Source organism: Aethalodelphis obliquidens, unplaced genomic scaffold (genome assembly GCF_003676395.1).
Source record: "Aethalodelphis obliquidens isolate GAN/ISIS:26980383/991018 unplaced genomic scaffold, ASM367639v1 scaffold54, whole genome shotgun sequence".
Lineage (NCBI taxonomy): Eukaryota > Metazoa > Chordata > Mammalia > Artiodactyla > Delphinidae > Aethalodelphis > Aethalodelphis obliquidens.
In genome coordinates, this window is record NW_020837998.1 from 6890366 (window position 1) to 7034544 (window position 144179).

Genomic DNA, 144179 nt, shown 5'->3' on the forward strand with positions numbered 1-144179 from the left:
CAACCAAGTCTATGGGCACCATTTTTCCAACAGCATTTGCTCACTACATGCTTCTGTGTCACATTTTGGTAATTCTTGGAATATTTAAGTTTTTTCATTATTATTACATTTGCTATGGTGATCTGTGATTAGTGATCTCTGATGTTACTATTGCAAAAAGATTATGACTCACTAAAAGTGGTTAGCATTTTTTGTATCAATAAGGCATTTTAAATTAACGTATGTACATTGTTTTTAAGACATAATGTTATTGCACACAATAGACTACAGTATAGTGTAAACATAACTTTTATATGCACTAGGAAATCAAAAACAATCACATGATTTGCTGTATTGCGATATTAACTGTATTGTGGTGGTCTGGAACCAAACCCACAATATCTCTGAGGTATATTTGTATACTGTGTTCATGGATTGTAACACTCAATATTGATAAGACGTAAAAGTGATCTATGATTTGAATGGAATTTCAATAAAAATTCCAGGAGAAATTTTTATAGAAACTGATTCTAAAATTGATATTGAAAAGCAAAGCAACTATAGGAGGAAAAACAATTTTGAAATGGACAAAGTTGGAAAACTTAAATTATCCATTTTCAAGACTTTCTACAAAGCTACAGTAATCAAGACAGTGTTGTGGGGAATTCCCTGGTGGACCAGTGGTTAAGACCTGGCACTCTGCCATGTGGCATGGCCAGAAAAAAAAAAAAGACAGTGTTGTGGACAAAGAACGTTGCCTGCCATATCAGTAAACAAAGGATGTTGCAGCCATCACGCCATCAGCCACTGTGGCTATCCCGGATTGTGAACTGTGAGGGAATTCAGGATGGAGAAAAACAATACTGGCCCTAGATAGCTGAGGTGCATATCAAAGGAATGATTTCAATGAGCCCAGACTCTTGCATCTTCCCATACACAGAAAAGTGCTAAATTCATTAACTTTAGAAGTCTGTTTTTTTTTAATTAACAGTAATCTTTTGATGTTCCTACTACTTGGTTGGGGGCGGGGGTGTTGTTGCAAAAACTCCTATATATCCTGGCTCCTCCCTTACCTCTTCAGAACAATCCCTCAGAGCTATCTGAGAGCCTGTCTCTTTGGCTTAAGTCCTCAGTATGTCTGCAGAATAACACATAATTCTCAACTTTTAGGTTGTGCAATTTTTTTTCAGTCAACAGTGTGGTATTGGTGAAAGGATAAATACATAAACCAATGGAATAGAACAGAGATTCCAAAATTAGATCCACACATATGTGTCCAGTTGATTTTCAACCAATGTGCAACAATTGGACAGTCATATTCGAAAACATGAACTGACTCATACATAACACCACATACAAAATTGAAGTCTAAATGGATAAAAGACCTAAATGCGAAACCTGAAACTATAAAACTCTTCAAGGAAAACATAGGAGAAAACCTTTGTGACCTTGGACTAGGCAAAGATTCCTTAGATATGACAAAAAAAGCAAAATCCATTAAAAAAGAGATACATTGTATTTCATCAAAACTCAAAACTTCTCTTTTAACAAGAATGAAAAGACAACACACAGATTAGGAGAACACATTTGAAGAGCACATATTTGATCAATGACTGGTATTGAGAATATATAAAAGAAAAAACTTAATAATTAGAAAATACACAACCCATGGGCAGAAGACCTAAAAAGAAATGTCTTCAAAGAAGACATACAGGTGACCAACAGGCTCATGAAAAGATGCTCAACATCACTAATTATTGGAGAAATGCAAGTCAAAACTACATTGAGGTATCACCCCACACCAGTCAGAATGGCCATCAACAAAAAGTCTACAAATAATAAATGCTGGAGAGGGTGTGGAGAAAAGGGAGCCCTCCTACACTGTTGGTGGGAATGTAAACTGGTGCAGCCACTATGGAAAACAGTATGTTGGTTCCTTAGAAAACTAAAAATAGAGTTACCATATGATCTAGTAATTCTACTCCTGGGCATATATCCAAAAAAGATGAAAACTCTAATTCAAAAAGATACATGCAACCCAACCTTCCAAGCAACACCATGTACAGTAGCCAAGACATGCAAGCAAGCTAAGTGTCCATCAACAGAAGAATGGATAAAGAAGATGTGGGGTATATATATATATATATATATATATATATATATATATATACACACAAACACACACACAGTGGAATATTACTCAGCCATAAAAAAGAATGAAAATTTTGCCATTTGCAAAAACATGTATGGGCCTGGAGGGTATTATGCTTAGCTAAATAAGTTAGGAAAGACAAATACTGTGTTTTCACTTATATGTGAAATCTATAAAATAAAACGAATGAATATAACAAAACAGGAACAGACACACAGATACGGAGAACAAACTAGTGGTTACCAGTGGGGAGAGGGACTGGAGGAGGAACAACATAGGGGAAGGGGATTAAGAGGTACAAACTACTAGAAATAAATAAGATACAAGGATGTAATGTACAGCACAGGGAGTATAGCCAATATTTTATAATAACTTTATATGGAGTATAATCTATAAAATCTATAAAAATATTGAATCACTCTGTTGTACCCCTAATAATGTAAGTCAACTATACTTCAATAAAAAACTCACACCTGCAATTTATTATTTGTAAACAACTTACTGGATAAAATACCAGCCTAAATTCTGAGTTTGAACTTGTGGGAATTTGGACATATCTGCACCTCAGCTTTCTCACTTCGAAGATGGGAACAATAATAGTATATACTTCATGAGGTTGTTGTGAGGATTAAATGAGTTTTTACATGCAAAATGCTTGGAACGGTGCGTGGGAATAATAAGCTACATATTAATGTTACCTACTGTTATTATTATCTCATTATTTTGATATATGAAAGGAAAATGATAAAAAATAAACCAGTTAAATTTGTAAGAGCAATATATAAGAATTTTATACATAATTTAAAAAATCAGTTACATATCATGCTTTTTCTTACATAATTAAGTAAATTAGAGAATATGCTTGGCTTATTAAATAGTGAGAAACAGAAGTACTGCATACTTAATATGATTAAAAATTATTTTAAAATATTTTTTCTTTTTCTTTTTTTTTTGTGGTATGCGGGCTTCTCACTGTTGTGGCCTCTTCCGTTGCGAAGCACAGGCTCCGGACGCACAGGCTCAGAGGCCATGGCCCATGGGCCCAGCTGCTCCGCAGCATGTGGGATCTTCCTGGACTGGGGCACGAACCCGTGTCCCCTGCATCGGCAGGCGGACTCTCAACCACTGCGCCACCAGGGAAGCCCTAAATGTATTTTATATAATAAATCTTTCCTAATTGACTCATCTAAAATAAAACATTTTAATTGAAAATCACTTTCCTACCATATATCATAGGAAAAATGACAAAATGTTTTATTCCCTAGGCAGGTTCAAGAAATTATAGATTAATAATTCACCATTTAGCAAATATTGGGTGCCTATTATGCCAGACATTCTAGGTGCTGGAGATTTGACATTGAAAAAAATATACAAAGTCCATTTTATGGAGCCTATATTCAAGTGAGGATGAAGAATACAAGATGAGAAGTGTTGAGATGAAACATAAAGCAGGCTAAAGGCATAAATTAGAGAATGACACATAGGATGGTCAGGCAAATCTTCCATATTGAGATGACACTTGAGCAGAGATCTAAATAAAGTGAGGGGACAAGCATGTGGCTACCTGGGGGTGTGATGTTCCAGGCAGAGGGAACGATCAGCACAAAGGCTCAAAGGCAAGAGCACAGTTCATGTATTAAAGGAACAGGAAGGTGGTTACAATGGTTTTAGACCAAAAAGGTTAGGAAAAAGTCTATTAGAGTTATCTAACAAATATAAACGCTTATAATTGAAAAGAACAGGAGAATGGAGACTTTGGTATCCAAAGAACAGGCACTGCTTCCTAGATGATCCTTCATGGAATGCCTCTGTCACCTACAAGCTATAATTTTCTCTAAGACAGGAATCATGTCTTACTAATTCTCCTCAGTACTTGTCAGATACCAAACACTTCATCTATATTTGATGGATTGAATCACATGAATAGCATATCTGATTGTTTCCTCTGGCCTTTTAACTTCTACAGCATAGCTGATACTAAATTCAAAAATCATGAACTTGAATTTTGAATATGGATATCAATATTAGTAGCTTAGGGTCACTGACATAGATAAATAGGATGATTTGGGCCCCACAAAAAGATAATGGACTCCAAAATCTAGGGTCAAGATAAGTGGGCCTTTCTCTGTGACACACAATATAAATGTGATAAATGTACTATGGTGACTGTCGCAAATGAAAATTATCTTTTGTCTGATTGCATATGTTACTAGATATTAAGGTTAATCTGTAGATGTGTTATGAGTTTAAAGAAACTGAAATCTAATTAAGCCACCAGAGAGAAAGTTATCTTTGAACTCCATTGATGGGGAGGAATGTTTGAGTTAAGTTAAATTTTTGGAGCCAGTGAAACTTACCTGAGATTCAGAGCATGTTCTCAGATCACTGAGAAGGTATATTCCATATTAGAAATATTTAAATGGACATTTTGGATGTGTCAGATTCATGTGAATTTGGTTAGCAATAATTCACTAGAACCTAATCACCTCTGAATAAAAAATGATACACTCAAGTCTCTATAATTACAAAACTCTGGATAACTGTTGGAAGCACTCAACAATGAGGTTTTTAAACTGTTCTGTATAGTATCAATACATTAACAGAATTGGAGGTGGGATGGGGAGAGCAGAGGAGTGAGAAAAAGTGAAGGAGCTAGAAAAAGACAGAGAGGGCCAGACAATAATGATGAAAGGTCAAGACCTGAACTGAGACAAATGGCCAAGGGGCTTCTCAAAAACTATGGAAATATGATATTCGATTTCAAATTATATATTTAGTATAGTATAACTCCTCTCAATAATAGCCCTGAATCTTTAATAAAAGTCCACAACACAGAATCATTTCATGTGAGTGTCATTTGGGGAGCCAATACCATATAAAATTAAAGTAAGATATAAAATAGAGAGTAAGAATTCAGCAGAAGTTGGAAATCAGAGTCAGAGTTGGCTGGGAGAAATATAAGCCACCAGGAATTTACAGAAATCTTTGCAAGAGCATTAGACTTTCCACAAGACGAGCAAAGGAGATTTGAGATTATCTTACCTAGGTTTAATGGGCAGAGTGATCCCAGCTGGTATCTGGGTTACAAAAATCCAAAAGAGTAGATTTAAGTGCAACTAATACTTATTGCATGCAAGTCCCTGTGCTGGAGCCTTCAAGTCACAAAGATGACCCTGTGCTGAGGGAACATAAAATGTTGTAGTAGTATATACTATTTTTTTTAATTATTGCACTATGGTGTGATGGGACTTGGCACAGGTAGCATTGAGAGGCTGCTAGAGGCCATAAGAAGAAAACATGTCTTGTTTGAAATCTGAGAGCCAGAATCAAAGGCAGCCAGTATTAGTCTAAAAACCAACCTTTCTTTCAATATAAACTTTCCAAGTATAAACATCTCAGTCATTTACCACCTTAATCCTACTAGTTATCACTCACTTTCAAACACAAGTTACAATAAGCCTTCCCTTCTATTTGCCTAATATTTGAGCTTCTCTACATAGAACAAAGTATAATTGTATATTATTTTTTAAAGGAACTATAGTAAACTCAGTTATCTGGGATACTTAAGAAATCCAGTCTTGTGGTTTATCAAATAATCCAAAGAAAATGAAGCTAGATTTAGGGACATTTAGCAGATGGGGTTGGATATTTGCATGTAAGATTCAAAATGCAAGTTCATCTCTTTTATTGCTCCAAGTTTTTTAAAGTGCCAGAAAAAGATTTTTTAAAAAGAATAAATCCCTGAGACCACTGGAAACAAGAGAGGGGACTACAAGGTGCTAGAAACAGAACTTTCTAAAAGTTAAGAGCTTATGGCATGGCATTTTTACTGAGAAACAGGAGAAGAACAATATCAACAGCTTAAAACATGAGGAGGAAAGAGCATTTTGAAGGCAAGAGAAACTCCAAATGTAGTGAGAACACACAAAGTCAAGAAGGCAGTACCCTAGGAGAATTAGAGACAATTAATAATGGCAGATATGGAGAAGTTTAAGGAGTAAATATATATATATATATATATATATATATATATATTTCTATACCAATTAATTTAAAATTTTAGATTAAATCAATTGTTTTCCAGGGAAATTTAAATTAGGTCATTCACGAAGAAGTAGGCAATCTGAATATTGTAATAACTATAACAGAAGTGATCAAAGTATGAACTATCTACCTGTCAAAGCAACAGCAGACTCACATGAAACACAGGAAAAGATGGGAAGCTACCTAACTCATTTTATGAGGCTTGTGCACCCTAATGGCAAATTGGTCAGCAGAACACAAAAAGAACAGAAGGGAGGAGGGTGGAAGTAAAGAAAATAATAGTTGAACCTCATTTAGAAACACAGATGACAAAACTGAAAATATATAATGAGTAACACATTATGATTAAATCAGTTTATCATAGAATGTCAAGTGTGGTACAACATTAAGAAAATGAATTTTTTTTTCTAGCATTTTGGGAGTTTTATTTTGGAATGAACTTTTAACTATCAATACAAATGCCAAGATACTACACAAAACATCCACAGGAACTTTTTTCATCTTTTTTTGAATTGTTCACAAACATTTCCTACATAATCCAACATACAACAGAGAGATGGTACATCTTTTTCTTTCAATTTGCATACAATGGAAAAACAAGAATATATATATATATATATATTTTACAAAGTTTAACTAATAGACGCTACCAAGCTGACAATTTAAGTCTATAGGTGAGAAATTATCTAATAAAAAATAATCAGAATTTATTTAGCATCAGTCACTTCCATAACCAAGTATTATTCTGATTAATAAAACTTTCTGCCATTAGGCTTTTGGTATATACTTATACCAACTACTCCATCTGTTGTATTGCTCCCCACCTTGGTTCTTCACAATTACAAACAGAAAATCGTTGCAAAGTAGGGGCAAGCATTTGCAAAAACAAACAAAAATCCCCAGCTTATTATAAGCATGAATGTGTGGTGGAATTTCCTCCCAAGCAATGGACTTTCAAATCACTTAAGAAATCACCAGAACTGAATGTGTCAAGATACTTTGCCTAAGTCCGAGATGCATTTATTTATATCCAACAGAGGACTGAAAATTAAACTTAGTGTTTAGTTTGGGGGCAGGTTGGGGGGAATTCAGCCATTTGAAAAATGACCGTCTTAAAAAAAATGACCACCAAAAATAGGTTCACTAAATTTATTTAAAAAATCATAAAATGTTTCTTACAAAAGAGCATTACATTCTGCACACTGCTCTGAATAGATGCCAGGGACATATGGACTATTGTTACTTTCCCTCCCTGTCCCACCCCCCCCCCAAATGTTACAGTGATCACAAAGTAAAGTGTTCACAATAATTACATGGGGGGATTTTTTTAAAACCACCAACAATGAACAAAAATTAAAGTTTACTCACTCTGCTGCTGTTTCAAAATTTCAATGTTAGTTTTTGCACACCCTCCCCCACCCCCCACCCCTGTTTGTAAGGAACTAAAACATTACATCTGGTGAACAGCAAAGATTTCACTACACCTCAAATGCAGAACACCTATGAAGCAGAGGAATGTTGGCTTTTTAAACAGAAGCAAATAAAAAAAAATGATGCAGGACTCCTTCAGTTCTTCACTAGTCTTAGAAAAACTTTCCAGAATACTGCTTCACACTATAAAAAAGAAAAAATATCTTGCATTAGAATCCTTCAACATCTGCATACTGCTTCACACTGTTCTGCAGCAAGTACTGTGCATTTTGTATCTGGTCCTGTGTTCCTATAATGGTAATGATCTGGTCTTCGGACCCTTCTAAAGGCTCATCAATTTTGATCGACGCTCCTGACTCATGATGGATTTGTTTAATCCGCTGACCACCTTTGCCAATAATAGATCCAGCCAGATCTTTGGGAATAGTTACTTGTGTAGTAATAATAGGTCCACCAAGATCACCATATGAGCCACGACCCCCTGAATAGGAATAATCATATCCAGAGCCACCCTGTGGTTCATAAGCCATCTGCCACCCTGATGGGCTCCATGTATCTATTGCAGAGTCCCAGGTTTCATCAGCACTGAAACCAACCATGCCATCATAACGGTCTCCAGGTCTTCCTCTTCTGTCATAGGCCATTAGATCTCCCCCTCTAGGTGGTGGTGGAGGAAGAGGAAGATTCCGAGCTCTGCTACCACCCCGGCCACCTCGTCCGGGAGGAGGTGGAGGAGGTCCTCGACGAGGGCTCATATCATCATAATCTCTTCTGGATGGAGGCATGGGACGCCCACCCCGACCAGGAGGCATTCTGTCAAAACCACCTCTTCCCCGCATGGGAAATCCCACAGGACGTCCATGGCGGTCATCAAACATCATTGTAAAACCACCATAATCATGTTTCATCGTAAAAATTGGGATCATAAGGTTGAGCACGTCCTTTAATGGGAGACTCTGATATAAGATCAAGGATGATCTTTATGCACTCTACAGTCCTATCAGGTTTTCCTCCAATAAGAACGACTCTGTCAGTGGATTGAGGACAACATTCCTGGAAAAGCTTGATTGTTGTCTGAGTGTTCTCTCGAAGTTCTTTGATTTTAGCACCTTTGACCCCAATAATTCCTCCTGCCAGACTCTGATGAATCAACAGTCTCAACTCGCAGTCAAAGTCGCTTCCTTTATAGTGTTGGTAATTTAAGCATTCCACAGCATCAGATCTGAGCCGGAGCTGGCTGGTTGCAGTGGGTGATGGCAACTGCAGGCCCTCTTCCAAGGTAGGGATGATTTTCTTCAGAATTTCTCCAATTGTTTCAATATCAGCACTGATACTCAATATGCGCTCGGGGCCACTGCTGTCTGGGACTGAAACACTGGCATTGTAGTCTGTACGGAGAGCCTTAATATTCTTGCCGCCTTTTCCAATCACTGACCCAGCATTCTTGCTCTGAAGCAGAATGTGTAATTCAACCATCTCATCTGTGTTTCTAGATCTTTTAAAAGCTTGTTCCTCTTCCATATCTTCAGCAGGGCGTTTACCAAATTTGCCATTGGTTTCGGTGTTGGGAAAGGTTTCCTCTGGCTGTTCAGTTTCCATTTTCTTGTATTAAAGGGACACACCAATCGGGCAAGGCTACCGTCCCTATGCCGCCGCGCCGCCTCAGCCAGTCACAGCTAGACAGAGAACTAAGAAAATGAATTTGAAGGTTAAAGCAAAACACTCGCATGAACATATCAATTGGTGCCACAATATTTAATAAAATACAACACTAATTCCTGATTTTAAAGAACCACATGAAAGAGAACAAGCAAACAACCAACAAAATATGAGTGAAAAATAAATGAACTTCCTAAATGTGATTAAAGGAATCGAAAACAATACTACAGCAATGATCATATATTAAAAGCATTCCCAGTAATATCACAAACAATACAATGATGTTTCTTGTGCTCAGTATATTCAGCATTGTAAAGGAGGTCATGGCTAATTCAATCAAAAAGAAAAAGGAAGTAATACTGTATAAACATTGGAAAGTAAGACACAAAACTATGATTATTTGCAGACATTATGATAATCTTCCAGGAAAATCCATGAAAATCAGTTGAAAAACTGAGCAGGAATTAAAACTATATAAAATTTTAAAAATATAATAAGTCAATAGCTTTCCTATATGCCAACAATAACCAAGTTGATAATATCAGGAAAACAGACTCTATTCTCAAAACCAACAAATCTAAATATAACTAGTAAAATAATCTTAAGAATAAGTATTCAATTAAAAAAATAAATGTGTAAGATGTATAAGAAAAAAACAATAGAACTTTTCTAACAAGTAAAAATAACTCCAGAGAAATGGAGGGATATTGCACATTCCTGAATGGGAAGATTTAGTACTATAAAGAAGTCAAGAGATATAGGGACATATGTATATGTATAACTGATTCACTTTGTTATAAAGCAGAAACTAACACACCATTGTAAAGCAATTATACTCCAATAAAGACATTAAAAAAAAGATACTAATTGGGGGTCACAGTGGGGAAAAATTCTAAGAGGAGCAATATAAGAGAGGGGAGAAAGAAATGAATTAGGAGAATCACTGTATTCATCACTAAAATCCTGAATTCTGAAAAAAAAAAGAAAAAGAAGTCAAATCTCCAAAATTATTCTATAAATTAAACCCCATTACAACCAAATGTCAATGTGAATCTTTTAACTTCACAGATTATTCTAAAATTTATCTAGGAGAAAAAAATTAACAAAAAATACACAAGGAATTTTTTTTAAAAATAAGAGGGCACTTTTGTCCTTTGTAGTGGGTTGAATGGTAGCCTCCCAAAAGATATGTCCACAGGCTAATCCCCAGAACCAGTGAAAGTTACCTTATTTGAAAAAAAAAGGGGGGGGGCTTTGCAGATATAATTAAGTTAAGGACTGTGAGACAAGATTATTCTGGATTAACTGGGTAGGCCCAAAGACAAGTGTACTTATAAGAGTGAAGCAGAGAGGGATTACGGAGATAGAAGAGGAGAAGGTCATTTGAAGATGGAAGTAGAGATTGGAGTGATGCAGATGGAAGATTCAGGCAACAAAATGTTCCATGTGGCTCTGCCAACACCTTGATTTTGGACTTCTGGTCTCCAGAACTGAGAGAATAAATTTCTGTTTTGAAGCCACCCATTTTGTTGGAATATGTTACAATAGCCACATGAAACTAATAAACCCTTCCAAAGATCAAAACATAATAAAGGTATTAGTAATTAAGGTACTATGATTCTGGCACAAAATAGACAAAAATAGTTCAATAGAAAATAGATCCATTTTTATATAGGAATTTAGTGGTTGATAAAAGTGGTTTATTCATATAAGCAGGGAAATTAGGGTATATTTGATAAACTGTTTTGGGACAGTTGGACAACTATTTTTTTAAAAATCAACCCTGAACTTAAACCAAACACAAAATAATTTCCTGATGGGGTTAAAGGCTTAAACATAAAAAACAAAAAGTATTAGAAGAAAATGAAGATATGTTTATAAACTTGATATAGGAAAGGACTTCTTATAAAGAAGCTGTAAAGGAAAAGAATGAGAGATTTTGTGGCACTTGACATGCTAAATCCAGAAAATATGTGGAAAAGCAAAGAATCAGGAAGAGTCAAGACAGTTCAGAAGAAGAATAAGTTGGAATGATGTACCCTACCAGATATCAACACTTATTTGAAAAAGTAAAATTAGGCATTACATAGTAAGTTGGTTCTATGCATACCTTATAACTCAGCATTTTCCCTTGGAGGTATACCTTAAAAACTCTTTTACATATACATCAAGAGGCATGTAAAAAATGTCTATAGCTTTGCTCAAATAATAAATACATAAGACAACCTAAATGTTCATCAACAGTGAAATTTATAAATTGTGACATATTCAAAAAATTGAATTCAATAGGAAAATAAACTACCTCTACATGTGTTAATGTGGATGCATTGCAAATACATAATAGTAGACAAAAAAGCAAGCCACATAGGAATAAATAGATGTGACAGTTAATTTTATGTGTCAATTTGGCTGGGCCAAAGGGTGCCAAAATATGTGGCAGTAGTAAAAAAAATGTGAGGTAGATCTGTTTATTTGTATTAACACAGAAAAAATTGTTAAGCTGAAAAACTAAGTTGCAGAACACTTATGCACACAATGTTCCCATTTGTGGAAGAGACACACATACAGATATTTGTATGTGTTCATATGTGTGCATGTGAAAGAGAGAGAGAGAGAAAGGGATAAAGGGTAGGTAGGTGGGTGAGTGGGTGGGAAAACAGACAGATAGATGTTTGATTTGCACATATATGTTTGTGTATGTATATAGGGAACGATTTGGAAGGATACACACCAAACTTAACAATGGCTACCTCTTAGAAGAAAGAGGTATTTGGGAAAGAGGGTCAGGTAGAGAAAGCAATAAGGAAAGACCTTCCTACATTACTCTATAGACTTCGGAATATTTCACACTGAGGATAAGTTACATGAATAACTTGGTAATTTAGAAAAAATTGCTCTAAAAATTATGTTTATGAAGATGTATTAAACTATGATATAATAGTAAAAGAAAGAAGCAAGACAGTAGTGTAACAAGTTGGAGGCTTTTTTTTCACAATACACAATTTATTATATTATTTGTTTACACTGTCATGAATATTCTTCACGTTTGACATATTTTACGTTATATTATCATTTTTTAAACATTTCTTTACTACAAACTTTTGCTATGCTAATATGTGTTGTGAATGATCATAAGATACATTTAGCACACAGCGTTTCCCATACTTAGTACTTGTCTAACAAATTTTTAAATGAAAATAATAAAGAGGACATGGCTTTTTTAGAATTTGACATGGAATCAAAGTGCAACAAATGCCATGGGGCTTTAATAGTGTGAAATGGCTGTCAATGAAAGCACTTTAGATGTGATTTAAAATTAAATCCGAATGATCAATCATGCCTTCTCCTATAAGCAATGAAAGCAACAAGATTACATTTTTAAAAGTGAGTTCTACTTTCCTGTCATGATTCTCTAATTTGACAGTCATCTCCTTTTCAGCCAACACCATCATTAATGGCCAGACCAATACTCTTATCAATGAAACCAATTCATCTTACCTCACACAGCATGACTGCCTTTAAAATATTCATCCTGCATTTGGAACAAAGATTCACTGCTTTCTTTGTCTCTTCAACATGAAATCATCCTCTTATTAATTTCTTGTCTCAGCGTCCAATTCAGTTTAATAACAGACAAATGAAGTCACATAACATTAATTTTATTACCCCCAATTTTTATGTGAATCATAAATTCATAGCAAACCTTACTTAAGCAAATCTCAAAAGTAAATAAGTAAAAAAAAAAAAGTAAATAAGTTTCTCTTCCTTTTTGATTTTCTGTTCCTACTCTCTGCCAGGACCTGAGTTGCTGCTAGAGATACAAAGAGGAATAAGATATGGTCCTTAAATATTCTGCTGGGTGAGGGATATAAGGCTTTTTAAAATATATTTTCCCTATTAAAAAAGTAAAACATGATGATTGTCTAAATTTTGGAAAAGGGTAAAAGATTATAAAGAAAAATAAAATTACTCAATATCAAAATTACTCAAAATTACTGAACTATCCAGACATAATCTCCTGTAACATTCTAATGTATTTTGTCTGGTCTTCTTTATACAGTTAGTATATTATTGATACAATTCTGTATACAGCTTTTGTTGTTATTTAGCATTATAGTATAAGCAATTCTCATGTTATTATAATACTTAACAATCATAACTTTTAATAATTGCATAGTGTTCCACTATAAATATGGCAAGCAACCTGCAATAGGGGAAGGCTTTCTGGGGATGCTAGTATTTCTCCTGAATCCTAATGGAATATGTTCATGGGATGGGATGGGTGATAGGATTCAAGAAAAGGGAAAGGCATCTGAAAAGTATTCCAGAACTATTGGAGGCAAGACAAACATAGCAGTTTCTCAGAAATCCAAAGTAGTTCAGAATTACTGGAAAACAGAGTTCAGGTGGGAGTGACAGAAAATAATACCAGAGTAATGGACAGGGGCCAGGTCATGAAGGGGAAAGGTAGCCTGTACTATGCAACTATGTGCTAAGCACTACGCACAATTTTGTATTATGTTGTGAAGGGCTTTATACTCTGTGCTGAAAGTTTGAAATTTACCATTGAGGCTATGAGTGGTGGGGATGGAGTGGAAATGAGAGATTTTAAGGTGAGAAGTTACATGAATAACTTCGTAATTTAGAAAAATTACTCCAAAAATTATGTTTATAAAGATGTATTAAACTATGATAAAATAGTAAAAGAAAGAAGGATGACAGTGTTGTAACAAGTTGGAGGCTTTTTTATTTCACAGTATACAATTTATTATATTATTTGTGTTTACATTATCATAAATATTCTTCATGTTTGACATATTTTACGTTACATTATTACCATTATTTCAAACATTTCTTTACTACAAACATTTACTATGCTAATATGTGTTGAAAATGATCATAAGATACATTTAACATATAGCGCTTCCCATACTTAGTTTTCCCCAGGGCTCTTCCTTTGGGAAGCATCTCCTGGAAGTACGGTTGTTCACAACACACTTTTGGAAAAGCAAAATTAATCTCGCTGTCAGGGCAGGTGTTTCAATTGATTGTTTTTACACAATGAAGGCTGTAGATTTTCCCCTGATGAGGCTATTTTGTTAGCCTTTACCAGCCTGCCATAATGATTTTTTTTTCTAAGTATATATGCCAATCCCAATCTCCCCATTCATCCCACCACCACCACCTGCCCCCACTTTCCCCCTTGGTGTCCATACGTTTGTTCTCTACATCTGTGTCTCTATTTCTGCCCTGCAAACTGGCTCATCTGTACCATTTTTCTAGATTCCACATATATGCATTAATATATTTGTTTTTCTCCTTCTGACTTACTTCACTCTGTATGACAGTCTCTAGGTCCATCGAAATCTCTACAAATGACCCAATCTCGTTCCTTGTTATGGCCGAGTAACATTCCATTGTATATATGTACCACATCTTCTTTATCCATTTGTCTATCGATGGACATTTAGGTTGCTTCCATAACCTGGCTATTGTAAATAGTGCTGCAATAAACATTGGGGTGCATGTGTCTTTTTGAATTATGGTTCTCTCTGGGTATAGGCCCAGGAGTGGGATTGCTGGGTCATAGGGTAATTCTATTTTTAGTTTTTTAACAAACCTCTATACTGTTCTCCATAGTGGCTGTTATCAATTTACAATCCCCTCAACAGTGTAAGAGGGTTCCCTTTTCTCCACACCCTCGCCAGCATTTATTGTTTGTAGATTTTCTCTTGTTGCCCATTCTAGCTGGTGTGAGGTGATACCTCATTGTAGTTTTGATTTGCATTTCTCAAATAATTAGTGATGTTGAGCAGCTTTTCAGGTGCCTCTTGGCCATCTGAATGTCTTCTTGGGAGAGATGTCTATTTAGATCTTCTGCCCATTTTCTCATTGGGTTGTTTTTTTAATATTGAGCTGCATGAACTGTTTATATATCTTGGAGATTAATCCTTTGTCCGATGACTTATTTGCAAATATTTTCTCCCATTCAGGGTGTTGTCTTTTCGTCTTGTTTATGGTTCCCTTTGCTGTGCAAAAGTTTTTAAGTTTCATTAGGTCCCATTTGTTTATGCTTGTTTTTATTTCCATTTCTCTAGGCGGTGGGTCAAAAAGGATCTTGCTGTGATTTATATCATAGAGTGTTCTGCCTATGTTTTCCTCTAAGAGTATTATACTGCCTGGCCTTACATTTAGGTCTTTAATCCATTTTGAGTTTATTTTTGTGTATGGTGTCAGGGAGTGTTCTAATTTCATTCTTTAACATGTAGCTGTCCAGTTTTCCCAGCACCATTTATTGAAGAGGCTGTCTTTTCTCCATTGTATATCCTTGCCTCCTTTGTCATAGATTAGTTGAGCATAGGTGTGTGGGTTTATCTCTGGGCTTTCTATATTATTCCATTGATCTATATTTCTGTTTTTGTGCCAGTACCATATTGTCTTGATTACTGTAGCTTTGTAGTATAGTCTGAAGTCCAGGAGCCTGATTCCTCCAGTTCTGTTTCTTTTTTACCTCAAGATTGCTTTGGTTATTCAGGGTCTTTTGTGTCTCCATACAAATTTTAAGATTTTTTGTTCTAGTTCTGTAAAAAATGCCATTGGTTATTTGATACGGATTGCATTGAATCTGTAGATTGCTTTGGATAGTATAGTCATTTTCACAATATTGGTTCTTCCAATCCAAGAACACGGTATATCTCTCCATCTGTTTGTGTCATCTTTGATTCCTTTCATCAGTGTCTTATAGTTTTCTGAGTACAGGTCTTTTACCTCCTTAGGTAGGTTTATTCCTTGGTATTTTATTCTTTTTTTGCAATAGTGAATGGGATTGTTTCCTTAATTTCTCCTTCTCATCTTTCTTTGTTAGTGTATAGGAGTGCAAGAGGTTTCTGTGCATTAATTTTGTATCCTGCAACTTTACCAAATTCATTGATTAGCTCTAGTAGTTTTCTGGTAGCATCTTTAGGATTATCTATATATTGTATCATGTCATCTGCAAACAGTGACAGCTTTATTTCTTCTTTTACAATTTATATTCTTTTTATTTCTTTTTCTTCTCTGATTGTCATGGCTAGGACTTCCAAAACTATGTTGAATAATAGTGGTGAAAGTGGACATCCTTCTCTTGTTCCTGATCTTAGAGGAAATACTTTCAGTTTTTCACCATTGAGAATGATGTTTGCTGTGGATTTGTCATATATGACCTTTATTATTTGGAGGTTGGTTCCCTCTATGCCCACATTATGGGAAGTTTTTATCATAAATGGGTGTTGAAGTTTGTCAAAAGCTTTTTCTGCATCTATTGAGATGATCATATGGTTTTTATTCTTCAATTTGTTAATATGGTGTATCACATTGATTGACTTGCGTATATTGAAGAATCCTTGCATTCCTGGGATAAATCCCACTTGATCATGGTGTATGATCCTTTTAACGTGTTGTTAGATTCTGTTTGCTAGTATTTTATTGAGGATTTTTGCATCTATATTCATGATTGATATTGGTCTTTAATTTTCTTTTCTTGTAGTATCTTTGTCTGGTTTTGGTATCAGGGTGATGGTGGCCTTGTAGAATGTGTTTGGGAGTGTTCCTTTCTCTGCAATTCTTTGGAAGAGTTTGGGAAGGATGGGTGTTAGCTCTTCTCTAAATGTTTGATAGAATTCACCTGTGAAGCCATGTGGTCCTGGACTTTTGTTTGTTGGAAGATTTTTAATCACAGTTTCAATTTCATTACTTGTGATTGGTCTGTTCATATTTTCTATTTCTTCCTGGTTCAGTCTTGGAAGGTTATACCTTTCTAAGAATTTGTCCATTTCTTCCCAGTTGTCCATTTTATTGGCATAGAGTTGGCTGTAGCAGGCTCTTAGGATGCTTTGTATTTCTGTGGTGTCCATTGTAACTCTCCTTTTTCATTTCTAATTTTACGCATTTGAGCCCTCTCCCTCTTTTTCTTGTTGAGTCTGGCTAAGGGTTATCAATTTTGTTTATCTTCTCAAAGTATCAACTTTTAGTTTTATTGATCTTTGATATTGTTTTATTTGTTTCTATTTCATTTATTTTTGCTCTGATCTTTATGACTTCTTTCCTTCTCCTAACTTTGCTTTCCTTGCTTTTTTTCTTCTTTCTCTAGTTCCTTTAGGTGTAAGGTTAGATTGTTTTTTGAGATTTTTTTGGTTTCTTGAGGTAGGATTGTATTGCTATACACTTCCCTCTTAGAATTGCTTTTGCTGCATCACATAGGTTTTGGATTGCCATGTTTTCTCTGTCATTTGTCTCTAGGTATTTTTTGATTTCCTTGTTGATTTCTTCAGTGATCTCATGGTTATTTAGTAACATATTGTTTAGCCTCCATGTGTTTGGGTTTTTTACATTTTTTCCCCTATAATTTATTTCTAATCTCATAGCGTTGTTCTCAGAAAAAAAATGCTTGATATGTTTTCAATCTTCTTAAACTTACCGAGGCTTGATTTGTGACCCAAGATACGGTCTATCCTAGAGAATATTCTGTGTGCATTTGAGAAGAAAGTGCATTCTGCTGCTTTCAGATGTAATGTCCTATAAATATCAATTAAGTACATCTGGTCTAATGTGTCATTTAAAGCTTGTGTTTCCTTATTGATTTTCATTTTAGATGATCTGTCCATTGGTGAAAGTGGGGTGTTAAAGTGCCCTACTATGATTATGTTACTGTTGATTTCCCCTTTCATGGCTGTTAGTATTTGCCTTATGTATTGAGGTGCTCCTATGTTGGGTGCATAAATATTTACAATTGTTATATCTTCTTCTTGGATTGATCCCTTGATCACTATGTAGTGTCCTCTTTTGTCTCTTGTAAGAGTCTTTATTTTAAAGTCTATTTTGTCTGATATGAGAATTGCTACTCCAGCTTTCTTTTGATTTCCATTTGCATGGAATCTTTTTCCATTCCTTCACTTTCAGTCTGTATGTGCCCCTAGGTCTGAAGTGAGTCTCTTGTAGACAGCTTATATATGGGTCTTGTTTTTGTATCCATTCAGTGAGCCTGTATCTTTTGGTTGGAGCATTTAATCCATTCACATTCAGGGTGATTATTGATATGTATGATCCTATCACCATTTTCTTAATTGTTTTAGATTTGATTTTGTAGGTCCTTTTCTTTTCTTGTGTTTCCTGCCTAGAGAAGTTCCTTTAGCATTTGCTGTAAAGGTGGTCTGGTGGTACTGAATTCTCTTAGCTTTTGCTTGTCTGTAAAGCTTTTGATTTCTCCATCTTATCTTAATGAGATCCTTGCCGGGAAGAGTAATCTTAGTTGTAGGTTCTTCCCTTTCATCATTTTAAATATATCATGCCACTCCATTCTGGCTTGTAGAGTTTCTGCTGAGAAATCAGCTGTTAATTTTATGAGAGTTTCCTTGTATGTTATTTGTCATTTTTCCCTTGTTGCTTTTTATAATTTTTCTTTGTCTTTAATTTTTGTCAATTTGATTACTATGTGTCTCTGCTATGTTTCTCCTTGAGTTTATCCTGGCTGGGACTCTCTGTGCTTCCTGGACTTGGGTGGCTATTTCCTTTCCATTGTTAGGGAATTTTTCGACTATATCTCTTCAAATATTTTCTAGGGTCCTTTCTCTCTTTCTTCTCCTTCTGGGACCCCTATAATGTGAATACTGTTGTGTTAAATGTTGTCCCAGAAGTCTCTTAAGCTGTCTTCATTTCTTTTCATTTTTTTTTCTTTATTCTGTTCTGTGGCAGTGAATTCCACCACTCTGTATTCCAGGTCCCTTATCCGTTCTTCTACCTCTGCTATTCTGCTATTGGTTCCTTCTAGTGTATTTTTGATTTCAGTTATCGTATTGTTCATCTCTGTTTATTTGTTCTTTAATTGTTCTAAATGCTTGTTCTTTAATTCTTCTAGGTCTTTGTTAAACATTAAACATTCTTCTCGATCTTTGCCTCCTTTAATTTTCCGAGGTCCTGGATCCTCTTCGCTATCATTATTATAAACTCCTTTTCTGGAAGGTTGCCTATCTCCACTTTGTTTAATTGTTTTTCTGGGGTTTCATCTTGTTCTTTCATCTGGTACATAGTCCTCTGCCTTTTCATCTTGTCTGTCTTTCTGTGAATGTGGTTTTTGTTCCACAGGCTGCAGAACTGTAGTTCTTCTTGCTTCTGCCATCCTCCCTCTGGTGGATGAGGCTATCTAAAGGCTTGTGGAAGCTTCCTGATGGGAGGGACTGGTGGTGGGTAGAGCTAGGTGTGCTCTGGTGGGCAGAGCTCAGTAAAACTTTAATCCCCTTGTCTGCTGATGAGTCAGGCTGTGTTCCCTCCCTGTTGGTTGTTTGGCCTGAGGCAACCCAGCACTGGAGCCTACCTGGCTCTTTGGTGGGGCTAATGATGGACTACGGGAGGGCTCAAGCCAAGGAGTACTTCCCAGAACTTCTGTTGCTACTGTCCTTGTCCCCACAGTGAGCCACAGCCACCCCCCACCTCTGCAGGAGACCCTCTAACATTAGCAGCTACGTCTGGTTCAGTCTCCTATGGGGTCACTGCTCCTTCCCCTGGTACTGATGTGCACAGTACTTTGCGTGTGCTCTCCACGAATGGAGTCTCTGTTTCCCCCAGTCCTGTCGAAGTCCTGCAATCAAATCCCGCTAGCCTTCAAAGTCTGATTCTCTGGGAATTCCTCCTCCCATTGCTGGACACCCAGGTTGGGAAGCCTGACGGGGGCTCAGAACCTTCATTCCAGTGGGTGGCCTTCTGTGGTATAATTGTTCTCCAGTTTGTGAGTCACCCATGCAGCGGTTATGGGATTTGATTTTATTGTGATTGCGCCCCTCCTACCATCTCATTGCAGCTTCTCCTTTGTCTTTGGATGTGCAGTATCTCCCTGTCTCCCTGTCAATGATTGCTCAGCAGGCAGTTGTGATTCCGGTGCTCTCACAAGAGGGAGTGAGCATACATCCTTCTACTCCGCTATCTTGAACCAATCTCAAGTTAGAGGATTTTATTTCCAAAACTTGGGTGGCATGATGAGAGAATTACTTATTTCTCAAGAAAACAGAAAAACATTCCAGGAGTGAGTACTGTTTTGAGAGCCTTTGGACAAAGGGCCACTTGTGAGCTGCTTGGTTCCAAAGAGGAGGAAGGGAAGGGAGAACAGTGGAGGGCACTGAGAAGAGCTCTAAAGAGGAATTTCAGAAGTTGTGCTGTGGATTGGACTGTAACACTCTTGTGACACTCCTTGAAGAAAACCTACAAATACCTAATTTTAGAGTTGGATTATGTTCATGAATGTAACCCTGTACCAGAACTTCAAGGCAAAGGCAAGCTAGCCAGCTTTATACTGATTAAAACAATATGTAAACAGTATGATTTAAAACTATGTAAAAACATAGTGACAAATAATTTTAAAAATAAAACACCAAAAAGTAACAGTGGTTATCTCTGATTGATGGGAGTATTCTATTTTTTCTCCTTTCTCTATTTCTGTATTTTCCAGATTTTTACAATGAACAAATATTTTTATAACCCTCATGAATACATAAATCTTTGAAGAAGTGTCTAGACTTGGAATCCTTAGCATTTAAGTTGCAGATTAAGGTAGATATATAGATGAGCTAGCCCAGAGAGTATATTAGATGCAAAGTGGCCTAATAACAATCTTGAGAAATAGTAATATTTAGGAGCAAAGGTGGAGAGAAAGCAAACCACAAAAAAATTCTGATAACAAGCAGCCAGAGAGGTAGAATAAGTAGGAGTAATTCATTTTATCTAAACAAGGGAAGACATTGCAAGAAAGGAAGGATTAAGGGTTTCAATTTCCACAGACCAGCAGTCAACTAAAATAAACACAGGATATTGCCTAGGGGATTTGGTGCTTCTAGGGTTCTTGGGGACATTTCCAAGAGTAGCTTTAGCAGACTAATGTTGGAAAAGGCCAGGCTGTCATGGATTGAAGAATCAATAGGAAGTAAGGTTAAAATAGTAGAAGGTTCCTTTTTCAGGAAATGTGCCTGTGTTTCCACTAGAGAGAATTTGTCACTTAACAGCTACCTCCATGGAAAACTATCAGTATAAATTTCCTTCCTTCTACTTTAAATATACAATTAATTTTTAGAATGAAATAAATTTTTGTTCAGCATGGAGATTATTAAAAGGATTACAACAATGAATCAAATAAAATATGAAAGGGCCTCACACAGGGCCTGGTACATAGGAGAGACCTAACCAGTATTAGTTTTCAGAAAGAACTAAATAAAAAAATAACAGTGGTCATGGTAGAGAAATGATAGGAAGGTGTGATTCTTTTCTGTAGCGTCTAATTTTTCTAAAATATAATTTGTTAATTTTATATTTTGATGTTTCCATTCCTAAGAAGCGTTGCCATGAAAAATCACCACAGTGTGAAATCTCAGTTTCCAGTGTGAAATCAGTGTCTGTGAAATCCAAACACAATATAACTCAGTAAGCATTGGAAACGGATAGCCTATATTCAAGTTACAAACATGAATACAACAGATTTCTGCATTGGAATACATACAAAAATAAATCTAGTATATAATACCTTGCCAGATACATAAAAAGTGATTAATACCTAAATGAACAAGTGAAGGGACTTCCCTGGTGGCGCAGTGGTTAAGAATCTGCCTGCCAATGCAGGGGACACAAGTTTGAGTCCTGGTCCAGGAAGATCCCACATGCCACGGAGCAGCTAAGCCCGTGCGCCACAACTACTGAAGCCTGTGAACCTAGAGCCCGTGCTCCACAACAACAGAAGCCACCCCAATGAGAAGCCCGCAAACCGCAACAAAGAGCAGCCCCCACTCACCGCAACTAGAGAAAGCCCATGCACAGCAACGAAGACCCAATGCAGCCAAAATAAATAAACAAATAAATAAATTTATTTTTTTAAGTGAAAATCTGTGGTGAATGAGTGAGTGAGACAGTGGGACACTGAAGGAATTACATAATTCATGAATTTGCATAAAAATATTACCCAGGATTCTGTTCCAACCCTGCCACTGAAAACATCATTCAATCTCTTTCACCTTCCAATACCTCATTTGTGAAATGGAAAAAAATAATAAATATCTTACATACCTCTCAGGGTGGTTTTAAGAATAAACTATTTAAGAAGCACCTACTCCATGCCTGGGGTAGACCCTGTGACTTGAACCCTGCCAGTGATCTGGAGTGGAGGAGTGCACAATTAAGTCAAGACCCATCAGAAAGAGCTGGAAAGGAACCCTTATTCCCAACGCCTTGTGGGTCCATAGGTGGCAGGAGGGAAACATAGAAAGCACACTCTTCACTCCCTTACTAACTCAGCCCAGAAGATGTGCAGCAACTCCCCTGGTTGGTGAGTTAAAGATAAGGAACTGAGCATGCTTGGTGTTTTTCTGTGAAGGTGAGCATTGGTACACATTGTGAATACCCTCAACTGTCCCTCTGTGCTAGTGCACGGGTCAGTTAAGTTTATATTCCTCAAGAGAAAAATATTAAGAATTCCATTATGACTGCATATTTAAGCCATGGCTTGTCTTTCAGTGTTTGTTCTTAATAGACACTTAGCTCTCCACGTCTCTCACTTGTTCCTGAACTCAGGTGCAGAAGACAGGAAGACATTTCTTCCCTCTAAAATCCCCAAAAGATTCATTCCCAGTCATCCCACACAAAGACAGTCATTTGGGGAAATGTAGCAGTGTAATAAGAACTTCTTTCACTTTTTTACCTATCAGAGAATGCACTCAAACCACCTCCCAAGACTCAGAGGAATAAAAGGGAGCCAGGCTTAACTACATAAGAGAACTAGTCTTTTATTTTTTTAACCTTCTCCACTTCTAGCTCATCTCCTGTGCTCATTAAGTTCTGGTCACCAAATGTCCTACCTCAGTTTAATATTAACTTCATTTTTCCTTATTGCCATCTCATGGATAACTAGCAGGGTCTCCAAGATACGGTGGGTCAAGTCTGGGTAATAAATCTTCTTAAAACATTCAGTTGAACCCTCTTTAATTGGATATTACTATCTATGTCTACTATTGACTATTCTAGGTTTAACCCCAGTTCCCTGTATCCTCCCTTCACTACTTATACATTTTGCAGGTAGACATAAATACTTATTTTTACTTTATAGTTAGATATACACTTAATAGAATAATAGAATACCAGGCCAGTACTAAGTGAATTATTTAATTAGATGCTTGATCTCATTATCATTATTTTATAAATAAGGAAGTGGAGCTTCAAGGAAATCAACTCACTTCCTCAGTCATTCAGCTTGAAAGTGACAGACCAAGAATTGAATTCAGGTCTTGCTGACTCTTGAGCTCGTGTATTTAACCACTGCTTATGGTTTTTGGTTGTGAAATGGCTTTGGAGAATTTTATTTTGTTTTTAAGCTCTATTTTAGAAGCATTTTTCTTTGATGTTTTAACAGAAATTATCAAACATAAAGAAAAGTTTAATTTTCTAGTGAATACCAACACAGCCCCCACCTAGGTTCTACAATTAACATTTTCCATACTTACTTTAACCTATATCTGTCCACCAACCTATCCTTCTATAGATCCATCATTCCATCTTATTGTTATGTATTTTAAAGTTGCAGATATCAGTACACTTTCCCCAAATACTCCAACATGTAGATCATTAACTAGAGTTCAATATTTGTTTATAGTTTTTTTCTTTTGAGTTAAAATTTACATACAGTGAAATGCACAAATCCTACGTGTACTATTCCATAATTCCCTCTGCTAAAAAATACACAAGAGAGAGAAAAAAATCCTTGAGGGGTAAGAAAGCTGGGACAGTGGTCTTCAAATCCAGTTAAGCTGTCATATGAAGAAAAGTGAATCAGGTTGATGTGCTGATTCAGTGCTCAGTCTCTGCTGTCCTACAATCTAATTGTAAAAACTTACCTTCTCTAAATATCAATTTTCTCATCTGTCAAATTGAGGTAATATTACTTTCCTTCCAGGATTGTTGTGAGCATCAAATGAGATAATGCATGTAATATGCTTCACCATTATTGTTATCATTTTCATTAAATTAGTCATTTTTACTTTAAAAGATACAGGAGAGGGACTTCCATAATGTTATGTTAGTGAACTAGCTTGATCTGGGATTGGTTATAAACTCCAAATTCCAGAGAACTTATATACAGTTATTAAGGAACTGCTTCGTGATTAAGTTCTGAGCTTTCTTAGTTTATCTAAAGTTCACTTTCATTTGTGACCACCACCTACATTCCAGGCTCTATTGTAGGATCTGGGAATGTTACAATGAGTAAGAAAAGAAACCACCTCAGCCCTCATGAACTTATGGGAATGATAGGGAACAAATACTTATAAATGGGCGGAGGTAATAAAAGTTGTATAGAGGGTACTTTAGAAAGCATGTATCTGGGTGACCTAATGCTCAAGTCTCTCATAAGCATATTTTTGTTTAGAATAGCACCCCAAGGAGAACAAAATGCTTTAATTATCTATAAAATATATTTCTTCCCATCTTCATTCCATCCCTCTTCTCTTAGCCATCCTTTCCCCATAATAATCTATTAGAGAAGTGTTAATATTTTGAATGGTTAGTAAAAGCATCTGAAAGCATGTGAATGACAAAGGATAGGACTCCTCAACATCTAACGATCCATTTATTAACAGCAGTTTACTCTTCTTTCTCTCCCTTCCCTCACTTTCAACAGCCAAAACTCAAGATATATGTTACAATAGGAAATAATAATAAATATGATTATATCTCAATTCACCTCAATGTTTAACAGTTCTTTGTCAAAGTAAATTGACTTTAACAACTAATAGTAACTTTTTTTTTTTTTTTACCATTTAAGCCATCAATCAGCACATTAACATACTTAACATTAGTGTTTCTAATGACAAGATTACTGTCTTTGAAATAAACTGCCAGCAAGGTACTTAGTAGTAACTGACCTCACCACTCTGGTATTCTCTTCATATGGGAATATTGCTTTAGTGAGATTTGGTTTCAATTTAGAATGTGCAGTTGAGCTAACGTGTCTTACTGGCATGCCTCTAAGCATATGGTTTCTTTGAATATGCATTAAGAAACATGTATATTCAAAGAAGGGATGAAACATAATCTTACATATAACTCTCAGAAAAGAAAATAATCCCTGGCCTGTTTTTTTGTTTTCATTACTCAGAGAGGCAAGCGCCACCCCTGCCTCCACCCCATCTCTAACCCTTAGCCTTTTTACACAACTGCACAAGTACATCTTTCTTTAATGATTTAATATTTATAGCCTCTTTCTAGCCTTTGTAAAAACATACCAGAAAGATGTACACTATATCCATTCCTCGCTTATTGATTTTATTACAGATATTCATAATCTAGTCATATTACCCTGTTAACAACCACATATTTTGTTTCAAGCATGTTAATGGAGGATAATTTCTAGCAGCCTGGTCAATCTATTAGAATTCTTCTTAAAGACCAGAGGAGCTTTGGGGACTTCCCTGGCAGTCCAGTGGTTAAGACTTCGCCTTCCAATGCAGGGGGTGTGGGTTCGATCCCTGGTGGGGGAGCTAAGATCCCACATGCCTCACAGGCAAAAAAACAAAACATAAAACAGAAGCAATATTGTAACAAATTCAATAATGACTTTAAAAATGGTCCATATCAAAAACAAAAAAAAGCCAGAGGAGTTTCAAACTTGAAAATTTTATCATCAACCACGTGGGCCTGGATCAATCAGAAGGCAAATCAAACACTGAGGTAAGAAGATCAAGTAAGGGGGCTTCCCTGGTGGCACAGTGGTTGAGAATCTGCCTGCTAATGCAGGGGACACGGGTTCCAGCCCTGGTCTGGGAAGATCCCACATGCCGTGGAGCAACTAGGGCTGTGAGTCACAACTACTGAGCCTGTGAGTCTGGAGCCTGTGCTCCGCAACAAGAGAGGCCACCGTAGTGAGAGGCCCGCAGACCGTGATGAAGAGTGGCCCCCACTTGCCACAACTAGAGAAAGCACTTGCACAGAAAAAAAGACCCAACACAGCCAAAAATAAAAATAAATTAATTAAAAAAAAAGAAGATCAAGTAATTTGTACCATCTTAAAAGCACTAATTTAAAGTAGTGTAAAAAAGGATCAGGGCCTTTAACTTATTTTCAATAGTACTTCCAGCTTGTTAGAGTCCTTCAAAGTCTTTGGTAAAATCAGACATGGTCTATTTTGTGGTCTCCAATCTTTTGAGGTGAGGTTACTTTATATTTCTTGGAATAGCTACCATTCTCTGAATACCACCTTTAACAGGCCTTTCATGTGTGTGCATTATCTCATATCCTTACAACATCCCTATGAAAGAGGCATTTTTTAAATCTACAATTTAAAGATGAGGATTCAGAGAGGTAAGATAACTTGCCCCAAGTCATACAGCCAGTAAATGGTGGAGATGGGAATTTGAACTTGAACCTTATCTGATTCTGGGGCCTGAGCATCTGGCTACTATATTATACTGAACAAATGAGATTCCTGGGTTCCTCTGAAGTTTGGCCATACACATACAAACCTAGGGGAAAAAAAACCTCAATGTCTGGAGGAGGAGAGAGAAAGATGCCTGAGGTACCCTGAGTTCTGCTTCCTATCAGCACTGTCAAAGAGGTAACACATCCTAGAGAGGAATGGTAACAAGTCCTGGAGAGGAATGGCTGTGGGGTGTGTGAGACCCTTGGCACAGAAAAATCAACCTTCAGCAAAGATTCCTGTGTCCAAACAAAATCAGCTGTTTGCCTCCATACCTGACAGTCACTGAGGCTAGGATAATGGGCATCTCAGTGGTATCTGTATGATCAAATATCTGAAGACCAGAGTCTCTCAGCTAAAATATTGGTACAGTTTAAGACCCTAAAAGTATGACATAAACTCTACAGGATATAGAACCTTAAACATAAGAGTTTACATTTCCACTATCTCTATGGAATGGGGACTAAGAAGCAGAGATCATGTTATTATAGAAAATGAAGTCATACTTCTGGCACCCTGAGTCCATCCATGCCTTGTATACTTATTTCCGCCTGTAGTGTCACAATATATCCCATTTAACTAACACAGCATGTGAAGTACTAAGCGGTGAAGTGCTAAGCACTTAGCACAGAACTTGGCACATAGGAAGTGCTCCATTGTTAGATGAGCACATATTAGACAATAATAAATACCTTTTGAGTAGAACTAAATGTATGGGTCATACTAGGTATTCATTATATCTCTCATATAATTCAGTTATTTCAGTATAATATTAAAATCTTATATATATTTTTTAAGACAAAACTTTAAAGCAATGAATCTTTAAATCTGATTTCAAAGTAGGTTTTTCTTTTCTAAATTCACAAATTGATGTCACATCTAGTCTAAATATATTACTTCCTATTATAAATAAGTTTATTAATATCTTACTCTCTTAGCAGTGGAATTTGGGCATGTGTGTGTGTGTAGTTTAAACATGCTAAATTCAACTTGGTCAACCTAAAATGCATATATATCTCAGGAAAATGTAAAGAAATCAAACAGTTTAATGTCATATAGTATTTAACAGGCTTGTGTTCCAGCGATATAAAAAGAATTATGGGCAACGATGTATGTGTGTGCTGTTAAGATGAGTCCAAATTATTTCAGCCCCATTCATGGTATTGGAGAAGTACTCTGCAAATGTTTTCCATATAAATAGCGAATAAAGCTCACTGCCTCTTTGGAAATGTACTTATACTCTGTGCTAAAAAATGGAATTTAACCATAACTATATTTTATATGCCATATTTTAATACTAAATTTGATGATTTTACAGGAATTTCATTAAATATCAGTAATAACAAACAGTACAGAAACAGTAATAACAATGTACGACAAAGCGTATCAACAGTAGACCCCTCCTTTCCTCACTTAAGTAATTACCACTAACAGTTTCTTATGTATCTTTCAGACATTTTTGTATTGCTATTTAACTTTTCATGCATATAGGATTTGTTTCCTGCCTCCCTAATTAGAGGCTGAACTCATTAAGTACAGGGACTGCAGCATACACTTCTTCCATATTCCACATAATGTCTAACTGTACTGGACACCTTGAAAGTATGCAATAAAAATAACTACAGCTGTGATGGTTCTGTTGACTCTGTTAAAAAAGAGAAAAAAATGCAAGCCACGTAGAATATTATACCAAATCAGGGTAACATTTAAGGCCAAGTAGTAAAAAATCCTTGTTCATTAATCCCCAGGTCATGGTACTAAATTAAGATGGTTCATTTTTTAAAATTTGGATAGAGAGGCACTCATTCATTGAATAAATTTGTGCAGAGTCAACACCTGGCTATATTCTGTGGGATATACAGAAGTGTGAGCATCTCATGAAGCAAGCATCATTATTAACTCCATTTTATAGACAAAGAAACTGAGATATAGAAAGGTTAATTATTTACCCAAGGTTATGCAATTAGTAAATGCCCAAGTTGGAATTCAAATTCAGGCAGTCAGCTTCTAAAGTCTATGTGCCTTGAAGGAAAGGAATAGACTTGAGAGTTGGTATAAAGGAAATATTAGAATGTGTTTAGCAATTCATTCATTGGTTTGGGGGGGTGGTTGTGAAAGAGAAGCAGGCAAAATGATTGTGAGGTTTCAAGCCTGGATTTCTCAGGAAATAATTTGAGACAACTTCCAGATGAGTATTCAGAAACACACATCAGTATTATATGTCCTCCCATGCAAATATGAAATCAACTGTTGTTAGTGATGACTTAAAGTTATAAAATATAATGATCACTCACTAAATAATATCACTTTATTTTCCCTGTATCATTCTACTACTCATACAAATATACTGGGATTTTCACATCAATAATAATGTAGATAACTAGGATATTCTAGACGAAATTTCACCTTCTTAGCAGACTCATGTGAAGCAGATTAATAAAGGATGATTCTCTGTGCTCAGAGGTTAAAATCTTGCCAAGCTAACATAATCATGGCAGGATCAAGTGTCTGCCAGTCAAGTACTCTTTCCTGTAGATTCTAGGCATTCAATTCCATGTTAACTGCTAGAGTAGATAAAAACAGCAGAAAACCTCAGCAGTAGTATGGAGAACAATTTTCTTGTACCAATATACATTATGGATCAGAGTAGGTACTCTCTATTTCCTCTTGATATTTAGGGAACCTTTATGTCTTATTAAACATTATCCAGTGTTCTTAAAAAAATTGCATGTGCAGATCCAAGGGTCAACAAGATTGAAAGAAATGTTTACAACAGAGAAATTATAAGAATACTATGACTTCCAGAGACATTGACAGATATAGAACACCATGCCAGAATGCCTGTGTATGTTCTCATAAATGTACTTGGTGACCCCTGCCATGTGAAAGAAGCCAGAACTTACTCAATTGGATAATAATTACTGCCTTGAAAGCCCTTTCCCTCCACACTAAGTATCTCCATGAATGTTTCTCTCTAAATATCAAACTTTTCCCTTTACAAAATGCTTGTCACTTGCAGAGAGCTGGTTAAAGGGGGAAAAAAAGGCAAAGTGATATTTGACAGGACTTGTTTTTTCTGACATGCTTCTAATCTGGAAATCTGCAACTTGAACACAAATTTCTGTGCAGATTTGTACTTCAGAGACTTTTTAAAAGATCCTAAGTCCCAGCTTCTAGGAGAAGATTCGTTTCCTGCAGTATATTCCATAAAATGTAACGCTTCCATGAAATATGCTCATCATGGAAGTATTAAAGGATTTAGAGAAGACATGTTGTTGTTAATATTATTAAGCTACATCTGCACAGAGATGCACACTGGATAGTAAGACAGGAATAATATATTCAGCCATCTTGATTTGCAATGGTAGAGCCCAAACCTGAGGATGGCAAGAATCCACAGATAAAAACCACAGTGCCACCACCCTCTTAGTGAGTCACAGAAAATAAGACCTGCTGGCCACATTCTTTAGTCAGAGTTGATAGTAGACGGTAGAAAATATATTTTGACACAGAACATATCTCTCATGAAATATTCATGAAAACGTTTTGTTCAACAGGTATGTTACTTGCCTGCAGAAGATCTCCTATAACAACATTTCTGTATTTTCACGTGGGTGGCCTAAATCATTGTTTGGGGCGGTTGTGGTCAAACTGATTTTTTTTTCAAATAACAACTGGAAATACATTTGAACCCAAAAGTCTAGAAATATTTGAGCTACTAATTCCTCATGAATACTCTAGTCTTTTTGCCAAAATGTAAATTCTCTGCCTCCAAACAAGTGCCCCACAATAGTTTCAATTTAATGATCTAAGTTATTTTCCTCTATGTATACATGTACAGTTTCATTGCAAAAGTGAATAAATAGTATAAAGAATATGGACAGAGACATGATCCATATCTATATATCCCCTAATTTTAAAAGTGATTCCCTTGCCCAAGGTAAAATAACTAATAACTGGAGAAGCAGTACATAATTGAATCCCAGGTCTGGGTCAATCTGGAGTGAAGAATGTAAAAAAGGTATTAACATTTTGCAAAGAGTATACATCTGTGTATGCAAAGAAAAAAAATTAAAGCTTATCCATGCATGAATTTTGACTTTTGTAAAAATACAAGCAGTGATCTACTTGAGCAACTGGAATGTAAATATCATTAATAAGTTTCTCTTTGCTTAGAAGCTCCTCAAGGACAGGGGGCTGTTTTATAACAGGTAATGATAAAGCTGTCTACTTTGGAAAAGTGCATTCACAGTTCCCTCATTATTTGATCAGAATTTTCATGTAGAAAGTCTTTTAGGCATTTACTTTGGAATCATCAATATCATTGCTTCTTCTAACACCATAAATAATTCTTTTTTTTTAACCTAGATTCACCACAGGTTCTAAAAGATTAACTTCATTTACTGAAACCATCCCAAACCTTGCCAATCTGTGTGCGTGTTCTCTGTAGAGGGAAACAAAATGAGCTAGTTTTCCGGAGAATCACTTCATATACAGGACTAAGAAAATATATCTTAGAGACTAGGCAGCAGCTGGAAAGAATAGGGGTAGAATTTCATTGATCTCCTTTTCCTACTGGATAGTAATACCATTAGTACTAATTATAGTTACAATTATAGTTACAATCCCCACACACATTGCCTCACACACCTTGGCCTTGAATTTACATCTATTGAACTCCAAAACCAGTCTTCTCACATATAGGTGTAGCAGAGGCACTACCAGAGAAGAAAACATGGCAATGATGAAACTTGTGGTTTATTTATCCTTTTTCAGCAAGAAAAGCTGCCAGCTAAATTAGAGTTGACTTTCAACTGTGGTACCAGGAGATACAAGAGGGGGCCAGAAATTGTTAAAGAGATTGGAATTGTCTGGAAAACACAAAATAAACAGTAAGTGCAGGGCTACTCCCTATGTAGTGGTACAAAGACTGGAGCCTTAACATATATATATATATATTTAGTAAAGCCTTCCTTAGAAGGGTGTGGAATGTGGGCCCTCCAAGACTCACTGAGATTAGCCTCTATCAGAAGGGTGGTTAAAAGTTGCATAAGAGTTATAAGAGAGGGGAAAAAAAAGTTCCCAAGGTGGAGGTAAGGAGAGTTACTGTGACGAAAAGTGAGGATACTACTTGTACTGGTCAGGGTTCTCCAGAGAAACAGAACCAATAGAAAGTTGTGTGTGTGTATGTGTGTGTGTGTGTGTGTGTGTGTTTACAGTTGACCCTTTAACAATGTGGGAGTTCAGGGTGCCAACCCTCCATGCCATCAAAACTCTACATATAACTTGTAGTTGGCCCTCTGTATCGGAGATTTTGCATCTGCAGATTCAGCCAACATCGGATCGTGCAGTACTGTAGTATTTACTACTGAAAAAAATCCACATATAAGTAGACCCCCACACAGGTCAAATCTGTATTGTTCAAGGTCAACTATATATATACAGAGAGAGAGAGAGAGAGAGATTGAGATTGAGTATAAGAAATTGACTTAATTTAGAGGCTGACAAGTCTCAAGATCTGTAGTCAGCAAGCTAGAGACCCAGAAAAGCCAGTGGTGTAGTTTCCGTCCAAGTCCAAAGGCCTGAGAACTGGAGAGCTGATGGTGCATTTCCAGCCCAAAGGCTAGCAGGCTTGACATCCAGGTAGAGCCAATGTTTTAGTTCTAGTTCAAAGGCAGGAAAAAACTGATGTCCCAGCTCCAAGGCAGTGAGGCAGGAGTTCCCTCTTACTTGCAGGATGGTCAGCCTTTTTGTTCTATTCAGGCCTTCAACTGATTGGATGAGGCCCACACACATAAGAGAGGATAGTCTGCTCTACTCAGTCTATAGATTCAAATGTGAATCTCATCCCCAAACATCTTTACTGACACAGCCAGAATAATCTTTGACCAAATATCTGGGCATCTCTTAACTTAGTCAAGTTGACATACAAAATTAATTTTGTATGTCAATTTGACTGGGCTGACTAGGTTAACTTAATGGTTATAAGTCATTAGAGTGGTGATTGCTAGAACTAATCCTCCTAACACAACACTTCTAGGGCAGTCAGGAAATGGTTGTTTAGAGAAATTGAGGGACTTCCCTGGCGGTCCAATGGTTAAGACTCCACACTTCCACTGCAGGGGGCACAAGTTCGATCCCTGGTTGGGGAGCTAAGATCCCACGTGCCATGCAGTGCAGCCAAAAAAAAAATTTTTTTTAAATAGAAAAATTGAAACAGTGGACTGATAGAACAGTAACATAATGGCTCAGGACATTAAGGCCCTGACATTAAATATTTCCCCACAAAGAACTGCTGCAACAGAGCTCCTTATAATAATCACCTGAGCAGCAGACCCAGTAGCGTTGCATGGGTAAATACTCCTTAAATATTGTTTCCAAGAATGAGTCTTCCCAATCCCACTCCTGGGCACATACCCAGAGAAAAACATGGTCCGAAAAAATACATACACCGTAATATTCATTGCAGTGCTGTTTACAGTAGCCAAGACATGGAAGTAATCTATATGCCCAATGACAGAAGAATGGATAAAGAAGATGCAGTACATATATACAATGGAATATTACTCAGCCATAGAAAGGAATGAAATTGGGTCATTTGCAGCAACATGGATGGCCCTAGAGATTGTCACACTGACTGAAGTAACTCAGACAGAGAAAGAGAAATATCATATGCAGAATCCATAAAAAAAATGATACAAATGAACTTATTTACAAAACAGAAACAGACTCATAAACTTAGAGAATGAACTTATGGTTACCAGGATGGGCGGGGTAGAGGGATAGTTAGGGAGTTTGGGACTGACATGTACACACTGCTATATTTAAAATGGATAACCAACAAGGACCTAATATATAGCACAGGGAACTCTGCTCAATATTCTGTAACAACCTAATTGGGGAAAGAATTTGAAAAAGAATGGAAATGATTCTCCCCTAGACCCTCCAGAAAGGAACCCAGCACTACTGACACGTTGATTTTAGCCTAATGCAACCCATACTGGACTTCTGACCTACAGAACTATAAGATAATAATTTTGTGTTATTTTAAGCTGCTATATTTGTAGTAATTTGTTATGGCAGCAAGAAAAACCTGATGCACACAATTGGAGTATAGAAAGTAGAGGAAAAAAGGAGGGACATGTCATTCAGCTCCCTTCTGTCTAAGGAGATTTCCAAGCAGTAGATCCTTCAACTTAAGGAAAAATGCAAATGGTGTTCAGGAAAAGAAAATGAATGTTATTTGATTTGTCCTGAGTAAAGACTCTTATTTATGCCCAACTTTTAATTAGCTACATAAATAGTACTGAGGCAGGGATTTTAAAAATGCAGTGCAGATATATACAAACCATCTATATTTGGCTTTGGAACCGATGTTTATTATCATTAAAAGGAAGCAGATCTTTTACTCTTTCCTCTTCTTCACTCTTAAAAGTCAATTAATAATCAAGAATTATGTCTTCTTTTAGATCTGGCTCAACATCGTTAGTCATCAAGGATATTCAAATCAAAACCATATTAGACGGCTTCCCTGGTGGCGCAGTGTTTGGCAGTCCACCTGCCGATGCAGGGGACGCGGGTTCGTGCCCCGGTCTGGGAGGATCCCACATGCCGCGGAGCGGCTGGGCCCGTGGGCCATGGCCACTGAGCCTGTGCGTCCGGAGCCTGTGCTCCGCAACGGGAGAGGCCACAACAGTGAGAGGCCTGCGTATAGCAAAAAAAAACATATTAGAGTCACAGATGTAGAAAACAAATTTATGGTTACCGGGGGGGAAAGGGAGGGGGAATAAATTAGGAGATTGGGATTGACATATACACACTACTATATATAAAATTGATAACTAATAAGGACCTACTGTATAGCACAGGGAACTCTACTCAATACTCTGTAATGGCCTATATGGGAAAATAAACTAAAAAAGAGTAGATATATGTATAACTGATTCACTTGGTTGTACACCTGAAACTAACACAACATTGTAAATCAACTATACTCCAATAAAAATTAAAAAACTTTACACTCTCTAGAATGGCTGGAATCAAGAAGAGAGATAATAACAATTGTTGGTAAAGATATAGAGAAATGGATCCCTCATATATTGCTGGTAGGAATGTAAAATGATGCATTCATTTTTGAAAACAGTCTGGCAACTCCTCAAAAGGTTAAACAGAGTTATCACGTGACCCAGCAGTTCCACTTCTAGATATATACCCAAGAGAAATGAAAACATATGTCCACATAAATGTTAATAATAGCATTATTCATAATAGCCAAAAGTGGAAACACCCAAATGTCATCTCATTATACAACAAAATGTGATATACCTATACAATGGAATATTATTTGGCCATTAAAAGGAGTGAAATATTGACACATGATACAATATGGATGAACCTTGAAAACATTATGGTAAATGAAAGAAGCCAGTCACAAAAGGCCACATTTTACATTATTCCATTTAAATGAAATATTCAGAATAGGTAAATTCATAAAAACAGAAAGAAGAACAGAATAGGAAAACCTATAGAGACAGGTAGTAGATTAGTGGTTGCCTAGGGCTGGAGGAAGGGAGAACTGGGGGAAATAAGAAGTGACCACTGGTAGGTACAGGATTTCTTTACGTGGTGATGAAAAATGTTGATTATGGTGATAGTTACACAACTCTGTAAATATATCAAAACCCACTAAATTGTATATCGTAAAAGTAAATTGTAATGTTTGCGAATTATCTCTCAATAAAGTTATTATTTTCAAAAGAATAGAAGAGAAAATAGTAACTTCTGAGGGTTAGAGGAGGGAAAGACATTCTTGATTTTTCCTCTGTGATCTTGTATAGTGGAATAAGGGAGAGTAGAGAGGAAAAAAGCTGGGTTCCTTTTACTTTAGTATAATTTAAAATAAAAGTCATAGACTTGTTTCACTTATTTAGCAACTATAGACAACATACCCTATCAATTACTAACAAGAGAACTTGAAGTCTTAAAGTAAAGAATGTAAAAGAAGGTATGAACTATGTTCAACATCAAAATATACTCTATTTTGATTTCTATACTGGGGATGTTTGAATTTTTTCAGGCATTGTCTGCCACTGAGGGTTCTACTGTTAGTTTATTTTGTATCTTTATGAGGACAGTTGATATCTGTTGGATAGTCACCTCCTCATCTGAGATTTTTAGAACCAGATTAATTAGTAAATTTATCATACCCAATTTAGAAGTAAAAAGAATCCCCCATCTGAGACTTCCAATTCATCTTTACAGATTATAGTATTCAATACATTAACCATAAAAAATGGGATAGAAAAGGAGCAGCCAAGCCAAAATTGACTGAATCATCTGTCTAGGAAGCCAAAAGCAAGAGAACATGTGAAAAGAGAAGAGAAGGAGGAGTGAAGATAGACGAAGTTATGGAGAAAGTAGAACACTAGAAAAAGTGAGAGACAAACTGAAATAGACAGAGAGGAAAAGAAGCAGCTGAAAAGATGGTTTAGGCCCTGCAATGAAAAGTCCTTTGTTGGGTCACAGAAGGAAATTCACATACTCCACATACACATAAAGAATCCAGACTGAGAAATGTGCTATTAAAATTATTTTATCTGGAACATGGTGGCTAGACCAGTTGTGGCAAGGATGGAGTTTCTGCTGAGGGAAATGAGTTTTTCAACTTTCCCATTGGGAAAACAATAGTCCTTTGACTGGGAGAGAGGAAGATACTCCTTTTTTCTCAAATCTCCAAGAACAATGGGAACACTAGTCACCTGTAAAGAAGGAGGGGGTCAAGAGGCCCCAGTGTGGGAAAAAAGTTGGCGCTTGCAACATGTATGGTGTCAGGGAGGACTGTAATTCAGGGACCCTTGTGCAAAGGCACAGACAGTGGATCTCTGATGGCTGGTTTTAAAATTTCCTTTTTCTGTCTGATAATTTTCTTCTGCTAGTCCCAAACCGTCACTAAAGTTTTGTTAAGCATAAGAGTGAGATATGAACTGTGTTTTAAGGATTTACTTTTTACTGTGATGTCTTAATTCTTAGTGTAGTGTGGATTGGGGTAAGAGGCAGCAGCATGGAGAAGCAGTTGTAAGACAGCACAATCTGACCAGTGGAAAAGTCTGAAGCACTTGCCCTAAGAAAGAATTGGTAAGTGACCAGCAGACATACTTTTGGAACATACAACCAAGCATTCTCTAGCGTTTCTTAGAAATACTTGGGAAAGGAAACTGGGCAGAGACTAGGTTACTTGGTTAGGTTAGTTAGGTGACATGAGAGAAGGAAGGCTGAGGCTAGGTTATTTGGGTATTTAAAGGGAAAAGCAGCCATTGAAGGTCAGAGAGTTTGGAAAAACTTGGTTTTATAGTAATAGTTAATTATCCAAAAAATGGAAAGGGAAAGCATCATGGGTTTGTGAACCTCCCATTACCTAGCTGTTGTGTGACCTTAGATAGTATTTAGATGCAATGAGCCCAAGATTTCTCACCTATGAAATGAGGAAGTAGATCATCTTTAACATTCTGTTAGTGTCAGCATAATTGGAATAAGTGTTTGCTCTTAAGGTGACCACTGTGAAGGAAACAACCCTTGTGCATATGCTTTTAATATATTATTTTAAAAGTTAGTTTCCAGTATTGCATAGCACAAATATGTGCCTATATAGCACCTTCACAATTCCTTATTTGTTTTCTGACTCTACAGCTCCATATAATTGTCTAAAATTCTAAAATGTTCCTGTTTCTCCTGCTCTATCTTTTCTGATCACAACAGTAAATTCTGATCATTATATAAAATTTAGAATACTAAAAATTATGAATACAAATTATCTAAAACTCCATTACATATAGATAACCAGTATCAATATTTTTGTGTACTACACATAATTTACATATATATGCATACATTTCCATAGTTTTGAGACATTTTTCATTAAACAGTTTATCTTAGCTATGTTTCAATGTCAGCATAGATCTACATTATTACTTTAAATGCCTTTACATTATTCAGCTGTATGAATAAACAATAGCTTATAAATTGAATCCCCTCTTTCTGGACATTTAAAGTGTTTCAAACATTTCAGTAGTATTGTAAGCAACACCGAAATGAACACTCTTATAAATGTTTTTGTTCACTATTATTTCCTTAAGATAAATTCCTTGAAGATTTGCTAGGTCAAAGAGTATGCACATTTTAAAGGCCAAATGTGTGTGCCAAATCACACTCCTGAAAAATGTGTACCATTATACCTTTCCACTTGCAGTACATGGTTGGGCCTTTTCTTCACATTATGAGAACAATGATGGGAATTTTTAAATTTTACTTTTGACAACAAAACAGGTAAATAGCAGTATCTTGTTATTTTAATTTTCATCTTTTTTATTAGTAGCGTAGGCGAGCATTTTTCCTATATATTAGCCAAAATACTAATATACATATAAAAGTATTTTTCTGAATTGCTTATTCATTTCCTTTACAAATAGTTTTTTCCTAAGTTTGTCACTCCTTTTATACGTTGTCTTATAAATGGTGTTAGTATGGTTTTAAATAGGAACCATCAAGACAGATCCTAAAATTGGATGACAAATGTCACCTAATATTCTCTCTCTTACCTTTCCTTAGGTACAAGGTACCCTTAGGAAAATTATCACAAATCAGGTTGCTGGATAAAGAAGAGAGGCCAAGAAAGGATCTTAAACATCAACAAATTCTAGTATTTCTTTAAATCACTTAATACTTTTTTGGTGGGTGAAAATTTGCTAATCTGCCCTGAGTAACAAAACTTTGACTCAACTGCACTTTACTATACACAAACGCTGTGTTTACTAAAGAAGATGATAATATTAGGATAATACAGAGATTTAAGCCATATTTAATATGAAATCAGTGTTTCTATGTGAAATGAAACAATATTCTTTTCACATATAAATATTATGGTAGTTGAGGTATGCCAATACAATTTGTGAGCTTTTGCTTCCTCATGAAATCACTAATAATTATACTAGTGGGAATATTTAATAACACAAGCTAAACAAACCTAAATATAACATCTGAAAAGATCTAACTTATTTCCAAAACAGTTGTTCAGAAAATCAACCAGGGATATTCCTAAGCTAGAGAAATTTCCTGATACTTTCCCTCGTGCTGCTTAGAGATTGTTCATTTAGTATAGATTCAATTGGAAAAAGTCAGGATTCACTTCTGTAAAGCCTCATCATCTATACAAATTTTTTTTAAATAACTACATTCTTTCTCTAGCCCTTCAGCATAATTAACTGCAGATGTCGTCTTCATGCAAAAGAATTTCCAACAATTAATTGGCAACCTGCTGACACAGTTATTATGTTGTGAAAATCCAACTTTTCCAATATTTAAAAGTATATTACACTTGTTAAAATGTTTTCCTAGCACCCTGAACCTACCCAAAAATAATGAAAAATTTTTAAGTTATTTATTTGTTCTGGTGCATTATTTTTTACTTGTCTTTCAATCCAGAGACTGACAAACTCTGTTAAAACTTGAATTACACCTAAATAATTGTAAGTAATGCATCTTACTCCCATAATCCTTATTTTTATTGTATTTAAAGGGACATTTTCCCTTAAAGCAAGACAAGCTGGTGCGAGTTAATACCAATTTCAGCAGCTCTAACACTGGGATATTTTACCTGAAGTTGTAAATAGTGGTGACAGTTTAAGGTAAATATTACAAGAAAGATTTTCACTTTCTTCAAATTTCATTTCCTATGGGGTGCAGTGCAAATGTTTTAAGTAGATGCCATCTGCTATGCCATTCATTGCCTTTCACCTCTTGTGTTCTCTTAAACTTCTGCAAGCAATTCTTATAAATGAATTTCCTGACCAAAAGAACATTGTTAAAAACCATGGCAAAAAAACCCCACTGATCTGACTTGTATGTCCCCAGTTAATACCCTGGCCAAAACTAGAGGAGGTTGTGAGGAAAGCATTCCACACTGGAAATAGTGTGTAAATCACTATCTTACAAACTATTTTGTATGTCTGGGGTCTGGAAATGGTCCAGTTATATTCAGCATTACTAAAGAAAAGAGTTTATGTCATAGACTTTTGGTCAGGCAACAAACTGGTAGAGTACTGACTCCTTGAAGGAATGGATAAAAATTCAAATTGACCTTCAAAGACTGAAGATATAGGGAGGATGCAGGCAGGTAGGTGTTTACCAGGAATCAGTTCAGAGCTATTGATTTAGGGAAGGAAAATCCAAGAAAGAACAGGAGCAGTTACATGAAATCCATGAAGGAAAGAGGATTTTCTTGCTTGAAGACAAACAAACCTGGATGAGTTAATACCAACTTCAACATCTTTAGTATCATGATACTTTACCTGGAATTACCAAGTAAAACTCAGTTATCCTAATTATATCAATAAATTATTATTTGAATTATCACTGCATGCCAAACACTCTGCTAAGTGCTTGATAAATAATATCTCATTTACGTCTTACAATAATTCTATCAAGTAGCCAGGTAACAGCCCCATTTTAGAGATAGGAAAAATGAGGATTAGAGGGGCAAAGCAACATGCATAAGGTCACACAGCCAATAAGTGACAGAAGTGGGAGTCAATACCAAGACTATTAGACTTCAAATCCGTGCTTTCATCCTCTATATTGCCCGATTCCTGTAAATGTTCCTCTGGGTTCTGCTCAAGGATGCTTAGGAGTAAACCACTTTTTCATCTTCTTTTCCCTTGTTACACCTATTGATTTAAAGGCTCTTTATTGCTGCTAACTACAGGAAAACAGGGAATGATAAAAATATAAGAAGTTGGAAAGGTAAAAGAAATCTTTAATAGTAATGGATTGCCCTATATCTAATTGAAATAGAAATTTACTAAGCCAGTTCTCATGATACCTCTGTGTATGATGGATATGACCTAGGGGCTCAACCTTACCCAGTGGTCTCACTAAGCTATAAAGTTTGATAAGGTTTCTCAGACATGAGCTACAAAGTGGATTCAGGGGCACCACTGCTAGGTAAGTGGAAAGTCTTAGTTTTCCTCTGTAGATAGGCATCTGCTTTTCTTCCAGGTTGTACTTATTTCTTCTCCGCTGCTTCCCTTGGGCCTTATCTAGTCTTGAGTATGGACAAAGACAGTGCTTCTCTAGGTGGTATAGCATGGTAGAAAGGTGGAATAATAGAGCAGTTAAGCACATGGACTAGAGCCAGATTGCCAACTATAAAGCCTGGCTTTGTCACTTACTGGTGTGTGAGCTTGGACAAGTTACTTAACCTCTCTGTACCTCAGTCTCACCATTTGTTAAATAGAGATAATAATTGTACCTAATTAATAATACAGTAGTAAGGACTACATGAATAATAATTTGTATAGTCCTAGTGCATAGTAAGCATTGCAAAAGCATTTTCTATTGATACTATTTCACTTTCAGATTTTAGGAAGAAGGACCTTCTGTCCCTATGGGAGATTCTGGCCACTGGCAGTCCTGTTTCCTTTCCACCTGTTTTTACTCTTCTATACAAGAGTCATAGATCAGTGACTAATACACTGGAATACTACTCGGCAATAAAAAGAACAACCTACTGATACAGGTACAACTTGGATGGATCGTAAGGTTATTTTGATGAGTGAAAACAGGTCATTCTCAAAAGGTTACATGCTATATAAATCCATTTATAAAGCAATCTGTATAATTTTTTCATTTCAAGTTTGAGAACAAATTAACAGTTGTCCAAATTTAGGGACAGAAGAAACAGTTTTGAATCTTGACTTTAGTGGTAGTTCCATGAATCTATATATGTGATAAAACGACATAGAACTACACACACACACACACACACACACACACACAGGAATGCATGTAAAATCTAGCAAAACCTGAATGATGTCTGTAGATTATATCAATGTTAATTTCCTGGCTTGGGTATTGTACTATAGTCATGTAAGGTGTTAACATTAGGGGCAGCTGGATGGAGGGTACACAGGACCTTTCTGTACTATTTTTGCAACTTTCTGTACTATTTTTGCCACTTTATCTCAAAATAAATTTTTTGTACATGTTGATTAAGGATGCTTTCACCAATAGACAAAGTCGGGCTAATTTCCCTATTTGACCAAGGCCAAATTCACTAAACTGGTATTTCAGGAACACTATAAATTAGGAGAATTGTTAATAGCTGTGCCGCAGAAAGAGTTTTTCTGAGGTCAATACATTCAGAGCACACGACACAGCCCCTCCCCTCTTGGAGATTCCTCTCTACATTGCTCTGTGATTTTCAATCCTGCCCATGTACCAGAATTATCAGAATAAAAATTAAAGGCAGAAATAATCTTCAAGTCAAAGAAATAGCCACAATCCCAAGCCACACATTGGAAATAATTTCTTCCACTTACAATGAAATTTGAACAAACAAACAAACAAAAAAAGCAGGACTCTGAGCTAATGCTTGCTGTTCCCTTAAGTGTTCAAGCTCTGAACATCTGACTTAGAACTGTGGCAGACATCAGACGTCGAAAGCAGCAAGAAATGACCCCTTATGGAAACAGCTCCATAACACAGAACAAAAGGGGAGCTGGAGTTAAGGAGAAATTATACCAGCACATCATCTTCATTTTCTGAGAACCTTTAGAAACTGCTTCAGTATGAGGAGAGAGACAAGCAACAAGTAACTCTACAGATGTTGGCCAGTCCATTGAGCAGAAATTAACTACAAGACTGCCACAGAATACCTCTAACTCAAGGCATTTCACTGAGTCATGCTGACCTGCTCAATCCAAAGCTGGTGCTCGTGAGGGCTGAGAAAGGAGAGAATAGCCTAAACTGAAGACCAAAATGGTCTCCAGCAGAAAATATAGCAATTCGGAAACAATGATATGAGACAAACCTGAATTGAAGCTTCTGAGATGCTCAAGCTCATTTCCTCCTACCTCTTCACACATCACACTTCAGCAAACAGTTGCCCCCATTCAAAGCTGGAAAAAAAGGGACAACACCTAAGCACAGATGATTTAAAAATAAGCAGCAGAACAGCATAAGCAAAAGGTAGACAAAGGAAGAAGAAACTGAAGAACAGGTTCTGAATATTTTTAAAAAGCCTATTTTAATAGGTAAACTTTACAATTCTACTGAAAAATATTAAAAATACTTGATTAAATGGAAAGACACAGCTTGTCCTTGGATAAGAAGACTGAATAATACGAAATTCCTGATTCTCTGTAAATGAATCTATAAAATCAAACAAACCCTAATCAAAATATCCATAGGCTTTAGGGAGGGAGACTGAAAAAGAGTGGTACTGCAGTTCATCTGGGAAAATGAATAGGTGAAAATATGCCCCCCAAAAATCTTAAAAACAAGTTTTATAAGGAACTTTTCTTATCAGATAATAAAATATATATGAGAAATTTCTGTTTTAGAAGATTTATACTGGCACAAGAATAACACTTCTGAACAGAACAGTCCAGAAATAGGCCCAAACACATAAGGGAATGGATTATATAATAAAGGCAGCAATTAATTACATTGGATATTCAATATTCAATAAATGGTGTCAAAATAATTGATTAGTTGTATTGAGAGAAAAAAAGTGGTATAGCTACCTCAATCCTTACATAAAACTTATTCCAGAAAGATTAAAACTTTAAATGAAACTATAAGAGTACTCTAAGAAAATATGAGCAATTCCAAAAAAAAAAAAAAGATCTTGGTGTGGAAAGCTCTTTCTAAACTAAATACCCAAAATCTGTAATGGGGAAAAAAAGATAAATGTGACTTTATTAACATTAAAACACTTCTACAGGAAATAAAGAAAAAACAACTGAACAAAATCCAAAGGTAAAATATTTCACTATATGCAACATTTTTCCTTAATTCATAGACGGTGGTTACAATTACCAATCAGTTGGAAAAAGATGCTCCTAACCTAAATGCCCATAAGAAACTGATGAAATACATTATGGTATATTATGTTAAACAGAATGAAGTTTACATGCACTGATATAGAAAGGGTTCCAAAATATATTAAGTGAAAAGTGAAAGGAGTAGAATAGTAGTTATGTTAATAAAGATAGATATAGACATTTTCTTTTCATACGAAATGTGGTTATCTTTGAAGGCAGAATTGTTTAAAATAATTTTTATACTTTTCAGTATATTTTCCAAATTTTCTATAATGAACATATTTTATAATCAAAAGATGTAATAAAATAATAAAGTGATAACTTTCAGTGACACATACTGCAAAGAAAATATACTTAATCCCCTTAGTTTACATAACTTATGAGTAAAAGTTGAGAAGACCACTTGCAAACACTAATGTCTATTAGCAACACAGAAGGAAATAACAGCTCCATTATGTTTTTATAAATCCCTCTGTCACGCAAAATTCAAAAACATAAGTAATCTAGGAGACTTGATATTAATGTTATTAAAAATTCTTAACTCTATGCTACTTTATGCAAATGATAAAATTTTGTAATGTACCATAGCATAATAAATAATTTATAGCACAGCAATAAGGTACACCTGGTCCAGGTTGGTTTAAACCCTTCCTACCTCTGAGGTGAGGCAAAACACACACGTGAATTGGCTCTTTAAAGTACTTTTTTCCCAAGTAAATATTAGCTTCAGTGAAGAGTTCTGATAATTTTACCAGTTACTCTCTAAAAGCTATATGATAAAAGGACATCATAAGGACTAAACTACACAGAGGCTTTAGAGAATGTGTTGTATTCCAGATCTCTTGAAAAGAAGTATATTTCTAAATGCCATGAGTTTTAATACTTAAATATTTCATTTTTAAATTTAAAAGATATACTCCACAAAAAACACAAAACATAAAATTTGAAGTAATGCGTAAGTGTGTTGAAGTTATTATACTGCAGGTTGTCCTAATGCTTACGCTGGTGGGCACGAACATCTAATCAAGTGAGGATTTATCCTTTTTACAAGAGCGTGCAATTCCTTTTCAAATTCAGCTTCTATCTTATCACTTGACCCCTGAAGCCTTTTGAGGGCAAGGACACCTGTATCGTTAGACCCCGTCAGAATGGGGCATTGGCATCATTTGACTATCCGTGTGGTCCCTTTCTTCACTTAGCTCAAGTTTCTTTCCTGACCTCTTCAGCAGTCTCTGCTGTTGCTTAGGAAAACCCCTTCTTACCTGAGTTTGCCACCTTACAGGAAAAGAACAAACTTTTAGAGTGAAGACCCTGGACGCTCAGTGCCCCAATTCAGGATGGCAAAAATTCACAAAGGAGAAGGCGGGGACGACTGCAGCGCGGAGGAGGTGACGACCTCTTCGGTCGGGCTCGGGTCAGTGAAGGGAACGGCTGACCTCAGCCTTGAATCACAGCCAAAGGAAACAGCTCGCCGATTAGAAGGCACCGAGGAAGACCCTGTAAAACTCTTCTCACGCCCATGCACCCAGCCCAGGAGCTTCGCTCCCACCCAGCTCTTCTTTCTGGCATCATTCATTGGCTGAGCGAGTGTGATGGACAAACCTGCAGCCCAACGAACGTGCAAGCCCATCGGGTTTCCCGGCTCTTTTCACCTTTGACTTAGACTAGGTGGCTGAAGCACCCACCACCCACCGTTTGCATTTCCGGAATCCTAGCTTTTACTGATTCAAAAATCCGTGACACCTGCCCGTTCCCCACCCCTACCCCCGCCAGACTTAACCTGAAAAGGCAAAAATACCAATACAGGTAAACTGGGACGAAGTGAGGGAGTGGCATTGTAATGTACACACTACCAAATGTAAAATAGATAGCTAGGGGGAAGCAGCTGCATAGCACAGGGAGATCAGCTCGGTGCTTTGTGACCACCTAGAGGGGTGGGATAGGGAGGGTGGGAGGGAGACGCAAGAGGGAGGAGATATGGGGATATATGTGTATAGCTGATTCACTTTGTTATACAGCAGAAACTAACTCACCATTGTAAAGCAATTATACTCCAATAAAGATGTTAAAAAAATAAATAAGTTGTCTTTCGAATTAGCTTCTTACACCCACTCAACTTGATTTGAGACAAGAACTTGTGATAAAACCTAATCAAAGTGATGGACTGGGAGAAAATACACCAATCTATTATATATACAGGGCATATCTTCCTGTAGTATGCTTCTGACTGATTGTTATTATCTGCACTTCTCCTTCTATTTTGCAAATATTCTATAATGACATACGTTCCTTTAACATTGGAAAATACAGAGCAGGAAGGGGCTAACTACTTCGGCAAGTGTTCTAAGATGCAATAAGGATGTTGCATTCCACGTAGAAGTTTTAAGGGCTCTACTGTCTGTGATGTCTGGCAAGCACAGTATATATTCCATTTGAGAACCTCTGCATCAGTGAGCCAGGTACATGCTATTTACTATAGTCTTTGATTCGGCACAGACTTATAAGTAAATCTGCTACCACACCCCTCCTTGATGGTTGCAAAAATCTCAGAACTACAAAAAAGTGACTCTCAGAATATGACTGCTATTGCTAAAAGCAATAATTTACTTCCTGATTTTGTATAAATTGTAACCTAAATATCCAAACATGCATGATTGGTTAAATATCTATCTCATAGGTTGGAATATTTTGACATTTATAGACATGGGGGTGACTATTGTTAAGCAGGGATAAATGCAAGATACTAAACTATATATATGGTGGGATCTGGGAAGACTAGTAGGTAATTTTATGCCTAGTGACCCAGAAATTCCCCAATCCTGTCTTCCTCTTGCCACAGCTCTTTCCTGTTAAGGTCCTGGAGGAAAGTATATGCAGTTGGGGAAATGGCAGATGTGAAATAGGATATTATTTGTTGTGCTTGTGACTTTGTGCCCAGTACAAAGCTCTTTGGTAAAGTGAGTTTAAGGGGCTTCCTCCTCACAATAAATTCAAACCAAAATCTCTGGATCAAATTACTCTGTAACCAACCACATGGTGCAGAATTGGTGAAAGCATAATGTCACCTATAAGGAAAAATAAACCACATAGGGGAATGAGACCTCTTCCCAAGTCACGGTGGAAGGTGGGCCTGGGTCATCAACCCAACCTACTCCTGGAAGTGAAGACAACAACTAATATGGATGTCCTTTCTGGGTGAGGCACTCCTGCCTATCTCCCCTCTTCTCCATCCCTACCTCCTCCCATCCTTTCCACTCCCGACCCTCCTCCCTTCCCTCCTCCCCCTCCCTTCCTTCTCTCCCCTTTCCTTTCCTCCTCCCTCCCACCCTCTTCTCCTTCCACCCCCCTCCTCACTCTGGTACCCTCCCTCTCCCTTCTCCCTCCCCACTTTCTCTACTTCAACACTCCTCCCCATTCCTTCCTCCTCTTCTCTTCCTCTCTCCCCTATCTTAGTCCTTCTCCCCTGTCCCATTTCTCTCCAATCACTGGGATGTGTACCCACCAAAAAGAGCTAAGATCTGTGAAATGTATCAGAATGTTAATTATATTGATAATTATATATTTTTAAATGTTCCTTTTCCTAAGGATTCTCTACTTTTTCTATAATAAGCACCATATTTTTTATAATGAGGCAAAAATGGTAGATTTTTATAGCACGATACATTTTGACATTTATTTATTTTAGATTGTAATAGAAGAACATGAAAAAAATACCAATGATGTAAAGTGATCATTTCCAGTGAAAGGCAAAGTAGAACATATTACAAAGAAAATGTGGTTAGTACCTTTAGTTTACAGTTACACAGGATAAGATGAGCAAACTTTTTAAAAATGCTATGTTATATTAACACCTCAGTGGTAAACAATAACTTCATTATGCTTAAATTTATAAACCACTATGGCACATTAACAAGCTCACAGTCATATCATATATGGTCTTGATGGACATTATTAAATGTATGCTAATTTTTTTCAAGGGGTCAAATTTCACAATGCACTGTTTTAGTTAGTATAATACTGTATTTCTATAGCAAAGTAATGAAGGCACAGCTAGTACAAGCAGATTTAAACCCTTAGTCTTCTGGGCTGGAAAAAGAAAAAAAAATATTTGCATTGATGCTTCAGGAACTTTTTTTTTCAAGCAAATATTTGTCTCAGTTAAACAATTCTGACAGTTTTCACAGCTACATTCTAATAGGAATATGACAAAAGGACTTCACAAAAATCAAAACTTTGTAGCACCAAACTAACATGCTTTAGATAATTGACAACAGTTTACATATTTTGAAGAATATTACACTACAACAGGCTAGATAGAATAAACTGATACTTAGACACTTTAAGACAATATTTTAGGCTACCAGGAAAGTACGAAAACTCAAGACTGTTAGGAATACTAGTGCTGAGGTTACAGGGCAGGTTTTTTTTTTTTTTTCCCCCAAGACTATATAAACCTACTTCACTTCTGCTTGAAATTTGAGATTCTTGAAAATTCTTTCATGCAGCCTTTTTTTTATTTTCGATATTTCCTGTTTCTACAATCTTTACCAACATCATAGGTACCATTGACTTCTCCTGTATAGTAATAGATTGATTTCAGGATGACATTATCATGTAAAATTTGACCAATTTCAAAGTCCTCATCAAGGATAGCATCTTCTCGTGGTTCAAGCTTTCCAATTGTAGGAATCTCAGGAGGGCTAAAGAAATTGAAGAATGATGCATTAGGAACCACTCTTGGCTGGGTTTCAACTTCTCCAGTAGCAGTTGTGCGACTCCGGGTGGTTGTCACTGTAACATCCTTTGCTCTTCTCCAATCTATCTTACAGCCTTTGCAATCTTGGATTTCCCAGCCCCAAGAGAAGAAGGGATCGTTGTGATCTGGCTTTGACTTTATTATATATGTCTTGGTCAGCACCTCATTTTTGAAGTATGGATTGGGTAGAAAGCAAAATTCAAATGTGTAACTTATAGGCCGGCCAGGTTTTGAGAACTTCAGGCTAACATCGGACAGGAACTTCAGAATGGGCTCATCATACTTCTGAATCATGGGCCCCAGCTTGTCAACATTCTTTAAGACAGTCAGCCAATAGTCGGGAATGCCTTTAGGATCTTCTCTTTTAGGCTTTCCCTTGCGAGCTCTTTTAAGAGCTCTTTCCTTAGGCCTGACCTCAGGAACTCTTTTAGGAGCCTCTTTTCCTGGAGCCCTTGCCTTAGCCTCTGTTACTTTAGGCTGCTCTTTATCTTCTGCCTTTGCCTGGGGGGATTCTTTCGGATCTTCTTTTACTTCAGTCTTGGCCTCCAGAGCATCTTTAGACTCTTCTTCTTCTTCAGCCTTTGCCTCGGGATTTTCTTTCGGAGCTGCATTTTCTTCAGCCTTGACCTCAGGTTTTGTTTTCGGGTCATCCTCTTCTTCCTCACCCTCTAAGGCAGGCATCTCACTAGGGCCTTCTTCCTGCACCTCCTCATCACTGCTGAACACCTCATCCTCCGAATTCCATTCACATTCTTCTTCCGTAGGCTCATATTCTGCATTGATGATTCGAAATCGCCGATCATACAGAGGCCTATTGAGTTCGGCATATTTTCGTTCGAGATCGTGAATTGCCTTTAAGAACAGGGCGTCTACCTTGTCACATTCATCTTGAATATTTCTGAGCGCCTGCACACGATTTCTAACTGCCCGAGGCAGCTGATCCACGAAACTTCTACCCGACGGAGCACGCCGCGCACTTCTGGAAGGCCCAGGTACCCTCTTCTTTCTATAGAAGCGGCTGCAGCTACTGCTGCTGCTGCTGCTGCCACTACTACTGCTGCTGCTGCTGCAACTAGTGCTGCTGCTAGAGCTGCTGCTGTCAGATTCTTCCCCAGAATCGCTAGACGAGCTAGCCACCATCTCTTCATCCACCCCCTGGGCGGCAGGTTCCAAGACCCTGTTAGGATCCGCTTCTGCCATTTTGCAAGCCTGCACACCTCTTAGGGTGGTGACTACCGCGCGCCCACAGATGGGCAGAAAATGACTCACGGATGCTTGGGTGGCGGCGGCGGAGGCTCTGGCTGAGGTGTTGGCAGCGGTAAAGGCAGCAGGAGCGCGGGGCGGGGCGCGGCTGGGCCGAGGAGATCGCAACGGAGGTGGCAGCAGCAGCGGAGACCTGGACGAGAGCGGCGAAGGCAAGGCCTCTCTCAGCTACAGCTGCAGCGGACTGAGGCGTGCCGCAGCCGAATGGCGCAGTGCAAGACCCCGAGATCTCTTCACTGCTTACATCTCGAGCCCCCTCCCCTCGCAGTCAGACCTCCAGTTCATTTAGTTCCCAGTGTGCCCTCAGCTCGCACCTCATTTGCTGGGCAAGCTTGATTGACAACCTCTCAGCCCAATGAGTGACCAAACGCACCTCCCCCTCCAGGCTCCGCCCTCCTTCCCAGACGCTCCTTGGTTGCTGAGGCAGACACCCCTGGAAGACGTTTTTTCCCCCCTCAAAATTCTATCTTTATAGTTTTATAATTACAAAAAAAAAAAAGCTTAGATATGAGGTAAAAATACTAGTCATGATTCCTAACAAGGGAAGAGGAATATTCTTCTCCCATTCGCTCATCCTTAATTCCCGCTTGGTTTGTCAGGGGCCTCGTAACAAAAATCTGTTTTTTAAAAAATTGGGTGAAAATGCTCCAAGTGGCATCATTGGGTAGTGTGATTATTGATGATTTTTAAAATTCTTTTTCTTTTATCTAATTGTTCTATGAGCATGTATTTTTACACTGGGGGAAAAAGGGGGAGTCGTTTATTGGTGAGGGGGGGAGGGGCTAGAAAGCAGGCATATTGCATTCCACGTAGCAGTTTTAATAAGTGCTGTCTGTGATGTTTGGCAAGCCTGGTTTATATCCATCTACAAGGTTTGCGAACCCATGTTGCCGTGAGTCAGTTACACCATTTTTACTATATTTCTCTTTTTAAGCTGGCATATAAGAGACCCCATCCTTGCTGCTGATTTGCCACGTAGTCCTTCTCAATGATTGTAACAACCTTATAGATAAAATAAAAGGGCATTCAAATGTTAAGTAGTATTATTTAAAAGCAGACGATTTGTTCTATACTTTCGTGCAGCAGTTTTCAATTCCACGAATAGCAGGACGGGAGGGGGAATCTGTGCTGATGAAACTGCATCCTCTGTCAGGGTGTTCTTTACATTGTCATCTTCCACCAGTTTCCTTCTAACACTGTAAAATTCTAGCCATACTAAAGTATGATTTACAAGTCCAGTAATATATGAATAAACTTTTGCAAAATGAAGTTTAAAAACAGGTATCTGTTATTTTTATTTACAGGATTCTTTTCTGCAACAGAACAACTCCCTTGGTACAACCAAAAAGACCAGTGTTTACTTTTCATTAAAAGGTAAGGAACATATTTAGCCCATTTTTATGAATGACAAGAATTACCTATCTGTGTTTGAATAAAAATTCACAAGATATAGTCTTTTAAAGACTTAATTGGAAGATATCTTAGTAGTTCTATGGAAGCGGAAAACTCCACAGAGGTGATTTGGAATGCTAATGTAGAAAATAACCTAATTAATCACATTCACTTTCTAAACCTGCTCATAGAATACAAGTAGCAAATTAAAATATAAAATATGATGAATTATTCATTTCAAGTGAGGAAAATATTAAAGTTAGATTAACCCTTATGTTACCTTTTTATTATAGGATTTGTGCTTAGTCATTTAGTCATATTTTTTAAAAGTTAGGAAACACTTTTATTTTCTATTCTGTAAATGAATTTACTTTTATTGTTTATTCCTGGTTGTCAAAGTATATAAGCATTGTAAGGAAAAATACAATATAGAAAATTCCAATGGTAATAAAAACACAATCTTAATCATTTGTTAACCATTGTTAGCATTTTGATGCATTTCCTTCCAGAATTTTCTTTGTACATATTCACACCTGCCTGTTTATATATGCTGTTTTATCTATGTGACATCGTATTCTCTTGTAATCTGCTCATTTATCAATTAATTGTGACTATACTTTCACAGTAAATGATCAACATCTTATTTTTAAATAGATGCATATTCCATGGAAATATTTGCCTTAATTTATTTAACCAGATTCCTATTGTAGGGCAGCTACTTCCCAAACCATCTCTCCACTAACATTCATATTTTCTCCTGTTATAAAAAAGTTACCCCTGTATACCTACTATATGCACTTGTAAAAATTAGTCATATGATGAATTCCTAGAAATGGGAGTGCTGGAATAAGTTGCATGCTTATTTTACTCTTTGATACATATTGCCAAACTTCTCTCCAGAAAAAAATTATCACAATTTACAGTCCCACCAACAATGCATGAGTTCATTTATTTAGTCATTCAACTAATATATTTTTGTGCCTGCCATGTGCCAGGCACATGTGGTAGAGGATGATGATATAATGCTGAATATAACTTACTGGGTGCATATCCTTTCATTTTATAATTTTAATTAAAACATATACTATGGAAACAATGATTTAAATCAATGAAGTTATGCTGTAAATATTGTTCTACAGATTATTATTTTCCTTTAAAATGATGGATGTATTTTGGTAATGAATGCACTTATATTTTATAGTACCTTAATGGTTTCATATACATGTTAAACTTTGTACCAACAATAATTAGTATTTTGGAGTTAGCAATGAGTTAGGGATTGAGACTTTTTTAATGTATTTTTATTAGCTAGTTAATTTTCTTAGTACCACTTATTTGATAATCTTTCTGTCTCACACTTATTTGAAATACCACCTTTACTGTATTAACTAAATTGTTTGATTCTGTTTCTGAGTTCTGATTTCTGATGCATTGTCCATAATTTATCTGCAAATAACTGAGGCAGTTTTTTAATAACTTTATCTTTTCTGAAAATAATATAGGTTGAAAAAAGTCAGTACATTGAAATCCAAATAAGAAATTTAAAATAACTCAAAATACACTGAGATAATCACTATTCACATTTTAATAAACATCTCCAAATTAATTTCTTATTATTATGCATTTCTATTTCTTAGATTAGTGGTAAGATTGAATGTCTTTTCATATGTTTATTGTCCACTTGGGAATTGCTTATTCATATCCTTTGCTTGTTTTTCTACTGAATTGAAAAAGGAACTAATCAGTGGTGAAATCCTAAGGGTAAAATAATTTTGACCTTGATTTAAGACAACTGTGACTCCTTTAGAAAATAGCTCTCTTCTGATTTATGATATTGGACAAATGTGACTCAACTACAACTTTCATTCTAAAATTATCTACGTGGAGGCTTGTTTAGATGCTTTTCAAGAATTAATACTTAATCATTCACACCGATACAGAAAAGTTTGGAATGGAACAGGGAGAATAAAAAGAGAAAAAAAGCTTGTAAAAAAACCTCATACAAAGATAATATATTAATGAGCTATCCTGATTTTTGATTGGAAGTCTGTTGTCCCAAGCCATAGATTTTAGGTACCTTTTTCTAACAACAGTCTACTTTTGATGTGTATACAATACTTTAGGTATCTCATAACACACTTTTATTTTTGTAGCTTTTTTGGTCTGTTAGTTAACTTAATTTTATAATGGCAGGTCCCTAAAAGAAAATAAATTTTATGTTCATATAATGAATATAATTTATGTATAATGCCATATTTTTTCTATTTTTATAAGTGTGCAAGCATATAATATGCTATTTTTCTTAATAAGGCTATCTATAAATTACTTGCATAGTAATATGATCTCTGTTCCATTATTTTATAATATTCTTTTTGGAGGGTTAAATGTTCATAGTTCTACATGAGATGATGCTTAACACAGAATCTATTGGTATATTCCAAGCTGAACATGGCTCTTGGACATCTGTTTACACCTTACCTGTTATGAACATGTACACAATCCCACCCACCACCCCTGCCACACAAACACACATACATAATACACAATGAAAACTGCTGTAGCATTATCTTTTGTTGTAGATGTTTAAGAAGCCAAGCATTGCAAATTCATTTATTTTTGGACTTATTGTTTGTTGTTCTTTTTTTTTTTTTTGGTTCATCTAGATAGATTTTATCTAAATGAACAAGTTAATTCTTTTTTAAAACAATTTTATTGAAGTACAGTTGACCCTTGAACAACACAGGTTTGAACTGCATGGACCCACTTATACACAATTTTTTTTCAGTAAATACTACAGTACCACACAAGCTGCAGTTACTTGAATCCCTGAATGCAAAACCGTGGATACTGTGGCAGGCTATAAAGTTATACACAAGATTTTTGACTGTGCAGAGGATGGGTGCCCCTAACCCCCGAGTTGTTCAAGGGTCAACTGTGCAATAGATATAATCGTACATAAAGTGTACAATTTGCTAAGTTTTGATAAATCTATACACCTGTGAAGTCATCACCACAGTCAATATAATGAACATTTTCATCACCCCCAAATGTTTCATCATGCCCTACTCCGTCCCTAGGCAACCACTGATCATCTCTCTGTTTCTATAGATTGGCTTGCATTTCTAGAATGTTATATAAATGGAGTCATGCAATATATCCCTCTTTTTGCTTATCTTCTTTCACTTAGCATAATTATTTTTATATTTTTCTGTATCGTTATATGCATAACGAGTCATTTTCCTATTGTGTTACTGAGTAGTTACACATTGCTTGGATATATCACAATTTGTTGATGGACATTTGAGTTTTGGGCTATTATGTATAAAGCTGCTATGTTCATTTGTGTATGTCTTTGTATGGACATATAGTTTCATTTCCTTTAGAAAAATACTTAGATGTGGAATGACTGGATCACATGGTATGTGTATGTTTAGCTTTTAAGAAATTAGCTATTTTCCAAAGTGATTGTACAATTTTGCATTCCCACTAGGAGTGCCAACACTTGGTATGGTCAGTCTTTTAAAATTTAACCATTCTAATAGGTATGTAAGAGTATCTCATTGTGGTTTTACTTTGCATTTCCCTAATGACTAATGATGTTGAACATCTTTTTGTGTACTGATTTACCATCTACTTATCTTCTTTGTAGAAGTATCTATTCATATTTTACCCATTTTTCTATTAGGTTGTTGTCTTACTATTGAGTTTTGAGAATTCATTTTCTACTCTGGATACAAGTCCTTTATCAAGTATAAGCTCTGCAAATATTTTCTCCCAATCCATGATTTTTTTTCATCCTCAAAAAAACAGGAAAAACTGAAAAAGTGCCTTTCGCAGTTTTTCAAAGAGCAAAAATTTGTAATTTTGATAGAGTCCAATATATCATCTTTTTTTATTTTATGAGCCATGCTTTTTTTTTGAACATCTTTATCGGAGTATAATTGCTTTATAATGTTGTGTTACTTTCTGCTGTATAACAAAGTGAATCAGCTATATGTATTTATGTATCCCCATATCCCCTCCCTCTTGCATCTCCCTCCCACCCTCCCTAACCGACCCCTCTAGGTGGTCACAAAGCACTGAGCTGATCTCCCTGTGTGACACGGCTGCTTCCCACTATCTATTTTACATTTGGTAGTGTATATATGTCATTGCTACTCTCTCACTTCATCCCAGCTTGCCCTTCCCCCTCCCCGTGTCCTCAAGTCCATTCTCTACGTCTGCGTCTGCATTCCTGTCCTGCCCCTAGGTTCCCATGCTTTTGGTATCACCTTTGCCTGGCCCAAGGTCACAAGGATATTCTTCTATCTTTTTTTAAAGTTTTATACTTTTAGGTTTTATATTTGAATCTGATCTATTTTTGTATGTGGTAGAAGATGTGGATTTAATTTTTTTTTCTTTTTTGCAAATGTGTAACCAACTGTTCCAGCATCATTTATTACAAAAGCTCCTTTCTCTACTGAACTACTTTTGCACCTTTATCAAAAATTTGTTGTCCATATATGTGTGGGTGTGTGTTGTACTCTCTGTTCTGTTCACTTGTGTACTGATTTTAATCACCTATTTGGTAAATATTTGTTAGGTCTATTTGAGAGGAAAATAGAACCAAATTGTAGGATAACAGAATTTCATTGCAGTGGAGACAGTTATAGAAGGTGGATCTTCATCCTTGGCCTTTCATTTCTGCTCTCAGAAGAGAGAGAAAGGGGCAAATAACAACAGTAATAACCTAGAAAACCAATCAACACAAGAAACATCAAATGCTCTTCTAGTTTCTGGAGTTGCCAGTGTGTAGCTGTCTATAATCCAGCCACAGGAATGGTAGATAGCATTATTCAGGAGTACAAATAATGCCTCTGTTTTTCTCGCCTTGGTTAGGAGAGACCTCTTTGGTAAAATTAAATAGACAGCTTTTTCAAGCTGTTAATAAATTGTGGTTTAAAAAGGAATAGTAATAAAAATTGGTTAGTATTTCACACTACTGTTTTTCAAATCAAAATTATATCATTCCATACTCATTCCTAAAATAAGGGTACACACAAATGAATAGAATATGGTATGTAGCTATAACATTTTATTTTTTTTATTTTTAAGAAACTTGATTTAATAAACATATCAAACTTTGTACCAATGAACATGCATAACCTTTTTTGACACAAATGGAATATTCCCCCATAACATTTGATTTTTAAAAGGAAATATTTGTGAATTACATTTCTGGCATTATAACCTTAACTGCATGGAATTTAAGAGAACAGTTACAATTAATGCAATAGCAGAAAAGGAAAATTAGTTACTAATTTGGATATTTATTCTAATGCTAGTTTTCAACTTAAAAATAGCATACATTGTTCAAAAATGTAAATCCACATCACAGAGAAACACTTTTATAAGGACACTCAAGAATCTTTTGCCCACAGTACTCATTTGAAGAATTCTCACATAAAAACTTAAATAAAGCAAACCTTTTTAATTGCAAGTTTGGAAGCATTTTATTTCATTCGACTAAAAAGGGAGGAAAAATTCAAAGGATTTGAATGGTGAGCAATGTCCATGCATGTATGTATAACTACCATAACTATTTCTAAATTTTGTATTATATTTGGACAATGTAGAACAAGCCCAAATGATATTTTCTGCCATTTTTCATCCAGAATACCCAAATATATTTAATTAATTTGATTAAGTGCGTCCACTGAGAAAAAGTAAGTCTTATGGAATTGCAAATATTCCTGCTGGTGGGAACAAATACCTATTCCACAGCTCTTCAGAGGTGATGGTCATTTTTGTATCAAACAACATACACATAATTTTAAAAACCCTTTCTTAGAGTTTAAAAGAGTAGAATCTCAATAATAATCAAGTTTCAGCATTTGATTTCCTTAGTGAGACTTTATGACCTAAGTGATTTTATTACAGGTTCTGGAGTCAGAATTGCTGGGCTTGAATCCTGATTTTTCCTCTTACTGGTTGTATTAGATATTGGGCAAGCTAACTCACTTTTATTACCTCTATTCTTCCTCTCTAAATTGGGGCTATGGACTTTCCTGGTAGCATAGTGGTTAAGAATCCGCCTGCCAATTCAGGGGACACGGGTTTGATCCCTGGTCCGAGGAGATCCCACATGATGTGGAGCATCTAAGCCCGTGTGCCACAACTACTGAGCCTGTGCTCTAGAGCCCGTGAGCCATAACTACTGAGCCTGTGCACCACAACTACTGAGGCCCGCATGCCCTAGAGCCCTGCAGCAACTGAATCCATGGGCTGCAACTACTGAAGCCATGCGCTCTATGGCCCACGTGCTGCAACTACTGAGCAACTGCTGAAGCCCAAACACCTACAGCCCGTGCTCTACAAGGAGAAACCACTGCAATGAAGAGCCTATGCACCACAATGAAAAGTAGGCCCTGCTCGCCACAACTAGGGGTAGCCCGCATACAGCAGTGAAGACCCAATGCAGCCAAAAATAAAAATTAAAAATAAATTAATTAAAAATTAATTTTAAATAAATAAATAAAATAAAATGGGGCTAAAATGGCACATAGACCTCAAATTCAACATTGTTTACTATTTTTCGTAATATTATTGATCAAGATTATGTGTAAAGGAACCTTTCTTATTATATAGTCTCAAGCCACTCATAGCATTTCTTTGTGACTATAATGTGAATTCTATTTTGGAAGCAGCATGGGACTCTACAAATAGAGATTTTCCAACTCAGATATGCATGAGGGTGGAAATTTCATGGATGTTGGCAACTCCTTGATATTAATAATAATATTAGGTCCTGATAGTTCTAAAGTCAAATAACCACTCATCCTGCTTGGCATTGTCTGCCTACAGAATGTCTCCTGTTATTTCAAAGAAAAAAAATCAACACAATTTTAAATAAAATTCAAACCAAGTATTGTTTTAGTGTTTTACAGCACACACAGCCCCCTTTCTTTCTTGAGGACTTTCAAACTTCCTGATAGTCCTAAATTATACATCTTCATTATCTAAACCTCAAACTCATATCTCATGTTTATTTTTGATACCTTTTATTTTTTATTCCATTATAAAGGTTAAGAGTATAAAATTTGCATACAATTAATTACATACATCTTAAAATATAATAACTCCCAATGTGTTAAATAATGATTTCTGTCCTTGATATTAATAACATATTTTTTTAACTTTTTATGTGTTGGTTAATTGTAGAGTACTGTGCACTGTGACTTAATTTTAAATACCCACCTAATACCTTAGATTTTCCTGTCTCAGTTCTATTGCTTAGCGTATTGGTGTCAAGCCTAACTAACAACTGGTGAAAATATTGTCCTTGTTGGAGGTGGAAGGGATTTTAGAAATGATCTAGTCCAATCTCCTTATACAGACTGGGAAAACTGAGGCCTTCCTTATTAGATGGACATTCTAGGACTTTCCATGTATTCGTCACTACAAACAATTCTGCAGTTAACACACTTTTACGTATATTATTATGTATGCAAAAAGTCGTTTTCACAAATGTTAATGTTTTTGGTCTATGGGCAAATTAAGGAGTAAATAAAGATTGTTCAGGTCCTCTAATAATGGATGATTACCCTAAGCATAAGCATTGTGTAGTAAGTATACATAGTTGTCACTGAATAATAATAACTTTATTTATCACTTTCGTGTATCAGACACTGGACTAAGTGCTTTATTTTTAGTATTTTAATGAACCCATTGAGGGGTTCATTATCATCCTTATACTATCCTTGTATGACAACTTCATCTCATCCTTAGTATTATATCCTCAATGAGGATACCGAGACTAAGTGAATAACTTGTCCAAGGTCACACAATTTATAATCAAAAAAGCCCAGATGTGAAACCAGATGGTTTGATTCCAGAAGTTGAGTTCTTAACCACTCTACTATACCATCTTTAATGAACAGAAGTGAATGAACTCTTGGACAGAGGTACTAGAACTGGAGTTAAGTGACAGCCCTGGCCACTTTTCCATTCCTCATGGTATTAGCACCTATAGGGGCATCAGTACTCAAGTTCCTCTGACTTACAAGAGACTTAGCTTGAACTGGCAAGGTATACTAGAACAAGCTAGTTTAATGAAAAAGATGGTTTTCATTAAATTTAACATGCCTAATGACTTTATTTGGTTAACAGCCAAATACTGGGAGGTCAGAGCTTAAAGTAAATGCCAATGTATTCAATCCACAGTTAAATGAAAAATATCCTAGGAATTTTTCCATTTAGTATCCCCAGCAGCAAAGGAACCTGTACTTCGAGGAGCCTGAAGATATGATCTGAAGCTACCCATTGAAAGCAGGAAACTCCCTTGAAATCTATACATTTTATCTGTACGTTTCCTTTCAATATTTGACTTGTGTTCCATAATTTATTGACATAGTTTTTTTTATAAGATTCCTGGTCCCTGAGTAAAACTGACACCCAGGATGATGCACTATGATGATCCGCTCCATTTTCCTGTGTTTCAGGCAACAGCACAGGCTCTGGGGTCAGACTGCCTGGATTTAAATCCTTCCACTTACTGTCTGTATAACCCTAGACAAGTCACACATCTCCAACTCTCAGTTTTCTTTTAAAAAGAGGATGATGATGGGAATAGCCCTATTGGGTTGTTACATAAGCATTAAGGGGCTAATCTGTGTAAATTTTTTATTCATATGCATAAAGGTTCTATAAGTGCTGTCTGTTATTATACCATTCACAAGGCTGCATAGGGATTCCTATCCCAGTTAAGTAAGTATGATCCAGGGCCAAGGCTAATAAGTTTAATCAGCTTGAGTTGCTGTGTTTTATATGCGAACCATACCTTTCAACTTAGAAGATAAGTTAAATTTGCCTTGTGACCCAAAGTCATGTTTTGTTGTTAAAGTGAGAACTAATATCCTTGGTTTATTGTCCACTGTGGCAGGCTTTTCAGTTAAATTACATGCTTATCATGTAGTAAAGACTAATGCTTCAGCAAATCTAGTTAGTATTAATACTTTCCAGGTGAAGATAGCTAACTTCACTCTTCTGTAACTCATCAATGAAAGAGAAGAGGCGAGGAAATGACATCATGACTAACTACAGTCGAGTAAATGAACAGGATGGCTAATGAACTCATTGTTTTAGTTATCAAAAAATCTATTTAATACAGAGAAAGAAACAAAAAATGCAACCATAAACTCTCCAGATTCATAACTGTGTTTTAGTGACTCTTTTAAAACAGTTGTAACCAAAATTTCAAAATTATGATATTGACCAGTTTTGTCTGTCTTGTTTTATAACCAATGTCTTTCTGTCTAAAAGACTAATTAAGCGTTGTTTGTTTAGAAGTAACCAAATGCTCTAATTAACACAATTTCATTATCTGTCATTGTGAGAATGTGTCTAGCCTTCTTTGGAAGAAAGGTTAAAAATGGCAGAGACAGAATTACATGAATTATTAGACTACATGACCAATTTGCTTACAGTGCTCTCCATGCTGCTCCTTAGCTTCTAATATATGCTATACATAGTGTTTTGAAAAGTCTTCCTGAAAATACTTATCCTATCCCTGTTCTAATCCCAAAGTTTTGGTGATACTCCACTGTCTGGAATCAGATCTGTGCATATAAGCATAAGCTGTATCTGGTGACCTTGGGCAAATTTTTCAACTCCCTTTGCCCCAGTATCCTCATCTGTGAAACGAGGGTACCTTCCTCATAGAACCATGGTGAGCTTTAAATAACATAATACATGTAAAAATGCTTTGAACACGGTTAGTGCTCTATCAGTGAATTCTAACTTCCTTACTAAACTTATGTTTTCTAGGAATGCTTGCCCAGTGGGATGTAGTTCTTCAACTCTTCATTTATTTCAGGGCTTATTTACTGAAGCTACATTAAAGTTTTGTATACTTCTTGATAAACATTATAACAGAACCACATAGCCACATTTCTTTTACAAACACACGTTCTTTCCCCAAGTATATTTTAAACTTCCCTAGGACGGGGACTGAGATATTTTCTTGTATGTAACTCTCCATCCTCACACAGAGTATTGCTCTGCACAAGAACAAACTTAGTACTAAAAAACCAACTTCTTGGGCTTCCCTGGTGGCGCAGTGGCTGGGAGTCCACCTGCCGATGCAGGGGACACGGGTTCGTGCCCCGGTCCGGGAAGATCCCACATGCCGCGGAGCGGCTGGGCCCGTGAGCCATGGCCGCTGAGCCTGCGCATCCGGAGCCTGTGCTCCGCAATGGGAGAGGCCACAACAGTGAGAGGCCCGTGTACTGCAAAAAAAAAATAATAAAAAATAAATAAAAATAAAAAAAAAAACCAACTTCTTAAACTAATGAACTGGATTCCTGAGAGCAAGAGTGTTTTTACTTGCTGCTGAAGTAAAAAACATTTTTAACCTTTAATTACATCCTACTTTTATTTAACAATTGTCCCATCTCCTAAATATGCCAGATTTACTGGTGCATACCTGCCATGCAGGAAATTACATTAGTACATTTTCAGTATTTAAAAAATTAGTTTTTAGCAACCAACTTCTAAATAAGAGCACCTCACATACTTTATTAATAGCTAGGAGACTATGCAGAGTGTTTAGAAGAAAAATTCTGGAATTTAATGAGGATCTATAATATTAAATTAAAATGCCTCTTAACCCTCTGTTTCATTAGTATTTTCTTTCATAAGACAAGATTTATAGAAAATAATTATCTGAAAGTTTCTTTACAAATAATCGGCATTTAAAGGAAAATATATATCAAAATATCAGGGCATCTCCTTTTAATAAATTGTACTCTGGATATCATAAAAATAGCCACAAATTAAGTTTCAGCTAAGTAAGATGAATAAGCTCTAGAGATCTGTTGTATAATATCGTACATATAGTCAACAATAATGTATTGTACACTTAAAATTTGTTAAGAGGATAGATCTCATGTTAAGAGTTCTTATCACAATAAAATAATTTTTTGAAAAGGCTACTCTGAGAACCAGATATTGTTTGTTACCAGAGCCTTGCTGTTTGAATTAAGCATCTACATGTCACATTGAATTTTCCTTTCTTGTAGCATATTAAGAAACAAATTCCCCAATTTCTTTATTATTTAAAAGGTACTTTTCCTTGGGAAGTCAAGTTTTTTTTTAACACAAAAAGCAGTTATTGAAGCATTTAAATGATTGGGAAAATGCCAGAAACTAGGGCTTGAGAACACATCTGCCTTGGTAACAGAACAAAAGAGCTGGTTCTCAATATGTGCAAAAGATGCCCACAGTAGAGTGTCAAATGAAAAAACCAAGTTGCAAAGCAATATCTGCAGTATGATCTCATCTATGTAAAAAATACATATAAAAAGGTACATATATGGAGTGTGCGTGTGTGTATGTTTTCATACTCATAGAAAAATGTCTGAAAATATACACACCAAACTGATGTAATTAGGTAGAAGAAAAAGCTTTAAACTTTTATTTTCTATTCTGAAGTACTTTTTGAATTTTAAAATAATGAGCATATATTATTTTTGTAACTACAAAGGAAAAAGTTAAGGCAACAATGAATAACGTTGTTTGCGCAAAGTTTGGGTTGTTGTTTAGTCATGCAAGGTTTATATGGAGAGCTTGAGTACTGTCCCAATTATTGCTTTTGCAAAGTATGAAGTATCTTTTGCTTGAGCAGCACTTATATAGCCTGATCTGTATACATTTCTTTCATTCAAATTGTTTCCTTTCCTCTTATTTCAAAACTCATATTATTTTTCCTATTGACTTGTACAGCCATTTTTAATGGAGAAAATGACTCTTGCTTCTAGAGGCTCAGGTTGCCTGGAAAATGAAGGTCATTAGTAGAATAACCATTCTTCTGAGAAGTTTATTTTTATCTTTGTGGGGAAAACTTAGGCCAATTCTTATAAATAACTATTTGGATTTTGTGATATCCTTTCTTTCCTGTGGTTTTGTGATGGTTTGAAGAAATTTAAAGCCATAAAATATTGCTTGATCATGAAATCACTAGGCAAATTGCATTTTTCTGCAAATGGTGTACATATAATTTAGCTGTAAATGATGTACATTTATAATACGCTTACTAAGAGTTTCTGATTAACTCAGTAAAAGACATAGGCTTACTGGACTGAAATTTGAAATCACTGAACCGAAGTTATTATAAAATAGTAAAAATTAATGGGATGGACATTTCAGAGAGATAGCTATGACAACTGATATTCTAGTTACTGTTCCCGTCTATACTCTCTTGCATTCTAACTGTCATTTCACTATTTCAGACCACTGTCATTTTCCACCTGGATTATTTACCTCATCCTTGTCATCTATCTCCCTACATCAAGCTCTCTTGCTTCCCTTCCAGCCTATATTCTATTGTGAAATTAACCTTTCTAAAATGCCATTTTCATCATATCATACCCTTCTTGAAGATCTACAGTGAATTCTCATTGAAAGGCAGAGTGGTGTAGGGAAAAAAATACCGGTTTCGAAGTCAGACAAACTAGAGTTTGAGTCTTGGTCATGCCATGCAGCCTCTGGTAAGTAATTTTATAGAAATTAGATTCCAGAATCAAACATACCCACATTTATCACTTGCTAGCTGTCTGGCATTGGGAAGTTACTCACTAACCCACAGTCTCTTTATCAGTGGAATGTGGGAAATAATATATAACTATATCAATTAGGACTTTTCAGTTGCAAGCACCATAAATCAACTCTGGCTATTTTATTCAAAGTTTAATTCATTGGAAAATAACAAGGTATCACAGAATCCATGGAAAGCTGGTGAGTCAGGTCTGGAAACAGGCAGGAACTGAAGTAGCTCTGAATACCTAGGAAGCAGAAAACACAAGGGCCTCATAACCAGAATAGTCTAAACATTATGTTGAGGATGAGATAAACTGAAACTTCAGTCACTTTCAATTTAATCGCTTGCCCCTTAACTACAATAGGGTAAGGCCTCTAGTTACAGTCCCACTGGATTCTTCTCAAAAGAAAATCAGTGCTGTGAGACTGAGGGAATGGATACCCAATATCCAACATACAACAAATGCCCACTATGCATATAAACCACAAATCACCTAGTAAATGCTCAGTAAATGACTATTTTAACAGAATAAAGTCTGGACAACTTAATCAGGCCTTCATGGCCATTCAATTTCTGACCTCAATCCACTTTTCTAACTTAATTTTCTCCCAAATCCTCTACATAAACCCTGAATTCTCATCTCTGCCCTTCTCAGTCCATTTTCCCTGCCTGAAATCTTCTCAACCTCTCTCACTTTTTAATATCCAACTTATCTCTTCTAAGGCTCAGTTTAGCTCTTTTTCTGATCCTGGAATCACTGGTTTTGTTTCCTCATTTTTTCTTAATCATGGATTGCTTCTTGACATCCTTTTTGAATGGTAGTCTTGTATTTGCTCTTTATGTGCCCAGCTTGATTATAAACTCCTTCAGAAGAGAGATCATGTATCATATATTTCTTTGCTTCCTTGATGGCACTGAATCCAGTGTTTTACACATAGTAGGCACTCATAAACTTATGATAAACAAATGCAAGAATTGCAAATTATTAATTTAAATCAGCATTCATTTAATGATCACCTTCTGTAGACTCAGCACTGTGTTGATTGTTTTGAAGGTACAGAAAAAAAAACTATGAAAGTTGCCTTTGATGTAGCTCACAGTCTAATTTAGGAGAGAAAAAAATAAAAGCATGCAGTATCCCAGGAGCAGTTATATTAATAAGTAAAACATATCATGTGAAAATGTTTTATATCAGTATTAAGGGTATGAGAAGATGTAAAAAGCAGGAATAACTAATAGTTATTACAAATGAGAAGGAAAGTTTATTGAGGTGGAAAAGTTAGTTAGCAGGGAGTAGTCTGAAACGTAACTGGATATATGAGGTTAGAACTGGGAAAAAGCTTCACAGTCAGGGCTGGAAATATAGGCTTGTGACTCATTGTTATGTAAGGAGTGTTAGCGTAAATGAAGAAATTATGAAAATATGGTAAGCCTGAGGAAAGCCATGTAGGTGCCATAAAGGAAGTCCACCAAATTATTCCATTTAAAATATCTCTGTGTTTTTTAAAACAGATTTATTGAAATGTAGTATACATACTATAAAATTCACTCTTATTAGTGTATAATTCAATGATTTTAGTAAATTAATAGAATCGTGCAACAATCACTGCAATTCAATTTAAAAATTTTTACATCATCCAAAAATTCTGTGATACTCATTAGCAGTTAATCTCTTCTCCCATGCCCAGGCTTAAGCAAATACTCTTCTGTTTTCTTTCTCTGTAAATTTGCCTTTTCTATACATTTCATATAAATGGAATCATATAATGTGTGGTCCATTGTGTGTAGCTTCTTTCACTGAGTATGTTTTTAAGGTGTATTCATGTTGTAGCATGTATCAATAGCTTGTTCCTTTTAAGTGAGTGATAGTATGCCATTGTGTAAATATATCACATTTTGTTCATCCATTTACTAGGTGATGGACATTTGGATTTTTTCCAGTTTTTTCTTATTATGGATAATGCTACTATGAATAGTTACAACATGCCTCTGTGTGGACATATATTTTTGGACATATATCTTTATCTCTTACGGTTAAATTCCTAAAAGTAAAATGGCTATTATATGATAAATTTATGTTTAACTTGTTAAGAAACTGCAAAATATTTTCCAAAGTGTCTGTACCATATTATGTTCCCACTAGCAATGCACAGGTGGTCTGCTTTCTCTGCATCCCCAACACTTAGTACCATTTGTATTTTTTATTATAGCCATTATAGTGGATATGTAGTAGTTTCTAATTGGGATTTTGATTTACATTTCCCTAATGACTAATGATGTTGCATATCTTTTCATATCCTTTTCAGCTATTCATAACTTGTTTGATGAAATGTCTAATCAAATCATTTGCCTATTTTTAATTAGGTTTTTGTCTTCCTAATAATTATTGAGTTGTAAGAGTTATTCAAATATTCTATATACAAGCTTCTTAGTTTATTATTATTTTTTTAATTTGCCTTTCTCTTTTAATCCCATCCCTGCTCCAATTCTAAAAAATGTCCCCAGAAATTAAACACAAGGAAGCTCAAAGAGCCAAGGCAAGCCAGCCCAAGAGTAGCAGGCTCCTTCCCACAGGGGCCAAAGTATGGGCGCTGGGGTGTCCACTCAGAGCCTGGTAGTTAAAGCTGGTGCAGAAAAAGGTAGTTCCAGAAGCTAGCAGTAACCCTGCCCAGAGGGACTTTCTGCACAGGAGCACCCCTAGCAGGGCCAGGCTGTGTAAAAAGTGGTGTTTGTTGGTCTTGTGAAAGAGCTCCTTCCTGTAGGCATCCAGGAACTGGGCTAAGTGTGCCCCATAGGAGGCCAGGCCTAAGGCCCCCACTCCGGACAAGGCACCCAGACAGCAAAAAGCAGCCCCTGGACTGGCCATGGCTGTGGATCAACAAGCTTTTTATTAGATCTATCATTTGCAAATGCTTTCTTTTAGTTTGTGGCTTGTACTTTTATTTTCTTATTGGTGACTTTTGAGGAGCGAAAGTTGATACATTCAAATTGATCAATTTTTTCTTCTATGTATCATGCTTTCGATATTGTATCTAAGAACTCTCTGCCCTACTCAAGGTCATGAATATTTTCTCCTATATTTTCTCCTAGAAGTTATATATTTTAGCTCTTAAATTTGGGTCTGTGATCCATTTTGTGTTAATTTCTTGTATATGGTACGAATTAAGCGTCTAATTTATTTCTCTAATTTTTTTTTTTTTTTGGCCGCACCATGCAGCTTGCGGGATCTTGGTTCTCCAACCAGGGACTGAACCTGTGCCCTCAGCAGTGAAAGCACTGAGTCCTAACCACTGGATTGCCAAGGAATTCCCTCTCTATTTTTTTTTAAAATGTGGGTATCCAGTTGTCCCAACTCCTTTGTTGAAAAAACTATCCTTTCCCCCATTGAATTGTCTTGGTACCTTTGTTGGAAATCTACTGACCATAAATTTTAGAATTTATTTCTGAACTTTGAATTCTGTTCCACTTATCTATATGCCTATCTTTGGGCCAATACTACACTGTCTGATTAACTGTGGCTTTATCTTAAGTTTTGAAATTGGGAAATGTGAGTCCTCCAATTTTGTTCCACATTTTCAAGTTTGTTTTGGCTGTTCTGGTCCCTTGTATTTCCATATGAAATTTAAGATCAGCGCATCAATATCAGTTTCTGCAAAGAAGCCAGCTGGGACTTTGAGAGGGGTTGCATTTAGTCTATCCATCAATTGAGGATGAATTACTATCTTGATAACATTGAGTCTTCCTATATAAGAGCATGAAATATCTATTTATTCAGGTATTCTTTAATTTCTCTCAGCAATGTTTTGTGACTTTTAGTGTATAAGTCCTGACAGAAACTCTGTGCTGAATGAACTGGAGGGTGGAGGGTATGGGAGCAGCTCCAGATCCTAATGCCACAGATTCCCACAGTTTGTACTGCAAGGTCAGTGATGTTTTAGGAATAAACACTCCTCAGATGGATATATAGTTTTGGTCAATTTCCAGAGTGCTGAAATGGTTGCTTTTTTAATCTTCTCCAGGTTTATAGTGCTTTTCGGAAATATTTCCTAACCTCCTCACCTAGCCATAGCTGGAAGTTCTAACATGTGTGTATTTTTATGAGAATTTGTGTTCCAAGCACTTCTAATTCCAAAAGCCCGGTGATAGAATATCTATTGAGTTATGCCAATTCATTCAAAAAACATGTTAAACTACCACTTGTCATGTAAAGACAAAACATATGGGTTACTGAATAATTTTTTTTGTATAGCATTGATTATGTGTTTAGAGTTGTGATGAAACAGTGACTGAAATTGACTACATAATTTAATTCAAATAAACAGATATATCGAGCATTTCTTATGTGTTTGATACCACAGGAAACAATAGATGAATTAATCATTATTGCTACCCTAAAGGAATTCTCCATGTAGCATCAGAGTCTGCAAGTATGCTTCAAGTCTATAAGTCTTCAGAGTCTGAAGTATCAATATCAGGTGGACAGCCAAGTGTGCATCCTTGGAGCCCCAGACTCATAATCAACTGCCTTTTCAGAATCTCCATTTGGATGTCTAGCAGACATCTCAAAATTAGCATGTACAGAAATGAATTTGCTCACCCACATTTTACTACTAATCTTCTTTAGTGACCTCATCTCAATAAATGGCACCTCTGTCTAATGAGTTCCAGATACTTGGTAGTTATCCTTGATTTCTTTTTCTCCCTTACCCCATATCCAATCAGTCACCAAGTCCTCTTGCTTCTACCTCCAAAATAGTATCTCATATCTGCTCATTTGTCTCCTACTCTAGTGCCAACATCCTAGTCCAGACCATCTTCATCAACTGCCACCACCCCATCCAAATTATCATACCTGGTCTCCTGCATCCCTTCTTAAACCAAAATATCATTTATTCATACGTGGGGCAAAGTGATCTTTTAAAAATGAATATATGATAACGTCACTTCCCTGCTTAAAATTTTCAGTGGTTCCACATTTGATGTACAATATGTTGCCCAGTTAAGTATGTTATTCAAGAGCCATAGCATTCTAGCCCCAACCTAGTCCAACTAACCGTCATATCTCACCTAGACTAACATTCCTTCTGTATCCAATCTTATCTCCTATCTCTTTTCCACATAGTAGAGAGAATGATTTTTCTAAAATACAAATATGAGCATGTCTCTATTTCTCCTCTATTCAGAACTTTTCCCATGAGTTTTTGGACAAAGTTCAAAATCTTTAGTATTGTCAATAAGGTCCTTCATGATCATGCTCCTGCCCATTTCCTCAGCATTTTCCCATGCCACCATCACCATTAATCATTACCCTCCAGTCATATTAGCCTATTGTTTCTTGATGGAGCCAAGCTCACTCCTGTCTCAGTACCTTCATATATGTTTTTCCTTCTGCTTTGAATTGGCCCTCATCCTCTTTACCTGGCTCATGACTATTCATCTTTCAGGTCTTATTTTAAATCCCTCTTTCAAAGAAAGGTCTTCCCTGATCCCATTTACTAAGTACTAGCTATGTGTTGTTATCAAACCCTATGCATTTTCTTTATAGCACTATCACAGTTTTAATTATATAGTTATTTGTAGGTTATTTATTTAATATGAGTGGTCCTAAAATCTATGAGTTTAGGGACCGTGATTGTATTGTAATGTCACCAGCATTTTCCAGCACAGTGCTGGGCACAGAGTAAGCACTCAATAAATATTGGCTGAATGAATTAGTGAACATGCCATGGAAACATAAAGGAGAAAGAAATTGTTTCCTGCTAGGAGGATCTGGAAAGTTGGGGATTAAAAGAAAGGTATTTTAGGCAAAGGAAACAACATGTTTGTACAAAGTCAAAGAGTTAGGAAAGATACTGGAATATCTGAGGAATAGTGAGGTATTTTATGTGGCTGAAGCATAGGGATTTCAGTGATACATGGAGGAAGAAGAGAGAATAAGAGGAAGAAAGTTAAGGAGAAATGAGCTTCGAGAAGCTCAAGATCAGGGTCATTCTGCCAAAGTAAGGAATTCAAATTTAATTAAATAAACATTAGGGAGTGACCAACTTTAAAGAAAGGTGACTAGAGTTAGCAGTGTGGAGGATGGACTGGACACAAAAAAGAGTAAAGAATAATATGTATGCAAGTGGGGTATACGTGATGCACAACATTTGCATAGCAATCTGTATTTTTTATAGCACCCTCCTAAAACCTTACCATTGTATGTGTGTGTGTGTGTGTGTGTGTGTGTGTGTGTGTGTGTGTAATGTCACTCAGATATACTTTGATTTCAAAATTTGTCATAGATCCTCCCTTTATGCCCTCATGATATCATGATAATTCTTAATACTAACAATTATAAGAATATGAAATTACATCAGCCTGTAACATTTACCTTTTTGAAGTATGTTCACATATATTACCTTATTTGATTTTCAACCAAACCCATAAAATAGACAGAGACAACTTTTCTTATTTTGTCAATGTGAAGACTGGGCTCACAGAGGCTAAAAGAATAGCCTAAGGTTATATAACTAGTATAGCTAAGATGCAGCATTAGAACCCTTTTCTAAATCTAAGGTCCTTCTCAATTTACCACATATCCATGCATTTTAATACTAATTTTATTGTTTTTGCTTTTCATAACTAATGCTTTTGAATAAAAGTTTCATAATGAGCTTCCATAACTTTGAAGTAACAACAAGGTTAGCTTTTCTCAAGTTGCTCTTTTGAAATACTTCCACAATCTATGAGGCCTAAACAAAGACTGAAAAAAGAATTTCCTAGATAAATGAATTATAAATACAGTCTTCATTAAAAAATAAATGTTGATTATCAGCCAGTGAAAAACACATATTTTAGACCTTTTAAAAAATCTTCAGATAAGAATGAGTGCCCACAGAGAAGAATTGCATTGGGTTGGCAGGAAAGGAATCATCTCATTTGTTTAGAAGGTTAAGATAAGATCAAAAAAAGCAAAAACAAAACCAGACAAAGTGGAGTAGAGATGTAAAAAGATGGAAATGCCAATATGGCTGAACATCTTTTGGGAAAGATGATACAACATGCTTATCATTTATAGTAATTTCATTTGGAATGTCTTTTTTTAAGACTTTATTTTTTAGAGCAGTTTTAGGTTTACAGCAAAATTGAGAGAAAGGTACAGAGATTTCCTATATACTCTCTGCCCTCCACACATGCATAGCTTCCCCCATTACCAACATCACTCACCAGAATGGTATTTTTTTTAACCAAAGATGAACCTACACTGACACATCATAATCACCCAAAGTCTACCTTAGGGTTCACTCTTGGTGTTGTACATTCTCTGGGTTTGGATAAATGTATGATGACATGTGTACACCATTATAGTATCATACAGAGTATTTTCACTGCCCTAAAAATCCTCTGTGCTCTGCCTATTCATCTCCCTCCCCCATAGCCCCATCCCTGGCAACCACTGATTTTTTTTTTATTGTCTCCATAGTTTTGCCTTTTTGCTGTGCAATGGGGTCAAAAACTCAAGGTGAAGTTGAGAAAAATTAAAAGCCATAGAAGATAAGCCACCTGCAAAATTAACCCAAGAGCCTGCTTGTGAGTAGATAATTCAATTTGGAAACACTCAAAGTTTTGGTTGAGCTTCAGGGAGGCATGAATAGAATGTGTTCATAAATTGAAAAGGTAAAATCTAATCAGTTAATGGAAGACTGAATTATTAGAAAGTAAATTACTACATTAGGGAAAATCATAGAACTAGCTGTGAGTTTACAGAAATGGCTAGGAAAGAGAGTGCCCTGATTATCAGATTGGAATACTCTAGTCCCCAACCCAATGGTGGAGATTGGTAGGTAGATCAGATTAAATCTTGAGGCAGTAATCATTAAGAATATTTACTGACTCCTTTTTTAATGATTCCAGGCTCACCATGGTAATTTATGATTGTAATTTTGTTTTGTACATGTATTATCTAATAGATTTAGGATATGCTGGTTATCAAACTGAACATTCCTGTGTTTATAATATTTCCAGTTATAAACTAGTGGATGGGCATCTGATTTATACACTGATATAGTGTGACTTTAGTTAGTGTGAATTAGCCTCCCTCATCCTGGTACTACTGGCACACTGATAGAATCGTATAAAGTCTTACATAGATTAAAGCAAATATTATGCCTATATGGAAAAGCATGTGGGTGACATCATTTATCCATTTGTTATCAATTAAAGAACTAGGTGGTGATACAGAATATGCTTATGTTTCCTCTTATTTTTATTGTTTCTTGTTGAAATTTCCTCAGGGCAATGGTTTTTGTACTTTCTACCATAATAACCTGAGGAAATTATTAAAATTACAAATTCAGAGGTCTTACTCCCAGAGACTATGATAATACTTGGTCTGGGATGAAGCATAGGACTCTGCATGTTTAAAAAAATGACCTATATGATTCTGAGCTTGTGCTTCAGTGGACTATACCTTGAATAGCACTGGTCTACAGAAAATTTTTCTATATTTAAATAAGCCTGTGGTTCTTAAAGCGATTGTTCACTGCTGGGCAAAATTTCACAGATTTCTGTTAGGTTTCTGTTAACTGGGTAAACCAGTGATATCTGAAACCAGTTTCAGACCTCTGATTGTTCAGAACTGTGTATGCAAATCACAGTGAACATTGAGGAAGTGGATGACAGCTTTGTAAGGATAACCGACTTGGGGCAGGGCTAAGGAAAGACCAAATGGCTGCCATCTTCACTGTGCTATGTGCTCCAAGGTGAAAAATAGAAAATAAAATCCTCTGAGGTCTTCCCTGTTCAGCAGCAGAAGCAAATAGGTAAGTGATAATGCCGAGGTGTAGCCTAGGTGATATTACCCCCTCCTAAATCTTATCGTCTCCACATAGCTGCCCCAAATGAAACAATCTAAGTAAAAGCAATGTGCTTCCTATGGAAGTGCAACTTTTGAGTCCCTAACTTTCTCTAAGAATCAGATTGCTGCCCCTAAACACCTCTTACATAGAAATTTTCCATCTTACTCTGGAAATCAGGAACTATTTAACTGAGGATATGCAGTTGGAAGAGGATTCAGGAGATGGGGTGAGGGGAAAGTAAGAGCAGGAAATCGGTTGGTAGAGAGTGGTATAGGCTAGGGTGATAAACAGAAAGTGGCAGAATTAGAGTTTGAATCCATCAGACTCCAAAGTCTATATACTTCTTTATTAGATTTTTCTAACATTAGTGTGCATAAGAATCACCTGAAGGCCGTGGTAAAAATATAAGTTCATGACCCCAGAAGTTATGATTTAGTAGGTCTTATATGGAGTCCAGAAATCTATATTTTTATCAAGTATCCCAGATAGCTCTGATGCAGATGGTCAGTGGACATACATCAAGAAACATTTTTTCAGAGGAGTAGTTGTCAAACCATTTGGTTTAAGGATTCCTTTACACTATTAGAAATTACTGAAGACCCCAAGGAGTGTTTGTTTATGTGGGCAAGAATATCTGATATATAATAGTTATTTATATTTATGGTACTAAAATCTAAAACTGAGAAATTTTAAAAATATTTATTAATCCGTTTTAAAATACCAATAATAAGACCATTAAATTTTAACTAGATAACGTTTTGTGAAAAGTAATTATATTTTCAAAATTAAAAATATTTAATGAACAGACATGTATTAGTTTACGTTTTTAAATCTCTTTAATGCTGACTTAATTATTCTCATATCTGTTTCTACAATTTGTTTAGATATGATGTTTTGGTTGAAGTATATGAAAAAAAATTAGGCCTCACACAAATAACATAGTTGGAAAAAAGAGAAGCCTGCAGACAACTTGAAAGGTTGTTGGAGACTCCCATGGGTCCTGGGGCCACACTTTGAGTTAGTGTCTTAGAGTAATATCTATTATTGCTCTCAGAAAGGGTTATGTTGGTCAGTCTGTGTTGGTCATTAAAGTTTAGGGACACCAAAGAAAGTAGAAAATTAATTTATTCCTTAGACTGTTTTGGGTTGTTAAATTATTTCATAAAATTTACCCCAATATTGCTCTTTTATTAACTTACTTTGTAAATTTGAAAGCACTATAGAAATATAAAATAGGAGTCCAGGTGTTGGGGAAGAATTTTGTTTAAAGAAATTGGGTTTCAGAACAAAGATTCCTTTGAGGGTAGAGGAGTGTCAATTGGCAATGAGGAAGGAATACATTAGGTGACCAATTATAGGTAGGAAAAGGAAAAGTATAAAAGCAGGGAATAATCTGTAGTTACTTATAGTAGATATTTACAGTTGAATAAATAACTGTAATGGTGAGAAAGTGCTAATCATAACCTTTTAAGGAGGGTTATTACTTTGCCTGAATAAAAGAACCTTTTCTTCTGGTCAGTGTACCTCTTCAAATTTGGTTACATTTTTTTTTTGTACTTTAAGTTTTAGTTCTATAACCTAAAACATACTGCAAACTTATGCAAGGACTTTAACAAATATTATCTCATTTCTTATCTTTGGTCAAAATGGAAGAAGCTGGAAAGCAGATTGGAAAGAAGCAGCTGGAAAAGTGAGAGGAAAACTGAATGTTTGTAATGTTGGAAGCCATTTGAGGTAAGTGTTTCCAGGAGGAGGGAGTGAGTGATCCAGTCTGTCAATTGATGCTGATTGATGAAGTTAAGATAAAAATGAGAATTCATCATTAGACTTAGTGGCATAGAGGTGATTAATGACCTGGACAACAAAAGTTCTGATGGAGTGGTTGAGGTGAAAGTCCCATGGGTGTGGGTTCAAGAAAGAATGGGAAGAGAAGAGTTGAAAACTGTATACAGTAAGTCCCCTACATATGAAACTTCAAGTTGCAAACTTTCAAAGATGCGAAAATGTGTTCACATGTACAATCACATAAGTTCACGTGTCTGGCGTACAATTGTCACATGCGTGCACCCTCTCCAAGTGGTTGTGCTTTTGTGTACTTTACTGTATAGTACTGTATAGAGTACAGTAGTACAGTATTTTTATTTCAAGCCACTATACTTTTCAAGGTACTATACTATAAGATTAAAGATGTTTTCTTTATTTTTTGTGTTTGTTTTTTTATGTACTATTTATGTGAAAAGTATTATAAACCTATTACAGTATGGTACTATATAGCCGATTGTGTTAGTTGGGTACCTAGGACTGACTTTGTTGGACTTACGAATGCGCTTTCAGAATGGAACTCGTTCGTAGGTAGGGGACTTACTGTAAACAGCTCTTTCCAGGAGTTGTAATAAAAAAGAACAACAGAGAAATGGAGCAGTAGATAAAAGGGGAAATAGGGTTAAGACAGGTGGTTTTTATTGGTTCAAATGAAACAGTAGCAGGTTTCTATGCTGTTTTTTTTTTTTAAGAGCTTCAGTAGTGAACACAATACACATAGATCTTTTCCTTATAGAACCCATAATCTAGTGAACAGAAATGGTATTAAACAAATGATTACACAGATAATTAGATAATATTCATTGCAATGAATATTAAAAGAAAAAGCACAAAGTTCTATAAGAGCATAATTGTCAGACTGAACTTTTTCCAGGACATCAGAAAAGACTTCGCTAAATAAATGTTATTCAAGTTGCACTTAGGGAGGGAGAATAGTACTTGCAGAGGCCCTGGGTAGAGTGAATATGGCACATCAGAGATACTGAAAGGCCATTGAATTTGAAGCACAGAGAGGGAGGAGGATGAGTGGGGCAGAAGATAAGGTTGAGGAAATAAGCAGTGACCAGGATTATTTAGGTTGGAGCCCATAGACTCATTTAGGATCTTTTTTATGCCAAGAGTATAGGGATCCTTGACTTTATGTGTTGGCCACAACAAAAGTAAACCAGTCAAAATTGAAATGTAAAAGGTGGAACAGATAGGAAGTAGAATGGAAAGGTGAGTTGCATGACCATTGTTTATACTGCTACAGACAGGACATTAGGCCAAGTCTATTTGTGATTTCATAATCAGTTATCTTCCAATGCAGTCAATTTATTCAGCCTTCAGCTATTGAGAGATTTCTGTCTAACTGATCAAATCATACAGCAAGTAGGTCCAATTTGTTTGTTAAGATAGACAAAAACAACAGATCATTATCATTCCTTACTTCATATCTTCCAATGGCTCTCTCTTTTTCTCTCAAAAATTAATTTATTTTCCAACTTTTTATTATGAAATTTTCAGGCACATAGAAAACTTGAAAGACTTTTGCAGTGAACACCTATACACTCATAACCTAGAGCAAAAAACTTTAATCATTTTGCTGTATTTGCTTTCTTTGTTTTGCTGTACAATTTGAAATTAAGTTTCAGAACTCATGATGCTTCATATGCAATTTCTTCAGTTTGCATCTCCTAAAAATAAGGGAATTCTCTTCCATACTCTTAATATTATAATATTTAAGGTAATTAAAAATAATTCCCTGATGTCATCTAATACCTATCAATATTAGATATCTCTAGGTGTCCCTTCAAAATCATTTTTAACAGCTTTATTTAGGTATAGTTTTCACACCGTGAAAATTATTCATTTTAAATGTAATATTCAATGACTTACTGCAAATTTACAAAAGTTGTGCAGCCATCACCACAATGTAATTTTGGAACATTTCCATCACTCTAAAAAGAAACCTCATATACCTGTTTTTTACTGAACTGGGATAAAATCGAGGTTCATGCATGGCATTTAGTTATGTCTCTTTAAATCTTTTTTTCTAGAGCAGTCTTCATTTTTTCTCATGTAATTTTTAGAAAAGACCAGATGTTTGTTTTATAGAATGTCCCATATTCTGGATTTATCTGTGTTTATTTATTACATCATTTAACTTGTTCCTCTGTTTCCCCCATCCCCCAACCACCACCCAGTATTTTCTGTTAAAGTCTTGATTAGTTTCATTCTGACATATTTGGAATAAAGCCCAAATTTGTTAATTATCTCTCTCCTCTAACATGTAAACCCCATGAAGTCATGGACTTTATCTGTCTTGTTTAACACTAGTGCCTGACTCATAGTAGGTTCTCAGTAAACATATTTTGAGTGAATAAGTGAAACACCTACATTCAGATTTTATGTTTTCACCATACAGATTCAATCTTATTTTAACATATTTTTCCATTTTACATTGTATTATTGTCAAAATTAAGTTATGATTTATTTTCCAAGCCAGTAGTAATTCAGGCTGATGAAAAGCAAGTTTTCTTCCATTTCAGCATGCCATAAACATTTTAGGTATTTCTCTAATTTTTAGGATATCAAATTTATTTTCAAGATGAGGAATTTCATGTGCAAACATTTTGGAAGAGATAAGCCAAATAGATTATAAAGTTTTGATATGACTGCTTATCAGAAGATTTAAGGGATTGTATAAGTAATCTGTCTGCTCACATTCAGGGCTGTTGGGGGATTTGGGGGTAGAATTGACTTCTTCCATAGAGAAAAACAGTTATCTAGAGTTATACTGAGTTGGGAGTAAATCAAGAAAATGTACTGGGATCTTCAGTTTCCTTATTCAGGCAATAATATAGGCAGATTATTTCAGTGTCATTCAAAGGGTGAAAAAGATTCAGGGGAATCTGGGTAAAAATAGCTGACTTCCTAGTGTGGAACTTTCCTGTATTCCTGACTACTGCATGACAACTGCTGCTGGCAATGATATAACAAATAGGTAAAAATAACTGCTGTGACATGTTAAGTGTCAGGTTAGCAAATTCTGTGACTCGGAATATCTGTCAAAGCAGTGGATAGAGAGCATGGTAGTCTGGGCAATGCTATAGTCTTTACCCTTTAGAGATTTGCAATCCAGTGGTGGAAAAGGAAATTACAAGTGACACTCTACATATATAAATGGCAGGAACACATACAGCCATGTGAAGGAACAGAGATAGGTAGTAAGTAATCTGGAATATAAAGGGAAGAAACTCTTAGTAGTTTATAGATTATCCAGGCTGATTTGAATGGTTTCCATTTGCTTTTCGCTGATTCTAGTTAACACTGTTCCTTAAGCATCCCCATATTTGCAGATGTTAAGAGAGAAGGGAAAACTTGAATCAGTCCATTTTATCAGCTCTGGTAATCAGGTTGGGTAAGGAAAGAAACTGAAAATAATAAGTTACATGGTGTTTTTGAGTTTTCTGTATGTTTCCATTTTCCCAAGTTATCTTCATTATCATAAAAGTTAGTTGTATCCAGCCACATGGTTATGCAGAAAAATACATTGACTAGTTTAAGCTAGACTCCCATCTCCACTTCCACACCCGAGAGAGATTTATGCTTCATGTGTCTGAAAATTCTAGATTGATGTGATAAATTAATAGAACACCTGCTTCAGGTAGTCCCAATTTGTAGAAACTGATATTATCAACCAATTTAAATTTTGTTAACATTAGACACTTTTCTGCCCTTTCAGGGGAGCATTTGTCCTGTGACCTTCTGAACTTAAGGGATGGATATAGAGCTACAAATAACCATCATATTTTCATTAGAGTCCTCTGCTAGAATTTGCAGCCACTTTTCATGCTATAACATTCTTTAATAATGCAGGCTTTAAATCATGCTGCTAGGGGTCCAATCTTGGCTCTACTACTATGAGACCTTGGAAAAATTACTTAAGCGTCCTGAAACTGTTTGCTCATCTGTCAAATGGGGAAAATTATAATACCTACTTCATGAAGTAGTGAGAATTAAATGAGATAATCCATGTAAACCACTTGGAATAGTACCTATTCATGGTGAATACTGAATAATTGTAATCATTATTACATGATAGATGAAAATAATCATAGGAATATCAAGTCTTTACATTTATATAGACTTAAACAGTTTTCAAACTATGGCCAAAGAATATTTCATTTGAACCTGAGGGCAGGAGATGGGATTGAAAACTGAGACAAAGAGAGGTTATATGATTTGTCTGAGAGCACTCAGCAAGTAAAAAGGGGAGCTGGTCCTTCACATCTATAATTATAATGAATTCTAATGATGATTGCTGCATCGGTGGGTGAAGTTAAACAGCCTGCCTAGTGAATTTACCTAAGATACTTTATCTGCCTTCATCAAGCCAACTCTTCCTCAGTGTCCTTCCTGGAATTTAAAACTAATTTTTCTCCCCCTGAGCATGAATACTGAGTTATCTCTTCCATATGGTTTTTCAAAACAGGCAAGTCATGGAAAGGTAGTCCCCTTTGATTCCAGCATACTAAAGTAATATTAATACAAATTTTCACACTTTATGAGGCTTCTCAGTGTACCTTATTATTGTTTCCAATAAGCATCTATATGTTAGTTATTATAACAAATAAGTCTATATGATCTGGCCTTTGAATTTTTAGGAAATTTTCATATGTAGTCATTTGTGAGAAGAGAGGTGACTCATGTAAGTGTACCTAGCTTCAATAAATAGCTGTGATGCTTTCAGTTATTTCATAGCCAGTATATTTGTATATACACATTACATCAAATTCTCTGTTCTGTTTTTAGAAATACACTTTAAAAAATTCATGTCAGGGTGGCAGAGTACAGAAGGTAGTCATTGAAGTGTTGATTCATGAGAAACCAAGTAAGGCTGTTTAAAGCCATGCATAAATAGATGTGCTCTGAACTGTGTTCCCTGGCAAAATAATAAAGAGTTCCCCTGGTTTGCTTTCTATGCTTAGGGCCTTATCTTTTATAAGTTGCTGGAAGAGGTGACCAGTATATCCTGGCACAACTAGATCCAGGGAAAAGTTGACAGATTTTAGTCTACAAATCAGTTTGGATTCACAGTGCATTGCCTCAAGAAGCATCTCATGATTCTCTTATATAAAATATATCACTTTTTAACACAAAATGTAGATAATATTATAAAGAATAAACGGAAGGTACAGTTTTGTCTCACTTTGAAAGTCTAATGTATGAATGATATTACATTTGCACCCTGATCAAATGTGAATGAAATTGATTTTAGATGTTCAGTGCTAAAAAACACAAACAAGCTTTGTGACTTGAGGGATCTTGTCAGGGATTTATACAAAATTCATTTGTGAAATAGAAGTTGGGACAATGGGGAGAAGAGAGGTGGCAAACCTTATTTGGGGGGGTGTATTTTCATAGAAGTCATGTCACACAGATGGAAAGAAACTAGTATTCAGTTAGCATTAGTTCATGTAAGGTGACCCCTTGAATAGAGGAACTGGAATTTTCAGTGCTCCTAGAACATTTTAATTACATCCTATATAGCCATGACTTACCACATCTAAACACACATAATAGGGCAAAATCTGTTGTCAAGGAAGACTCAGGAAAGTTGCTAGTGAGTATCTAAAACTTATCAAATGCACTGACAAAATAAATAGCTCCTTGGCAACTGCTTAGTTGAATTTGGTACTCATGTATATAATGGTTTTCTACAGAGCGTTTCTTAAAACATTGACACTGACACTATAAACAATACTGTTTTGTTCATGGCTTCTTGAATAGGGCAAAGTGCTAAAGAGGAAAAGCTAGTTCTTCTGAGGGCCTTTGCACTTTTCTGTATACTATACTCTTAGACTTTTCAAACAGTTTCAGAAATGTATGCAGGAGGGGAGATTGGTTCAAGATGGTGGAGTATAAGGACATGCTCTCACTCCCTCTTTGAGAACACCGGAATCACAACTAACCGCTGAACGATCACTGACAGGAAGACACTGGAACTCACCAAAAAAGATACCCCACATGCAAAGACAAAGGAGAAGCCTCGATGAGATGGTAGGAGGGGCGCTATCACAATAAAATCAAATCCCATAACTGCTGGGTGGGTGACTCACAAACTGGAGAACACTTATACCACAGAAGTCCACCCACTGGAGTGAAGGTTCTCAGCCACACATCAGGCTTCCCAACCAGGGGGTCTGGCAACGGGAGGAGGAATTTCTAGAAAAACAGACTTTGAAGGCTAGCGGGATTTGATTACAGGACTTTGGCAGGACAGGGGGAAACAGAGACTCCACTCTTGGAGGGCACACATAAAGTAGTGTGCACATCAGGACCCAGGGGAAGGAGCAGTGACCCCATAGGAGACTGAACCAGACCTACCTGCTAGTGTTGGAGGGTCTCCTGCAGAGGCGGGGGGCAGCTGTGGATCTCCAAGGGACAAATACACTGGAAGCAGAAGTTCTGGGAAGTACTCCTTGGCATGAGCCCTCCCAGAGTCTGCCATTAGCCCCACCAAAGAGCCCAAGTAGGCTCCAGTGTTGAGTCGCCTCAGGCTGAACAACCAACAGGGAGGGAACCCAGCCCCACCCATCAGTAGACAAGCAGATTAAAGTTTGACTGAGCTCTGCCCATCAGAGCTCAGAAACAGCCAGCTCTACCCACCACCAGTCCCTCCCATTAAGAAACTTCCACAAGCCTCTTAGATAGCCTCATCCACCAGAGGGAAGACAGCAGAAGCAAGAAGAACAACAATCCTGCAGCCTATGGAACAAAAACCACATTCACAGAAAGATAGACAAGATGAAAAGGCAGAGGGCTATGTACCAGATGAAGGAACAAGACAAAACCCCAGAAAAACAACTAAATTAAATAGAGATAGGTGATCTTCCAGAAAAAGAATTCAGAATAATGATAGTGAAGATGATCCAGGACCTCGAAAAAAGAATGGAGGCAAAGATTGAGAAGATGCAAAAAATATCTAACAAAGACCTAGAAGAATTAAAGAACAGACAAACAGAGATGAACAATACAATAACTGAAATAAAAAATACACGAGAAGGAGTCAATAGCAGAATAACTGAGGCATAAGAAAGGATAAGTGACCGGGGAGACAAAACGGTGGAATTCACTGCTGCAGAACAGAATAAAGAAAAAAGAATGAAAAGAAATGAAGAGAGCCTAACACACCCCTGGGATAACATTAAACGTAACAACATTTGCATTATCGGGGTCCCAGAAGGAGGACAGAGAAAGAAAGGACCCGAGAAAATATTTGAAGAGGTTATAGTCGAAAACTTCCTTAACATGGGGAACGAAATAGCAACCCAAGTCCAGGAAGCACAGAGAGTCCCATACAGGATAAACCCAAGGAGGAACACGCTGAGACACACAGTAATCAAACTGGTAAAAATTAAAGACAAAGAAAAATTATTAAAAGCAGCAAGGGAAAAACAACAAATAACATACAAGGGAACTCCCATAAGGTTAACAGCTGATTTCTCAGCAGAAACTCTACAAGTCAGAAGGGAGTGCATGATATACTTAAAATGATGAAAGGGAAGAACCTACAACCAAGACTACCCAGCAAGGATCTCATTTAGATTCGATGGAGAAATCAAAAGCTTTACAGACAAGCAAAAGCTAAGAGAATTCAGCACCACCAAACCAGCTCTACAACAAATGCTAAAGGAAACACAAGAGAAAGAAAGAACCTACAAAAACAAACCCAAAACAATTAAGAAAATGGACATAGGAACATATGTATCGATAATTACCTTAACGTGAATGCATTAAATGCTCCAACCAAAAGACACAGGCTTGCTGAATGGATACAGAAACAAGACCCATATATATGCTGTCAACAAGAGACCCACTTCAGACCTAGGGACACATAAAGACTGAAAGTGAGGGGATGGAAAAAGATATTCCATGCAAATGGAAATCAAAAGAAAGCTGGAGTAGCAATACTCATATCAGATAAAATAGACTTTAAAACAAAGACTGTTACTAGAGACAAGGAAGGACACTACATAATGATCAAGGGACCAATCCAAGAAGATGATATAACAATTGTAAATATATATGCACCCAGCATAGGAGCACCTCAATACATAAGGCAACTGCTAACAGCTCTAAAAGAGGAAATTGACAGTAACACAGTAATAGTGGGGGACTTTACCACCTCATTTACACCAATGGACAAATCATCCAAATAGAAAATTAATAAGAAAACACAAGCTTTAAATGACACAATAGACCAGATAGAGTTAATTGATATTTATAGGACATTCCATCCAAAAACAGAAGATTACAATTACTTCTCAAGTGCACACAGAACATTCTCCAGGATGGATCACATTTTGGATCACAAATCAAGCCTTAGTAAATTTAAGAAAATTGAAATCACATCAAGCGTCTTTTCTGACAACAGTGCTATGAGATTAGAAATCAATTAGAGGAAAAAAACCTTAAAAAACACAAACACATGGACGCTAAACAATACGTTACTAAATAACCAAGAGATCACTGAAGAAATCAAAGAGGAAATCAAAAAATACCTAGAGACAAATGACAATGAAAACATGACAATCCAAAGCCTATGGGATGCAGCAAAGGCAGTTCTAAGAGGGAAGTTTATAGCTATACAAGCCTACCTCAAGAAACAAGAAAGATAAACAATCTGACGTTACACCTAAAGGAACTAGAGAAAGAAGAACAAACAAAACCCAAGGTTAGCAGAAGGAAAGAAATCATAAAGATCAGAGCAGAAATAAATGAAATAGAAACAAAGAAAACAATAACAAAGATCAATAAAACTAAAAGCTGGTTCTTTGAGAAGATAAACAAAATTGATAAACCATTAGCCAGACTCATCAAGAAAAAAAGGGAGAGGACTCAAATCAATAAACTTAGAAATGAAGAAGGAAAAGTTAAAATAGACACCTCAGAAATACAAAGCATCCTAAGAGACTACTACAAGGCAACTCTATGCCAATAAGTTGGACAACCTGGAAGAAATGGACAAATTCTTAGAAAGATATAAACTTCCAAGACTAAACCGGGAAGAAATAGAAAATATGAACAGACCAATCACAAGTAATGAAATTGAAATTGTGATTAAAAGTCTTCCAACAAACAAAAGTCCAGGACCACATGGCTTCACAGGTGAATTCTATCAAACATTTAGAGAAGAGCTAACACCTATCCGTCTCAAACTCTTCCCAAAAATTGCAGAGGAAGCAACACTCCCAAACTCATTCTATGAGGCCACCATCACCCTGATACCAAAACCAGACAAAAATGCTACAAAAAAGAAAATTACAGATCAACATCACTGATGAATATAGATGCAAAAATCCTCAACAAAATACTAGCAAACAGAATGCAACAACACAATAAAAGGATCATACACCATGATCAAATGGGATTTATCCGAATGATGCAAGGATTCTTCAATATATGCAAATCAATCAGTGTGATACACCATATTAACAAATTGAAGAATAAAAACCATATGATCATCTCAATAGATGCAGAAAAAGCTTTTGACAAAATTCAACACCGATTTATGATAAAAACTCTCTAGAAAGTGGACATAGAGGGAACCTACTTTAACATAATAAAGGCCATATACAACAAACCCACAGCAAACATCATTCTCAATGGTGAAAAACTGAAAGCATTTCCTCTGAGATCAGGAACAAGACAAGGATATCCACTCTCACAACTGTTATTCAACATAGTTTTAGAAGTCCTAGCCACGGCAATCAGAGAAGAAAAAGAAATAAAGGAATACAAATTGGAAAAGAAGAAGGAAAGCCATCACTGTTTGCAGATGACATGATACTATACATAGAGAACCCTACTGATGCCACCAGAAAACTACTAGAGCTAATCAATGGATTTGGTAAAGTTGCAGGATACAAAATTAATGCACAGAAATCTCTTGCATTCCTATACACTAATGATGAAAAATCTGAAAGAGAAATTAAGGAAATACTCCGATTTACCATTGCAACTAAAAGAATAAAATACCTAGGAATAAACCTACCTAGGGAGAGAAAAGACCTGTATGCAGAAAACTATAAGACACTGATGAAAGAAATTAAAGACGATACCAACAGATGGAGCGATATACCATGTTCTTTGATTGGAAGAATCAATATCATGAAAACGACTATACTACCCAAAGCAATCTACAGATTCAATGCAATCCCTATCAAATTACCACTGACATTTTTTATGGAACTGGAACAAAGAATCTTAAAATTTGTATGGAGACACAAAAGACCATGAATAGCCAAAGCAGTCTTCAGGGAAAAAAAACAGAGCTGGAGGAATCAGACTACCTGACTTCAGACTATACTACAAAGCTACATTAATCAAGACAATATGGTACTGGCAGAAAAACAGAAATATAGATCAATGGAACAGGATAGAAAGCCCAGAGGTAAATCCACGCACCTATGGTCAACTAATCTATGACAAAGGAGGCAAGGATATACAATGGAGAAAAGACAGTCGCTTCAATAAGTGGTGCTGGGAAAACTGGACAGCTACATGTAAAAGAATGAAATTAGAACACTCCCTAACACCATACACCAAAATAAACTCAAAGTGGATTAGAGACCTAAATGTAAGACCAGACACTTTAAAACTCTTAGAGGAGAACATAGGAAGAACACTCTTTGACATAAATCACAGCAAGATATTTTTTGACCCACCTCCTAGAGAAATGGAAATAAAAACAAAAATAAACAAATGGGACCTAATGAAACTTCAAAGCTTTAGCACAGCAAAGGAAACCATAAACAAGACTAAAAGACAACCCCCAGAATGGGAGAAAATATTTGCAAATGAATCATCAGACAAAGCATTAATCTCCAAAATATATAAGCAGCTCATGCAGCTCAATATTAAAAAAAACAAACAACCCAATCCAAAAATGGGCAGAAGACCTAAATAGACATTTCTCCAAAGAAGACATACAGATGGCCAAGAAGCACATGGAGAGCTGCTCAACGTCACTAGTTATTAGAGAAATGCAAATCAAAACTACAATGAGGTATCACCTCACACCAGTTAGAATGGGCATCATCAGAAAATATACAAACAACACATGCTGGAGAGGGTGTAGAGGAAAGGGAACTCTCTTGCACTTTTGGTGGGAATGTAAATTGATACAGATACTGTGGAGAACATTATTGAGGTTCCTTAAAGAACTAAAAATAGAATTACCATATGACCCAGCAATCCCACTACTGGGCATATACCCAGAAAAAAACCATAATTCAAAAAGATACATGCACCCCAATGTTAATTGCAGCACTATTTTTAATAGCCAGGTCATGGAAGCAGCCTAAATACCCACTGACAGATGAATGGATAAAGATGTGGTACATATATACAATGGAAAATACTCAGCCATAAAAGGGAACGAAATTGGTTCATTTGTAGAGATGTGGATGCATCTAGAGACTGTCATACAGAGTGAAGTAAGTCAGAAAGAGAAAAAAATATATTGTATATTAACACATATATGTGGAACCTAGAAAATGCTACAGATGAACCGGTTTGCAGAGCAGAAATTGAGACACAGAAGTGGAGAAAAAACCGTATGTACACCAAGTGGTGGAAGCGGCGGGGGTGGGGGTGGGGTGTGATTAATTGGGAGATTGGGATTGACATGTATACACTGATGTGTATAAAATGGATGACTAATGAGAAAATAAATAAACATTAAAAAAAGAAATGTATGCAGGAGAGATCCATTCCTACTAATTGAGAAATAACCATAACATGGACTCTATAGATGATGAGTCAGTCATGTCACCTAAATGCCACATTATAGTCAACACAGTGTTCTGTATTCCATCTCTAAATAATTTATATTTGTCATCCAAGTGTCAGGTACTTAGTTCAAAATTAATATGTGATTGAATGAATTAAAATCATTTCATATACAGTAAGTCTACTACACTCGAACGAGTTCCATTCTGAGAGCATGTTCATTAAGTCCAGTGTGTTTGTACGTCCAACAAAGTTAGCCTAGGTACCCAACTAACACAATCGGCTATATAGTACTGTATTGTAATAAGTTTATAATATTTTTCACACAAATAATACATAAAAAAGCAAACACAAAAAATAAAGAAAACATTTTTAATCTTACAGTACAGTACCTTGAAAAGTATAGTAGTACCAGCTACATCGCTGCTGCTTTTACACATGATTCCAGACATCCTGGGCTTGAAATTAAGAATCTGTACTACTTTACTCTATACAGTAATGTACAGTAAAGTATGCAAAAGCACAACCACTTGGAGAGGGTGCACGCATGTGGCAATGTATGCCAGACACGTGAACTAACTTACGTGATTGGACATGCGAACACATATTCACATCTTTGAAAGTTCACAACTTGAAGGTTCGTATGTAGGGGACTTACTGTATTTCCTAGCTGTCTGATGAGAGAGTCTAGAAGCAGCAATACCCCAATATGATTCTAGGGCTAATGCAGAGGATATACAAGATGATGCTAGAGTGTCTTATAGAACCAGAAAGTAAGGAAGTACTTAAGAAACAAAATCATAAGGATATGTCAAAAAGATACAGGAACCAACTAAAAGAGCTCCTGAAGGCCAACTTTGGAACAATTTCAACAACAAAATAAGTAGTATTTAAATATTGCCCAAAGTATAAAATTAATACTCATGATCCATACTGATGCAAAGGACAAATCTCCCATACACAGGAATTTCAAATATTTTATGTAGATATTCCACCATCAAGAAGATAGAGCATAAATCTCCAAGTGTGGATTGCACATAGTGACATTCTTCCAAAGAATACAGAATGGAAATGGAGGGTACTCTTGCAGTGGATACAACTGGCAAATACTAACTACCTCAGTCATGTGATCAAGGTTAACATCAATGATAAGTCACCTTAGTATGTACCTTGGATGTAATGTAATGAAAATGGTACTTTACTTGTGTTCTTCCTTCCAAGAACTTGCAGTCTAACTCTAACCATGAGAAAAACATCAGACAAACCCAAATGGAAAGGCTTTCTAAAAAATCAGTATCTGATCAGTACTCCTCAAAACCAAGGAGATTCTGAGAAACTGCCAGTCTAGAAGATCCTGGGAGACATGATGACTAAATGTAATGTGGTATCCCGAATGGATTCCTGGAATAGAAAAAGAACATTAGGTTAAAAACTAAGGAAATTTGAATAAAGAATGGACTTTAGTTAATATGAATGTGTCAGTATTGGCTCATTAGTTGTGGCAAATGTACATGTTAATTTAAGACATTATCTATAATAAAACTGAATGCAGAAGATACTCTACTATACTTGCAATTTTTCTGTAAATCTAAAGATATCCTAAAGCAGAAAGTTTGTTTTTAAAAAAATTTCACTTCATCATCATAAAAGCTAAACAATAACAATGATTTGTTTTTCTGAATATAAAATCCTAAATGTATTACTATATTAAGAGAAATAAGAGGGTGAAGTACTCATTTCTTTAAAATAAACACTTAGCTAAAATTTATACTTAGAGCTTCTACCCTCTCATAACTATTCTTTTCTGTTTTATCTCTTGCATCTGCAATATTTTGTTGCTGCTATAAACTTTCTGGTATCATCCTTAAGATATTAGAGACTGATCCCTTGTCATTTGACAATTCTGTAGATGGAAGAAGAGGCAGTATTTCAAATTCTACACCTTTTCCCTAGAATGAGAAATGCTCCATGACACAACTATGCCAGAGGGAATTCACCAGAGATGAATGCTTTTAACCCGGCACAGCTTTCTATCATGTTGATCCCAGCTTTCTAACATGTTGATCAAAATAAGAGGGATAATTTCTCCCTCAAAACAGTCACGTTAACAGCTAGAATAGAATGTGTTATTGCTTGAGTTTTATTTAGAAGAAATGATATCATTTTATATACACTTGCTAGAGCTAGATATTTTCAGGAAATTTTCAAGTATCATTAAATGTGTTCATAAACCATCTTTGTCTCTTATTCAGCCTGTGAATTAGGTGATTCTGTGGCTGCCCTCTATATTATCAATCAATGTGAAATGGCAGAACATAGTGTGATAATTAAAGGTATTAGCAGTATATATGTACAGATTATTATTATATTATAATTTAGCAGACTCATTACTATCTTAAAGCCTTTAAGTAGCTTTATAAGAGGCATTTATTTCAGTAGCATGGTACTTAAACTTACATTAGCTAGTGGGAACAAAGAACATTAAGGTTTTTTTTTTTCTTAATAGGGGCCTCATCCAAATGTCCAGACCTTTGCAGAAGAGTAGGGTGTTTCAGATTAAGTCACAGAGCTATTGTTCAGCTGAAGTGCATATGTCTATGAGACAGTATGATGCCTACAGTTAGACATATCACTAAAAATTGAATGAAATGATTTGTAAAATAGAGTAAGTCCTTAAAATAACTAGCCTTGGTGATAGTTACAATTGAAATTAGACTGTGAAATGTTAAAATATGCTTTTAATTAATTTAAATTCATATTGACTTTTACCTGAGCATGTTCAATAAAAAATGCTATAGATACGATCACTTTTAAGAATGAGAAGCTGATATGATGACTGGTTTACAACAGTGTAATAATGTGAATATTTGCATTGTATTTGGCTTTTCCTTTTCACCTCGGGGCCTTACCATCTGGTATTCCTTGTGCTTGGAACATGCAGTCAACTCTGGCTCTTTGATTACTCCTTTCCTGTTTAATCACTTCATCTGGCTAGCTCTGATTTATCCATCAGGTCTCAGATTACATGTTAATTATATGTTAGTATCTCAGAGTTGACCTTCCATTCTAAATTAGGTTACTCATTATACTTTTCATAGCATCCTGTGCTTTTCCTTCATCATTTTAATTACGATTATAATTATATACTCATTTTTTTGATATTTGTGTAATGACTTTTACCTTTACTAGACCATAATCTCCATGGCATATAACATAGTGTCTGGTGCATAATAGATGATCAAAAGGAAGCTGTAAGAATAAATGAACAAATAACTGTTATAACACTCAGATTACCAGCAGGGTTGTTACAATTTGTATCTAATCTTTATACAAAATTAGCATACTTCATACAAATGAATAGAGATAAAGAGAATAAAGTTTCTCTTCTAAGATAGAAACAGAAGGTAAGCCACAGCACTTTTAAAACAAAGAGTATTTGAGCAAGAGACTTTGTTGGTGTTACTTTTTCTTTTTTCTCAGTGTGCTTTATCTTCTGCAAAAAGAGCACACAGATAGTGCAGTTCTGAAGGCCTCCAACAATACTTGTCTGCTGTCAGCATTCTCTCGCATTCCCCTCTGCAGTTATTCCAAATTTTAATCATTTGTCTCAAGACTCCTATGCTACCTCAACCTGCCTTAATCTTAGCAGCTGACCTTGGCTCCTAACACTGAGTGAAAATGAAGACTATTAGGTGAGAAATATTTCAACTTTCTCCCTTTCATCATCCCCCCCCCACACACACACAACTCTACACCCATACCCTTTATTCTTTGCCTCTGCTCTTTCAAGAGAGATCTTCTAATTATGACTCTGATACCTCTGTTTCTTCTATGGTTTTGCCCTAAAGAATTATTCCCTCTCTTGCATTTCTTCTTTTACTTTTTTTTTTAACATCTTTATTGGAGTATAATTGCTTTACAATGGTGTGTTAGTTTCTGCTTTATAACAAAGTGAATCAGTTATACATATACATATGTCCCCATATCTCTTCACTCTTGCATCTCCCTCCCTCCCACCCTCCCTATCCCACCCCTCTAGGTGGTCACAAAGCACCAAGCTGATCTCCCTGTGCTATGTGGCTGCTTACCACTACCTATCTATTTTACGTTTGCTAGTGTATATATGTCCATGCCACTCACTCACTTTGTCCCAGCTTACCCTTGCCCCTCCCTGTATCCTCAAGTCCATTCTGTAGTAGGTCTGCATCTTTATTGCTGTCTTGCCCCTAGGTTCTTCTGACCATTTTTTTTTTAGATTCCATATAGATGTGTTAGCATATAGTATTTGCTTTTCTCTTTCTGACTTATTTCATTCTGTATAACAGTCTCTAGGTCCAACGACCTCACTAAAAATAACTCAGTTTCATTCCTTTTTATGGCTGACTAATATTCCATTATATATATATATGTGGCACATCTTCTTCATCCATTTATCTGTTGATGGACACTTCAGTTGCTTCCATGTCCTGACTATTGTAAATAGAGCTGCAGTGAACATTTTGGTACATGACTCTTTGAATTATGGTTTTCTCAGGGTATATGCCCAGTAGTGGGATTGCTGGGTCATATGGTAGTTCTATTTGTAGTTTTTTAAGGAACCTCCATACTGTTCTCCATAGTGGCTGTATCAATTTACATTCCCACCAACAGTGCAAGAAGGTTCCCTTTTCACCACACCCTCTCCAGCATTTATTGTTTGTAGATTTTTTGATGATGGCCATTCTGACCGCTGTGAGATGATATCTCATTGTAGTTTTGATTTGCATTTCTCTAATAATTAATCATGCTGAGCATTCTTTCATGTATTTGTTGGCAATCTGTATATCTTCTGTGGAGAAATGTCTATTTAGGTCTTCTGCCCACTTTTGGATTAGGTTGTTTGTTTTTTTGATATTGAGCTGCATGAGTTGCTTGTATGTTTTGGAGATTAATCCTTTGTCAGATGCTTCATTTGCAAATATTTTCTCCCATTCTGAAGGTTGTCTTTTCATCTTGTTTATGGTTTCCTTTGCTGTGCTAAAGCTTAGAAGTTTCATTAGGTCCCATTTGTTTATTTTTGTTTTTATTTCCATTTCTCTAGGAGGTGGGTCAAAAAGGATCTTGCTGTGATTTATGCCATAGAGTGTTCTGCCTATGTTTTCCTCTAAGAGTTTGATAGTGTCTGGCCTTATATTTAGGTCTTTAATCCATTTTGAGTTTATTTTTGTGTATGGTATCAGGGAGTATTCTAATTTCATTCTTTTACATGTAGCTGTCCAGTTTTCCCAGCACCACTTATTGAAGAGGCTGTCATTTCTTCACTGTATATTCTTGCCTCCTTTATCAAAGATAAGGTGACCATAGGTGTGGGGCTTTATCCCTGGGCTTTCTATCCTGTTGCATTGATCTATATTTCTGTTTTTGTGTCAGTACAATACTGTGTTGATTACTGTAGCTTTGTAGTGTAGTGTGAAGTCAGGGAGCCTGATTCCTCCAACTCCGTATTTCTTTCTCAAGATTGCTTTGGCTATTCGGGGTCTTTTGTGTTTCCATACAAATTGTGAAATATTTGTTCTAGTTCTGTGAAAAATGTCAGTGGTAATTTGATAGGGATTGCATTGAATCTGTAGATTGCTTTGGGTAGTATAGTCATTTTCACAATGTTGATTCTTCCAATCCAAGAACATGGTATATCTCTCCATCTATTTGTATCGTCTTTAATTTCTTTCATCAGTGTATTATAATTTTCTGTATACAGGGCCTTTGGCTCCTAAGGAAGGTTTATTCCTAGATATTTTGTTCTTTTTGTTGCAATGGTAAATGGAAGTGTTTTCTTAATTTCACTTTCAGATTTTCATCATTAGTGTATAGGAATGCAAGAGATTTCTGTGCATTAATTTTGTATCCTGCTACTTTACCAAATTCATTCATTAGCTCTAGTAGTTTTCTGGTCGCATCTTTAGGATTCTCTATGTATAGAATCATGTCATCTGCAAACAGTAACAGCTTTACATCTTCTTTTCCAATTTAGATTCCTTTTATTTCTTTTTCTTCTCTGCTTGCTGTGGCTAAAACTTCCAAAACTATGTTGAATAATAGTGGTGAGAGTGGGCAACCTTGACTTGTTCCTGATCTCAGTGGAAATGGTTTCAGTTTTTGATCATTGAGGACGATGTTGGCTGTGGGTTTGTCATATATGGCCTTTATTATGTTGAGGACAGTTCCCTCTAGGCCTACTTTCTGGAGGTTTTTATCATAAATTGGTGTTGAGTTTTGTTGAAAGCTTTCTCTGCATCTATTGAGATGATCATATGGTTTTTCTCCTTCAATTTGTTAATATGGTATATCACATTGATTGATTTGCATATATTGAAGAATCCTTGCATTCCTGTGATAAACCCCACTTGATCATAGCATATGATCCCTTTAACGTGCTGTTGGATTCCGTTTGCTAGTGTTTTGTTGAGGATTTTTGCATCTGTGTTCGTCAGTGATATTGGCCTGTAGTTTTCTTCCTTTGTGACCTCTTTGGTTTTGGTATCAGAGTGATGGTGGCCTAGCAGAATGAGTTTGGGAGTGTTCCTCTCTCTGCCAAATTTTGGAAGAGTTTGAGAAGGATAGGTGTTAGCTCTTCTCTATGTTTGATAGATTTGCCTGTGAAGCCATTTGGTCCTGAGCTTTTGTTTGTTGGAAGATTGTTAATCACAGTTTCAATTTCAGTGCTTGTGATTGGTCTGCTTATATTGTCTATTTCTTCCTGGTTCAGTCTCAGAAGGTTGTGTTTTTCAAAGAATTTGTCCATTTCTTCCAGGTTGTCCATTTTATTGGCATATAGCTGCTTGTAGTAATCTCTTGTGATCCTTTGTATTTCTGCAGTGTCAGTTTTTACTTCTCCTTTTTCATTTCTAATTCTATTGATTTGAGTCGACTCCCTTTTTTTCTTGATAAGTCTGGCAAATGGTTTATCAATTTTATCTTCTCAAAGAACCAGCTTTTAATTTTATTGATCTTTGCTATTGTTTTCTTCATTTCTTTTTCAATTATTTCTGATCTGATCTTTATGATTCCTTTCCTTCTGCTAACTCTGGGGTTTTTTTTGTTCTTCTTTCTCTAATTACTTTAGGTGTAAGGTTAGGTTGTTTATTTGAGATGTTTCTTGTTCCTTAAGGTAGGATTGTATTGCTATAAACTTCCCTCTTAGAACTGCTTTTGCTGCATCCCATAGGTTTTTGGTCACCATGTTTTCATTGTCATTTGTTTCTAGATATTTTTTGATTTCCTCTTTGATTTCTTCAGTGACATCTTCGTTGTTAAGTAGTGTGTTGTTTAGACTCTATGTGTTTGAATTTCTTACAGATTTTTTCCTGTAATTGATATCTAGTCTCATAGCATTGTGGTCAGAAAAGATACTTGATATGATTTCAATTTTCCTAAATTTACCAAGGCTTGACTTGTGACCCAAGATATGATCTATCCTGGAGAATGTTCCATGAAGACTTGAGAAGAATGTGTATTCTGTTGTTTTTTTATGGAACGTCCTATAAATATCAATTAAGTCCATCTTGTTTAATGTATCTTTTAAAGATTGTGTTCCTTATTTATTTTCATTTTTGATGAGTTGTCCATTGGTGAAAGGGGGGTGTTAAAGTCCCCTGCTATGATTGTGTTACTGTCAATTTCCTCTTTTATGGCTGTTAGCATCTGCCTTATATATTGAGGTGCTCCTATGTTGGCTGCATAAATATTTACAATTGTTATATCTTCTTCTTGGACTGATCCCTTGATCTTTATGTAGTGTCCTTCTTTGTCTCTTGTAATAGTCTTTGTTTTAAAGTCTATTTTGTCTGATATGAGAATTGCTACTCCAGCTTTCTTTTGATTTCCATTTGCATGGAATATCTTTTTCCATCCCCTCACTTTCAGTCTGTATGTGTCCCTAGGTCTGAAGTGGGTCTCTTGTAGACAGCATATATATGGGTCTTGTTTTTGTATCCATTCAGGCAGTCTATGTCTTTTTGGTGGAGCATTTAATCCATTTACATTTAAGGTAATTATCAATATGTATGTTCCTATTCCCATTTTCTCAATTGTTTTTGGTTTATTATTGTAGGTCTTTTCCTTCTCTTGTGTTTCCTGCCTAGAGAAGTTTTTTTAGCATTTGTTGTAAAGCTGGTTTAGTGGTGCTGAATTCTCTTAGCTTTTGTTTGTCTGTAAAGGTTTTAATTTCTCTGTTGAATCTGAATGAGATCCTTGCTGGGTAGAGTAATCTTGCTTGTAGATTTTTCTCCTTCATCACTTTAAATATATCCAGCCACTCCCTTCTGGCTTGCAGAATTTATGCTGAAGGATCAGCTTTTAACTTTATGGGGATTCCCTTGTGTGTTATTTGTTGTTTTTCCCTTGCTGCTTTTAATATTTGTTCTTTGTATTTAATTTTTGATACTTTGGTTAATATGTGTCTTGGCGTATCTCTCCTTGGATTTATCCTCTATGGGACTCTGTGTGTTTCCTGGACTTGATTTACTATTTCCTTTCCCATATTAGGGAAGTTTTCAATTATAATCTCTTCAAATATTTTCTCAGTCCCTTTCTTTTTCTCTTCTTCTTCTGGGACCCCTATAATTCGAATGTTGGTGCATTTAATATTGTCCCAGAAGTCTCTGAGACTGTCCTCAATTCTTTTCTTTCATTTTTCTTTATTCTGCTCTGCAGTAGTGCTTTCCTCTATTTTATCTTCCAGGTCACTTATCCCTTCTTCTGCCTCAGTTATTCTGCTATTGATCCCTTCTAGAGAACTTTTAATTTCATATATTGTGTTGTTCATCACTGTTTGTTTGCTCTTTAGTTCTTCTAGGTCCTTGTTAAACTTTTCTTGTATTTTCTCCATTCTATTTCCAAGATTTTGGATCATCTTTACTATCATTACTCTGAATTGGTTTTCAGGTATACTGCCTATTTCCTCTTCATTTGTTAGGTCTGGTGGGTTTTTGCCTTGCTCCTTCATCTGCTGTGTGTTTCTTTGTCTTCTCATTTTGCTTAACTTACTGTGTTTGAGGTCTCCTTTTCGCAGGCTGCATGTTCATAGTTCTCGTTGTTTTTGGTGCCTGTCCCCAGTGGCTAAGGTTGGTTCAGTAGGTTGTGTAGAGTTCCTGGTGGAGCGGACTAGTGCCTGTGTTCTGGTGGATGAGGCTGGATCTTGTCTTTCTAGTGGGCAGATCCACTTCTGGTGGTGTGTTTTGGGGTGTCTGTGGCCTTACTATGATTTCAGGCACCCTCTCTGCTAATGGATGGGTTTTTGTTCCTGTCTTGCTAGTTGTTTGGCATAGCATTTCCAGCACTGTAGCTTGCTGGTCTTTGGGTGAAGCTGGGTCTTGGTGTTGAGATGGAGATCTCTGGGAGATTTTCACCTTTTGATATTTCGTGGAGCTGGGAGGTCTTTTCTGGACCAGTGTCCTGAACTTGGCTCTCCCACCTCAGTGGCACAGCCCTGACACCTGGCTGGAGCACCAAGAGCCTGTCCTCCACATGGCTCAGAATAAAAGGGAGAAAGAAAAGAAAGAAAGAAGATAAAATAAAATAAAATAAAATAAAATTTAAAGGTTATTAAAATAAAAGTTAAAAAATAATTATTAAGAAAACAATTTTTTAAGTAATAATTTAAAAAATGGACAGACAGAACCCTAGGACAAATGGTAAAAGCAATGTTGTACAGACAAAATCACACAGAGCAGCATTCACATACACACTCACAAATAGAGAAAACGGAAAAAAAAAATATATATCTTTGCTCCCAAAGTCCACCTCCTTAATTTGGGATGATTTGTTGTCTATTCAGGTATTCCACAGATGCAGGGTACATCAAGTTGATTGTGGAGCTTTAATCCGCTGCTCCTGAGGCTGCTGGGAGAAATTTCCCTTTCTCTTCTTTGTTCGCACAGCTCCCAGTGTTCAGCTTTGGATTTGGATCCACTTCTGTGTGTAGGTCACCTGAGGGCATCTGTTCTTCACTCAGACAGGCCGGGCTTAAAGGAGCCACTGATTCGGGGTCTCTGTCTCTGTCAGGCCGGGGGGGAAGGAGGGGTACAGATGTGGGGCGAGCCTGCGGCAGCAGAGGCTAGCATGACGTTGCACCAGCCTGAGGCACGCCGTGCGTTCTCCCGGGAAGTTGTCCCTGGATCACGGGACCATGGCAGTGGCGGGCTGCACAGGCTCCTGGGAGGGGAGGTGTGGAGAGTGACCTGTGCTCACACCCAAGCTTCTTGGTGGCAGCAGCAGCAGCCTTAGTGTCTCATGCCCGTCTCTGAGGTCTGCACTGATAGCCGCGTCTCGCGCCCGTCTCTGGAGCTCCTGTAAGCGGCGCTCTTAATCCCCTCTCCTCGTTCACCAGGAAACAAAGAGGCAAGAAAAAGTCTCTTGTCTCTTCGGCTGCTCCAGACCTTTTCCCGGACTCCCTCCTGGCTAGCCGTGGTGCACTAACCCCCTGCAGGCTGTGTTCACGCCGCCAACCCCAGTCCTCTCCCTGCACTCCGACCGAAGCCCAAGCCTCAGCTCCCAGCCCCGCCTGCCCTGGCGGGTGAGCAGACAAGCCTCTCAGGCTGGTGAGTGCCGGTCGGCACCAATCCTCTGTGAGGGAATCTCTCCGCTTTGCCCTCCGCACCCCTGTGGCTGCACTCTCCTCCGTGGCTCTGAAGCTTCCCCCCTCCGCCACCCGCAGTCTCTGCCCGCGAAAGGGCTTCCTAATGTGTGGAAACCTTTCCTCCTTCACAGCTCCCTCCCACTGGTGCAGGTCCCGTCCCTATTCTTTTGTGTGTGTGTTTTCTTTCTTTTTTTTTTTTTTTTTTTTTTGCCCTACCCAGGTACGTGGGGAGTTTCTTGCCTTTTGGGTGGTCTGCCGTCTTCTGCCAGTGTTCATTAGGTGTTCTGTAGGAGTTGTTCCACCTGTAGATGTACTTCTGGTGTATCTGTGGGGAGGAAGGTGATCTCCGTGTCTTACTCTTCCACCATCTTGAAGCTCCTCCCTCTTTCCTGTCTTCTTAAAAGTCTTTCTATTTTACCTTGTCACCCTCTGAACATGTTCAAGTTTCTTCTTTGATAAAAACAAACAACAGTAAAAAATCATTTTTTTTAAAATTCTTCATCCCTCATTATAGTTGCCCTCTTATCACTTTACTTTCCTTCTCAAGTGAGTCTATGTACCCTATGTCCCTACTTTCTCACCTCCCATTTAGTCTTTAACCCACTGTCATCTGGCTTCTGCCCTAATTAATTGAAATTGCATTAGCAATGGTTACTAATGATTTCTTTATAGCCAAATATAATAGACATTTTCAGATTTTATCTTACTTGACCTATCTGTTGCATTTAATATTGTTGTCCATAACACCTTTTATTCTGGACTTTTTTTTTTTTTTTTTTTTTTTGCAGTACGCAGGCTTCTCACTGTTGTGGCCTCTCCCGCCACGGAGCACAGGCTCTGGACAAGCAGGCTCAGTGGCCATGGCTCACGGGCCCAGCCGCTCCGTGGCATGTGGGGTCTTCCCGGACTGGGGCACGAACCTGTGTCCCCTGCATCGGCAGGCGGACTCTCAACCACTGCACCACCAGGGAAGCCCTATTCTGGATTTTTTAAAGTTAAAGATAATACCTGCTCATTGTAAAAAATATAAATAGTATAGGGAAACTTACAAAAGGAAATAATGCCTCTCCACATGCAGAGATAACAAATGTTTACATTTGGTGAACTTTTCACTCAACAGTATGTTGTGGATGTAGTATTCCATTGTATACGTATACTATAATTGATATAACTTGTTTTTTATTGATGGATATTTAGGATTTTTCCTCAAATTTTAATGTTTAAAAGTTGCTCACATGAAATTCATGACCATAGTCCTTTGAGGATTATTGCCCTCACCTTGAAACTTTACTCTCCCCACTGTGTTTCTGTGACTCTAACTTTATTTTCTGATACTGGTCTAGCTCTTACCACTCTGGCTAATTTTCTGAAGCTTTACTTTCTCTGCCAGCCCCTTGTGTGTTGTTATTAAATTGGATCCAGTGCTCAAACCTTTTTTCATTTGAAATCTTCCCCAAGGTGATTTAATTTTCTCTCATGACTTTAGCCATCACTCAGTGACTGCCAATCCTATATCTCTAACTCAGGTCACATTCCAGAGTGCTAACACCCATACATCCAATTTCCTACATGTGGATTCACTCACATATTTCAAACTTTATGAATCCAATACTGAGCCCAGACCTTTTCTCAAAGTCTATGCCGTTTCCTATATTACCCAGTCACTGGCATTGCCTTGTATCTTGTCTCACAAGCCAGAACTTTAGCCTAGATTCCTTTATCTTCCTCACCCTTTGTATCTCACTGATCGTTAATTTTAGTAGCATCTCCTAAACATGTCTCTTGTATTTCCCCCTCTTTTCATTCATTATACCACTATTTTTAGTTCACACTCATTTTATATCTGTATGAATACTTGAATGAATCTCATTGTCTTCAGCTGGTAAGAAATTGTCTCTTAAGCACTCAAGTGTGACCAAATCACTCTCTGGCTTAAAATAGTCCACACCTCCCCATTAGCTTCACTGTAAGTCCCATAGAATAAATCCCAACCTCAGCATCGCATCCAAATCCTTTGTGAATTGGTCTTTGCCTCTCTTTCTAGATGATGTCAGGACTAGGTCTCAAGGAACTGTAATTAGAATGGATTATGCTATTCTAAGTGTGCAGTAGCAGAAACAACCAGCAAGTTGAATATTAAATAAAGTCATTAAGGGCTTTTGATGATCAAGTCTGGGAAACAATGATATTTGACAACCTTTAGGGTAGCAGTAAGAATGAAAATGACAAAAATACCTAAGAGGAGCTGGGCAGAACTGAAGAGGAAGGAGAATAAGATAACACAACAAATCAAACCCAAGAAACTATTACCAAGAGTCACCGTAAAATCTGTGGCGTTGAGCTTATGATGGGTAGGTATGTTAGGGTGACTTAAAGGGTCAAAGTCAAGATGGAGACTGACAGAAAAATCTGTGATATGTCTGATTATCTTTCTCTTCAGACTTTGCTAGCTTCCTAACAAGTATAGGACAAAATCCAAGATGTTAAAATAACCTAAGAAAGGCTCTAGGATCAGGCTATTTACTTCCTATGCAGCCTTACCTCCTGCTGCTACCCTCTTGCACTTTAGGCTCCATCAACACTAAATACATGGTGCTCTTTCAGATTTCTCTGTTTTTTCACATATTGTTTCTTCTGCCTGGGGAATGTCTGTCATTTCCTCATTTCCCAGGTGAACTCCTATTTATCCTTCAAAATCCTATACTGACATCACCAACTACAGGAGGCTTCTGTGAATGCCCCTCTCTCACAGAGTTACCCCTGCATCAATCCATTCATTAGTTTGTTTATTATTGAGCAAATATTTATTGAGTACTTAGTGTGGGCCTGATGCCATGTTAGGTACTGGGAACACCATGGTGATAAGACAGATCAAACATGACCTTTACCCTTCTTAGCCTTATATTTAGCAATGAATACACACATGCATACACACACACACACAAACACAGACATCCAAATAGTCAAATAAAAAAAATAATCCTCAATTTTCTAAGTGCTACGAATAAAAGAAACAAGGAACTGTGATGCAGAATAATGACTATAAGGGATAGATACAGAGGCAACATAATATAAGGTTGAGCCATGTGAAATTACTGGTATTTGACTTTTTTTCTGTATAATTGGTGATTTTATATAGTTCCACCTAATAATTTCCTTTCTGAGGAATTGACCTCTAAACTGAGGCATGAAGATGAGGTGGAACTGGCCATGGTGGCTAAGCTTGGAGCTTAACATGTTCCAGAAACCAAGAGAAGATTGGAAAAGATAGAATTAAGAAAAGAAGTGAATAACTCTCAATGAAGTGTAAGAGCGATAAGCAAGACAGATCATGCAGGATCTTTATAGGAGTGTGGATCTAATTCTCATTAAAATGTAAAGCCATTGGAGTATTTTAAGATCCTTCTGATTTCAGTGTGGGACTGGAATGGAAGAGAGTAAGAGTAAATATAGGGCTGTCAATTAAGAGGTTGAGGGACTTCTCTGGTGGCTCAGTGGTTAAGAATCCGCCTGCCAATGCAGGGGACACAGGTTCGATCCCTGGTCCGGGAAGATCCCACATGCCGCAGAGCAACTAAGCCCATGCACCACAACTACTGAGCCTGCGCTCTAGAGCCCGCAAGCCACAACTACTGAAGCCCACACACATAGAGCCTATGCTGTGCAAGAAGAGAAGCCACCGCAGTGAGAAGCCCGCACACTGCAGCGATGAGTAGCCCTCACTCTCCGCAACTAGAGAAAGCCTGCGCACAGCAACGAAGACCCAACACAGCCATAAATAAATAAATAAATAAATAAATAAGAGGTTGATATAAGGAGGCAATATAATGTTGTGTTAGGTGTGCAGGGTTTGGCGACAGGCTGCCTTGATTTAAATCCTGGTTTTGCCATTTGCCATTTTTTATGTTACTTTATGCAAGTACTCATTACTCAAATTCTCTAAGCCTCAGTTTCTTCATCTGTGTAACAGGGATAATAATAGGATCAACTTTGTAGGGTTAGTCTGGAGGCTGAACAAGATAATCCACTGCACAACACTAAGCAGTCCCTGGCACATAATAAACAATAGATACTAGAGATTAATAGTCCAAATGAAAAATGACACTACCTGGACTATGTTGATGACAATATATTTGGAGAAAAGTGAATGGACATGAGACCTATTGTTGTGGGGGTTTAAACAGCAGGATTTAGTATGAATTGGATGTGATAATTGAGGGAGAAGGATTTTTCAGGTATGACTCCTAGGTTTCTATCAAAGAGTAGAGTAGATTGTGCTGCACTCTACTAAAATGGAGAAGGTCTGCCTGGTATAGAATTTAGCTATAGAAATTCCTCTCTCTCTTTATACCATATAAGGCAGAAAGAAAGAAAAAAAAGGTAATTATCATACAATATAAAAGGAAATAGTTATTAAAAAAATTTAGATAGCAGAACCTTACATGAGATATAAAAAACACTTTATGTTATATTCATACCACAACATCTAAAACATGCAAAAATCTTGTGTGTATATTCTTTTTTCTCAAGGTCTAAGATTTTGGAAATTTTTCTACTGTACCATGTGATAGACAGTGACCAATTAAACTTATGTGCTTACTTTGTCTTATATTAAAGGTGTTTTGTAATCATTCCATCTGCTTCTCTCACAGAATGGAGCCCACTTGGTATACTAGCAGATGAAGAATTTAAGGAGGATGTCTATCTTTATTCTCTTTAGCAACTGAGAGTCGGCTCTGGGAACCATCAGGCACCATGGGGAAGCGGGACAATCGGGTGGCCTATATGAATCCTATAGCAATGGCCAGATGGAGGGGCCCATCTCAATCTGCAGGCCCCACAATACAAGATTATCTGAATCGACCAAGGCCCACCTGGGAAGAAGTGAAGAAACAATTAGAAAATAAAAAGAAAGGCTCCAAGGCATTAGCTGAATTTGAAGAAAAAATGAATGAGAATTGGAAGAAGGAACTAGAAAAAAGCAGAGAGAAATTATTAAGTGGAAATGAGAGCTCATCCAAAAAAAGAGAAAGAAAGAAAAAGAAAAAGAAGAAATCTTGTCAGTCTTCATCTTCTTCTACATCAAGCTCTGATTCTTCCAGCAGTTCTTCAGATTCTGAGGATGAGGAAAAGAAACAAGGAAAAAAGAGAAAGAAAAAGAAGAACCGTTCATACAAATCATCAGAAAGCTGTACATGTGAATCTGAATCAGAGAGCAAAGAATCTGTAAAAAAGAAAAAGAAATCAAAGGATGAAACAGGCAAAGAAAAGTATATTAGAAGTCTCAGCAAAAAAAGAAAGAAGACTTGTCCTGAGGGTAAACCTTTATCATCAGAGTCCTCATCAGAATCAGATTATGAAGAGGAGGTACAAGCAAAAAAGAAGAGAAGACGTGAAGAGCGAGAAAAAGCAATGGAAAAAGCAAAGAAGAAGAAGAAGAAACAGCACAAAAAACATAGTAAGAAGAAGAAAAAGAAGTCAGGTTCAAGTCACAAGTCCGGATAATATCAAGAAAAAAAGCAAGATTTCCCTATTGAAAAAAGCAAGGTGTAAAGGAAATTCAGCTGTGAATGTTAGGGCATATTTACCAAAATGCATGAGTTTCCCTGTGTTAGTAGAATTATTCCTGGACTTTGAGTTGCCAGTCAAATGCTACTGTGCCAGAAAGGGCCATAATTGTTGCCTGCAGCTTAAATGTAGGATTTTGGGTTTTTTTGTGTGTTCTTCCCTTCACTGGCTAATTCTTCTGAGAGCAAAACCGTGTTGTTATACTAGTGGTTAAAATGTTTGGAATTAAAGTAAAATGTTTTAGATGGTAAATAATTTTGACCAAACAGTGGATCTAATGTTAAAAGTATCGAATTTGGCTACATCTTTAAAATATAATCAGAAATATCCAGGTGACAATAGCTGACATTTTTGAAGCATGGACTTAACATTGTCTCAAAATACTTACTTTTGAAGATGAAAAGTTTAGTTTAGTTTTCTTTTCTCCTTAATGAAATTTTGTTTACATGGGGAAAGGGTTTGTGGGGGAAAAAGAGTTTGCTCTCACTTTGGCGAGCTGAATAGTGTGCCTTTGATCCTTACACATCCTATTTTTGCCAGTGCAGCAGCCATTCTTTTATTACTTAGTAATGTATGCTGTTTCACATGAACAAGAAAGACAGCAATTTACAGTATATGTAAGGCCCCAGTTTTATGAAATTTACCTCCATTTTGACAGTACTGAATAGTATTTAGTGTTAGAGTGTTACACGATTTGAATTAACTTTGATACCCTTTGGAGGGGAATAATTTTAAATAGACCCTGGTATTTTTTGATTAATAAAGATTCTGAAATATTTTGCATGCTATATACTATTAAGTTTTGATTATCCAGAGATATTCTATATAACCAGTAATTCTTTTTTATATGATTTATGCTTAGGATACAAGTTTCAAGTTTGTAATTTCTTAATCTTACTATCTTAATTTCATGACTGTGTTTAATTGCACACTTGCCAAAATATTTAGCATGTAAAAAGAAGGTTTTTAAAAAATATTTAATGCCTTCATATTGAAGCTGGTTTACTGTAAGCAAGTTGAGTGCCAGACCTTTAGTACGCTGTATGTCTTGTTACATAAAACTACTGCCAAAATCTTAGCAACTATGCTGTTTAAAAATTTCTTGTCTTAAGCATTAATATTGAATTAAAATAGGAGTTAAATTTAGGAGATTATAATCTTTCTGTTTCACATTTTACTAACATTTGGAGTTCGTTGCCTTGTGTTTGTTGTTGAATCACATTTGCCACTATGCTGAAATAAGTTGAAATTTATTTTTACTCTACATTTTTTATATCAGAGTAATATGAATTATAAATTGATGTCTAACAAAAGCACCTGTTACAGAGGATGTGCTAATTGTAATGTCATATGTACAAAGTATTTTAGCATGAGGAGAGAATAAATAGCTATTTTTTTAAATAGCTGATTTCATGTCAGCTCCCTTGAATCACAAGTAAAATTATTATAAAGATAGAAAACATCTGGTAGATAAATAACATACTGGGTCCCCAAATTTTTGCAGTGCATACCCCGGAATCTCTCAGTAACATTCTTGGACCATTATAAATGTAATGCCTTGTTAGGTCACATTGAAGCTTCATAACTTTAGCTGTTTCCTAAAATATATGTCTATATGCTGATAAAAACTATTGCATTTAAGAGATATTTTCTATCCATATAGAGTTTTTCAAAAATTGTTTTTCATTAAAATATGAAAAAAAAGCTTATATTATTTGTAGAATGTGGCAAAGACATTAACAGCTATCAAATATCTATGTGCCCCCATTCACTTCCCAGCCCCTTGTAGTTAGGCAATGCCATTACTTCTAGCAGAGGGATTACAGAGAGATTGTAAACAGAAGTGATGTGTCGTTTCAATACTGGAGCAGTAAAAAGTCCTGCGTGACCCTCCAGCTCTCTTTACCTGCCATGAGGACCTGAAAGCAGTGTCCTCCAAATAGTGTACCTACAAGATGGATGCAACCTGTATCTCTAAGTCGCTATTTGTAAGGGACCTGCCCTGGAGAGCTGATGCACTTACAGTGAATGTTCTGAGTGTGAGAAATAAACTGTTATGTGTTAAGCTACTGAGATTTTGGGTCTTTTTTATTACCACAGCAATCACCTATCCTACTCTAAATAGTAACATAGAACTCTAGAATGTCTGTTTCATTATTTACATAAAATAATTCACATATTTTCTATCACATCTTTGTGTAGTCGGCAGAATGATTCAGAGGTGATCACTTATGCCATAGCAGAAGTAAATGTTAATTAATAAAATAACATTGGTTTTTATGTAATGACTGAAGAAGAGGGTGGTCTAGCATGTTTCATACTTATCAGCAATGCTGACTGTCTAGGAAGTAAAATTACTTCATTATTCCTCTGATTATGGCCAAAACAATCTTCCAGTAAAGGTTTTAGGAAGGCAATTTTAAAAGCACTCATGGGAACTCAATAAAGAACAGGGATGCTATTCTTTAGATGTAAGTATAGACGATGGTAGAGAAAAGTGATATGGAAATATGTAAAGGACAATAGACTAAGTAGATATAGGTGAACATTTAATATGTAGCCTCCAGACTGAAAGCAAAATAACTTATCCTTTATGTGAAAAGCACTAAAGTTGTTATTAGTGATGTGCTTTATGTGATTCATAAGAATAGCTTTAGCCATAATATTCAACTAACTGTGGGAAGGGAAGCAGTGGGAAAGTCAATAAGAAAGTAGACAGGAGAGGGGGAAAATCGGTACAATCTAGATTAGGAATGTAATTGCAAGCACAAAAAGAAGAGTTTGAAAGATCTCAGGCTGAAAATAAAGGATTAGATTGGGGATAAGGAGAATGACTAGAATTGGGGGTTCTGGTTTTATATCTTGTGATAGTTTCTTTGTCTATTATAAATTTATTTTGAGAAAGTTTCACCTTTGACATTGTGATTCTGTAGTTATTTTCTGTTTGACCATATTTATTTTACCAAAAAAATAAGTATTTAATTTGTGATATAGGTTTGAAGCTACTTCATAACTCATGAAAATTGTAGTCAAATATTCAAACATACCCATGTACTTTAGAGCTGCAAGTAAGATGTGTTCTTTCTAGTCCTTCCTGAGCCGCAAATAAATGTGTTCTTTCTTCAGGTGACTCTATCACTTTTATTTGACTCTTTCATGACACACCTCAATCTACCTTGTATTATGTATTTTGTGTATCTATAGACTCAAGTTGTTAAGAGCGCTGGCTCTTGGCTAAGCACTACGTTAAAATTCTCACCCTGCCGTTTCTTGATGTGTGACCCTATGTAAGTTAATTCACCTTTTATGTGTCTGTTTCCTCAGGTAAAAATCAGAAAAATAACAGTATCTATCTCTATGGTTGCTATGAGAATAAAACAAAATAACATTTAAAGCATTTAACACAGTTCTTGGAACATAGCAAATACTCAGTGAATGCTAACCCTTCTTTTCCCTCCTCTTCCTATCATCATCATCATCATCATCATCATCATCATCATTATTATATCATCATTTCCCTTTCTGCACTGTAACCTCCTGAAAGGTAAAGGCGGTTTCATCTTTTATCTCTTGCAATGATGGTACACAGCATTTTGCACATGATAGGTGCCTTGTGATTTTCATTAAATTGAATTACTTGGTCAGGCCCTTGGAAAAAAGAGAATCTGAATAAATCCAATGTACCAATGCTATGTATAAGCTCCTTGACTCACTTTTTAAACAGTTTATTGAGATATAATTCACATGCCATACAGTTCATGTTTTAAAAATATGTGGTTCGGTTTTTTTAGTATACTCACAGATATATGTAAGTGTAACCACAATCAATGTTAGGACATTTTAATCACCTCAAAAAAGAAACTCCGTATCTTATCCTCCCCACCACCCCCCAGCCTCCACATACTTTCTGTCTCTATAGATTTTATATAAACGGAATTACACAATATGTGGTCTTTTGTGGCCGACTTCTTTAACTTAGCATAATACTTTCAAGGTTCATGTGTTTTGTAATTTGTATCAAGGACATTTATACCAAGATAAAATGAAAGAAAATCTAGTGCATCTTACCAAATTTCTGCTAGAACCAGAAGAAACACCACTTTCCATACATAGATATGCTGGGCATCATTAATATGACTTGCACTTCTTTCTTTTTTTCTTTTTTATTCTTTTCCATTATGGCTTATCATAGGATATTGAATATAGTTCTCTGTGTTATACAGTAGGACCTTGTTGTTTATCCATTCTTTATATAAAAGCTTACATCTTCTAACCCCAACCTCCCACTCCATCTCTCCCCCAGCCCCCTCCCCCTTGGCAACCACAAGTCTGTTCTCTATGTCTGTGATTCTGTTTCTGTTTCATAGATGGGTTCGTTTGTATCATACTTTAGATTCCACATATGAGTGATATCATATGATATGTGCCTTTCTCTTTCTGACTTACTTCACTTGGTGTGATAATCTCCAGGTCCATCCATGTTGCTGCAAATGGCATTATTTCATTCTTTTTTATGGCTGAGTAATATTCCATGTATATATGTACCACATCTTTATCCATTCTTCTGTCGATGGACATTGAGGTTGTTTCCATGTCTTGGCTATTGTGAATAGTGATGATTTGCACTTCTTTAAAATCCTGATTATACAGCAAGCTACTTGAGGGATTGTATTTTCCAGATGTAAAAATGTTCAAGTAAGTATTCATAAGAAGAAATTGGATCAATTTTTATGATGGAGGCTGATAATATTGACACAACACAAGTATGATTTTGTGCTCAGAAACTTGCCAAGAGAATAACTGTTTTAAGGATAGCTTGGATATGCTAATATTCCCTCCAATAAGCTATTATGAATGGTATAATTCAGAACTCTATATATGGTATTTTCAGATGTCTTTTCTCAGAAGCTGTTTACAAAAATTAATAATATTGCCATGATAAATCATCTTATTGCTAGTTAGTTTTAACATCTTGTTTCCCATGTGGAGAAAATAAACCTTTTATTTTTTCCTTGAATTTAAGCTGAAATAAAGTTTATAGAATTATTTTATATGCTGAAAAATGATCACCCATTTTGCTATCTTACTGAGAACTCAAAATGCTATAGCTCTATGGAAACTAATGAAATATAAATAGAAACTAACTTATTAACCATTAAAATAACCAATTTGTATCACTTAAAAATGGTTATATTATCAAATATTTGTATGAACTTTATTTTTCAAAAAAATCTTGATCAAATGTTTTTAGCAATAATACTATCTAAGAATGAATGGTTAAAATATGATCTTGTAAAATCCAGGTTATTCTCCACACAAGAAGAAAAACCTGGGTGGTTTGAGAGTCTCTGCATTTGGTTTGTACATCCTGCTCTGTGACAGGCCTGCCGACTATGAGGTTAGTATTCCCACAATTCAGGCTATTCCCTGATGTTTTTAGACTCTGTGGAATTACATCAAAGAGCTTCAGATAATAATGCTGACAACTCAGGAAAGCATTCATTCATTCATTTATTATTTTACTTATGGAGTCTGACTATACGTAGTACTTTCATGAAAAGCCTGTTTCACAGAAATAATTAAAGGATATCTTCAAAAACCTTTAGCTGATAATAAAAATTAAAGATTTTGAATAAATAAAGGTTTTGAACCCTGTTCCCCATCTTGTTTCCTTTGATAGCATTGTATCAACCTCTTACAGGATTCAAATACATAGTGTGGCCAAAGGACCCCCCCACCCCACATTCTTTGAAAGACTACTGTAGACAATAAAGTCTCCCACCAAGGGAACTTGATTAACTCCTCCCCAACCTCATGGCAGGATTGTCGTTGCTTATGTTTAAAATAAGTACTTACGTACTTTGTTTCTGGACTTGAAAACCCCTTTTCATATTAGTATTTCTAAGTCTTTTCTATACACAGACAATTGCAGCTGTCTGTTGATAGCCATGAGACTACCTTCCTCCCATCCCAGTTCAGAACCTAGGCCAGACCTCAACTGCCAATCATTTTACCTAAGCATAGTTATTATATAGTTGACATTAAATGCTATGAAACGGGGGCTTGGTATAAGTTATTTGGTTTGGATTAGTCCATGTTGCAGCTTTTATCATAGACTTTATTTGCAAATTTAGGTGCAAAAACTTAATGCCAAATTTAGAGGAGTACAGTGTGGAGATTAAGTGTGCAGGCCTTGGAGATAGACTGCTTCACAGAAGCCCTACAATTAAGTGAATTAATCCATGGAAATATTTAGGCTTTCAAACTCTCCAGCTTTTCAACCACTCCTATCATTTCCATTTCAAAAGCAAAAGATATCCCTTTGCATCCCAATATAGTACTCCGCTGCACCCCAAGTCTTAATACTTCCTTGCCTCACATGTGTGTGTATATATCTACATCAATACATCACCAAAGTGCAAATAGTAAATAAATTCCCTGTAGTTTTTAAGATCTCATTTTTTCCTGTCTTCTCTTCATGAAACAGATTGTCTTCTTTCACAGACGTAATTGTCTTTCTGTCTTTAGTGCCCCCAAACAAAATAATTTATTTTGTTATCAGCATATCTCACTTTCAACCCATCTACCCCACATTTTAATCTTTATTCAATTAGTTTACCTAAAACTCTTTTAAAAGATGTATCCTATTTATTTCTTATACCAAACTTCACAAGATTAATTTATCTAGATCTTCTTCAGATATAATCCACAGGAAGATGTTTTGCTTTGTTATAGCCTCTTTACTCAGATAAAGATTTTACCAATACAACAAACAATAGAAAGTAAAGAACCATATGTTTTAATTCTATTACATCCATCACAAACGAACAGGAGGGAAACCAGTGAATAAAATCCATGACCTAGTATAACTCAAAACAATCTCAACAATATGTCAGTACGTAAAACAAGATAAAATAGAAAAATAAATAACAACCCGCCAAATTTGAAACTTTAAAAAGACATAGTTTTGCCATTAAGCAGTCACTTAATGACTGCTTGAGCCTCATGGCCATATATTTCTAGGCATAACGAAGAATCCCATATGAATAATTTCTATAAGCCCAATAGTCGTTTGTAATATTACATAAATCTTTAACAATCAAATTCTAAAAGACAATTGCAATTAAATAACAGGACAAAAAATGATTGCCCCCAAAATATATATCCATGTATATACATAAAAATTTTAGAAACTGCCTATAGATATCTGGCACATACCCACCCAGCCATAAATTGTAGGTTGTACCAAGATCATTGCCTAGGGGATTGTATCAGAGATTCAATCATTTAACAGAATGCACACACAAATTAGAATAATTTAAAAGGGTTTATTTATAAAAAGGTTTTTTACAAGGGTGTTGGCAGAATGTAGGAGAACCATATGAGATAGTGCAGTAACCTGGGGCTAGTAATAATGAGCTGTTAAAACTTATAGACCTGAAGAGGTAAAAGTTGTGTATAGAAGACCCCCTTGAGTTGAGCATGGTCACAGTCAGCCTGAGCTGACATTTCAGAGAACAAGTACCATGATCTCACTTCTCTCTTTCTTTCTGATCTACTGTCTTTGTTCCCCGTTAGCTGTACTCGACTGTAAATCAGAAGTCATGGGATCTCGTCAATATAGTCCAACATAAGTCAGCCTACTGGGGGTTGAAAAAGGGTGGAGAGAACAGCTGCGGGGGCAAATGAAAGATAACCAGCACTGTACACTCCTTTTACACCTCAGCATCCGTTCTTGACCTTCATCTGAGTAAATATTTCATGTCTCCACCCAGTGGGTTGCATGAAGTCACACAAGCTACCATATCATTGCAGGGTGATGTCATTTTGATCATACTCCATGTAAAATATTAGCCACTACTGAGAATATTCATTAAAACAGTGGTGGAGTGTAGGGGAGAAGATAAAAGAACAAAAAACAGTGCTGTATTTTTCTCCTCTGTGACTATTCATGAGGCTATATTGGTAACCACAGCTGCCTTTCCTTTCCCGTTCTCTGCTCCCCTTACCCTCTGTCAGCACCTGGATGAATGGGGTTCGTCACCTGGTTGGGTGTAACAGACCTTCATTCCTGAAGGATCTGAGTCCTGTGGTCCTGACTTTGTTGGGCTGTTGCAGTTTTCAGTTGATGAGGACAGTTGACAGTTGTGCCTCTTGTTACTCCCTTGCCCAGCTGTCAAGCCTCTAGATTCCAAACATAATCCTCTTTGTCCCATTGTGTAGCAACAACTCAATTTCCCCCTAAAATTAGAATCAATTACCTAATTCAATACAGTGAGTCCCTTCTTTGCATATTGGTTTAGGGGCATGAAGAGCTAAAAAAAAAAGCCCATGAAGTAGTGCCAGCTTCCCACCCATCAGACCCATGACATTGTTTCTTTGTGAAAATATTCCTCCCTTATACACTAGGATTTCCAAACCCACCAAGCCCAAGATTGTGGGAATGGAAGCAAAAATTCTTCAAGTAGGGGCGTCCCTGGTGGCGCAGTGATTGAGAATCTGCCTGCCGATGCAGGAGATGCGGGTTCGTGCCCCGGTCCGGGAAGATCCCACATGCCACGGAGCGGCTAGGCCCGTGAGCCGTGGCTGCTGGGCCTGCGCGTCCGGAGCCTGTGCTCCGCAGCGGGAGAGGCCATAACAGTGAGAGGCCTGCATACCACAAAAAAAATTCCTCAAGTATATTATGAGCTATAATTGTAGGAAGGACTACACCCACCCACCACTTAGTTCCTGGTTATGGGAGAAATTGCACTATTTACTGGCCACTGGTTTGAGGCATACACTGCATCCTTTAGGACAGCATCTTAAACTTGCATGTTGCTTTCTCCTATTTGTCATAAAAAAATTAATCTTCAGCAGATTACATAAGGCACATAATAAAACCAGTGAATTCTGTCAGTGTGAGTCCATAGCTCTAAAGTGTATCCCTCAGCTAGAGATAATATTGTATGGGATACCATGGTAATTGATAAAGGCATTCTATAAGTCCATGAACAGTGATGCTGGCACAGTCTTTCCAGGCAGAGAAGGGAAATCCATATCCAGAATATGTGTCTATCCCATCGAGGACAAAGTGTTGCCTCCTTCATAAGAAGAGTTGTCTACTGTAATCAATCGGACACCAGATAGCCTGCTGGTCCGTTGGAAGTGATACCATATTTGGAGCTCAACGTTAGCCTCCGCTGTGAGCAGGTTGGTCATTCAAAAGTGGTGGTAGCCAAATCAGCTCTGGCAATGGAAAGAACATATTGTTGAATCCATGCATAGCTTCTATCCCTGCCACCATGTACACTTTTACATGGGCCTATTGAATTAGCATCAAGGTGACTGCGGAAAGAGGTTGACTAACCAAAAGAGCCAGTCATCTTGTCCATTTGATTATTGAGAGCTTCCTTTGATATGGATGCCCTTTGGTCAGTATTTGCATAGGCTACAAACATCTTCACACTCTTAGCTCATTTGAAGAAGTCTATTCAAATACCTCTCTACCTACTGTGACTTCCTTATCACTGACTTCCTAATTCTGATCTTTCCAAATCCCTAACCAACCTATTAGCCTTTGCTTACGAATTGATATAGATCCATATTTCAGGCCATCTCTCCTCCCACTGATGTGCAAAGTCATATACACTGCTGAATATTCTGACCACTGGAAGGATTTCGCTACACCAGTGACTTTCACAGACATTCCTTCTAGGTAGTATTGGCATACCTTGCAGTTCCATCTGTAAATCAGGCCCAATGCTTTTTCCTCCTCATTAACTACTCATAAGGAACTCCTCAGAAAGTAATAGATGTGTTTGAGGGAGAGGTGGTAAAGCGGTATAACCGGATGTCGTGAGAATCTGAGATATCTGCTCATAAATTTTAATAAACTTTATTTGTAGAGCACTTTTAGGTTCATAGCAAAATTGACTAGAAAGAACAAAGAGTTCACATACACCCCCTTTCTCCACACACACATAGCCTCCCCCACTATCAACATTCAGCACCAGAGAGATACATTTGTTACAATTGATGAACCTACATTGATACATTATTATTACCCATACCCATTAGAGTATGCTCTTGGTGTTGTACAGTCTTTGGGTTTGGAAAAATGTATAACATGTATCCAACATTATAACATTATTCAGAGTAATTTTACTGCCTTAAAAATTATCTGTGCTCTGCCTATTTATTCCTTCTTGCCCCCAGCCCCTGGCAACCACTGATCCTTTTACTGTCTCCATAGTTTTACCTTTTCCAGAATGTCATATTGTTGGAATCAGACAATATGTAGACATTTCAGATTGGCTTCTTTCACTTAGTAATATGCATTTTAACTTTCCTCCCTGCCTTTTTATGGTTTGACAGCTCATTTCTTTATAGTGCTGAATAATATTCCATTATCTGGATATACCACAGTTTATCCATTCACCTACTGAAGGACATCTTGATTGCTTTCAAGTTGTGGCAATTATGAATAAAGCTGCTATAAGCATTAATGTGTAAGTTTTTGTGTGGACATAAGTTTTCAATTCATTTGGTTAAATACCAAGGAGCACAATTACTGGATCATCTGCTCATAGTCTTGACATTTCCTTCCAGATCTGTTTAGGCCAGGTATATACTACTTCCATTTTATAATGAAATGAGGCTGTGACATCCAAATTCATTGTTGTGTGAATCAGATAACACCAGTTCATGATGAACAATAGTCTCTTTTAGGGCCCATTCTTAACCCAGGATTTGTTTGGTTTGGTTTGGTTTTTAAATGGAAAATTGAGTAGAGTAAGACATTTCTCCTAAATCAAAGTGTACTGTGCTATTATCTTTCCATTGGGGTTTGCCAGAGGCTCCATATAACATGTCTTTCTGCCACAGAAACTCCGCTTATCTTTGGGACCCCTGGTTCATAAAGCCTTAGTGGTAAAACATGTTGCTCTACAGCCTGGAACTGATGGAGAGCCCATTCTTTCCTAGAACCCAGTTAAAATTAGAAGATTTACAGACTACCAATGGATCTGTCAGAGAAGCACAAATGTGTTTTATGTTGCCTCCCAGATCCAAAGAGGACCGCCAAGCATTATGCTTATTTTTGTGTGTGAGTGTTAAAAGGTGAGGTAACTTGTCTCTCATTATGGAAGGAAATATCCCAATATACTCAAGACCACTGGACTCAGAAGCTTCACTAATATGGCAGACCCTGAATTTTTGCATGGTTTATCTCCTCCTCTCGGGCATTCATATGTCTTACTAAAATATATCTATGGCAGTGCTACTGAAATTGTTATATGGACTCGTGTCAGTTCCTCAACTGTTCATCATTTGTCTGCAACAAGATGAATATAGAAATTGATAGAAATATTAAAAAACTTATATAGCAAGTTGAGATACTTGCAATATCCAATCACATAAAGTTTTCTAATAATTTATATTTATTGTATTTTGCAGAAGTATCAGTCTTTGATTAAATGAAAAAAATAAATTAATACAAACTTTTTTAAAAATTGGAAATTAAAAAAGAAATGATCCTTTACCAATGAAGTTTAATTAAAACTGATCTAGGGTGCTTGCTACTCCCTACTTGGTAGGTCCAATTAGCATAATGTCATCAATCTAATAGGCCAAAGTGATATTCTTCAGGATGTCAAGATGATCAAAGCTCCTCTGGACTATATTATGATTGAGAGCAGGAGAGTTCACAGCTCTGAAGCAATATAGTAAATAATATATCACTGTCCATGCCATGCAAATGTAAACTCTTTCTGATATTCCTTACTGATTAGAGGGTAAAGGAAAGCATTTTACAGGTCAGTAGCTGCATACTAGATTCCAGGGGCTGTGTTGATTTGCTCCAGTAAATATACCACATTTGAAACACAGCTGCAATTGGCAACACTCTCTGATTATTTGCAATAATCTACTGTCATTTTCCATGATCCATCTGGCTTTTTCATCAGCCAAAGTAGTGTGATAAATGGGAGTATTATAGGAATCATTTCCCCTGCATCTCTAAAGTCTTTGATGGTGGCACTAATCTCTGCAAATTCTCCAAGGGCTTTTGGTTTGTTATCTTGGAAGAGGCCCCCACTTTACTTTTTCTAACATAATAGTCCTCCATGAAACTATTTTTCTACCATAATAGCCCTCCCACTTGACATATCACTTTACAACTCGATCAATTCTATAAAGTATTTCGACTTAACTCCATGAGACAAGGAGATATTGTGAAATTCTGCTAGTTACTTAATATATCTATTCCCACTATATACTCTGTAACAAGAGAAATAACAGAAAAGGTCTACATTCCAAATGGATGTATTGTGAACTGGATGTGAGCCAAGATTCCATCTCACCTGATTTCACTAAGTCTGTACTTTGACCAGTGGACTATGGTGGCATTTTTGTCTCTAGTAGTCATCAACTTAAATTCCAGGTAAATCGCTATTAATCCCCAGAAGGTCAGGATATTTTCCTTCCTCCAGTGAAGGAACTTGGGTTCAGGTCTCACTAGAGAAGGACTGAGGAAGGATTCATGGTGTAAGCTTGTGGCTACACTGCAGGGTCCCTCCTCAAAGGTTCAGAATTTGCACATCAGTTAAAGGGCTTTGACTCAATTATATTTGAGGATTTGGAGAAAAGGCCATGGAGTCCCATGATGGTGACACAAGTTAGGCTTCTAACTTGATTTGGAATTTTTCTAACCTTTATCATCAACTAGCAACTTAGTATCCTGTCAATATAGTTAATTCTAGGGACTCTGTGATCAACTGGTCATTGCCACAGTTTGCTTTAGGTGAAAATACTCTATCATTACATTCCTTGGTTTATTGAGAAATTGCACACGCCTTGTCTCTGATAGTTCAATATTGTTATATAACCTCTAACACACCAGGACCCCATTGTTCCCATTGATATCAGGGAACCTAAATCCACCAAAACACCCCCTATTGTTATCTCTGACTTACAGAGTTCAGCTGTGACAAAGAACAAACCTGACTCCATATTGTATCTATTCCTTTATCTGTATGTAACCTTTGTGCTCTGTAGCCTGTGCCTGGTCATGCTGACTCTGCACCTTTATGAAGGAATGCTGCCTGTACCCTGAAATATACATAATATCCCTTTCTCAAGGCTCTGCCTCCCAGGCTTGACCTTTAAGTATAACACTTTTAATTCATATAGAGATAAAAAGTTGCAGAACAGAGAATAACATTTGTCTTGTTGGAGGTTTACAGGAACTTCGTGACCAGACCTACATGGACAGCTGCAAGAAGAAAGGATTATCACATCTCCTCCGGGGTCTGACCAGCACCAAAAAGTTTACAACAACCAGCCACACCCCCTCCCCTTTTAGTATAAATGAAGCCTGAATTCTAACTCTGGTAAGATGGTTCTTTTGGACACTACTTCACCACCTTCTCCATCTGCTGGCTTTTTGAATAAAGTCACTATTCCTTGCCCCAACACCACATTTCTTGATTTATTGGCCTGTTGTGTGGTGAGCAGTACAAGTTTGGACTTGGTAATACAGCCACTACAGAGTTGAGAAGATTCATATAATGATCCATTCCAACATTCCTATTTCACTCGGCCTTTGGCCTCTTTCCTCTAGTGCAGTGGTTCTCAAACATCAGTGAGCATCAGAGTCACTTGGAGGGTTTGTTAAATCACACATTACTAGGTCCCATGCCAAGAGTTCCTGATTAAGAAATTCTGGGGTGGTCCCCAAGAATTTGCAATAAAACAAGTTCCCAGTTTAGGCTGATGAAGCTGGTCTAGGGACTACTTTTTGAGAACCACTGCTCCAGTGTATGCCAAGAAAATACTAGCATTTCAACCTCATTAACTGTAGGCCATTGTTTAGTCCAGAATTCAATTAGCCAATCTAGCAGACTGGTAGTGCTATTCCCAGGTTCTTGAGCAAACATACTGAATGCTGAATCCTAAGTGAATATACCCATGTCAATGCATTCAGTCTTTTATGTCATAAATCTCATCTTCCTTGGTTTAACATCCTTATAATCCACTCCCATACATGCCCTCTACACTCTTTTATGATCTTAAAGAAAGACACTGATAGATGGTGATTCATAAGGAAGAATAATTTCAGTTTGTGAGGCAACCATTCCTGGTGCTACTCCTGGAAGGGTTTTATTCAGAGATATTGCGTCTGCTGGAAAGAGAGATTAAGGGATACAGGAACCTGAACTGACCTCAAAGGGTGAGAGACAGGGGAATAAACACTAGGGACTCACTCAGCTCCCTCTCTGCTATCTCCTTCCGGGGCTCCCTTTAGGCCAAACCCACTGGGAGCTTATTGATGTAATCTGTAATGGTTAGACTCTCAGGACATAAGCAAAGGGTGGAGAAGCATGGAGAGCGGAGCTGGTAGGGCAAATAGATATTGAGCACAGGAATCCATCTGTTTATGATTAGTCTGCTCCCATGGAAATTTGAGCCCTAATTGGCCTTCTCTCCTGTCTGCTCTCAAATCTTTTATTGTCTTGTTGCCTAGGTCCTGAATCCTACTTGATATATCATCACTTCACAACTTGACTGATCCTATAAAGTATTTCAACCTACTAGTCATCTAATGGATTTTTCTTGGTGTGGTAGTCATTAGTGCTATTCAACAGATATTTATGGTTCTCCTCCCAAACACGTGATAATATTTCACTTGTTTAGCTCCTTGAAGTGCAGAGTCACTATGTCTACATACCAACACAGATGCTCCATTATGCTAAGCGTATTCAAAAATTTTCCATAAACAAAAACTAAAAATAATCTCAACTTTTATGTATAGAAAAATCATTTACATGTCTACTTTGAACACTCAATTGTCAAAAAGGCTTCATCTAAATTAGGATTAGAAAGAGCTAATAAAAACTGTTTGTGACAATAGAGAGTTGGAAGAATTTACAGTTCTACACAATCAACAAACTTGAGCCTCTCAAGTTTGTCAAAAGGAAACTAGACAAATTAGGAGCATTAAAAAGACATTGGAGCTGGGAGGTTGAAATTGGAGAACTAAAAATTTTAAACTGAAATAAGAGACTGCAATATTAACAGGAAAAAGGTAAAATAAATTTTAGTATAGGCATACAATAAAATAGTATAAACAATTCCATGTTTTGTTTATGGGTAAATAGTGCTTATCCAAGTAATAAGCAAAGTAAAGCTTTTTTCAAGAGTTTTACTTGGAAAAAACTCTTTAAAAAATTAAAATCTGGTCATATTGGACTTTTGTTATGAATTATGGCTACAACTATCTTTTCATCTTGTGTATGACACACTGTAGTATCAACCAGTCAACTCATATTTATAGGTTTTTATAAAACATTCTTGTAAAACTAACTTGACATGACTGGATGATGGTTCATTTTGACAAAATCCATGTCAGAAATGAAAATTGCTGAAATAGTCATACCAAATATGTCCTTCAGGACATTCTTTATACATCATTAACCTAACCTTATCTCAAGCATTTCATTTAAGGAATTTTTTTTCAAAATGTTGTGCTCAGATTTCATGTGTCAGAATCACGTGGGGTACATGTTAAAAATAGATTCCCGGGCTTCCCTGGTGGCGCAGTGGTTGAGAGTCCGCCTGCTGATGCAGGGGACACGGGTTCGTGCCCTGGTCCGAGAAGATCCCACATGCTGCGGAGCGGCTGGGCCCGTGAGCCAATGGCCGCTGAGCCTGCGCGTCCGGAGCCTGTGCTCCACAACGGGAGAGGCCACAACAGTGAGAGGCCCGCGTACTGCAAAAAAAAAAAAAAAAGATTCCTGAGCCTCACGCTAGACCATCTGAATCAAACTTTCTAGGTGTTGACCTGAGATTCTTCATTTTTTTTCTTAACATCTTTATTGGAGTATAATTGCTTTACAATGGTGTGTTAGTTTCTGCTTTATAACAATGTGAGTCAGCTATGCATATACATATATCCCCATATCTCCTCCCTCTTGCATTTCCCTCCCACCCTCCCTATCCCACCCCTCTAGGTGGTCACAAAGCACTGAGCTGATCTCCCTGTGTGACGGGGCTGCTTCCCACTAGCTATCTATTTTACATTTGGTAGTGTATATATGTCCATGCCACTCTCTCACTTCATCCCAGCTTACACTTCCCCCTCCCGGTGTCCTCAAGTCCATTCTCTATGTCTGCGTCTTTATTCCTGTCCTGCCCCTCGGTTCTTCAGAACCATTTTTTTTTTTTTAGATTCCATATATATGTGTTAGCATATGGTATTTTTTTAAACATCTTTATTGGTGTACAATTGCTTTACAATGGTGTATTAGTTTCTGCTTTATAACAAAGTGAATCAGTTATACATATACATATGTTCCCATATCTCTTCCCTCTTGTGTCTCCCTCCCTCCCACCCTCCCTATCCCACCCCTCTAGGTGGTCACAAAGCACCGAGCTGATCTCCCTGTGCCATGCGGCTGCTTCCCACTAGCTATCTATTTTACGTTTGGTAGTGTATATATGTCCATGCCACTCTCTCACTTTGTCACAGCTTACCCTTCCCCCTCCCCATAACCTCAAGTCCATTCTCTAGTAGGTCTATGTCTTTATTCCTGTCTTACCCCTAGGTTCTTCATGACATTTTTTTCCCCTTAGATTCCATATATATGTGTTAGCATACGGTATTTGTCTTTCTCTTTCTGACTTACTTCACTCTGTATGACTCTAGGTCCATCCACCTAAGTGTTCATCGACAGATGAATGGATAAAGAAGATGTGGCACAGATTCTTCATTTTTGACAAAGGTCTAAGCCAAAACTTCAACACTAACTTCTGAGAAGTAGTTTATGAAATAAAAAGGAAATTAGTGGTAATGTTTGCTATATATGGTGTTTTTACATGAGAATTAGTGAAGTGAAAACAATAAATTTGAACTTGACTAGGTAGAATATTCATTCAACACATATTTAAAGAGTACTGACTTTGTGACAGACACTGCTAGGAGCTAGGGATAGAACATTTGTTATGACATGGTCTTAGCGGAGGAGATAGACATACAGGTAGATCATTATAATTAATTGTAGTTAGTGAATTTATAGTGATATGCACAGAAGAAGGATACCTAACCCAGACTGAGGAAGCCAACAGGGTCTTTTTGGAGGTGGTGACACCTGAGCTGAATCTTAAAGAATAGGTAGAAGATGACCCAGTGAAGGGAAAGATGTTTCAGGTACAATAACCCTTTTGTTATTCCAAACCAAAGGGATGGATGGAACATATTGGGAGGTATTTGACTTGTAGAAGAGTGAACCTGAAAGCCTTATAAGTTAGATAATTTTCCTACCACTTTTGCTCTCTAATCTCTCCTTCTTTGAAGCTGCCACTTTTTGCCCACCCTTTTCCTAGACTCAGTTTTTAAAAGCTAATATCTTAGGCATTCCCCATCTCTGGGGAGGGATTTGGCACTTCGCTCACAGTTTCCCATTTATTTATTCTCTTGTCATCCTGAGTAAATATGTTCTCAGCAAATTCAAAATCATAATAATGACCCATCTAACAACCTAGCTTCACAATGCTGATATCTATCTTTTAGTCCATCAAAGATTCTCACCAACATGCCTGTAATTCCCTCTCATGGCTATACCCTAGGACTTGTAAACATCTGCAAAAGTACAAGCTCTGAATTCTTGAATTCTGAAACTCTTCTCTCTTATCACATTCTCATATCTTTCCACTTCTTCCACTTTCTCATTTCCCACATTTAAAACTTCTATACAAGCCTTTGATACTTCCCAATTCTCCCAGTCTGTCAGGCTCCTCCAGGTTTCACTACCTGCCCATTCTAGCCTAGATATCTTGTCAACTACACCTTTAGGCATACAGCTCCTCAATTTCCATTTTTATTCACCTTCGAACTTATCTATTTTCAGAGTCTTGATTTTGTCCCTTCTCATTCTTTACTCTCTATCTGAGGAATCATATCTATTTATGAATATGACACAGTCTTTATGCTGAAGGAGCTCAGAGTCTAGTTTTAATAGACATATATAGAAAGAGATTGATTTAACATAGCAAGGTAAATTGCTTCAACTGTTAACTAGAGGCTGATGTTCCCCAGCTTTACAACGTCAGCCATAAGCTCTTGCTCCTAAGCCTCAGACTATATATCCAAACCTCTGCTAGATAACTTTACTTTTATATTCACAGGCACTTCTAACTTGAGATGCTCCAGCTGAACTTGTTATATCCCTATACAATTTTTTGGAGGTCTCAACTTGATGATTTTATCTGGACAGTCAATAGTTGCCTTATCCTCACTATAAAAGAAGCCTCTAAAGTCAATTAATTTACTTCTGAGTATTTTTTGCCTGTATAATTCCCTATAAAATGAGAATTGTTATAATAATAATAACTATACACACATATATCGCATAGAGTCATGGAGAGGAACAAAAAGGTTAGTATAGATGTAAAGATCTTGGAACAATGTCTCATATATAGTAAGGGCTACATACATATGTTCTAAATATTATTAAGATAATCAGATATTTTTAATATAGTATGTGACCAAATTGTTATTTAGGAGTGCACCATATTTGTTTCTAAGCATTTGGTCTCTTTTGATATTACTAATTTTAAGTTTTGTTATCAAAGTTTAGCCTGTGATGTTTCTGCACAATTGACTTTAAATTTTCTTGGTAGCTTAATATATGATAAATTTTTATATACAAAGAGGAGCATTTTGAAAAGAATGTATAATCTCAGTGAGTTATAGACTTCCTCAATGCTATTTAATTTGTTTTGTGTTACCTGTTGTAGATTGATTAATTGAATATATCACACTACAATTTTGTTTCCCTCAATTTCTCTTTGTTTCTAGTATTTTCTAACTTTTGCTTCATATATTTTAGCTTTTCTTTATCTTTGTGTTCAAAGCAGGTCTCTTGTAAGCAACATATTATTGAGTTTTATTTTTAACTCAGTCCGAGGTGTTATATGATTGGATGGATGAATCTAGGCCACTTACATTCCTTGTGATAATTAATATACTTTGCTGCCAGGTTAGATCACAGTTTGTTTGCTTATTTATTTGCATACAGACATCCAGTTGCTGTTGTAGTACTGAGGTCCTTGTTTTCTTGCTGACTGACAGCTGAGACAGATCTTTGCTCCTAAAGGATACCTGTGTTACTTCTCATGCTTTCCATGTGTTCCCCTTCTGCAACAGTGAGTTGAGTCCCTTTCATGCTTTAAATCTTTCTGACATTCCCTTATGCCACATTTCTGACTTCAGACGAAAAAATTTGGTGCATTTAAGAGCCCATGTAATTACACTGGGTCTACTTAGGTAATCAAGGATAATCTCTGTATCTTAATGTTGGTGACATTAATTACATCTGCAAATTCCTTTTTGCCATATAATGTAACATATTAATAAATTCCTGGCATTAAGATTGTGGACAATTTGGGGGATATTCTGTCTACCCCAATACCTCTGGCCCACTAAGATTCATGTCCATCCCAAATGAAAAATATATTCACTTCATCTAAAGGTCCTAAAAGTTCTCATCCCATTGCAACATCAACTCCAAATCCAAAACCCTCACATAGATCTCAGCAGTTCAATAATCCCAAGTCTCATCATCTAAACCAGGTGTGGATGAGGCTCTGGCTATAATCCATTAAGTTCAACTCTTAGGGCACAGTTTCATTCCATCTGGGGACCTGTGAAACTAAAGAAACAAGTTATCTGCTCCCAACATACACTTCTGGCACAGGCGTATGATAGCAGATTATAGATATTCCATTTCCAAAAGGGGATATTGTATAGTAAAATAGAATCACCTGTCCAAATGAGTTTTGAAGTCCAGCCATTCAAGTTCCCTTATCGTTTGATACCTGGAAATAATTTTCTGTAGCTCTCAGCTTTGCCCTCTATGCTCTAAGCTCTTCTCTCTCATCTCTTGGCTCTGCCCTCTGAGTCATCTTTCGTTTTTCATGAGAGGAAGCGCATGTTTGCAGCTGAGTAGTTTTATCAGCCTGCTTACTGCCAGTAGCATTTTAGAGGTTCAGCAGCCTTCATTCATTCTGTACTCTCTCTGTCCTTTTCAATCCAAGCTGGCAGTATTTGTGCTGATATAAAATTTTAAGAACGTTGTTGGTCTCCTGTGGATGTCACAAAGATTCAGCTCATTAGACAGAAGTTAGGTCTACAAATCTTTCTGAGACAATCCCTCCTCTATTTTTGGCTTCTGCTGAGATGTCTGAGAAAATACCCTTAAAATTTCTAGAGGCTCCCTGATTTGTTTGAGGGGATCTGAATCACACTCATTCTTTTCAAAGAGCATTTTGTCTGACTGAATACTCTGACCTTTTAGCACCTGAATACTCTTAAGAATTTCTCAAATCATTAAGTCCTGATTCCTTTTTGTTTCACAGTACGTCCCTTAATTTAAATCTCTCTTCTTGCATTCTACTATATACATCAAGAAAAAACCATCTTCAACAGTTTGCTTGGAAATGCCGTCTAAATGATCGGAGTTATTTACCAATTCTGCTTTCTGTATAACTGCAGGACACAATTCCACTGAACTGTCGCCAATCATGACAAGGGTCCCTTGTCTTTCAGTTTCTAAAAACATGTTCCTTATTTCTTTCTGAGCCTTCACCAGTAGTATCCTCCAAGTTCAGATTTCATGGTGATGTAGTCTTTCTCTAAAGTGTTTAGGATTTCTTTTAAATTTCCTCTCTTCCTTCTGAACCCTTACAAACAGCATCCACATTTCTACGACAGGGTATTCAAGGCAATATAGACTTTTTCTATCATGTTCTTCAAAATTCTTCAAACCACCACTTACTACACAATTCCAAACCCACTTGCATATTTTTTTGGTATTTGTTGTATAACCGCTCCACTTCTGATACCAAGATATGTATTCTTTTTCCACTGCTGCCTTAACAAATTACCACAAATGTAACATCTTAAAACAACACTCATTTATTATCTCACAGTTCTGTAGGTCAGAAACCCAGGCACAACATGGCTCAGCTGGGTCCTCTGTGCAAGGCCTCATAAAACCCAAGTCAAGGTGTCAGCAGAACTGCATTGCTTACTGAAGGATCTGGGAAAGAATCTGCTTCCAAGCTTATGCAGGTGTTGGCCAAATACATTTCCTTGCTGGACCACTAAAGTCCCCATTTCCTTGCTGACTGTCAGCTGGAGCCAATCTTTGCTTCTAGAAGCGGCCCTCATTCCTTCTCATGCTTTCCATGTGTCTTCCTCCAGCAATGGCACGTTGAGTCCTTGCATACTTTAAATCTCTCTGACTTCTCTTTCCTCTGATTCTGACTTCAGCCATGACTTTAATTGCACACGCACTGTCCCTTTTGCCATGTAACATACCATATTCACAGGTTCCAAGGATTAGTGCATGGACATCTTTGGTGGCCATTCTACCTACCTCAATATTTTAAAGAAGTTAACAGGAGGAAAAATAGGCTATTATATTTGCCTTCTGGTAGTTGCTTTTTACAGTTTTCCCAGAGGTTTTAGTTGTAATCAGTGGAAGAGAGAGGCTATAGTTGACTTACTCTATCTTGACTGGCACCAGAAGTCCTAATCTTTGATTTTTAATTGATTAATTAAAGAACAAGTGTTTATTGAGTAACTTTTATGCACTTAGCACTGAGATACCAGGCATAAAAGATAGGGTGTTTTTCCTGACCCTAAAGAACTGGTAGTCTTTGTAGTGAAGAATAAAAGCTCATTATATTCTGAGATTCAGGAAATCTAAGCTCTATTCCTTTTTTAAACAGCAATTTTTCAGCAAGTTATTTGACTCTGTCCTCATATAGTTGTAATTCTTTAATAGACTTTCATTGGAATAAGAACAAGGCGGCTCTTGAAATATCAGCATAGTCATGAATAGCTAATTTAATTTTCTGATTGACCTTAAAAGGCTGTATCAGTTGCAAAAAGAAAAAAAATCAGTTATTTGAAAACTGCTGCTATAGAAACAGCCTTATTTCAGCACTTCCAAAAGGTTATTTGTGTGAGTTTGAGGGTGAAGTTTAGGGAGAGAATGAGAGCTAAAAAAGAAGCATGCACACATACAAAAGGGATTTTACAAATATATATTAGAGAAAAGAAATATGAGAGAAAGAATGAGATGGAAAGAAAAGAATGAGAGATTGAATGAACATGTGAGGAATTCTTCCAAGGCTGAGGTAGTGGCTTTAGTTGCAGAGTCAGTGCCATAAAGGAGACAGTGCTAGTTATTTGGTTAACAGTACACAGAAGGAATTAGCCATTCTATTCTCAACAATGTAAGAGGAAACTGCTACTGTTCATTATGAGTGCTTCAGGAAGATTTCTCTGGTACTGGGTTCTTAGGAAATGATCTCCTTGACATAACAAAGCAGCACCAGTGAATTGATTAAGTGCCCAGTTTCTGAAGATAGATGGTCTAGATTTGAATCCTGGTTCCAAACCATCTGTGAATACTTGGGCAAGTTACTTAACCTCCCTGTGCCTCTGTGTCCTGATCTGTAGGATGGGAACATTAAAAATAGCACCTGTCTTATTAGGTTATTGTGAGGATTAGATGAGTTTTACATGTAAAAACTTAGAATAGTACTTGGCAGAAAGTGAATACTGTGCTAGTTATTATTATTACTGCAGCCAGCAACAATAGCAAGCAAGAAGTTAGGTCTGATTTCCTCTCTTTAGGCTGTTGCAAAAGCAGACTTATCTGCTCAGGAGACAATGTACAGCCATCAGGACACATCTTCCACCTCAGTCATGACCTTTTGGAGCTTTGAAGGTAACTTAAAGGAAGACAAAGACACTTGGCAAACAGAACATTAAAATATTTTCTTGATTTCATAGTGTCTTCAATGCCGTAGGCTATGAGGCAAAGTCCTAGCTCAAGTCTGACTGATAGTGAAAGAGGAGACAAAAAGAAAGACATATTTTCACCAAGTTCCACTATAAAGTAAACTTTATGAAGGTAGGGATTTTGTTTTGTTTTGGTCATTGATGTATCACAAGCTCCTAGAACAGTGCCTGGTACACAGTAGTTACCCAGTAAATATCTGTTGAATGAATGAATGTTATAAGCAGTTCCAAGTACCCTCCGAGTTTCACGCCCTCCTCCAACATAATGCTAATCATCCATATGATGTTGGGGTAGAGAGCCAGTAGGGGGAACTTACTTCCATGAGTGAAGATAATCAATGAGTAAATTTCTCCCATCATCCTAAAAGTTGTAAAATCCTATTTTATCCAAAAGCTTCCTCTTGTCCTTTGATACTCCAGATAGGCCATGACCAGACATCTAGGGGTCCCAAGCTAGCTGTTGAAAATCTTACATTTATCCACTTTTCCTAATATGTAGCCTTTTTTTTTAATAGGTGGAGGTCAATAGTGTTCTAACTTAATTAATTGTGAATTAAGGGAAAAAATAGCAGTCATTATGCAGATGTCTGCCCATTCAAAGCCATCAAACTTAAATTCATTAGCTCCTTCATTTTTCTAATGCAGTGCTTTTCAAATTTTAGCATGGGTCAGAATCTCCTGGAAGGAATGTTAAAACACAGATTGTTGGCCTTCAATCACAGCATTTCTGATCAGTTGTTCTGGGATGGGGGCCCAATAATTTACATTAAAAGTATTTTTAATTGAAAAATAGTTGATTTACAATGTTTCAGGTGTATAGCAAAGTGATTCAGTTATATATATTTTTTTTTCAGATTCTTTCCCACTCTAGGTTATTATAAGATATTGAATATAGTTCTCTGTGCTATACAGTAGGTCCTTGTTGTTTATTTTATATATAGTAGTGTGTATAGGTTAACCCCAAACTCCTAATTTATCCCTCCCCCCCACGTCTTTCCCCTTTGACCATAAGTTTGTTTTTGCAGTCTGTGAGTCTGTTTCTGTTTTGTAAATAAGTTCGTTTGTATCATGTTTTTAGATTCCTGATATAAGTGATATCATATGATATTTGTCTTTCTCTGTCTGACTCGCTTCACTTAGTATGATAATCTCTAGGTCTATCCATGTTGCTGCAAATAGCATTATTTCATTCTTTTTTATGGCTGAGTAATAGTCCATTGTATATATGTACCACATCTTCTTTATCCATTCCTCTGTTGATGGACATTTAGGTTGCTCCCATGTCTTGACTATTGTAAGCAGTACTGCAATGAACATTGGGTTGCATGTATCCTTTCGAATTAGAGTTTTCTTTGGATATATGCCCTGGAGTGGGATTGCTGGATCATATGGTGGCTCTATTTTTAGTTTTTTAAGGAACCTGTGCACTGTTCTCCATAGTGGCTGCACCAGTTTACATTCCCACCAACAGTGTAGTAGGGTTCTCTTTTCTCCACACACTCTCCAGCATTTATTTTTTGTAGACTATTTGATGATGGCCATTCTGACCGGAATTTGCATTTTTAACAAGTGCCAGGCTGATGCTGCTGAGGCTGATCCAGAGACCACACTTTGAATGACATTGATCTCACAAGAAAATTGAGCGCCAGCTATATTTCAGGCACTATCCTGGATGTTGGGGATATGGTATGTACTATCACGAAGCTTAAAATATAATGTGGGAAATAGACAAAAAATATAATATGAGGTATGAAAAGTGTCATGAAGAAAATAAAAGCCAGCATGCTAATGGGATAGAAAGTGATGGGATGCTTTTATAGACAGAGTAGTCAGGAAAGATCTCTGTGCTGAGTGGCATTTCAGAAGACATCTTAATGAATCTGAGCCAATGAGGGAGGAATGAAATTCCTTAAACCACTCTAGAATTAACATCAGTTCTTCTTTTGATTTTTAATATTGTATTTCATAAATTCTATTTTCAAGATAGAGTTTTGTTGACAATCCTTTAGAATCTTCTGAGATACTTAGCAGTTGGATAAAATATTTAATATTTTATCTGTTCAGAACAAAGAAAAACACATTTCCCCCCTGTCTTTAAGATCTCGGTTGTTCCCTGCCTCTCTAGGAGGCAGTGATAATGGTCCTCATTGTGTACAAAGGAATGGACTCTAAAAGGGTCAGACATGATCTTCATTATAAAAGAAAATCGGGCTATTTAGGCAAATCTTTAATATTTTGAAGGACTCAGAAATGGCAGCCTTCTTCACTGGGTTCCTCAGCATCCTTAACAAAGACAGATTCCCAGATTTCTCCTCAGGCAAAAATGGACTCTGGTCTGGTATGTTATGTTGAAATGTAGTTTTCCTCTTGTCTCAATGTGGATCTCTATCCCTCAGTTTTTCCTTTTTGTGCTTCAGTTTGTAACAAGGAAGAGCTAAATTTGACTCCATGTTGGATCTGTTTCTTTGACTTTAACCTTTGCTTTTCGTTGCTTTTGTTATTATAATCATACATAAAGCCCTGCCTCAGGGAGCCCTGCCCCTCTGCTGTTCAGCTCACAGGGAGACAATCTGACCCTACCCTCCTGTGAATGGCTGCAAGAAAAAAGAAGCTAACACATCCCCTCACAGAGGCTGGTCATTCCAGGAGATGTTTTGCAAGACTGATCCTTTTACTTTACTTCCTCACTGCCTCTCCCTCTCTGATTCTATAAAAGAAAGTGGCATCCAGACCCCAATAAGATGTTTTTTCAGAGACACTAGTCTGCCATCTTCTCGGTCTACTGGCTTTCTGAATAGTCGTACTCCTTGCCTCAACACCTCGTCTCTGATTCATTTTGCCTGTTGTGTGGTGAGCAGAGCGAGCTTGGAATCGGTAACAGGTTTTATCCCTTCTTTGAGTCAACCCTCAGTTATGGTTTCTCTGTTGCATACTGTACAATCCACTGCTTCAATTCTTCTTTCTTAAAATAAACATAGGAAAAAACATGAAATTTATTAAGTATGCCATTGAAAAAACGTTTCTGTACTTTCCAAGAGGCAATGATGTAAACTGGGCCAAGTATATCAACTTTGAGTCAGACCTGGTGGCATCCCTGTTGTTCTTTACAAATTATATTTTCCATCTGAGCTTATTTCTTGATTTCTGAAATGAGGATGAAGAACTATAAGACATTCTCTAAAAGTATACCTTTTCTTTTGGGTAAGAAATTCCATGTGTTTACTCATCCTCCTATTATATTGTGCTTTGCTTCTGAAGCTAAACTTCTGTATGCAGGAATAACTCACATCTACACCCAGAGCAGGTAAGAGGGGGGCATTCTGAATGATTATTTTCTCCCACATCCCTTACTCAGATATTACCTTCATCTTGATGAACAATAGGGGACTTAGTGGATTATCTAATCCAGGCTCTGTTTCCCGTGTCTCCCCTCTTGGCATGCTTCTCCTTGGAGCATTTCCTCTTAGCATCAACCTATAGGATTTTCTTTAGCTTTTCTTGCTCTTGACACTGTTCACACACACACACACACACACACACACACACACACACACACACACACAATAAGCCTTTTGCTCTTTTGGACTCCAGGCTTTTCTAGATTTGTTTTACATACCCAGTTGCTAAGACATTTATTCTTTTGCTCATTATGCCATACAAATATAAAAAAAAAATCACCATTTTAGTTATTTATCAGTTTTCTGCTTAGCTTACCTACTATTTTCATATTTTTCTGATTGATACTTTAGGATGCAACCATCTGGAGTGTTGAGACCTATAACAAGCAGAGTTTCTTAATTCTGTATCAACAGCAAATCCTGCTTCAAAATGTAATCATTTGAAAGAGGCAATCAGTTCTGCTGCTTATGCAGCTATGTGGTCATAAAGAAAAATGTGTTTTAAAAGCAACAAGTTATGAATGGTACTTGTTAGAATCAATTACTAGCTGCAATTGAACGAGGTTTACAATCATAATTTTTCTTACTAGACATTTATTATATCAGTTCCCTGAAAGAATGGAAGTGACACTATTTAAGAATTTTCAAAGGAAAAAAAAAGTTCTAAAATTTTTCCTTAATTATCTGAATTTCAGGGTTTTATTTCTTGCCTGTCTTATTTGTTTTGCCTTTGTAATAACACATTTATCTAAATTTACTCAGTGCCAAGATTCTATGCAGTTCGACAATCATTTGGGCAAGGAGGACATTATGCAGGAAGATTCTGCTGAAATGAGAGGAGCAGTTGTCAAGGAAGTTCACATAATTAGACAGTGGCAAGGTGTGCGCCAAATATGCAGGCATAAGGAGATATAGGAGTAGCCAAAAACATTTGCATTTATGCTTTCTTCGTGTTCCTCCATGTCAAGCTGCTAACTCTAAGTTGGAAAGACATTATACACAGAGATTAAATCAATTTACAGACACAAAGTGGATGACAAATGCATCTTAAAATGGTACCTGGGGAACAAATGAATATAGAAGAAAGAAAGACCTTAGTCAAGGAAGGTATTCTGCAACCTCTAATGGTGACTGATGCCAAGTTTACAGAACCCTTGGATCAAGCTCCTCTTTTTCTGAGACTGAGTTAAGGACATTATTGAAGTATGCCATGGATACTTAAAACACTGAGGCAGACGTTAGAGGGAGTGGGGTAGGATGTGGATGCAGAACTACTCTTTGATAAGAAGGTAGCTGATATCTTACCCAAAGATGGCTCAACACGACTTGATTAAAATTTCAGTATTAGCCACATCTTTGCAAGACATTGGAAACTCTTCTTAAAATACTTGAGCTAGATAGGAGTAGAAATCATTAATTCATATTAATTAATATTTATTGAGAGCCCACTATGCACTAGATCCCATGCCTGGTGTGGTTGGTACTACAATGAACAGAACTGGGTCTCTGACTTCAAGGAATTTCTAGTCTGATAGGGGAAGTGGACAAGTAAACGTGCCATTAAATACAAGTTGAATGGTATGGGTAGGGGTGATGGGCTAAGTATATGTGGCTAAAAGATCACAGAGGAGGGCCACATTACTCAAATGGAGGTTGGGTCAGGAATGGCTTCCGAGAGGAAGTAATGTCTGAGCTGAGACAAACAGCACAGATAAGGTTGAAATAGTGAGTAGGATGTAACTTACATAAAGGGATTAGAGATAGAGGGGAATTTTCCTTTTTTTAAAAGCTATTCTTTTTAATTAAAAAATAATTTTAATTGAAGTATAGTTGATTTACAATGTTGTGTTAGTTTCAGGTGTACAGCAAAGTGATTCAGTTATACATACATATATATATATATATATATATACACATATATGTATGTACACATACATATATTCTTTTTCAGATTGTTTTCCATTATAGGTTATCACAAAATGTTGAGTATATTTCCCTGTGCTATACAGTAGATACTTGTTGGTTATGTATTTTATATATAGTGTGTATATGTTAATCCCAAACTCTTAATTTATCCCTCCCCCCGCAACCTTTCCCCTTTGGTAAACATAAGTTTGTTTTCTATGTCTGTGGGTCTATTTCTGTTTTGTAACTAACTTCATTTGTATCATTTTTTTTTTTTAGATTCTGCATATAATGATAGCATATGATATTTGTCTTTTTCTGGCTGGCTTAATTTACTTAGTATGCTCTCCAGGTCCATCCATGTTGCTGCAAATGGCATTATTTCATTCTTTTGTATGGCTGAGTAATTTTCTATTTTCTCTCTCTCTCTCTCTCTCTCTCTCTCTCTATATATATATATATATATATATATATATATATATATATGTATATATATATATATATATACACATATATATATACCCCATATCGTCTTTATTTTCAATAGAAGATTTTACTAAATTAATATCTATTAGGTGGGTAAAGGAAGTAACAGACAAATAAATGGAGTGCAACGCATGAGGTGGTATGCATACACACATGTGCAAACAAAAGTCATTCAATATTTTGGTTCCTTGGCATGCCATTTAAGATCAACACCATTTTGACCCTCAGCTTCCATCCCAATTTCATTTTTTATAATCCTGCTAATCCTAAACCTTCTCAATTTAGACGATATTTTCATCATAAAACAGAATTATTGGGTTCTAATTTTGCTTTTCTGTTTTGTTATTGTGGTTTTGGTTTTCTTGAGATTAAGTTTGTGATCTATTCCCTCTTACATGCTTAAACTTGTCAGATATTTAAAAAACAACAAACCTCAAATTCTGAAATAGCAGATTGAAGGCTTTAATTGTACTCCTGCAAGATATTTAAGATATAACATTGCAATGTTCAAAAAAAGATGTACTGAAAATCAACGAATCTTTAGGGCTTCAGAGCCTTGTATTATAAGGAGAGAGCAATTTGGAAGGATATTTTAGCAGTATGTTCTGTCGTCTGTCTTTCTCCTGAACTGGAATGATTTACATATGACAATTGTAGTGTATATGCTTAATTAATTTTCTTTCTCAGATACCATTATGAAAGGAAGACAAAAATCCCAATGATATAGAACTATGCACAACTAGAATGGCTAAAATTAAAAAGACTGGAAATGCCAAGTTTTGGCAGGGATGTGTAGCAATTAGAACCCTCATTCTTTGCTAGTGGGAATGAAAAATGGTACATCCCCTGTGATAAACACTTTGACAGTTCCTAAATTGTTAAACATCCACCTATCATATGATCCAGCCATTGCACTCCTAGGTAATTACACAAGAGAAAAAGAAACATATGTCTATACTGAGACCTTATATGAATGTTCATAGCAGCATTATTCATAAAAGCCACAAACTGGAAACAGTTCAGCTGTCCATCAATAGGTAATGGGTAATGGATTAAAAGAATTGAGTTATCTACATACAATGTACTACCTGTCAGCAATAACATGCAATGATATAAATGAATCTTGAAAGAATTATGCTAAGTAACAAAAGCCAGACATGAAAGACTGCATACTGTATGATTCCATATATATGAGTTTCTAGAAAAAGCAAAACTATAGGGACAAAAAAATAGATGAGTAGTTTCCAGAGCCTGGGGGTTTGTAGAGCAAATTTACTACAAAGGAACACAAGGAAACTTTCTGAGATGATGGAAATAGTCTATATCTTGAGTATGATGTTGATTACATGACTTGTATACATTTTTCAAAACCCATTGAAATGTGCATTTTTAAGGGGAAAATTTTATTTTATATAAATTATACCTCAAAAGTTAAAAAGATAGACAACAGCTGTGAATTGTGTATTTTCTTACTATCTAAGATAATCTGTAAAAAATTAACCATAGTCCCTAATAATGCTATAGAATGTGGGGTGGAGTAAACCTTATAATGAACAACCCGTCTTTTGTTCTTCTCATTCCCTATTAATAAGTCAGGTAGTTAAGGAGGCACCTCTAATTTCCAGTTAGGATATTTGGTAGGCAGTGAGCAGTTCTAGATTTCATGACTCAGTAAGAAAGAGAGCAAGGATATTTGTATGAGGTGGAATTACCTTATATCAGTAATAGTGTTGTTTTTTTTTAAATGTGGTTTGGGGTTACTAGTTGCTTATGAATCAGTTTAGTAGGTCATGACAATTTGTTTTTATTTTTTAAATAGAATAAAGGACAATTGAAGATATAAGCTTACATCTCAAGTAATAAGTATTGCTTTGTTTAACTTTTGGTTTTTATGTGTGTGTATGTTTGTGTGTGTTTATACATGTGTGTATATATACACACACATATATAATACATGTATATATGTAACTGAGCAGGACCCTAAGAGGCCTTCCCAGAATAGACCTCCACCCACATCCTCCGCCTGCCTTCGTCTGTAGAAAAACTTTAGTCAAAGAATAAATTTAATCAGAGAAATGAGAAAATGCAGAAAGAAATGAAAACAGTCAAGCAAGAAAAAATAATAATACTTTAGCCATGAAACAAAGTCAAGGACGTTTAGTTCTTCCTCAAGGACAATAGATAATATTCTGAGCCATGTCCTTTGAGCTGTTTTGCAGATACTGAAACCCCCACCTGTTGGAAGAAGTTAACTGTCTGCTGCCCACAAGCATGTAGACCCCAGACCGGTTGGAACCAGAAGGTTGGTGATGCTGAGTCCCAATTACTCACCACCAACCAATCAGGAGAATGTCCACGAGCTGATCATACCCTACACCTTGAACACTATAAGACTCCTCACTACCCCCTCCAGGGTGGGACACACAGTCTTGAGGGCATTAGCCCACTATGGCCCCCTTTGCCTGGCAAAGCAATAAAGCTATTTCTTTCTACTTTACCCAAAACTCTGTCTTGGAGATTTAATCTGGCATCAGTGTATAGAGGCCAAAATTCAGCAACATATATATATTATATATTATATAATATATATTCCATGTATATACATACAATATACATTCCATATGTAGTGGAAATGCATACCTATGTGTGTGCATGTGTGTGTGTAATGATTCAAGATATAAAATATATTTTTTTATAATAGATTTCAATTAAAAAAAAAACTTGAAAGCTTGAATGCCAGTGCCTTATATAGCAATAGATATTTGGGTGTTGATATGGTTTCTCCTAAACCTAATGGGATAAAAGGCAGAGTGTCTGTGTCTCAGACTCCTCTGACATGGCCAGGTCTGCATTCTGCATGACCATGAAATATATAGTGTGCCTCCATGAGGAACTAATAAGGCAAGGAGGACTTACATCCACCAACTCATTTGTATCTTAGTTGGGCCTAGCTAACTAGGAACCAGTATGCCTTTTTCAGCACTTCCTAAGTAGCCGTTGGTCAAAACCCAGAGCTAATGTGCTTACAAGGACTAACCTAAGGATGAATGGCCGACTGCATTATGTGGTATGAAAGGAACAGGCTAAACATTGTTCCCCCTCAAAAGTCTTCTTTTGAAATGGAATTATTTCTGAGGAGGCTACAAAAGAGTATTTGATATAGAGAACTTTATTGGTAATTATTAGTATATTTGATGCTTTCTTTTTCTGGAATGGAAGAGCAGTAAGTGTAGCAGGAAGGCACTTGATATCTAAGAGATAAGAGAAATTTTAAAATCTGGCAAATATTTTAAAAGATGGGATGTATCAAAGGTCACTATCACATAATTTATTTTTTTATACAGAACCAGTTCTAGAGGCTGTTCAATTTATTTTCCTGATGACCTAGTGATCTTTGCTGTGACTCATAGTCATACCAACCAGCTATCTTTAAACAAAAACATCTGTTTTTGATTACAAGGGGAATTGGGCGAGAGTAGCGTATCCATGTACCTCTATGCAACCTCTAACCCATTCATCCAACTGGAAATACTCTGAACCATCTATAATATCTATCTCTATCTCTATCTCTATCTATCTATCTACCTACCTGTGAAAATGAACACATTTCCATTACAGGGGGAAAACAAGCTTCCTAATAATTAAACAGTGAGTTGGGTCAAAATTTTCTGATGACACCCTAATATGTATTATAACATCACTCTCTTTCACTCTTTATTTGAGATAAATGAAAATAACCATTACTGACATGGAATAAGAATTCTTTGAAATTCTAGTCAAACAAAAACTTTGGCTGTTTCTGGCTTATCTTACTGTAACAATACTGATTCAATTTGTGAAAATTGTATGATATTATTGGATCGAGTTGGTGCTTATCTCCTGAATTAAAAGTAAAGCATTCTGATGTGTTCTTCTGGGTGTCCCTCTCTCTAAATGACTTCAAGATGACCAATTTCACTGATGCCATGGTATTAAGCTACCTAAGTAATGGCAACCCATTTTCCTGAAGTATAAACTCCTTCAGGGCAGGGAGTAGATCTGATCCCTCTCTGAATGCTCAGTGCTCAGTGCAGTGTCTGGCACAGTGGAAGGGAGCAAGAAATGTTTTTGAGTTAACTGCTTCAATTGCTTTATATGAGCTTACAGATGGAGAAAGGGATAAAAGGGAATGATCATATCTAAAAAATAAGTTATGGCCAGGGAAGTAGCTTTTACTGGAAAACTGTCAGGGAAAAGAGGACTATTTTAATTCTTAAGTGTTCCCCGCCCCCACAAAAGAAAAACAAAAACAAAAAAACAAAACAGAGAAGGAGAAGTATGCATGGCTAATTTATTTCATCAGTACAAACTGAAGTGCACTGTTTTCCAAGAGACTCTGGGACAAGATGTTGAAACGGAACATGCACTTATGGTAAAAAGCAAATGTCAGGATCATTCAGCTGTGCTGCCTTCTCAGCAGGTGGCAGGCCAAGAGAGCACTTGGGTCCAGGGTTGCTGGCAGTGACGGAAGGGACACAGGCTGTACCATTATTTATTGTGTACACAGTCACAATGATGCTGGATGATTCGCTCATGCTGTATGGACAGAGAGTGGGCTAGGAGGAGATTGTGTGTGTGTGTTTGCCATAAAACCAATACCACCCACACACACTGGGTTAACATGGATGTGTTTTACTTTTCCCCAAACATTCATAAAGGCAGTTTGGTTCCTCCTTTACCTTTCTCCCAAAAACAAATAGATAAACAAAAAACTGCAACAATCCCTCTCCCTCATACCTACAAAATGAGTAACTATGTCTGGACCTGTGCCTTTCAAGTTGTGTTGCAAAGTGATTGCTCAAAAAGATGAGTTCTCACTGTGAGGCTGCAGGAGGATATGGTCTTGAATTCCTAATGAGAAAATACTGCAGTCCTTTTTCAGGCAAAACCTGCCTTGTATGCAAAATGAGGATCAGTACCATTTCTTGTTCAAGTTCCCTACAGAAAAGCAATTGAAGGTGAGGGAAGAAAAGCAATCAATATTAAGGCGTTTAGAAAGCAATTAACACTTTCAGGTCCCAGAAAGCCTTAAAGCCTAATGTCTGATGACAGTAGTTTTTGAAACTGAGCAGGACCCTGTGGGACTCCTGGGCACAAAAGCTCTTTTGTGTTCCCCATTTTTTGTTTGCAGGATATAGGTTTCATTCAGCCTCCATGACCTCCCCTGAGTTCCAAAGGGCAGGTTCAAACAGTTGCTAATTAGGGAAGGGAGGGGATTCAGAGAGAAGGGAGGAACAGTCAAGAAACCATAGTGCAGCCTTGGGATAGGGTCCTGGTTCCCCCTCAAGGGATATACATAACAATATCTTTGAGCTGTTTTGCAGATACTGAAGCCCCCACCAGGTGGAAGAAGTTAACTGTATGCTGCCCACAAGCACATAGACCCCAGACTGGTTGGAACCAGAAGGCTGATGATGCTGACGACCATTTACCTCACCACCAACCAATCAGAAGAATGTCCATGAGCTGATCACGCCCTCCTCCTGGGACACAGTCCTAAGGGCATTAGCCCACTGTGGCCCCCTTTGCCTGGCAAAGCAATAAAGCTCTTCTTTTCTACTTCACACAAAACTGTGTCTCTAAGATTCAATTCAGTACCAGTGTACAGAGGCTGAATTCAGCTACACTTTTGGTGTACTTACCAAGTGTCAGGCACTTTTGTAACCGTTCAGCATAGATAGTTTCTCTTAATCATCATAACTCTTAGTGAGTTTCTTAATGGAGAACCAAATTTAGGGAATCTGATTCCAGAGCTCCAGGTCTAAAGCCATGTGTGGACTGCCAGATACATAAGCTTTGGGTTCAGACAGCTCTGGATTAAAATGCAGCTTCCGTCAATCACCAGCCTTGTTACTTTAGGCAGATAACCTTATCGAGCTGCATTTCCTCATCTGGAAAACAGGGAAAACAATACCTGGATCACAGCATTGTCTAAGGCTTAAGTGAAATAAATCTCACACTTAAAACATTTTGCACAGTGTCTAACACCGAGTAATTCCTCTATACATGATAACAGTTATTATAAGCAACTGAATGCAGTCCTTTATATATTTATTACATACATCTTTACTAACATCAGCATAGAGAATAGTGATAAGCTTATATAGATAGGCAATGGCCAAATCAGAAAAGATCTTGTCCACTTTGCTCCCAAAAAGGAATCTTATGAATATATTTGCCTTTTAAAAAGATAAATTGACTTCCCTGGTGGTCCAGTGGTTAAGATTCTATGCTTCCACTGCAGGGGACACAGGTTTGATCCCTGGTCAGGGAACTAAGATCTTGTATGCCACGTGGAACAGCAAAAAAAAAGAATTTTAAAAGATAATTCTGCAGCACAGTAAGTGGAGGCTGACCTTTGAGGCCAAGAAAATCAGTTAGGATACTACAACAATAGTCCAGGGGAGAAATAAAGACTTAAGGTAAGAGAGTAGCTGTAGACAGAGATAAGAAAATAGATATGAATTATTTTAACACAGTCATGTTGAAATGTCCTAAGGATTGCTTGGATATGTGGGATAAGGGAGGTGGGACTAACAAAGATATGACCCAGATTTCTGGCTTGGATAGATAGTAGGATAATTGTTTTCAATGGCTGAAATAGGAAACACAGGAAGAGGAGTAGGCTTGTAAAGGAATAGCTTTACTTGGATAAAAATGAGTTATATTTTGGATGTGTTGAAATGGAGTTATCTGTGGGACAATTGAAAATATATAGGTTGTGGCCTTGGAAAAAAATATGGCCGGAAGAAATAGATTTGGGGTTTGTCAGCACACAGGTTGAAATATTAAATGTGATTGGAATCAAACTAAGGACCACATTTTGAGACAGTTTGGCTGAGGGCAAAATCCTGGGGCACACCCACATGTATGAGGTAGGTAGGGAGAGGAAGAGAATGTGACAAAAAATTCAAGAAAGAGCAATCAGGAAAGTCAGAGAAATATTAAAGGGCAAAAATGCATAAATCATTGGAGTGGGTATGATGATCAGAGGGACCCAGAGTGTCAAATATTGCAGAGATCAAACAAGTTAAGAATTGCAAGGTGGTCATTGGCTCTGAGAAGATGGACATGCTGCCTATCTCCTGGAGGCCTCTCCAGATCCACTTTTCACCCTTCTCCACTATACTCTGCTCTGTGCCTAGGCAGTTGATGTGTATGAACTTCATCAATAGACTTTGATTCAGGCTCAAATGTTGGGGAACCCTTGTAGGTCTGTGTGAAGGAGGAAAGTGAGGTTTGGATATTTATTCACCTTGCTCCTGTTACCAAACCAAACTTGGTCATCTCTTCTATGCATGCGGTAAAGCCAATCTACAGACAGCAGGTTGTGGAGAAAGAAAGTGCAGCATTCATTGCAGAGTGCCAAGCAAGGAGTCTATCTCTTTCCTGCTGGTGTCCCTACTGATACTTGGGGATGGTTGGAAGAGTTTCAGTGTAGTAGTGGGGATAAAGTGTAACCTAGCAGGACCCTATGGGGCCTTCAGGGCAGGTCCTTCCCCCACATCCTCTGCTTTAGCTCCACCCTAAAGTACCTAGATAACAGAATCTGATGCACATTTCCTGAGTTGTTTTACAGATGTGAAATCTCCCACCAAATGGAAGACATTAACTACTTGATGACAATGACTGCATAGCCCCCAGGCCTACTGGAGCCTGAGGATTGATAATGTTAGCCTCTGTGACACCGCCCTGCTACCTCATCATCAACCAATCAGAGAACTGTGCAGGAGCTGATCACATACCCTGCAATCCCCCTCCCTCACCAGGCTTTTAAAAATGCTTTGCTGAAACCCTTCAGGGAGTTCAGATTTTTGAGTAGGAGCCACCCGTTCTCCTTGCATGGCCCTGCAATAAACATTTCTGTGCTCCAAATTCCAACTTTTCGGTTTGTTTGGCATCACTGTGCATCAGGCACACAGACTTGTGGTCGCTAACAAAAGCTAGACTAGATGGAAATGTGGAGCAAATGGAAGATGAGGGAATGGAAATAGTCTAAGTACAGAAAACTCTTTTAAGGTTAATAGTTAAAGTGAAGAGAGGGACTAGTAGCTAGAAGGGGACGTAGAGGGGTCAAGGGCTTACTATTTTTAATGTATGTGGGGTTTTAAAATATTTATAGACCAAAGTAAACCAGCCAGAAAATAGAGAAGGATAGATTGAAGATATAGTAAAGGGAAAAACTAGTGTTAGAGCAAGATTTCAGAGGAGACAGTAAAGGATGTAACCCAGAGCACAGGCAGAAACATTCATCTTAGAAAGAAAGAGACTGAACCAATAGAAATAAGGTTATATATAGATATAGATAAGTTTGCAGATTGGGGACAGGAAATTGCAGTAGTTTTTGCTTGAAAACATCTATTCTCTGAGATGAGTAGAGAATTGTGAAGAATAGAGGATGTCAGAAATGGAAGAAGGATCTTCCCAGGGACACTTGAATAAATTACCTTGCTTTTCTGAGAGCTCAGCTGTGGTTGGAATCCATACATTTGTGGTTTTACCAATATTCATAATTATGGGGAGATGGCCAATCTCAGTGACCTAAGTTGGGAGTGAGGGAGTTAGTAGGTTGGCTTGGTCCATGTTTTTGAATTTGCAGGTCAATAACAGTGCAAGGGAGTGAAGGATACTAACACAAGAATAACTGCAGAGATTGGTCATAGGGTAAGAGTTGAATAAAGAGGAAAATGAGATTAGAAGTGGGCTGATGACTTGAGGAAAAAGGAAAAAGAATAAAGGAACTAAAGAGTGTGAATGAAAAATGTTGCCTGCCATATCAGCTAACAAAGGATTCTGCATCCATCAAGCCATCAGCAACTTCTGCCCCAACCGGTGAGCCCTGAGGGAATTCAGGATGATGACAAATGGGCTGCCTACTGCCAAGCCCTCAGCCACTGCAGCCACCCCCAAGGGTACAGCCTGAGGGGACTCAGAAGGGAAAAGAACAGGCTACTGGCCTCAGAGAGCTGAGGTGCATATCAAAGGAATGATTTCAGTGAGCCCAGATTCTTGCATTTTCCCATACATAGAAAACCACTAAATTCATTAACTTGAGATTATCTGGTTTTCTTTAATTAACAGCAATCTTTTGATGTTCTGACTACCTGGTTTTTGTTGCAAAACTACATATCCTGGCTCCTCCCTTACCTCTTTAGAGCAGTCCCCCAGAGCTATCTGAAAGGCTGTCTTCCAGGATTAAGTTCTCAGAAATTCCACTAAATAAAATACAATTCTCAACTTTTAGATTGTGTGTTTTTTTTTTTCAGTCGACAAGAGCTAGATAAGCTCAAAGAACAAGTATAGTGGAAATAAGGAAATAAGAACATGGAAAGTGACATTGGCAGGTTGGTTTCCAGTGAGGCAGTCCTGAACAACGATATGGTCTAAGGTATGGCAATCAATTGTTAAATAAACTTGACTTACAAAACATACAAGTTAGTATTATGTTACCTTATACTTTCTTGGTTTCTTCATATTATTTAGAGACTCATATTTACCAACTCATGTATTTTTACTATTTTCTACCTGGATAAATATTTACATGATGCTGTTAATATGAATTTTTTTTCTCAAATTCATAGCTATTTATAAAAGCTTACAAACTTGTTTTAGTAATGTTAATTAAAGATATTAAATGTCACTTTTAATAGTCCCTAAGTGTAAAAGACTTTACTAATAGATCTTCCTTTCTAAATTTTAAAATTGAGCAGATTATTTTATTATATATAACAGTAGACAAATTTCTTTTCTTGCTAGCATTTTGTACCCTGCCAGGATCAGTTATATCTCTTGATTGTTTATGATTAATGGCTGACTAATTAGTAGCAGAAAGGAGTGTGGCAGGTCCTTTTGGACATTCTCAAATATTTAATAAGATAGATGTATAATAAATGTTATTTATGTAATTTTTAGCTAGAGATTAAAAGCAGAATCTTATTTTGGGGAGAGAACATTTATTCTCTACCCCCTTTGCTTTCTTCCATGTGAAGAGAGCTCCATTAGTGACTTTTATGAATGATGAGTTTGGGAAAAGGAACTGAGCTTCTGTGGCTCAGTGATTAACTCATGCATCCTCTTTGGATTCTGTCTGAATCTGCTTTGCAGTAAAGGCCAAGTCCCTGGGTGCAAGGTCTAGCATTCTGTGGCTGCCTGTTACCTAGGCAGATAAGCCTACCTAATTCAGGGATTGTGTTAAGAACCATACTTTTCCTCTCATGGAAGCCATACTCTCCAACATCAATTTTATAAGTTATAGAGGGGATCTTTTGACGTCCATCTGCTGCACCTCTCTGCCTCTATTTCTTAATTAGTTCTGATGCTGACAGCAACCCTGCAAGGGCAACATGGCACAGTGGTTAAGAGTGGGCCATGGAATTAAACTGCTAGACTTTGAATGCCACATATACCACATACTAGCATTGTGATTTTGAGCATTTTCTTCACTTCTCTGTCCTTAAATTTCTTAATTTATAAAATGGAGATTATAGTAGTACCTACCACATACAGTTGTTTAGATGAAATGAGGTAATACATTTAAAACAGTTAGATATGTACCTGGAACCTAGAAGTACTCAGTAGCTATTATTATCTCCACTTTAGAGATAAAAATCAGAGGTTCAGAAAACATATGTGGCTTGCCCAAAGCCACCTGTCTAGTAACCAGAACTGGAATTATAAACCAGGTCCTCTGGGTTCCAAACCTCCCACACATTTTCCTATACCTGAATGTCCTCTTGGGAGGCCTTGGTTCATCCATCTTGTTTTAGATTGAATTTGAATCTAAATTCAAATTCAATTGAATTTGAATTAAATTAAATTAAATTGAATTTGAATTAAATTAAATTAAATTAAATTGAGATTGAATTTCATTAATCTCCTAGAAGAAAGGCATGAAACCAAAACATCCAATCCTCTTGGAAGCAAGCCCACCTCTGTGTTATCTATGATGCAAAATATAGTGAGTATGTGGATCATTGGCTCACTTTTTGTCCAGATGTGTGATGGCCTATATTTGCCTTCACAACACTTGATAGTACCCATTAGTCCGTTATCAAAGTGTAGTCGGGATGAGCATCATCTGCATGACTTGGGAACTTGTTAGAAATGCAGAATCCCAGGCCCCACCCTGGACTGAAACAGAGTCTGCAATTTAACAAGATCCAGTTAATTCATATGTACATTACTGTATGACAAGTACTGCTATAGTTAGTAATTAATAGTGGAAATTAATTAAATGGGTGTTTGACATATTACACTTTCTGTATGTTTACAGTCAAATTTTAATAAGTCTATCTATGCTATTTATATATTTAGAATTTAGGCAAGATTTCATATTACCCAAGCATTTGAACATCTAACTACTAAACTAGATATTTATTTTTAAGAGAACAATAAAGAGTCAAAGGATTAGAATTTCTGCATAGCAATTCAACCCCAAATCACTACAGTTCTTAATTTTTCCTGAACATCTGTGAAGTATAATTATAATTAACCATGCTTTGCATATTAATTGTGTCTGTGTCATTAAAGTGTTAGGACAATGTGAATCAATAATATGCAAACTCTTATTTAAGAACTCTGCCAAATGTTTCAATCATTTATTTTAGATTTTTCAACTAAGGAAATCATTATTAATAATTGAGTGTCTCTTACATTCTCCAGCAAACAAGCAAATAATTCCATAATAGATGCTGAAATATAAAAGTAGTGATTTTGAGTTGTGGGGAGGTGCTATGTGCCGGTTACTTTCTACAGTAAAATAATTCCATAGCTCCTCCATATATTTCTTAAAATCTCTCTGAAATCCAAATTATATTAATAGATCTTTGTGGAATTACTTATCATGAGAATTTTATTCACTATATTAGAAATATATGGCAACATTTGCATAATTATTTCGCTAAAAATGAAAGACTGAAAACCAGTATTTCAGATTCCAGGTGTTTTTTTTTTTTAATTCATAGACAGTGATAGTAATGCTCATTGATTTACAAATAAAGCTTAGCAATTTATAAAGCGACATTAAAAATGAAATACACCTACAATTTAAATGCGGAGAATTGCCATAATAGATAAATATGGACTCATTAAACAAAGTGAAGTTGATATTTGAACTCAACTTTTTGGAATTTTGCTTTTATCTGTTCTAATGACCTTTATTAAATTTTAAAATATTGGACAGAGAAATGAGAACTTATGTTCACAGAAAAAAATGTACAGAAATGTTTATAGCAGCTTTATTCTAATAGCCCAGACTGGAAACCACTCAGATGTACTTCAGCGGGGGAATGGTTAAACCAACTGTGGCACATCTATACCATTGAATAGTACTCAGCAAAAAAAAGGAAAAAAACACACAACTTGGATGTATCTCACAGACATTATGCTGAGTGAAAAAAGTCACTCAAAATGTAACATGATGTATGATTCCAATTTTATAAACTTCTTGAAATGTTAAAATTACAGAGATGGAGAACACATTAATGGCTTCCAAGGGTTAGGGATAGTGGAGGGAATGGAGGTAAGTGTGACTATAAAGGGGTAGTACAGGGAAATCTTTGTGGTGATGGAACAGTTCTGTATTTTGATTGTTGTGGTGATTACTGTGAAAACCTCCACATGTGATAAAGTGACATAGAACTATACACACATGTGATACCAATGTCAGTTTCTTGGTTTTGATATTGTATTATACTTACATAGATGTGCCCACTGGCGGAAGCAGCTAAAGCGTGCATAGGACCTCTCTGTACTATCTTTGCAATTTTCAGTGTATCTATAATTAATTTAAAAAAATTCTTAAGTATGTTAAAGTAGTAGAATTAATGAAATAATTTGCTAAGAGCAGCTGACCCAGCTGTATTTCAAAAATCATGCCATAAATATTAGCTCGTTGGATACTACTAGTGTCACCACTGAACACTGTATACTGGACGCTGCCCTTGGCCCTGCTACCAATGCTGTGCCTAGAAACTGGATTTTCTTGCGGTTCCTGCTCCCACCATCACAGATACGGCAATGAATTCCATCATTGAATCTTTGAATCACTCCTTTCAGATCAAGTGTTAGGTTGGAATTATGACTGTGCAGTAGAAGACTTGACTCCGCAGGTTAGGGGTGTTCAAACTCTGTGCATTCTGAAAAATGTCTGCACATTCCAAAGAAAGGTCCATCTCTTGACAAGATCCTGGGAGATAACCTCTAAGCCCTTGGCATATCATGCTTGATTAGAGTCTCTTTGTTCACCAGGGGCTTTGGGTCAACAGATGGTTTAT

The 144179-nt window shown here is 36.7% G+C and overlaps 2 protein-coding genes, 1 long non-coding RNA gene and 2 pseudogenes across 4 annotated transcripts; 1 reads left to right on the forward strand and 4 right to left on the reverse strand.

Moving 5' to 3' along the window:
• Positions 1 to 7505: 7505 nt before the first annotated feature.
• LOC113609053 (heterogeneous nuclear ribonucleoprotein K pseudogene) lies at positions 7506 to 9264 on the reverse strand (annotated as a pseudogene).
• A 25127-nt stretch (positions 9265 to 34391) lies between these two features.
• On the reverse strand, positions 34392 to 45163 carry LOC113609054 (uncharacterized). The gene is made up of 3 exons (XR_003428486.1): positions 44878 to 45163; positions 42601 to 42688; positions 34392 to 34442 (listed from the first exon to the last, which is right to left on the reverse strand). It is a non-coding gene; the product is annotated as an uncharacterized LOC113609054 (long non-coding RNA).
• Positions 45164 to 47256: 2093 nt separating this feature from the next.
• NAP1L3 (nucleosome assembly protein 1 like 3) lies at positions 47257 to 49926 on the reverse strand. The gene has a single exon (XM_027086067.1). It carries the CDS (start codon positions 49569 to 49571, stop codon positions 48129 to 48131), a length of 1443 nt encoding a protein of 480 aa, XP_026941868.1. The 5' UTR covers positions 49572 to 49926; the 3' UTR covers positions 47257 to 48128.
• Positions 49263 to 104280, forward strand: FAM133A (family with sequence similarity 133 member A). 2 transcript variants are annotated; one of them, XM_027086068.1, is made up of 5 exons: positions 49263 to 49363; positions 50939 to 51008; positions 71066 to 71172; positions 74094 to 74174; positions 101310 to 104280. In XM_027086068.1, exon 5 carries the CDS (start codon positions 101413 to 101415, stop codon positions 102160 to 102162), a length of 750 nt encoding a protein of 249 aa, XP_026941869.1. In that variant the 5' UTR covers positions 49263 to 49363; positions 50939 to 51008; positions 71066 to 71172; positions 74094 to 74174; positions 101310 to 101412; the 3' UTR covers positions 102163 to 104280. The 2 variants fall into 2 exon arrangements, with proteins under 2 accessions (XP_026941869.1, XP_026941870.1); XM_027086069.1 differs by lacking the exons at positions 49263 to 49363; positions 50939 to 51008 and adding an exon at positions 66883 to 66931.
• On the reverse strand, positions 66108 to 66466 carry LOC113609057 (transmembrane protein 256 pseudogene; annotated as a pseudogene).
• Positions 104281 to 144179: the final 39899 nt, after the last annotated feature.

Excerpts from the sequence above, each read along its gene's own strand:
- NAP1L3 (XM_027086067.1), bottom strand. The coding sequence starts at position 49,571 with ATGGCAGAAGCGGATCCTAACAGGGTCTTGGAACCTGCCGCCCAGGGG.
- FAM133A (XM_027086068.1), top strand. The coding sequence starts at position 101,413 with ATGGGGAAGCGGGACAATCGGGTGGCCTATATGAATCCTATAGCAATG.